We start from the raw sequence: 135777 nt of genomic DNA on the forward strand, positions 1-135777 counted from the left end.
TTGCAAGAATTGGTGCATCTATATGTACTACAAGTTGTTTATACCAAGTACATGAAGGAACTACAAATGTCACGCTTCAAACATAAAATAATGTTAATGCTTCATTAAACTACCTGACCATTTATTATTATCATTATAATTATTAAGTAATTGCATTCTTGTAAATGTTTTGTTCTGCAGCAGGGACGTCACACCAATAAGGTGCCTAGGAAACCAATACACGGGAACCTACTTTTGCAAGGAATCATGTAGTTGCATTCTAAATCATGATGTATTTTGTTTGAATCAATGTACTGAATATATAACTATTATTAGATCCTTTTTGCTTAAATTCATGATGACTATTTGTAGGATAGAATACAAACTCATGTTTATGTATGTACATACATCATTTACTGAGGTTAACCGTTCAGTCACCCCGGCCATCCACTTCGAATGTCATCAGCCGAAGCTAAATATTTATTTGTCCCGATCATCCATTCGGATGCCATTTTCCGAAGCTAATCAATCATTTATCCTGGTCATCCCTTCGGATGCCATTAGCCGAAGCTAATCATTTATTTGTCCCGGTCATCTATTCGGATGCCATTTGCCGAAGCTAATCAATCATTTTTCCTGGTCATCCCTTCGGATGCCATTAGCCGAAGCTAATCGTTCATTTGTCCCGGTCATCCATTCGGATGCCATTAGCCCAAGCTAATCAATCGTTTGTCCTGGTCATCCCTTTGGATGCCATTAGTTGAAGCTAATCATTTATTCATCTCGGTCATCCATTCGGATGCGAAGCTAATCAATTGTTTGTCCAGGTCATCCCTACAGATGCCATTAGCCGAAGCTAATCAATTGTTTGTCTCGGTCATCCCTTCGGATGCCATTAGCCAAAGCTAATCATTCATTTGTCAACATTTAAGCGTTTGGCAATCTGATATATGAATTAACACAATGCGGTAATATTCATGATAAAGCATTTCATTATTCAACATTATTAAAAAGGAAGGTGTAAGTCACCTACCTGCAAGAGAAGCTCTACTCGTGCTCCCCTGCTGTTGTTGTTGCATCACGCCTATGGTCCCTCCTGCAAATCACAGGTTTATCTAAAAAAATTTCCTTGCTCAAGGATATATTTTATAATAACCATATCAACAGCCAATAAGTCTTTCTTTCAGTCATTTTTTAATATTTTATGTTTTTTTTCTCATTATACCCATTTATATTGTCGTTCTTTGTCTAACCATAGTTATAATTCCTTTTTTTATATTTGAACTATTACTATTTAAATCCCGAATTGTTACTGTCCAACTGTTACTGTTTAGACATTGAACTTTTACTGTCTGACCTCTCCTTAGATTTTTAACTATATCTAGAGTTATAGAACTCCGTTTCAAGCATGATTAGTCTTGTTGGAAAGATAAGCCACGAGGATACAAGTTCTCTGAAGGAAGGAGAACCCAGTTCTGCCTCTAAGACAATCAAAATTGCTCATCAACAAACATTGGATTGTTTCTGTCCGACCTCTTCTTAGATTTTTAACTATATCTAGAGTTATAGAACTCCATTTCAAGCAAGATTAGTCTCGTTGGAAAGATAAGACACGAGGCTACAAGTTCTCTAAAGGAAAGAGAACCCAGTTCTGCCTTTAAGACAGTCAAAATTGCTCATCAAAAAACATTGGAGTGTTTCTATCCAACTGTTACTGTCTAGACATTGAACTGTTACTGTCCGACCTCTTATTAGATTTTTAACTATATCTAGAGTTAGAGAACTTCATTTCAAGCGAGATTAGTCTCGTTGGAAAGCTAAGACACGAGGCTACAAGTTATATGAAGGAAGAAGAACCAGTTCTGCCTCTAAGACAGTCAAAATTGCTCATCAACAAACATTGGACTGTTACTTTTTTCTCAATTCAAGTCTAAGAACCCAAATCTATAATTCAACATCCAAGCATCAATTCATAATCAACTTTGAAACGACTCGTGAGACCATGTTTAGAACACCTTACCTGGTAAGAATCAAGGTTTCGATCTTCAACTCTCTCCTTTTCTTTCTAATGACAGTCGCCCTCCCCTCTTCTCTTCTTGTTCAAATTTTCTTGTTAATCCGTTGCCCACAAGTGTTTATTCTACCTATAACCCTTAATCTTGGATGGGTTCTTGAAATTTTGGTTTTTCTCTCTTGATTTGCAAAAATGGATACAAAAACTCCCTCTTTTCTTTCCTTACGATTCCTGCAAATTTTTGATGAGAAGAGGGTATTTATGCTCTATAATTATTCTTATTTGCATCTAGGCTCTAATTTTTTTAAGTGTATTATTTTTGCCCCCCACAACTTTTTTTTTTCTTCTTATAATTAAGTTATACCTCTCGTTTCTTATAATTTCACCCCACAACTTTTAATTTAGTTTATTTTCTTTAATTTAATTCAGTCTTAATTTTTCCCGTGGTTTTCATTTCATGACCCATACCTTTCGAATCTAAGTAAGTTTGGGGAAGGTTTAGATGTGTTCTTATCCTTGTTTGGTCTCTTTAAAATCGGTTTTACCCTTCCCTCCCAGCTCCTTAAAACAGTCCAATTTGTTTCCCTAACTTTTATAAAACTACGTCGCTGCCGATTCAGAAATCGGCAACGACGGTGGAGTCATCAATTGTGTATATATATATATATATATATTGGGTGTTTACAAGTTGTGATGTTGGTTGTATTGTTGATAAAAACTAAATCCCTAGTGGTATGGGTGAAGTTATGGGGACTGGACAATTACATTGAGTGGCAGCATGTGCACATACTTTAGGTAGGTGCATCGCACCTTGTCTTTTCAATTTGTGTAAACTTATTGATAAATTTTAGAATTTATTGTTTTATTGCTTCTATAATATTGGAATGAATATGAGTACCTTGCGTGCTTTGATGTGTATTGACTAGTTATGATATAATTGAAATGGATATGAGTACCTTACGTACATTGACATGTATCAAACTTGTGATGATATTGACACGATCAAAGAGTTGATGTCTTATCCCAAGTGCAGGAGTGTTAAAGTAATAAATAACCCGGCAAGACCGGGATCGAACCACAGAGAGGTGAATTATATAAATTACAAATAATAAAATGATATTGATGTTGAAGAGAACTTTGAGATGTAATATTGATGTAAGGATTAAACAATGATAAAACAGATGTCAAGGTAAGGTGTAACACCATACTTACAAATATCATTAGGCATTTATGTTGCTAACTTATGTTAACAACAAATCAAATTCCTCGCATAACAACGATGTCGGCCGAAGACTATGAAGGATCAAGCATTTGATGTACCAAGTGTTATACAACACAAATCTAGATTAACCATTTAACAAGCAAGGTATTAAGAATTAGTAAGATAAAAAGATAAAACATGTTAATAACAATCTTTCTTGGATATAAACATTGAAGTCCATGTTGAGTTTATATTATACCTATTCTAACACCATTAGAGAAACCTTTTCACCTTGACATAATTAACTTAGCTAAACATAATGAAGAAGAAAAACATAAATAAACAATATAAGAACATAAACATGATATAAGTTAACTAAGTATAGGAAATGAAATGAAAAAGCATAAATAAGAGATTAATATAGCATGAAAGAAAACTTGAACATTACAAAGAGAGAAAGCAAGAAGATGATCTTGATCTGAAAACCAAGATGACTAAATACATGGCAAATGCCTCCTTTTATAGGCTAAAATTTAGAACTATTGAATGGTTGAAAAACTATTTAGTTGGTGGCCAACCATTGATTTGGTGGCTGGTTTTTGACATTGTTGGTTGCTAGTTATTGACATTGTTGGCTGGTTATTGATATTGTTGGCTGGCCAAAACGTCATTGCTAACATCAGAATTAGAGCCCTTTGTTCCATGAAAGCTGTGGGCAATTGTCTTAGCTTTCCAACAAAAAAAAACCAAAGCTCATTTGGACTTATAGAACTCAAGATATGAACTGAAAACCGAACAGTGTTTGAGCTGCAGGACAGATTCCAACTTCTCCGTTGTTGCTAAGATTTGAACTTGAAAATGGCAAAATTGAGTCTTAGACACCTCATGAAAGTTTTAGGTCTATGTCTTAGCTTTCCATCCATATAAAGCAGACCTAAATCCAAGGTCTACAACTCTAGTTATGATCCAATAACCGAATGGTGTTCCAGTTTGGAATTGAACCAACATTTCTTCTATTAGCCTAGTCCTCTTTTTGTCTCTTCACTTTCAATAGTTAATCACATCAATCAATACTTTGAATTGTGAGATATACCTGTATTAAAAACAAGCATTTACCATAAATTAAAGATATATTATATTATCAGGCTTGTTATTATAAAACATGTTTTAGTTAGGGAATTTAATGATACTTTAGTGCAATATGATGATATAAAGCCTTAATGAGAATGCACTTTCAAGTACTAATCAGATATTGTTGGAATGAATAAGAGTATCTCGCATGCAACGGTATACCTCCATTAGTTAGGATAATGTTTGAACGAATATGAGTAACTTGCATGCATTGTTATGTATCAAATTAATTATGTTATTATTAGGATGAATACAATTACCTTACATTGATAGGTATCAAATTAGCCATGATAACTTTGGAATAGACGTAATTATCTTACATACCTTAGTATGGATTGCGTATACACAATGACTTGGAGATTGGGGGAGAAATGATAGATAATTGGTCACCATAGTGTTGGTGGCTAAGGATACATTACAATGATACTTAGCATCGTGATGAGGGTGGCTAAGGGCATAAATTAATACTTGGCACTGTGATGAAGGTGACCAAGGCTATGTGAATTATGCTTAGTGGTCGTAGTGTCGATAATTAAGATTGTGTGCGAATGATACTTGGCAACTGTGGTTACAATGCATATGATGTTAATAAGAAAAATGAAAGGGGATCAGTACAAATAGAAGATTCTGATGACATTGATTAGCTATCCGGGTTTAGATAGCTAATGGTATCAATGAGGTTTCATTGGTACCGGCATTTTCAGATGACATTGATTAGCTATCCGGGTTTGGATAGCTAATGGTATCGATGAGGTTTCATTGGTGCCGACATTTGTTAAATTGATTAGTCGATCCCGAGCAATTGGGTGACTAATGATGTTAGTAAAGATTACTAACATCGACATGGTTACTCTTGGTTCAGTGAAAAAGATAAGTTGATTAACTATTCCGGGTCGAGAATAGTTAATTCGAGAATAGTTAATGATATCAATGGGTCACATTGGTATCGACAACTATTTCTGGTGTAATTAACTACTCCAGGTAAGGAGGCTAATGATGTCAAGGGTTCTTGACATTGGCAACTTTAATAGTAAACTAGATATGAATAAGATTTGATTAACTATTCCGGGGAATTAATAGACTAATGATACCAATCGGTTGTATTGATATCGACAAGTGATGTAATTGATTAGTCTAACCCAATATTGGGAGAATAATGATACCAATGAGATTTATTAGTGTCACCAATTACCTTCCAAAAATGGAAGGGAAAATATTAATTAGTTATTCCAAAAGAATGAGATAAGCTAATGATACCAAGAGAGGAATATCTTGGTATCAAGTGAGAATTGATTTATAAGGAGATGGTGTTCGAAAACCATAGAGTTGTGATAAGATTTCCAAGATGAAATTATTCTCGGCAAATAGGATAGGATATTAGATGGATATGGGTAATAGATGGAAAATTCATGTTGTAAAAGAGGTTTATGCCTAATTTTATGTATCAAAAGGAATTCTATGGAGATTATTACCTGTCATTGTCATTGTTTGTTACTACATTTTAATATTTATGTGTATATGTTAATTTCTATTTTCAGGTCCATCAGGGTCGCGTTAAGAGTGATATTGGTTTAGTTACCTTTTGCTTTTGACCATGTAAAATTATTTGTAAATTAAGAAACTTATCTTCTAAAACTTGAAATGTAATATTAATACGTAAATTTGAATGTATGACTTTAATCTAATGTTTGTAACTCTAAGTACCTATTTAACCATGCATGTTTATTTAACCATGCGTGTTTTCTTCCAAGAAAAGCCCAATAGCTATGTTTTGATATATTGAGCACAAAAAAAAGAGGATTTATTAATATTGTGATTAAGAAGTATGAAACAGATATATAAATTTAATAAGAGTTTGTTTATTTGAATAGATCAATAAGAAGTTAAATGATGAATGCCTTGCTTATGGATTTTGCAAATTGTTTTTCTATTTAAACGCTTTAATTACTAAGGACTAGTAAAAAGCTGGTTGGGGGGTGTGATTAGTACATAAAGTGCATTCTCATTAAGGTTTTATATCATCATATTGCACTTAAAGTATCATTAAATTCCCTAACTTAAGCATGTTTTATAATAACAAGTCTGATAATATAAGATAACTTTAATTTATGGTAAATGCTCATTTTATGCAGGCATATCTCACAATTCAAATGATTGATTGATGTGATTAACTATTATAAGTGAAAGGACAAAGAAAGGGCTACGTTTAGAGAAGAGATTTTGGTTTTTACTGGAACACTATTCAGTCATTGGGTCATAGTTGGAGCTGTAGACCTTGGATTTAGGTCTGGTTTATATTGATGGAAAGCTAAGACATAAGCCTAAAATATTCATGAGGCATTCAAAACTCAATTCTTCCTTTTTGGAGTCCAAATCTGTCCTGCAGCCTAGACATTGTTCGGTGTTTAGTCCATATCTTGGATTCTAGAAGTCTAAATGAGCTCATTCTTTATTTTTATGGAAAGCTGAGACAAATTCCTACAACTTTCATGAAGACCACTTTGCCAAATTCTGATCGTAGCAATGCCATTCTGTCCAGAAAACAAATCCATACCTAAACCATCAAGTCCACTAAGTCATTAGTTGGCCACTAATTCAATAGTTAATTACCAAATGAATAGTTCTTTTTAGCCTATAAAAAGAGGCATTTGTCATACATTTAGGCATCTTGGTTTTCAGATCAAGATCATTTTCTTGCTTTCTCTCTTTGTAATGTTAAAGTTTTCTTTCATGTTATATTAATCTCTTGTTTATGCTTTTTATTTCCTTTCCTATACTTAGTTAACTTATATCATAATCATGTTCTTATCTTGTTTATTTATATTTCTCTTCTTCATAATGTTTAGCTAAGTTTATTATGTTAAGGTGAAAAGGTTACACTAATGGTGTTAGAATAAGTATAATATAAACTCAACATGGACTTCAATGCTTATATTCAAGAAAGTTTGCTATTAACATGTCTTATCATTTTTATCTTTTCAATTCTTAATACCTTGCTTGTTAAATGGTTAATCTAGATTTGTGTTGTATAACACTTGGTACAATAAATGCTTGATCCTTCATAGTCTTCAGCCGACATCGTTGTTATGAGAGGAACTTGATTTGCTGTTAACATAATTTAGCATCATGAATACCTAACAATGTTTACAAGTATTTGTGTTACTTTAATAAGATAATTAATATGATCATGTTAATAATATATAATGAGCTATTAATGATAAATCATCCGATTGGAACCTCCTTTGTGTGAGGTTTCTAGTTGAGTAAATAAAAGAATTTATACTATACTTATTAGAAATACCATTAGTGAATCCTATAACCTTGACAATTGTTTTATCATTGTTTAATCCTTACATCAATATCACAACTCAAAGCTCTCTTCAACTCCTTTTCTATTAGTATTCTCTTCAAATCTGTTTCTTTATTTGTAGTTTATATAGTTAACCTCCTTGTGGATCGACCCTAGTCTTGCTGGGTTATTTATTACTTTGACACTCCTGCACTTAGGATAAGACATCAACTCCTTGATCGTGTCGTTTATAGTTGAAATCGAATCTTTCACTTGAATTACATTATATGATGTTATTGAATAAGATGTGTTGTGTTGATGATGATGAGGTTGGGTTGAGATCCAGGACGATTGGATTGGGATGTGAAATAAAATTAGAAGTGATATGATTTTGTCGAAAACTTGGGACCTCTTAGTATAGGGGAGACTCTGCTGAAATTTTGATAGAAATTTTGGTGAAACCTGTATATGTAAAAAAAAATTTACCTGAAAATTTCCAATGTATTGTGAAAAAAAGATGTAGGAAATCGGGGTTGTTACATTTTTGGTCCTTGCAATTTTTATTTTTTTGACATTCGATCCTAAAACTTTATCTTTCTCATGTTTCAATTCTTGAGTGTTGAGAGAGGAGATAAAAAAAAATTAGAAAGGGAGAGGAGAGAAAACGATTCGCCCAACCACAAAAGAAAAAAAACTAATATTAATGTCAATGTGTTTATCTTGAAGAAAGGGGTTTGATGAAGGTGGTTTAGGCTTTTAATAATGCTGGAAAAAATAGGTTGGGACTCATAAAGTTTGTTTTATTCAATTTGATTTTGTTTTGTATTTTGAGACTGATTTGAAAGTGTTTTTTAGTTGAAAAATGAGATAATTGAGGTTTTTATGATGTGTGTTTTTTAGACAAAAATATGTTGGAATTTGGATTTTAAGATCCAAATTACTCGGACCCTGATTTTTCAGTTACATAAGGTGGCCAAAATTTATTATAGTGAATGACACGTTCCCTGCCTAGCTGGAGGACATGTAGTCCATTCATTTTTATTTGATTTTTATTCTGGTAAGCAAAAACTTCCTAATTTTGGTGTGACCTATAATTGGCGAAGTAGATTTTTTTTTTAACTTTATTATTGGAAGATTAATGTCATCTACTATAATTTGGATGCTATGTGTTGCTACCCACACACACACACACACACACACACACCCACCCACCTAAAGTAAACATGAAAAGAAATGCTCGAGCCCAATTATGAAATACCAGAATGCCAAGCAAGTTTGATAGGCCAAAATAGCAATCCAAGGTTTAATTGACAAAAACTTTTAGTAAAAATATTTATTTTTGGTGTTTAAAGACTCAATTACATTTTAAAAAAAGGTTTAATTATTTAATTGAGAGTTTAATCGTAAGAGAAATCAACTTTGAAAGTCAATTTTGAAATAATTGATGTTAGGGACTCATTTGGAAGCTTGAAAAGTTTGATTTAGTCAAATCAGGAGCTTAATTGTATAAAAATCAAAGTCTGGTGAGCAAACAAGGGCTTAACTAAACTTTTTGTAAGGCAAGGATCAACTTGCAAAATGCGCGCGACTTCAAGGACTGAAATCAGTGAGGAATCAGGGGTTAAATCAAAAAAATTTAAGTTTAGTGGTCATTTAGGGGGTAATTGAATAAATCAAAAACCACGGACCAACTTATAAAAGACGCTTGAAATTAGGGGTAACAAATGAAGTTTAACAGGGATGCAATTATATGAAATTAGAAAGAAAGAGGGGGATTAAGGATAAAATTGAGCGAAATTGTAAGATTAAGAATTAAATTGAGCTTTGATAGATCCCAAATCAAAAGAAAAACCCTAATGTATAAGAATTAGTCAAAACGATGCTGTTCAAAGTACTATGTTTCTTCTTCTTTAGTTTTTGGTTGATTGAGGTGGCAATTTTAGACGACTGAATACGATGTTTCTGACCACTCTAAAGGCTGAAACCACCATCAGTTGATCAAGAAACACCTCCTTTACAACCGCATGTCTGCAATATCAAACGTTTACGTCCCATTTTCTCCATGGATCTCCACAACATCTTGTACCTACTCAACCAAAACTATAGTTTTAGACATTATGCTATTTGAGAGTACACTTTCAAACAATTGAATATAGAGCTATAGACCTCCAAATTAAGCAAAAGTGGGTCCGATCGAAAGGCATGCACCCCCTCTACCAAGTCCAGGTAGTCTCAAGCGACGTTGACATCGGAGATACTTTGACGAAGTCTAGAAAGTGGTCAACCAGTCAGCTTTGACAGGAACATTTAGTTGCAGAAAAGTGCCCAACTTTCTCATTGGTTTCCATTTAGAAACCTACATAAGGATCATATCAAGGGTTCAAAACCTTTCTCTTAGGATCCCCGGACATAAAATGCTCACCTTGGTCCCAAAGCACCCTACAAAACCACTTATACCCAAAACCAGCACCCTCTAGCAAAACCAGCTAGGTTTTAGCTATTTAAAACCCTAGACATCCCATCTAAAAGGCCTAAACCTGCCTATAAAAAAGGAGGTTGAAGAACACCGAAAAAGGAGAAAAAACAAAAAAAGAAAATGTTCTAGTCTGGCATGAATTGGTGCGCTCTAGGGTCCCGGTCGCGCTTCCCCAAGCCGCCGCCCCTTTGCAGTGGTGCTTGAACTATCGGGGAGCCTCTCATCTCTCTGCGATCCTCCTCGTGAGCTCCTTCAAAGCACTTATAGCAATTGCGTATGCATCGACTCACGGGTGTGATCATACCAGCATTAATGCACTGAATCCCATCAGAACTCCAAAGTTAAACATGGTTGGGCGAGAGTAGTACTAGGATGGGTTACCTCCTAAGAAGTCCTCGTGTTGCACCCCTCCTTTTTGCCTGTTTCCCATGCGGCTCCCCTCGCGACCTTCATCTGCCCCGCCCTTTTATATTTTTTTTCCTCCTGCCTCCCTTTCCTCTCACGCATGGTGTTCCCACCTGTCGAGAATAGAAGCATGAGGTTTCCCTCGAGAAGAGCAAGGGAAATCGGAGAAACTTGCAAAAACAAAGGCATTGAGGTGAGGTCTACAAGATCTAAAGATCCAGCGGTTGGAGTAGCGACTCCATGGTGACCCTAAGGAAAACAGACTCCGGAAGCTCCTGTAAAAATATGGGCACGATCCAGCGGTCGGATCATAGGTTAAGGCCCTTTTGAGCCGTTGCTCTGGTCTGGCACGAACTGGCCCGCTCTAGGGTCCCGGTCTCGCTTCCCAGGGTCGCCGCCCCTTTTTGGCAGTGCTTGCACCACCGGGGAGCCTCCCATCGCTCTCTGATCCTCCTCGCGGGCGCCTTTAAAGTGCTTATAACAATTGCGCATGCATGGACTCACGAGTGCGATCATACTAGCACTAATGCACCGGATCCCATCTGAACTCCAAAGTTAAATGTGGTTGGGCGAGAGTAGAACTAGGATGGGTGACCTCCTAGGAAATCCTCGTGTTGCACCCCTCCTTTTTGCCCATTTCCCATGCAGCTCCCTTTGCGACCTCCATCCGCCCAGCCCTTTTGTTTTTTTTTTCTCCTGCCTCCCTTTCCTCTCCCGCGCGACGTTCCCACCTGCCCAGAATAGCAGCACGAGGTTTCCCTCGAGAAGAGCAAGGGAAATCGCAAAAACCATAAAAACCAGGGCCGTAGGGCGAGGTTTGTAAGATCTAAAAATTCGGAGGTCGAATAGCAGGTTATGGCCCTTTTGAGCAGTTGCTCTGGTCTGGCATGAACCGGCCTACTTTGGGGTCCCAGTCATGCTTGAACCGCTGCGGAGCCTCCCATCGCTCTCCGATCCTCCTCGTGCCTTCGAAGCTCTTATAGCATTTGCGCGTGTATGGACTCGCGGGTGCGATCATACCAGCACTAATGCACCGAATCCCATCATAACTTCAAAGTTAAACATGGTTGGGTGGGAGTAGTACTAAGATGGGTTACCTCCCAGGAAGTCCTCGTGTTGCACCCCTCTTTGTCTGTTTCCCATGCTGCTCCCCTCGCGACCTCCATCTGCCTCGCCCTTGTTTGTTTTTTCTCCTGCCACCCTTTCCTCTCTCGCATGGCGTTCCCACCTGCCGAGAATAGCAGCACGAGGTTTCCCTCAAGAAGAGCAAGGGAAATCACAGAAAACTGTAAAAACTTGGGCCCCAGGGCAAGGTCTGCAAGATCTAAAGATCTTTCAGTTGAATCACAGGTTATGGCCCTTTTGAGCAGCTTCTCTGGTCTGGCGTGAGTCGGCCCGCTCCGAGGTCCCGGTCGTGCTTCCCTGAGCCGCTGCCCTTTTGCGACGGTGCTTGAACAGCCGGGGAGCCTCTCATTGCTCTTTGATTCTCCTCACGGGTGCTTTCGAAGCGCTTATAACAATTGCGCGTGCTTGGGCTCACTGGTGTGATCATACGAGCACTAATGCACCATATCCCATCAGAACTCTGAAGTTAAACGTGCTTGGGTGAGAGTAGTACTCGGGTGGGTGACCTCTTGGGAAATCCTCTTGTTGCACTCCTTTTTTTTGCCCGTTTCCCATGCGGCTCCCATTACGCACTCCATCCGCCCAGCCCTTTTTGTCTTTTTTTTTTCTCTTGTTTCCATTTCCTCTCTCGCACAGCATTCCTGTCTGCCGAGAGTAGCAGCACGAGGTTTTCCTCAAGAAAAGCAAGGGAAATCGCAGAAAACCACAAAAACTCATAGTTATTAAACCCGGCCCGGGGATTGACCCGGGTTTCATGGGTCAACCTAGGTCAACTTGTGTCAACCCGGAAAAATTTAAAAAAAATTAAAGTTTTAATATTTTATATGAAAAAATTAAGAAAAAATCCATGTAAATATAGGCTATACATATTGTAAATAATGAAGTTTAAAAGAATATTTTAAAAAAAAAATTATCCTACATTAAAAAGATATTATGTTGAGCTTTTAGTTAAAGTATTTAAACCAAAAAAGTTTCTTATCCCACATTGAAAAAACATAGTTTTTTTCTTATGAACATAGAGTATATATACTAATGGGTTTCAAATCCCACATTGAAAAAAATAACTTTTTTCTTGGAAACATAGAGTATATATACTAATGGATTTTAAATCCCACATTGAAAAAACATAGTTTTTTTCTTATGAACATAGAGTATATATACTAACGTGTTTCAAATCTCACATTGAAAGAAGATAACTTTTATCTTGGGAACATAGAGTATATATACTAATGGATTTTAAATCCCACATTGAAAAAACATAGTTTTTTTCTTATGAACATAGAGTATATATACTAACGTGTTTCAAATCTCACATTGAAAGAAGATAACTTTTATCTTGGGAACATAGAGTATATATACTAATGAATTTCCAATCTCACATTGAAAAAAGATAACTTTTTTCTTGGGAACATAGAGCATATATACTAATGGGTTTCAAATCCCACATTAAAAAGATATTATGTTATCCTTTTAAGTTGAAGTATTTAAACAAAAAAGTTTTTTATCCCACATTGAAAAAACATAATTTTTTTCTTGGAAACATAGAGTATATATACTAATGGGTTTCAAATCCCACATTTGAAAAAAAAAAAATCGGGTCTTGGCTGGGTCTCGCCCGGGTCACGGGTTGACCCGCCGGGTCGACCGGGTTTGACCGGTCTTTTGACAAACCCGGACCGATCCAGCCCCCGGGTTGGCCGACCCGCTGGCCGGTACGGGTTTAATAACTATGCAAAAACTAGGGCCCTGGGGTGAGGTCTGCAAGATCTAAATATCTGGCAATTAGATTAGCGATTCCATGGCTACTTTAAGGAAAACAGGCTCTGGAAGCTCCTGTAAAAATCTGGGCGCGATCTAACGATCAGATCACAGGTTATGGCCTTTTTGAGCCGCTGCTCTGGCTAAAGCAAAAGAAAACAGAAAACTATCAAACGAAAGTAAATAAAATCAGAAAATTATCAAGAAAACAAACCTTGGTCGCAAGTAAACATCCACCTACAGAAATAAGAACTTATCATAGAAGTGAGCAGTCAAGAGAGAGAAGCTCTCGGTTGTAGTCAAAGAGAAAACCGTTGTTATGCGCGACTCTTCCCCTCTCACTGTGCAACAATTTCTTCTCTTGCTCTTTGCACTCTTATAGTCTCTTCTTTGTATCTCTTTGTGTCATTTTACATGGCAAAATCAAAGAAAAAGTCCTCGGTTCTACGATTTGCCCAGCAAGACTATGGGTTTCGCACGTCACATCCCTCGTCTTCACAAGCACAACGTAAGTAGCCCTTGCTGATGTCGTTAATTTCAAACATGGGGCAAGGGTTTGAGTGAAGAATCGGAATAGGGGCATGCAGAGCACACCCCCTACTATTCTTCCATTGTCCTCTCCTGGCCCCTGTAGGCAACATGTGGAACCTTCTGTCTCCACAAGGCCTTGCCATGTTCACTTTGCTGAGGCTGACTCTCTTGGTTCTAACCTTGGGTCGAAGGGTGGAGTCACAGCTCCACCGCCACCTCTCGTGAAATGTAAAGCTTCCTCAGGAAGCCACAGACCTTCCTCCCCGGTCCACCCCACAGGTTCTATCCCTCTGTCCCCCTTATTAGTTCACTTTTATGATTATACTGCTTCGACATCTTGCCATTTACTGGGAACTGATTTGGGTGTGCACAAAGACCTATGGAGGTTCAGTTTAATTGGATACATTGCTGGTAAATTTCTAGGATACACATCCCTGTCAAAATCTATTAATAGCTCCTGGAAATGTAGCACCAAATTCTCCATGCATGATTCTGGATGGTTAATTTTCACATTTTCATCTTAAATGGACATGATTGAAGTGCTAAGTGGAGGCCCCTATTATGTTTTTGGCCAGCCATTGATACTAAAAATTATTCCTGAGTTTTTTTATTTTGAAACCTCTGAAATGGTTCGGATGCCAGTCTAGGTTAGGTTTCCTAATTTGCCTCTCCAGTGTTGGTCACCACTTTGTCTTTCTAAGCTTGCCAGTGTGCTTGGGAAGCCAGTTCATTCTGATACTCTAACAGCTTCCATGACCCGGCTCTCATATGCCAGAGTGCTAGTTGAGATCGATTTGCTAGCTGACTTGCCAACATCTATCAATCTCATCTTGCCTAATGGTGTGGCCCTGTCCTAGCAGGTACTATATGAATCATTATCGCGTTTTTGCAAGCAATGTAGGACCCTAGGACACATGATTTCTTCTTGCCCCAACAATTCTAACCATAAACATAAGAAGCATTCTCAGACAGTTCCTGCCCCCTCTGGATGTTCTAGCCCTTCAACTGAAACTGCAGCTGTTGAGAAGCAGTCTAACAGGGTAGAACCTCAAGGTGAGCCAGGGATTGATCCAATGTCTGCTGAGGTAGCAGTGGATGTGGTAGAGAAAGCAGTTGATTCTGGGCACAAGTGGGCCAAACTAGTTACATCAAAGTCCAGTCCTCCTGAACCTCTTCTTTCTGCTTCTCCTAAGATTGTGCAAGTCTCTGAAGGTCAAACTGCTGACACAGTTGAACCGCCTCTTCGAAGGCAATATTTAACAAGAAGTAGAGATGCTGCCTCATCCTCCTTTGGTCATCCAGGCAAGCCAGTTGGAATGGGTAGATGCCCTTCCAGGAGCTTCTCTATGGCTGATTCCAGAACTCAGGGCAATATAGTCTGTTCCTTGTGTTATGTTATGTTTGTTTGTTGCTCTTGTAGGCCTGTCTTCTTTTTCTATTGGGTAGCATTGCTTGTTGCCTTGCCTGTTTGTTTTGTCTTCTGCTACTTGGGTAGTAGTTGTTGGGTAGCCTCTTGCAGGTTTGTTCCCTTTGGTGCAGAGTTGTTGGTTCAGCCTCTGTCTGTGGCCTTATTTTTCATCCTTGTTGCTGCTTGGTGCTGTTTGTGGTTGCTCTAGTAGTAGCTGCTGGTTTCAGGCTTCTGTCTAGTCTCTATTGTTGTTTGTGGCTGCTCTGGTAGTAGCTGCTGGTTTGCCTTCTGCAGGCTTGTTTTTGCGTTGCTGGTATCAGCTTCTGCCTGATGCTGTTTGCTGTTGTTTGTGGGTGCTCTGGTAGTAGCTGCTGGTTTGCCCTTCTGCAGGCCTTTGTGTTTGGTCCCTGTTCCTTGCTGCTTCTAGTTCAGGTTCTACAGGTGTCCTGGTCCATGGGAGCATGTTCTCTGTTAAGCACGTTGTTGTTCTATTTTGGTTGTTTGCTTGTTCTAGGGAGTTTGTTCCCCTGAACAAGCCTATTTGTTCATGGTGGCTTTTCTGTTCAGCAAGCTAGCCTTACTTTTGGTTTGATCAAGGGAGTATGTTCCCGTTTTATGTCTATATATTTGTACTGCTGGTCTCCAGCTTGTTCTTTTTATCTATAAAATTCTTACATTTGATAAAAAAAAAAAAAGAACTTATCATAGAAAGAGAGAGACGTTATCCCCAAAGGAGTGTCTCCTCAAATCTGTTCTCCCACAACTGATCGAGCTCCTGTCTTCATGTCATCTGTAGATGACTTTTTGGTTCTTCCCTCCTCGGGCACAGCGGTTTCTGCTGATAAAGCCTTGGATCCAAACCATGGTTGTCCTTAGTTGCGCCTTCCGATTGAGTAGCAACGATGAGCACGCTACAAGCCCTAATCAGTGTTTTGGCTACAGTCTTCCCCGATCTACTGGATTCTAGCCGAGATCTGGTGCTCTGTACCCTATCAACGAATGATCTTGATGGAGGTTTGTTCTTTTGGTCCCTTTCATGGAACTGCTCTTTGCTTTCCCTGTTAGGGTCAATTGGCCTTTTGTCTGTCGGTACAGAACTCCTTGGTTGGGATTGGTGCCAGCCTTGTTTCAACTGAAGCTTTAAAGGTCTAAATAGCCCTCCGACAAAACATGAGATTTCCCTCTCATGATACCTAGTTAAATTGCCCTGTGCTTTTGTGTCTCCTGCAAGTATTGCTTGCTATGTTTTGTCTGTTGCTAGGGTTCTTCTCCTAGCTTTGCTTGAATTATCTCTACCCTTCCTGGAGGGTTTGTTGTGGTTTTGCTGCGCTTCCTAAAGCTTGCCTGCAGAGCCTAAGGAATATGCGGTCTGCTACTGCTATGCTCTTGTTCACCAGCTAGGTTTTGTGCTGTCTATTTGCGATAGTGCACCTTGATGTTGATGTTGTTCTTTTCCTGCGAGTGGTATTTTGGCACCTTTGTGCTGGTTTTATGCTGCTCTGGAGACTATGTGCGTCTTTTAGGCTTGAAGAAACTTGCTACTATTGGTTGGGCTCTAAGCTATGCGTGTTGCTGTTGGTTGTGCGTGTTGCTGAGTTGTGTTAGCTATGGCTTGTTTGCGCTGACTGTCTCTGTGTTGGGATGTCCTGGCTGGTACGCCTACCTTTCCTTGCTGCCTGAAGCATTTTTCTTCCTTTCTGGATGCTCTCCACGTTTAGGGTGTGCAGGCCATGTTTGGCTGCCTTGTCTGAATTGGCTGGTCCCATCTTCATGCAAGTTGCCGCAGGGGTATCTAGTTCTGGCCTTGTCATGGGCTGTCACTGCCATTGCTGCTCATTTTGCTTGCTTCCAATGCCTACTCTCTTGTTTGGGAGACATGTTGCTACTGAATTCCCTTCTGGGTTTAATTTTGTAACTTCTACTTTTCCTGGTTGCTTTGCTGGTATGTTGCTGGGTTTAAGGAGCTTCTCGTGCTCCCATTGATCTTTTTGGTTAGTTGTTCAATGCTATATGAAAGTTTTGTGTTGTTGACTGAGTCAATTGCCCCATTGGTTTGCTGGTGATTGCATTGTTAAATGTTGGGGTTTAATTAATGGTTTTTTGTCGCCTGCTTGCAATTTGTTGCTTGCTGGTTTTGATATCTTTGTTCAGGGAGCATATTCCCTTTTTGGTTGTATTTATTTGCTCAAGGGAGCTTGTTCCCTTTGGTACATGTCTGTATATTTGACTTGCTGGTTTCCAGCTTTGTTTCACTTTTGATCTATATAATTTCTTACATTTCATAAAAAAAAAAAAAGAACTTTCATAGAAACAAGACGTCAATTTATACTCTGAATATCTATCTTTTTTTATGTTGATTTGTTAATAGATCTGTTATATAACTAATCCTAATCATCAAACAACCACAATGTCCGCACTAGTAATTTAATTCAATGGCAGCCTTAAGAACTATATAAGTTGATTAATCTAGACAACATAATTGTTCGTAGTCCATGTTTGATTTGATCAATCGAATGTTCTCCCTAAGATTACTAATCTGGATCCGCCACAATTATTAATCTTAGTTGCTTCACAAGTTTATATACCACAACTCCAGTTTTGATAGCAAACTTAGCAATAAATTGTTCATAATAATAACTTAGAGTCCGCTCTAGTAATTAAAATAAACAATCATAGAAAATAAGCATAGGAGAACAAACATATTCATTCATCATATAAACTAAAAAGAAAAGGTAAACTAGGTCTCATAATTCTTGAAATCTGAAGCTTTATGTGTCCTTGCAACCAAGAAAGAGTTTAGTCTTGCATGTCTACTGAACAATTAATCAAAAAGAAGGAAGAAAACATGAATTCGGGTTTGTTAGAGGAAGGGGGTGTTTTTCTCTCTTCTACCTCTTTCCCTTCTCTCTTTCTTTTTATACTCTAGGAAACCCTAGTCTCTATTTTACAAAATAATCCTTTAAGTAGATAGTTTACATTTAAGTACTTTAATAATTATTTTTCTAAAAAAGGAGAAATAGCCTTGCATGAAATATTCAAGCTTTGACTTAGAGGAGCTAAATTGCTGAAATAATAACTTGGATGTCAGTTTGGATGCTTCGGAACGTAATTTGAACTCGTTTCTTCACAAAACCTGTTTGCTGGCAGAATTCATTTGTCATCTTAGAAAAATCATATCTCCCTCATATGATATCTTTTTTCGCTGAAATTTGGTATGTTGATAGTTCTTTGAGTCAGGAATCCAAAAAAATTAAGTTTGCATCAAATGGAATTTTGTAGCTCAAGATATTCAAGTCAGAATCGCTACAGGTCAACACTGGCAGATTGCGAGATTTGAATTTGAAGGATGCAATTTCCATGCTTTTCCTTATTTTATTTTCTTTCCTTAGATTTCCAGAAAGGTATGGATGTTAGCTTTTTAATGCCACTAAAATCACTTCATTTCGACCTCTAGAGCTCACGCTCTGCACAAAACATTGACTGAAGATCAAATCTGTCAATTACCTCCAATTTACTCCTTTTTGCATCTTTCATCCAAAAATGTTTTCAAAACATAAAATAAAGAATATCAAGGCATTTTATATATAAAACATACCCAAAACATTAGTTAAATATGGGTGAAACTATCGAATAATATAGTTGCATCAAATACCCCCACACTTAGCTCTTGCTCGTCCTCAAGAAAGAATAGATAAAACTAAATTGAAAATAATTATGACCAATCTCTTAATCTCCCATCAATGTCCAAGAATATATGTATTATAAACAAGAATACAATCAAGAAGGATAGAGAGTACAGATTTTCATGAATTCATTTACATGCAAACTTCAAAACTCAATTAATCATTGAGATTTAAATGAAATATATGTCATGCCAAAGTGATAGGTCCTCTCATTTATATACACTCCAATACTCATGTGTTTAGGGCTTTTGTATTTAAATCTCTCAAATTCAATCAATGAATATGTTCTACTATAAGCTTGCTCTTCAATCTCATCTCCATTACTAAAATATTACAAGCAATGTATGAATCAAAAGGTCTTACATTTTTTGTTGTAATTGGGCTAAGGTTAAGGTGAGGTAAAAGAAAGTAAAAGAAATGGTTAAAACCAAAAGAAGTAGAGCATTTCTAAAAAAACAAAAATCTTTCAAACAAGATATTCCATCAAGGCAAGCAAATTTTCAATCTTTAAGCACCAATACTTAACTTCTTTTGATTTGAAGCTCCATCAACATAAAATTTTAAGAACTATGAACACAATGGAACACTTTTCTTCTCTTCTCTTTTCTTTTCTTTTTTTTTCTTTCATCTTTGGCAACTTTACCCATCTTTTCATCAAGCATCACTTTTTTTTCTTTTCACATAATTTCCAACCATAACCCATGAGATATCAACAAGTATATGCTCTAATAATCCTTGGCCAGGGAAAAATAAAAACATATAAAAAGTTCAGGTTTACACATGGGTAAAGCAAAGAAAAGATAAACAAACTTAAAAGGTGCTCACTATGGATAATATGCTTTAGGTTGGCTTTTTAGCTCAAGTGGTTAAAATTCCTAATGCCTTTATCATCTTCATGTACATATGTAATGTGAATGTAATCTCAACAAGATATGAAGCAAGTTCTAGAGATACATATCATTGAAAGAATGCACAATCAAAGAACATAATGTTGAAGGCTCAAAAGCTTGCATTGGTATAATACTATAAAGTCAACATGACATATTTTCAAAGTCAATCCCTAAACCAATTAAACGTTAAAACTTGCATGCACACTCATTCATTCGATTTATATCTTCATCTATCTCAACTAATTTTCATACATAATACCCATATTCTCATAAACCAATGGGAGTTCAAAAGATAAAACTTAGACTTTTTTTTTTTGAAAAACAACAAAGAAAATCAAAATTCTCTCCATACCCCCACACTTTAAACACAACATTGTCCTCAATGTTGAAATAAAAGAAAAGGAATATAAGAGAATGACAAAAATAAAATAAAATGCGAAAAATAAAAGATAAGGGAAAAAGAAAGAAAATCTGATTTTTTTTTCTTTTTGTGTTGGGTTGCCTCCCAGTAAGCTTGTTTTATGTCATTGGCTCGACATGTGACATGGTCATTCTTCATAGATTGGTTTAGCTAATTCCACATAAGCGGTGAGTTCTGTCATCCAACCTTCATAGAAAGGTTTCAAGTGATGTCCATTGACCTTGAGCACTTTGTTTGTTTATAAACTTGTAATTTCAACTGCACCATAAGGAAAAACATTAGAAACAACAAAGGATCCAATCCAACAAGAGTGCAACTTTCTAGGAAAAAGTTTCAAACGCGAATGGTAAAGGACTTTGTCTCCAACATGAAACTCTTTTCTTGTAATCATTCGGTCATGAAGACTCTTGATCTTTTTTTGTAAATCCCTGCATTCTCGTAAGCATCATTTCGTATCTCTTCTAGCTTTTGCAATTGCAACTTCCTTGCAATCCCAGCAGCATCATAATACATGCTACATTGTTTAATGGCCCAAAAAGCTTTGTGTTCAAGCTCCACCGGTAGATGACATGCTTTTCCATAAATCATCCTATAAGGTGACATTCATATAGGTGATTTGTAAGCAGTCTGATAAGCCCAAAGTGCATCACCAAGTCGTAGACTCCAATTTCACCGGTTAGGTTGCACTGTCTTCTCCAAATAGACTTGATTTCTCGATTTGAAATTTCAGCTTGGCCATTCGTTTTAGGATGGTATGCTGTGGAAGTCCAATGATTCATATGGTATTTGCGGAGTAATGCTTCCATTGACGATTGCAAAAATGAGCGCCACAATCACTAATGATAGCTTTAGGGATTCCAAACCTGTCAAATATATGAATCTTGGCAAAATCTAAAACAACCTTAGCATCATTAGTTCGTGTGGCTTTCGCCTCAATCCATTTGGACATATAATCAACAGTAAGAAGGATATAAAGATTACCAAATGAAGAAGGAAATGGACTCATAAAATAAATACCCTAAACATAAAAAATTTCACGTACAAGAATATTCGTTAAAGGCATTTGATTCTTATGGGTGAAATTACCTGTTCTTTGGCATTTTTCACATGATTTGCAAAAGTAATATGCATCCTTAAAAATAGAAGGCCAATAAAGACCACTTTCAAGTACCTTGTGAGCCGTTCTTTTTGCTCCAAAATGCCCACCATAAGAATAAGAATGATAAAAAGTAAGAATGGAATGAAATTTATCTTATGGTACACATCTCCCAACTACTTGATCCACACAAAATTTCCACAGATAAGGAGTGTCCCAAAAATAATATTTAGCATCAGCTCGTAACTTATCTTTTTGGGATGTAGACAAACCTGAAGGGAATTCTTTGGTGACTAAATAGTTCACCAAATCAGCATACCATGGTCTTGTAGAGGAATGTAACACATACAATTGCTCATCGGGAAATGTCTCTCTTATTGTTTTGGTGTGTATATCCTCGGTCCTTAGTCGGCTCAAGTGATCAGTCATATGGTTTTCGAAACCTTTTTTGTCTTTGATCTCAAGATCAAATTCTTGTAAAAGCAAGATCCACCTAATCAATCTTGATTTGGACTCATTTTTCTTCAAAAGATACCTTAAAGTTGCATAGTCAGTAAAAACAATGACTTTTGTACCAAGTAGATATGACCTGAATTTTTCAAGAGCAAACACCACTGCAAAAAGTTCCTTTTCAGTTGTATGGTAATTGCAATGTGCTCCGTCCAACATGCGGGAAACATAGGCGATAACATGCAAATTCTTTCTAATTTGGTGGTTGGATGATAAGGGCAGATGTGACATGTCTTTTAAGCTCATCATAGGCATCTTTACATGCTTGATCAAACAGAAAATCCACTTCTTTGGCTAATAATTTGCACAAGGACGTTGTAATCTTCGAGAAATCTTTGATAAAGTGTCAATAGAAACCTGCATGCCCAAGAAAAAAACAAACTTTCCTCACGCATGAGGGCATGAGGGGTAAGGCAGTGATGAAATAACATCTATTTTAGCTTTATCAACTTCTAATCCACGCGAAGACACAATATGCCCAAGAACTATTCCTTGTTCTACCATAAAATAACACTTTTCATAGTTCAAGACAATGTTAGTTTCAATGCATCTTTTCAAGATCAAAGATAAATTTTCTAAACACTTATCAAAAGAATCACCATACACCGTGAAATCATCCATGAAAACCTCAATTATTCTTTCAACGTAGTCAGAAAAAATACTCATCATGCATCTTTAAAAAGTTCCAGGTGCATTACAGAGACCAAAGGGCATTCTCCTATATGCATATGTACCAAATGGACATGTAAATGTAGTCTTTTCTTGATCTTCAGGATTAATAACAATCTAAAAAGACTTACCTGCCAGGCGCTCAAGCATTTGGTCCATGAATGGTAATGGAAAATGATCTTTGCGTGTAGAAAGATTAAGCTTTCTATAATCAACACACATTCTCCATCCACTCGAGATGTGAGTAGGGATGAGTTCATCATTTTTGTTCTTTACCAACGTGATTCCAGTCTTTTTGGGAACCACATGGATTGGCACCACCCATCTACTGTTCGTGATGGGGTAAATGACTCCTACATCTAACAGTTTCAAAATTTCAGCTTTCACTACCTTCATCACAGGCGGGTTCAACCTTCTTTGCATTTCCCTTGTTGGTTTCACATTATCCTCTAATAGTATGTGATGCATACACATTGAGGGACTAATGCCCTTGATGTCGGCTAAAGTCCATCCAATGGCACAAGTTTTTCCTATTGAGCACTTGTTCAACCCTTTTGCTATGATAATAGGAAGTATATTGTTGTCTCTAATGAATACATACTTCAGATTATCAGGTAAAGGTTTCAACTCTAACTCGGGGGCCTGTAAAATAGATGGCAACAACTTTTTATGTGAAAGTACTAAATCAACAAAGACATTACCATGGAGGATGGTTTGCAAAGCCAATGTTGATTCTTGTATGTTTTAGGGGAACACATATGTGCCTCTCTATCTTAGTAAAATCATAGCTATAACTCAAAGTCATGCTTAATTCATCCTTACAATCAAAATAAAAAAACTTGCTACACACACTTATCAACTTGGTCATAACATGTGATAAAATAAACATTGCTATAAAGATATGTCATTGCATAATGAAAATTAAATTCAATTTTTTCATCTCCTACCTCCATAAACAAAGTATCCTTACCACAATAAATTTTTGTATTAGCAGTTTTCAAGAATGGTCTCCCAAACAATATAGGAGTGTTGTTTGATGAATCACAAGAATCACGTTCCATATCAAGATTATAAAAGTCATATGTAATAACCAAACTATCAATCTTAATTAGGACATCTTCTATCACACCTAGTGAGTAAACAAAACTACGATCCGCAAGTTGTATTACAATGCTAGTTTTAATCAAAGGCTCAAGACTAAGAGAATCATAAACATGTTTAGGCATAACACTAATGGATGAACATAAATCGTATAAGGCCCTTTTAAAACTAGCATTACCAATAACACATGGGATAGTAAACGCACCTGGGTCTTTTTGCTTTAAAGGTATATTCTTTTGAACAACAGCAGATACAACTTCACCCATACTTACCATTTCATGGCCTTTTAGCTTGTAGGCTCTCTTGGTAGTACACAACTCCTTCAAGAATTTGGCATACTTGGGAATTTGCTTGATAGCATCAATTAAAGGAATGTTGACTTTCACTTTCTTGAAAACCTCTAAAATATCTTTTTCTTTGTCCTTTTTCTTAGACCTGGAAGAAATCAAAGGAAAGGGTGGAATTGTTTTAAAACTAGAATTCAATGAGTTAGTACTTACCTTTGGAGTGTTGGTCATTTTTTCAATTTGTGGAGGAAGAGGATGTTTCTTATTTATACACAATTTGGTTTCTATCTCCCTTCTTCCTCTTTCTCAATTTTTTTCGACCTTTGCTCTTCAAGTTCTTTCCCACTTCACAGTGTGATCACACTAACATTCTCTTTTGGATTCAATGCTTGGGAGGGCAACTTTCCATTCATTTGTGCCTCTAATTTCCCTACACTTAAAGCAACTTGCCCCATTTGCTTCTCTAAGTTGTGAATGCTTGACCTTGTTTCCTGTTGAAAAGACATGACATTTTGTTGCAAGGTCATTTATGTTAGAAGCCAAGGTTTTCATCATCTCACGAAAATCATTATTGGATGACGACCCCATAACATTAGAGTTTGTGAATGGAGGGGGCTGTCTTGCTTGATAATTCTGTTGGGACTGAAATCTATGGGGATGGAACTTTCAGCTTTGACTGCCTTGTTGATGCGGGTTCCCATAACATAGGTTGGGATTATCTCTCCATCCGGGATTGTAAGTGTTGGAAAAGGGATCGTACTTACACTGGGGTTGTCCATTGAATGCTCTATCAACTGCATTAGCTTGTTCAATGTAATCTTCTTGCATTGTTGGGCACATATGTGAAGCATGTCCTTGTAACGAGCATATGCTACAAACTTTCACTTGTTGTACATTTCCACTAGCCAAAGAACGCACAAGAGAAGTAAGATCATTAACTTTATTCTCAAAGTTAGAAATACTTACCTCATTTACTCGTTTGCTTGGGAAATCTCCACGGGTGCCAAATTGTTTCGAGTTGGCTGCAATAGTTGAGATCAATTGGCATGCAGCCTTATCTACCAATGCCCCTCCACTTGCCGCATCAATGATACAGCGATCAATAGGCATCAATCCTTCATAGAAATATTGAATGAGCAGCTGATCGAGTATCTAATGATGATGGCATCGAGCACCAATACTCGGAGAGTGTGTCTCTCCATGAGATTGTTGAATCCCATATATTTCTTTCCTTATTTGGTAACTCGAGAGGCTGGGAAATACTTTTCAAGGAAAATCTTCTTCATACCATTCCAAGTTCCAATCGAACCTGGGAGAATAGAGAAAAGTCATGCCTTTGTTGCCCCTTTTAAAGAGAAAAGGAAAGCTTTCAACTTAACTTGTTCTTCGTCAACTTCGTTCGATTTCATGCCAACACAAATGATGTGGAACTCCTTGAGATGACTATGAGGATCTTCTCCGGAAAGTCCATTGAATATTGGCAGTAAATGTATAAAACCAGACTTGAGCTTGAGGTTGATATTATTTCAATGTTTATGCACAATGGTTGATTCTCCACGTTAGGAGCAGCGAGCTCCTTGAGTGTCTGTTGACGTGCAACAGCCATGGTGGTGAAGCGCGAGCTTCCTTTCATAACATGTGTAAAGTGTTTTCAATTTCGAGATCTACCTGCACTTGACTCTGATCAGTAGAACGGGTTACAGACATAAATCGTCAAAAAAACTCAAAAGAAACCAATCACACAAGAGATTGATAGTAGTGCAAATTGAATGAAAATCCTATGCTAGAAAACAAAAACTGCCCAAAAAACCCAATAAAACACGTGAATCCGCCATCGATAGGGTGGGGCTAGAGGCCAAAGGCCACTAGTCTTGTTCAGAATGTCGTTTCGCTTCAAGAAACGAAAGGTCGACACCTAATTCCACCAAGAATTTGGTTTTGAACAGTAACTGTACCGTACTGTAGAGTACCGCCGCAAGCAAAAAACTATTTTTTACAAGCAAAATAAATAACAATCAAAGCGAGTAAGAATCCGGTCGGGTCGCAGGTTGCGGCCCTTTCGAGCCTCCCATCGCTCCTCGCGGGCGCCTTCGAAGCGCTTATAGCAATTGCGCGTGCATGGACTAACGGGTGCGATCATACCAGCACTAATGCACCGGATCTCATCAGAACTCCGCAGTTAAACGTGCTTGGGCGAGAGTAGTACTAGGATGGGTGACTTCCTGGGAAGTCCTCGTGTGGCACCCCTCCTTTTGGCCAGCCTTCTTTTTCTCTCCCTCCTTTTTGCCTGCTTCTCCATCCGCCCAGCCTTCCCTCCCCCCCCCTCCCCGCCATCGATAGGGTGGGGCTAGAGGCCGAAGGCTACTAGTCTTGTTCAGAATGTCGTTTCGCTTCAAGAAACGAAAGGTCGACACCTAATTCCACCAAGAATTTGGTTTTGAACAGTAACTGTACCGTACTGTAGAGTACCGCCGCAAGCAAAAAACTATTTTTTACAAGCAAAATAAATAACAATCAAAGCGAGTAAGAATCCGGTCGGGTCGCAGGTTGCGGCCCTTTCGAGCCTCCCATCGCTCCTCGCGGGCGCCTTCGAAGCGCTTATAGCAATTGCGCGTGCATGGACTAACGGGTGCGATCATACCAGCACTAATGCACCGGATCCCATCAGAACTCCGCAGTTAAACGTGCTTGGGCGAGAGTAGTACTAGGATGGGTGACCTCCTGGGAAGTCCTCGTGTTGCACCCCTCCTTTTGGCCAGCCTTCTTTTTCTCTCCCTCCTTTTTGCCTGCTTCTCCATCCGCCCAGCCTTCCCTCCCCCCCCCTCCCCGCCATCGATAGGGTGGGGCTAGAGGCCGAAGGCTACTAGTCTTGTTCAGAATGTCGTTTCGCTTCAAGAAACGAAAGGTCGACACCTAATTCCACCAAGAATTTGGTTTTGAACAGTAACTGTACCGTACTGTAGAGTACCCGCCGCAAGCAAAAAACTATTTTTTACAAGCAAAATAAATAACAATCAAAGCGAGTAAGAATCCGGTCGGGTCGCAGGTTGCGGCCCTTTCGAGCCTCCCATCGCTCCTCGCGGGCGCCTTCGAAGCGCTTATAGCAATTGCGCGTGCATGGACTAACGGGTGCGATCATACCAGCACTAATGCACCGGATCCCATCAGAACTCCGCAGTTAAACGTGCTTGGGCGAGAGTAGTACTAGGATGGGTGACCTCCTGGGAAGTCCTCGTGTTGCACCCCTCCTTTTGGCCAGCCTTCTTTTTCTCTCCCTCCTTTTTGCCTGCTTCTCCATCCGCCCAGCCTTCCCTCCCCCCCCCTCCCCGCCATCGATAGGGTGGGGCTAGAGGCCGAAGGCTACTAGTCTTGTTCAGAATGTCGTTTCGCTTCAAGAAACGAAAGGTCGACACCTAATTCCACCAAGAATTTGGTTTTGAACAGTAACTGTACCGTACTGTAGAGTACCGCCGCAAGCAAAAAACTATTTTTTACAAGCAAAATAAATAACAATCAAAGCGAGTAAGAATCCGGTCGGGTCGCAGGTTGCGGCCCTTTCGAGCCTCCCATCGCTCCTCGCGGGCGCCTTCGAAGCGCTTATAGCAATTGCGCGTGCATGGACTAACGGGTGCGATCATACCAGCACTAATGCACCGGATCCCATCAGAACTCCGCAGTTAAACGTGCTTGGGCGAGAGTAGTACTAGGATGGGTGACCTCCTGGGAAGTCCTCGTGTTGCACCCCTCCTTTTGGCCAGCCTTCTTTTTCTCTCCCTCCTTTTTGCCTGCTTCTCCATCCGCCCAGCCTTCCCTCCCCCCCCCTCCCCGCCATCGATAGGGTGGGGCTAGAGGCCGAAGGCTACTAGTCTTGTTCAGAATGTCGTTTCGCTTCAAGAAACGAAAGGTCGACACCTAATTCCACCAAGAATTTGGTTTTGAACAGTAACTGTACCGTACTGTAGAGTACCGCCGCAAGCAAAAAACTATTTTTTACAAGCAAAATAAATAACAATCAAAGCGAGTAAGAATCCGGTCGGGTCGCAGGTTGCGGCCCTTTCGAGCCTCCCATCGCTCCTCGCGGGCGCCTTCGAAGCGCTTATAGCAATTGCGCGTGCATGGACTAACGGGTGCGATCATACCAGCACTAATGCACCGGATCCCATCAGAACTCCGCAGTTAAACGTGCTTGGGCGAGAGTAGTACTAGGATGGGTGACCTCCTGGGAAGTCCTCGTGTTGCACCCCTCCTTTTGGCCAGCCTTCTTTTTCTCTCCCTCCTTTTTGCCTGCTTCTCCATCCGCCCAGCCTTCCCTCCCCCCCCCTCCCCGCCATCGATAGGGTGGGGCTAGAGGCCGAAGGCTACTAGTCTTGTTCAGAATGTCGTTTCGCTTCAAGAAACGAAAGGTCGACACCTAATTCCACCAAGAATTTGGTTTTGAACAGTAACTGTACCGTACTGTAGAGTACCGCCGCAAGCAAAAAACTATTTTTTACAAGCAAAATAAATAACAATCAAAGCGAGTAAGAATCCGGTCGGGTCGCAGGTTGCGGCCCTTTCGAGCCTCCCATCGCTCCTCGCGGGCGCCTTCGAAGCGCTTATAGCAATTGCGCGTGCATGGACTAACGGGTGCGATCATACCAGCACTAATGCACCGGATCCCATCAGAACTCCGCAGTTAAACGTGCTTGGGCGAGAGTAGTACTAGGATGGGTGACCTCCTGGGAAGTCCTCGTGTTGCACCCCTCCTTTTGGCCAGCCTTCTTTTTCTCTCCCTCCTTTTTGCCTGCTTCTCCATCCGCCCAGCCTTCCCTCCCCCCCCCTCCCCGCCATCGATAGGGTGGGGCTAGAGGCCGAAGGCTACTAGTCTTGTTCAGAATGTCGTTTCGCTTCAAGAAACGAAAGGTCGACACCTAATTCCACCAAGAATTTGGTTTTGAACAGTAACTGTACCGTACTGTAGAGTACCGCCGCAAGCAAAAAACTATTTTTTACAAGCAAAATAAATAACAATCAAAGCGAGTAAGAATCCGGTCGGGTCGCAGGTTGCGGCCCTTTCGAGCCTCCCATCGCTCCTCGCGGGCGCCTTCGAAGCGCTTATAGCAATTGCGCGTGCATGGACTAACGGGTGCGATCATACCAGCACTAATGCACCGGATCCCATCAGAACTCCGCAGTTAAACGTGCTTGGGCGAGAGTAGTACTAGGATGGGTGACCTCCTGGGAAGTCCTCGTGTTGCACCCCTCCTTTTGGCCAGCCTTCTTTTTCTCTCCCTCCTTTTTGCCTGCTTCTCCATCCGCCCAGCCTTCCCTCCCCCCCCCTCCCCGCCATCGATAGGGTGGGGCTAGAGGCCGAAGGCTACTAGTCTTGTTCAGAATGTCGTTTCGCTTCAAGAAACGAAAGGTCGACACCTAATTCCACCAAGAATTTGGTTTTGAACAGTAACTGTACCGTACTGTAGAGTACCGCCGCAAGCAAAAAACTATTTTTTACAAGCAAAATAAATAACAATCAAAGCGAGTAAGAATCCGGTCGGGTCGCAGGTTGCGGCCCTTTCGAGCCTCCCATCGCTCCTCGCGGGCGCCTTCGAAGCGCTTATAGCAATTGCGCGTGCATGGACTAACGGGTGCGATCATACCAGCACTAATGCACCGGATCCCATCAGAACTCCGCAGTTAAACGTGCTTGGGCGAGAGTAGTACTAGGATGGGTGACCTCCTGGGAAGTCCTCGTGTTGCACCCCTCCTTTTGGCCAGCCTTCTTTTTCTCTCCCTCCTTTTTGCCTGCTTCTCCATCCGCCCAGCCTTCCCTCCCCCCCCCTCCCCGCCATCGATAGGGTGGGGCTAGAGGCCGAAGGCTACTAGTCTTGTTCAGAATGTCGTTTCGCTTCAAGAAACGAAAGGTCGACACCTAATTCCACCAAGAATTTGGTTTTGAACAGTAACTGTACCGTACTGTAGAGTACCGCCGCAAGCAAAAAACTATTTTTTACAAGCAAAATAAATAACAATCAAAGCGAGTAAGAATCCGGTCGGGTCGCAGGTTGCGGCCCTTTCGAGCCTCCCATCGCTCCTCGCGGGCGCCTTCGAAGCGCTTATAGCAATTGCGCGTGCATGGACTAACGGGTGCGATCATACCAGCACTAATGCACCGGATCCCATCAGAACTCCGCAGTTAAACGTGCTTGGGCGAGAGTAGTACTAGGATGGGTGACCTCCTGGGAAGTCCTCGTGTTGCACCCCTCCTTTTGGCCAGCCTTCTTTTTCTCTCCCTCCTTTTTGCCTGCTTCTCCATCCGCCCAGCCTTCCCTCCCCCCCCCTCCCCGCCATCGATAGGGTGGGGCTAGAGGCCGAAGGCTACTAGTCTTGTTCAGAATGTCGTTTCGCTTCAAGAAACGAAAGGTCGACACCTAATTCCACCAAGAATTTGGTTTTGAACAGTAACTGTACCGTACTGTAGAGTACCGCCGCAAGCAAAAAACTATTTTTTACAAGCAAAATAAATAACAATCAAAGCGAGTAAGAATCCGGTCGGGTCGCAGGTTGCGGCCCTTTCGAGCCTCCCATCGCTCCTCGCGGGCGCCTTCGAAGCGCTTATAGCAATTGCGCGTGCATGGACTAACGGGTGCGATCATACCAGCACTAATGCACCGGATCCCATCAGAACTCCGCAGTTAAACGTGCTTGGGCGAGAGTAGTACTAGGATGGGTGACCTCCTGGGAAGTCCTCGTGTTGCACCCCTCCTTTTGGCCAGCCTTCTTTTTCTCTCCCTCCTTTTTGCCTGCTTCTCCATCCGCCCAGCCTTCCCTCCCCCCCCCTCCCCGCCATCGATAGGGTGGGGCTAGAGGCCGAAGGCTACTAGTCTTGTTCAGAATGTCGTTTCGCTTCAAGAAACGAAAGGTCGACACCTAATTCCACCAAGAATTTGGTTTTGAACAGTAACTGTACCGTACTGTAGAGTACCGCCGCAAGCAAAAAACTATTTTTTACAAGCAAAATAAATAACAATCAAAGCGAGTAAGAATCCGGTCGGGTCGCAGGTTGCGGCCCTTTCGAGCCTCCCATCGCTCCTCGCGGGCGCCTTCGAAGCGCTTATAGCAATTGCGCGTGCATGGACTAACGGGTGCGATCATACCAGCACTAATGCACCGGATCCCATCAGAACTCCGCAGTTAAACGTGCTTGGGCGAGAGTAGTACTAGGATGGGTGACCTCCTGGGAAGTCCTCGTGTTGCACCCCTCCTTTTGGCCAGCCTTCTTTTTCTCTCCCTCCTTTTTGCCTGCTTCTCCATCCGCCCAGCCTTCCCTCCCCCCCCCTCCCCGCCATCGATAGGGTGGGGCTAGAGGCCGAAGGCTACTAGTCTTGTTCAGAATGTCGTTTCGCTTCAAGAAACGAAAGGTCGACACCTAATTCCACCAAGAATTTGGTTTTGAACAGTAACTGTACCGTACTGTAGAGTACCGCCGCAAGCAAAAAACTATTTTTTACAAGCAAAATAAATAACAATCAAAGCGAGTAAGAATCCGGTCGGGTCGCAGGTTGCGGCCCTTTCGAGCCTCCCATCGCTCCTCGCGGGCGCCTTCGAAGCGCTTATAGCAATTGCGCGTGCATGGACTAACGGGTGCGATCATACCAGCACTAATGCACCGGATCCCATCAGAACTCCGCAGTTAAACGTGCTTGGGCGAGAGTAGTACTAGGATGGGTGACCTCCTGGGAAGTCCTCGTGTTGCACCCCTCCTTTTGGCCAGCCTTCTTTTTCTCTCCCTCCTTTTTGCCTGCTTCTCCATCCGCCCAGCCTTCCCTCCCCCCCCCTCCCCGCCATCGATAGGGTGGGGCTAGAGGCCGAAGGCTACTAGTCTTGTTCAGAATGTCGTTTCGCTTCAAGAAACGAAAGGTCGACACCTAATTCCACCAAGAATTTGGTTTTGAACAGTAACTGTACCGTACTGTAGAGTACCGCCGCAAGCAAAAAACTATTTTTTACAAGCAAAATAAATAACAATCAAAGCGAGTAAGAATCCGGTCGGGTCGCAGGTTGCGGCCCTTTCGAGCCTCCCATCGCTCCTCGCGGGCGCCTTCGAAGCGCTTATAGCAATTGCGCGTGCATGGACTAACGGGTGCGATCATACCAGCACTAATGCACCGGATCCCATCAGAACTCCGCAGTTAAACGTGCTTGGGCGAGAGTAGTACTAGGATGGGTGACCTCCTGGGAAGTCCTCGTGTTGCACCCCTCCTTTTGGCCAGCCTTCTTTTTCTCTCCCTCCTTTTTGCCTGCTTCTCCATCCGCCCAGCCTTCCCTCCCCCCCCCTCCCCGCCATCGATAGGGTGGGGCTAGAGGCCGAAGGCTACTAGTCTTGTTCAGAATGTCGTTTCGCTTCAAGAAACGAAAGGTCGACACCTAATTCCACCAAGAATTTGGTTTTGAACAGTAACTGTACCGTACTGTAGAGTACCGCCGCAAGCAAAAAACTATTTTTTACAAGCAAAATAAATAACAATCAAAGCGAGTAAGAATCCGGTCGGGTCGCAGGTTGCGGCCCTTTCGAGCCTCCCATCGCTCCTCGCGGGCGCCTTCGAAGCGCTTATAGCAATTGCGCGTGCATGGACTAACGGGTGCGATCATACCAGCACTAATGCACCGGATCCCATCAGAACTCCGCAGTTAAACGTGCTTGGGCGAGAGTAGTACTAGGATGGGTGACCTCCTGGGAAGTCCTCGTGTTGCACCCCTCCTTTTGGCCAGCCTTCTTTTTCTCTCCCTCCTTTTTGCCTGCTTCTCCATCCGCCCAGCCTTCCCTCCCCCCCCCTCCCCGCCATCGATAGGGTGGGGCTAGAGGCCGAAGGCTACTAGTCTTGTTCAGAATGTCGTTTCGCTTCAAGAAACGAAAGGTCGACACCTAATTCCACCAAGAATTTGGTTTTGAACAGTAACTGTACCGTACTGTAGAGTACCGCCGCAAGCAAAAAACTATTTTTTACAAGCAAAATAAATAACAATCAAAGCGAGTAAGAATCCGGTCGGGTCGCAGGTTGCGGCCCTTTCGAGCCTCCCATCGCTCCTCGCGGGCGCCTTCGAAGCGCTTATAGCAATTGCGCGTGCATGGACTAACGGGTGCGATCATACCAGCACTAATGCACCGGATCCCATCAGAACTCCGCAGTTAAACGTGCTTGGGCGAGAGTAGTACTAGGATGGGTGACCTCCTGGGAAGTCCTCGTGTTGCACCCCTCCTTTTGGCCAGCCTTCTTTTTCTCTCCCTCCTTTTTGCCTGCTTCTCCATCCGCCCAGCCTTCCCTCCCCCCCCCTCCCCGCCATCGATAGGGTGGGGCTAGAGGCCGAAGGCTACTAGTCTTGTTCAGAATGTCGTTTCGCTTCAAGAAACGAAAGGTCGACACCTAATTCCACCAAGAATTTGGTTTTGAACAGTAACTGTACCGTACTGTAGAGTACCGCCGCAAGCAAAAAACTATTTTTTACAAGCAAAATAAATAACAATCAAAGCGAGTAAGAATCCGGTCGGGTCGCAGGTTGCGGCCCTTTCGAGCCTCCCATCGCTCCTCGCGGGCGCCTTCGAAGCGCTTATAGCAATTGCGCGTGCATGGACTAACGGGTGCGATCATACCAGCACTAATGCACCGGATCCCATCAGAACTCCGCAGTTAAACGTGCTTGGGCGAGAGTAGTACTAGGATGGGTGACCTCCTGGGAAGTCCTCGTGTTGCACCCCTCCTTTTGGCCAGCCTTCTTTTTCTCTCCCTCCTTTTTGCCTGCTTCTCCATCCGCCCAGCCTTCCCTCCCCCCCCCTCCCCGCCATCGATAGGGTGGGGCTAGAGGCCGAAGGCTACTAGTCTTGTTCAGAATGTCGTTTCGCTTCAAGAAACGAAAGGTCGACACCTAATTCCACCAAGAATTTGGTTTTGAACAGTAACTGTACCGTACTGTAGAGTACCGCCGCAAGCAAAAAACTATTTTTTACAAGCAAAATAAATAACAATCAAAGCGAGTAAGAATCCGGTCGGGTCGCAGGTTGCGGCCCTTTCGAGCCTCCCATCGCTCCTCGCGGGCGCCTTCGAAGCGCTTATAGCAATTGCGCGTGCATGGACTAACGGGTGCGATCATACCAGCACTAATGCACCGGATCCCATCAGAACTCCGCAGTTAAACGTGCTTGGGCGAGAGTAGTACTAGGATGGGTGACCTCCTGGGAAGTCCTCGTGTTGCACCCCTCCTTTTGGCCAGCCTTCTTTTTCTCTCCCTCCTTTTTGCCTGCTTCTCCATCCGCCCAGCCTTCCCTCCCCCCCCCTCCCCGCCATCGATAGGGTGGGGCTAGAGGCCGAAGGCTACTAGTCTTGTTCAGAATGTCGTTTCGCTTCAAGAAACGAAAGGTCGACACCTAATTCCACCAAGAATTTGGTTTTGAACAGTAACTGTACCGTACTGTAGAGTACCGCCGCAAGCAAAAAACTATTTTTTACAAGCAAAATAAATAACAATCAAAGCGAGTAAGAATCCGGTCGGGTCGCAGGTTGCGGCCCTTTCGAGCCTCCCATCGCTCCTCGCGGGCGCCTTCGAAGCGCTTATAGCAATTGCGCGTGCATGGACTAACGGGTGCGATCATACCAGCACTAATGCACCGGATCCCATCAGAACTCCGCAGTTAAACGTGCTTGGGCGAGAGTAGTACTAGGATGGGTGACCTCCTGGGAAGTCCTCGTGTTGCACCCCTCCTTTTGGCCAGCCTTCTTTTTCTCTCCCTCCTTTTTGCCTGCTTCTCCATCCGCCCAGCCTTCCCTCCCCCCCCCTCCCCGCCATCGATAGGGTGGGGCTAGAGGCCGAAGGCTACTAGTCTTGTTCAGAATGTCGTTTCGCTTCAAGAAACGAAAGGTCGACACCTAATTCCACCAAGAATTTGGTTTTGAACAGTAACTGTACCGTACTGTAGAGTACCGCCGCAAGCAAAAAACTATTTTTTACAAGCAAAATAAATAACAATCAAAGCGAGTAAGAATCCGGTCGGGTCGCAGGTTGCGGCCCTTTCGAGCCTCCCATCGCTCCTCGCGGGCGCCTTCGAAGCGCTTATAGCAATTGCGCGTGCATGGACTAACGGGTGCGATCATACCAGCACTAATGCACCGGATCCCATCAGAACTCCGCAGTTAAACGTGCTTGGGCGAGAGTAGTACTAGGATGGGTGACCTCCTGGGAAGTCCTCGTGTTGCACCCCTCCTTTTGGCCAGCCTTCTTTTTCTCTCCCTCCTTTTTGCCTGCTTCTCCATCCGCCCAGCCTTCCCTCCCCCCCCCTCCCCGCCATCGATAGGGTGGGGCTAGAGGCCGAAGGCTACTAGTCTTGTTCAGAATGTCGTTTCGCTTCAAGAAACGAAAGGTCGACACCTAATTCCACCAAGAATTTGGTTTTGAACAGTAACTGTACCGTACTGTAGAGTACCGCCGCAAGCAAAAAACTATTTTTTACAAGCAAAATAAATAACAATCAAAGCGAGTAAGAATCCGGTCGGGTCGCAGGTTGCGGCCCTTTCGAGCCTCCCATCGCTCCTCGCGGGCGCCTTCGAAGCGCTTATAGCAATTGCGCGTGCATGGACTAACGGGTGCGATCATACCAGCACTAATGCACCGGATCCCATCAGAACTCCGCAGTTAAACGTGCTTGGGCGAGAGTAGTACTAGGATGGGTGACCTCCTGGGAAGTCCTCGTGTTGCACCCCTCCTTTTGGCCAGCCTTCTTTTTCTCTCCCTCCTTTTTGCCTGCTTCTCCATCCGCCCAGCCTTCCCTCCCCCCCCCTCCCCGCCATCGATAGGGTGGGGCTAGAGGCCGAAGGCTACTAGTCTTGTTCAGAATGTCGTTTCGCTTCAAGAAACGAAAGGTCGACACCTAATTCCACCAAGAATTTGGTTTTGAACAGTAACTGTACCGTACTGTAGAGTACCGCCGCAAGCAAAAAACTATTTTTTACAAGCAAAATAAATAACAATCAAAGCGAGTAAGAATCCGGTCGGGTCGCAGGTTGCGGCCCTTTCGAGCCTCCCATCGCTCCTCGCGGGCGCCTTCGAAGCGCTTATAGCAATTGCGCGTGCATGGACTAACGGGTGCGATCATACCAGCACTAATGCACCGGATCCCATCAGAACTCCGCAGTTAAACGTGCTTGGGCGAGAGTAGTACTAGGATGGGTGACCTCCTGGGAAGTCCTCGTGTTGCACCCCTCCTTTTGGCCAGCCTTCTTTTTCTCTCCCTCCTTTTTGCCTGCTTCTCCATCCGCCCAGCCTTCCCTCCCCCCCCCTCCCCGCCATCGATAGGGTGGGGCTAGAGGCCGAAGGCTACTAGTCTTGTTCAGAATGTCGTTTCGCTTCAAGAAACGAAAGGTCGACACCTAATTCCACCAAGAATTTGGTTTTGAACAGTAACTGTACCGTACTGTAGAGTACCGCCGCAAGCAAAAAACTATTTTTTACAAGCAAAATAAATAACAATCAAAGCGAGTAAGAATCCGGTCGGGTCGCAGGTTGCGGCCCTTTCGAGCCTCCCATCGCTCCTCGCGGGCGCCTTCGAAGCGCTTATAGCAATTGCGCGTGCATGGACTAACGGGTGCGATCATACCAGCACTAATGCACCGGATCCCATCAGAACTCCGCAGTTAAACGTGCTTGGGCGAGAGTAGTACTAGGATGGGTGACCTCCTGGGAAGTCCTCGTGTTGCACCCCTCCTTTTGGCCAGCCTTCTTTTTCTCTCCCTCCTTTTTGCCTGCTTCTCCATCCGCCCAGCCTTCCCTCCCCCCCCCTCCCCGCCATCGATAGGGTGGGGCTAGAGGCCGAAGGCTACTAGTCTTGTTCAGAATGTCGTTTCGCTTCAAGAAACGAAAGGTCGACACCTAATTCCACCAAGAATTTGGTTTTGAACAGTAACTGTACCGTACTGTAGAGTACCGCCGCAAGCAAAAAACTATTTTTTACAAGCAAAATAAATAACAATCAAAGCGAGTAAGAATCCGGTCGGGTCGCAGGTTGCGGCCCTTTCGAGCCTCCCATCGCTCCTCGCGGGCGCCTTCGAAGCGCTTATAGCAATTGCGCGTGCATGGACTAACGGGTGCGATCATACCAGCACTAATGCACCGGATCCCATCAGAACTCCGCAGTTAAACGTGCTTGGGCGAGAGTAGTACTAGGATGGGTGACCTCCTGGGAAGTCCTCGTGTTGCACCCCTCCTTTTGGCCAGCCTTCTTTTTCTCTCCCTCCTTTTTGCCTGCTTCTCCATCCGCCCAGCCTTCCCTCCCCCCCCCTCCCCGCCATCGATAGGGTGGGGCTAGAGGCCGAAGGCTACTAGTCTTGTTCAGAATGTCGTTTCGCTTCAAGAAACGAAAGGTCGACACCTAATTCCACCAAGAATTTGGTTTTGAACAGTAACTGTACCGTACTGTAGAGTACCGCCGCAAGCAAAAAACTATTTTTTACAAGCAAAATAAATAACAATCAAAGCGAGTAAGAATCCGGTCGGGTCGCAGGTTGCGGCCCTTTCGAGCCTCCCATCGCTCCTCGCGGGCGCCTTCGAAGCGCTTATAGCAATTGCGCGTGCATGGACTAACGGGTGCGATCATACCAGCACTAATGCACCGGATCCCATCAGAACTCCGCAGTTAAACGTGCTTGGGCGAGAGTAGTACTAGGATGGGTGACCTCCTGGGAAGTCCTCGTGTTGCACCCCTCCTTTTGGCCAGCCTTCTTTTTCTCTCCCTCCTTTTTGCCTGCTTCTCCATCCGCCCAGCCTTCCCTCCCCCCCCCTCCCCGCCATCGATAGGGTGGGGCTAGAGGCCGAAGGCTACTAGTCTTGTTCAGAATGTCGTTTCGCTTCAAGAAACGAAAGGTCGACACCTAATTCCACCAAGAATTTGGTTTTGAACAGTAACTGTACCGTACTGTAGAGTACCGCCGCAAGCAAAAAACTATTTTTTACAAGCAAAATAAATAACAATCAAAGCGAGTAAGAATCCGGTCGGGTCGCAGGTTGCGGCCCTTTCGAGCCTCCCATCGCTCCTCGCGGGCGCCTTCGAAGCGCTTATAGCAATTGCGCGTGCATGGACTAACGGGTGCGATCATACCAGCACTAATGCACCGGATCCCATCAGAACTCCGCAGTTAAACGTGCTTGGGCGAGAGTAGTACTAGGATGGGTGACCTCCTGGGAAGTCCTCGTGTTGCACCCCTCCTTTTGGCCAGCCTTCTTTTTCTCTCCCTCCTTTTTGCCTGCTTCTCCATCCGCCCAGCCTTCCCTCCCCCCCCCTCCCCGCCATCGATAGGGTGGGGCTAGAGGCCGAAGGCTACTAGTCTTGTTCAGAATGTCGTTTCGCTTCAAGAAACGAAAGGTCGACACCTAATTCCACCAAGAATTTGGTTTTGAACAGTAACTGTACCGTACTGTAGAGTACCGCCGCAAGCAAAAAACTATTTTTTACAAGCAAAATAAATAACAATCAAAGCGAGTAAGAATCCGGTCGGGTCGCAGGTTGCGGCCCTTTCGAGCCTCCCATCGCTCCTCGCGGGCGCCTTCGAAGCGCTTATAGCAATTGCGCGTGCATGGACTAACGGGTGCGATCATACCAGCACTAATGCACCGGATCCCATCAGAACTCCGCAGTTAAACGTGCTTGGGCGAGAGTAGTACTAGGATGGGTGACCTCCTGGGAAGTCCTCGTGTTGCACCCCTCCTTTTGGCCAGCCTTCTTTTTCTCTCCCTCCTTTTTGCCTGCTTCTCCATCCGCCCAGCCTTCCCTCCCCCCCCCTCCCCGCCATCGATAGGGTGGGGCTAGAGGCCGAAGGCTACTAGTCTTGTTCAGAATGTCGTTTCGCTTCAAGAAACGAAAGGTCGACACCTAATTCCACCAAGAATTTGGTTTTGAACAGTAACTGTACCGTACTGTAGAGTACCGCCGCAAGCAAAAAACTATTTTTTACAAGCAAAATAAATAACAATCAAAGCGAGTAAGAATCCGGTCGGGTCGCAGGTTGCGGCCCTTTCGAGCCTCCCATCGCTCCTCGCGGGCGCCTTCGAAGCGCTTATAGCAATTGCGCGTGCATGGACTAACGGGTGCGATCATACCAGCACTAATGCACCGGATCCCATCAGAACTCCGCAGTTAAACGTGCTTGGGCGAGAGTAGTACTAGGATGGGTGACCTCCTGGGAAGTCCTCGTGTTGCACCCCTCCTTTTGGCCAGCCTTCTTTTTCTCTCCCTCCTTTTTGCCTGCTTCTCCATCCGCCCAGCCTTCCCTCCCCCCCCCTCCCCGCCATCGATAGGGTGGGGCTAGAGGCCGAAGGCTACTAGTCTTGTTCAGAATGTCGTTTCGCTTCAAGAAACGAAAGGTCGACACCTAATTCCACCAAGAATTTGGTTTTGAACAGTAACTGTACCGTACTGTAGAGTACCGCCGCAAGCAAAAAACTATTTTTTACAAGCAAAATAAATAACAATCAAAGCGAGTAAGAATCCGGTCGGGTCGCAGGTTGCGGCCCTTTCGAGCCTCCCATCGCTCCTCGCGGGCGCCTTCGAAGCGCTTATAGCAATTGCGCGTGCATGGACTAACGGGTGCGATCATACCAGCACTAATGCACCGGATCCCATCAGAACTCCGCAGTTAAACGTGCTTGGGCGAGAGTAGTACTAGGATGGGTGACCTCCTGGGAAGTCCTCGTGTTGCACCCCTCCTTTTGGCCAGCCTTCTTTTTCTCTCCCTCCTTTTTGCCTGCTTCTCCATCCGCCCAGCCTTCCCTCCCCCCCCCTCCCCGCCATCGATAGGGTGGGGCTAGAGGCCGAAGGCTACTAGTCTTGTTCAGAATGTCGTTTCGCTTCAAGAAACGAAAGGTCGACACCTAATTCCACCAAGAATTTGGTTTTGAACAGTAACTGTACCGTACTGTAGAGTACCGCCGCAAGCAAAAAACTATTTTTTACAAGCAAAATAAATAACAATCAAAGCGAGTAAGAATCCGGTCGGGTCGCAGGTTGCGGCCCTTTCGAGCCTCCCATCGCTCCTCGCGGGCGCCTTCGAAGCGCTTATAGCAATTGCGCGTGCATGGACTAACGGGTGCGATCATACCAGCACTAATGCACCGGATCCCATCAGAACTCCGCAGTTAAACGTGCTTGGGCGAGAGTAGTACTAGGATGGGTGACCTCCTGGGAAGTCCTCGTGTTGCACCCCTCCTTTTGGCCAGCCTTCTTTTTCTCTCCCTCCTTTTTGCCTGCTTCTCCATCCGCCCAGCCTTCCCTCCCCCCCCCTCCCCGCCATCGATAGGGTGGGGCTAGAGGCCGAAGGCTACTAGTCTTGTTCAGAATGTCGTTTCGCTTCAAGAAACGAAAGGTCGACACCTAATTCCACCAAGAATTTGGTTTTGAACAGTAACTGTACCGTACTGTAGAGTACCGCCGCAAGCAAAAAACTATTTTTTACAAGCAAAATAAATAACAATCAAAGCGAGTAAGAATCCGGTCGGGTCGCAGGTTGCGGCCCTTTCGAGCCTCCCATCGCTCCTCGCGGGCGCCTTCGAAGCGCTTATAGCAATTGCGCGTGCATGGACTAACGGGTGCGATCATACCAGCACTAATGCACCGGATCCCATCAGAACTCCGCAGTTAAACGTGCTTGGGCGAGAGTAGTACTAGGATGGGTGACCTCCTGGGAAGTCCTCGTGTTGCACCCCTCCTTTTGGCCAGCCTTCTTTTTCTCTCCCTCCTTTTTGCCTGCTTCTCCATCCGCCCAGCCTTCCCTCCCCCCCCCTCCCCGCCATCGATAGGGTGGGGCTAGAGGCCGAAGGCTACTAGTCTTGTTCAGAATGTCGTTTCGCTTCAAGAAACGAAAGGTCGACACCTAATTCCACCAAGAATTTGGTTTTGAACAGTAACTGTACCGTACTGTAGAGTACCGCCGCAAGCAAAAAACTATTTTTTACAAGCAAAATAAATAACAATCAAAGCGAGTAAGAATCCGGTCGGGTCGCAGGTTGCGGCCCTTTCGAGCCTCCCATCGCTCCTCGCGGGCGCCTTCGAAGCGCTTATAGCAATTGCGCGTGCATGGACTAACGGGTGCGATCATACCAGCACTAATGCACCGGATCCCATCAGAACTCCGCAGTTAAACGTGCTTGGGCGAGAGTAGTACTAGGATGGGTGACCTCCTGGGAAGTCCTCGTGTTGCACCCCTCCTTTTGGCCAGCCTTCTTTTTCTCTCCCTCCTTTTTGCCTGCTTCTCCATCCGCCCAGCCTTCCCTCCCCCCCCCTCCCCGCCATCGATAGGGTGGGGCTAGAGGCCGAAGGCTACTAGTCTTGTTCAGAATGTCGTTTCGCTTCAAGAAACGAAAGGTCGACACCTAATTCCACCAAGAATTTGGTTTTGAACAGTAACTGTACCGTACTGTAGAGTACCGCCGCAAGCAAAAAACTATTTTTTACAAGCAAAATAAATAACAATCAAAGCGAGTAAGAATCCGGTCGGGTCGCAGGTTGCGGCCCTTTCGAGCCTCCCATCGCTCCTCGCGGGCGCCTTCGAAGCGCTTATAGCAATTGCGCGTGCATGGACTAACGGGTGCGATCATACCAGCACTAATGCACCGGATCCCATCAGAACTCCGCAGTTAAACGTGCTTGGGCGAGAGTAGTACTAGGATGGGTGACCTCCTGGGAAGTCCTCGTGTTGCACCCCTCCTTTTGGCCAGCCTTCTTTTTCTCTCCCTCCTTTTTGCCTGCTTCTCCATCCGCCCAGCCTTCCCTCCCCCCCCCTCCCCGCCATCGATAGGGTGGGGCTAGAGGCCGAAGGCTACTAGTCTTGTTCAGAATGTCGTTTCGCTTCAAGAAACGAAAGGTCGACACCTAATTCCACCAAGAATTTGGTTTTGAACAGTAACTGTACCGTACTGTAGAGTACCGCCGCAAGCAAAAAACTATTTTTTACAAGCAAAATAAATAACAATCAAAGCGAGTAAGAATCCGGTCGGGTCGCAGGTTGCGGCCCTTTCGAGCCTCCCATCGCTCCTCGCGGGCGCCTTCGAAGCGCTTATAGCAATTGCGCGTGCATGGACTAACGGGTGCGATCATACCAGCACTAATGCACCGGATCCCATCAGAACTCCGCAGTTAAACGTGCTTGGGCGAGAGTAGTACTAGGATGGGTGACCTCCTGGGAAGTCCTCGTGTTGCACCCCTCCTTTTGGCCAGCCTTCTTTTTCTCTCCCTCCTTTTTGCCTGCTTCTCCATCCGCCCAGCCTTCCCTCCCCCCCCCTCCCCGCCATCGATAGGGTGGGGCTAGAGGCCGAAGGCTACTAGTCTTGTTCAGAATGTCGTTTCGCTTCAAGAAACGAAAGGTCGACACCTAATTCCACCAAGAATTTGGTTTTGAACAGTAACTGTACCGTACTGTAGAGTACCGCCGCAAGCAAAAAACTATTTTTTACAAGCAAAATAAATAACAATCAAAGCGAGTAAGAATCCGGTCGGGTCGCAGGTTGCGGCCCTTTCGAGCCTCCCATCGCTCCTCGCGGGCGCCTTCGAAGCGCTTATAGCAATTGCGCGTGCATGGACTAACGGGTGCGATCATACCAGCACTAATGCACCGGATCCCATCAGAACTCCGCAGTTAAACGTGCTTGGGCGAGAGTAGTACTAGGATGGGTGACCTCCTGGGAAGTCCTCGTGTTGCACCCCTCCTTTTGGCCAGCCTTCTTTTTCTCTCCCTCCTTTTTGCCTGCTTCTCCATCCGCCCAGCCTTCCCTCCCCCCCCCTCCCCGCCATCGATAGGGTGGGGCTAGAGGCCGAAGGCTACTAGTCTTGTTCAGAATGTCGTTTCGCTTCAAGAAACGAAAGGTCGACACCTAATTCCACCAAGAATTTGGTTTTGAACAGTAACTGTACCGTACTGTAGAGTACCGCCGCAAGCAAAAAACTATTTTTTACAAGCAAAATAAATAACAATCAAAGCGAGTAAGAATCCGGTCGGGTCGCAGGTTGCGGCCCTTTCGAGCCTCCCATCGCTCCTCGCGGGCGCCTTCGAAGCGCTTATAGCAATTGCGCGTGCATGGACTAACGGGTGCGATCATACCAGCACTAATGCACCGGATCCCATCAGAACTCCGCAGTTAAACGTGCTTGGGCGAGAGTAGTACTAGGATGGGTGACCTCCTGGGAAGTCCTCGTGTTGCACCCCTCCTTTTGGCCAGCCTTCTTTTTCTCTCCCTCCTTTTTGCCTGCTTCTCCATCCGCCCAGCCTTCCCTCCCCCCCCCTCCCCGCCATCGATAGGGTGGGGCTAGAGGCCGAAGGCTACTAGTCTTGTTCAGAATGTCGTTTCGCTTCAAGAAACGAAAGGTCGACACCTAATTCCACCAAGAATTTGGTTTTGAACAGTAACTGTACCGTACTGTAGAGTACCGCCGCAAGCAAAAAACTATTTTTTACAAGCAAAATAAATAACAATCAAAGCGAGTAAGAATCCGGTCGGGTCGCAGGTTGCGGCCCTTTCGAGCCTCCCATCGCTCCTCGCGGGCGCCTTCGAAGCGCTTATAGCAATTGCGCGTGCATGGACTAACGGGTGCGATCATACCAGCACTAATGCACCGGATCCCATCAGAACTCCGCAGTTAAACGTGCTTGGGCGAGAGTAGTACTAGGATGGGTGACCTCCTGGGAAGTCCTCGTGTTGCACCCCTCCTTTTGGCCAGCCTTCTTTTTCTCTCCCTCCTTTTTGCCTGCTTCTCCATCCGCCCAGCCTTCCCTCCCCCCCCCTCCCCGCCATCGATAGGGTGGGGCTAGAGGCCGAAGGCTACTAGTCTTGTTCAGAATGTCGTTTCGCTTCAAGAAACGAAAGGTCGACACCTAATTCCACCAAGAATTTGGTTTTGAACAGTAACTGTACCGTACTGTAGAGTACCGCCGCAAGCAAAAAACTATTTTTTACAAGCAAAATAAATAACAATCAAAGCGAGTAAGAATCCGGTCGGGTCGCAGGTTGCGGCCCTTTCGAGCCTCCCATCGCTCCTCGCGGGCGCCTTCGAAGCGCTTATAGCAATTGCGCGTGCATGGACTAACGGGTGCGATCATACCAGCACTAATGCACCGGATCCCATCAGAACTCCGCAGTTAAACGTGCTTGGGCGAGAGTAGTACTAGGATGGGTGACCTCCTGGGAAGTCCTCGTGTTGCACCCCTCCTTTTGGCCAGCCTTCTTTTTCTCTCCCTCCTTTTTGCCTGCTTCTCCATCCGCCCAGCCTTCCCTCCCCCCCCCTCCCCGCCATCGATAGGGTGGGGCTAGAGGCCGAAGGCTACTAGTCTTGTTCAGAATGTCGTTTCGCTTCAAGAAACGAAAGGTCGACACCTAATTCCACCAAGAATTTGGTTTTGAACAGTAACTGTACCGTACTGTAGAGTACCGCCGCAAGCAAAAAACTATTTTTTACAAGCAAAATAAATAACAATCAAAGCGAGTAAGAATCCGGTCGGGTCGCAGGTTGCGGCCCTTTCGAGCCTCCCATCGCTCCTCGCGGGCGCCTTCGAAGCGCTTATAGCAATTGCGCGTGCATGGACTAACGGGTGCGATCATACCAGCACTAATGCACCGGATCCCATCAGAACTCCGCAGTTAAACGTGCTTGGGCGAGAGTAGTACTAGGATGGGTGACCTCCTGGGAAGTCCTCGTGTTGCACCCCTCCTTTTGGCCAGCCTTCTTTTTCTCTCCCTCCTTTTTGCCTGCTTCTCCATCCGCCCAGCCTTCCCTCCCCCCCCCTCCCCGCCATCGATAGGGTGGGGCTAGAGGCCGAAGGCTACTAGTCTTGTTCAGAATGTCGTTTCGCTTCAAGAAACGAAAGGTCGACACCTAATTCCACCAAGAATTTGGTTTTGAACAGTAACTGTACCGTACTGTAGAGTACCGCCGCAAGCAAAAAACTATTTTTTACAAGCAAAATAAATAACAATCAAAGCGAGTAAGAATCCGGTCGGGTCGCAGGTTGCGGCCCTTTCGAGCCTCCCATCGCTCCTCGCGGGCGCCTTCGAAGCGCTTATAGCAATTGCGCGTGCATGGACTAACGGGTGCGATCATACCAGCACTAATGCACCGGATCCCATCAGAACTCCGCAGTTAAACGTGCTTGGGCGAGAGTAGTACTAGGATGGGTGACCTCCTGGGAAGTCCTCGTGTTGCACCCCTCCTTTTGGCCAGCCTTCTTTTTCTCTCCCTCCTTTTTGCCTGCTTCTCCATCCGCCCAGCCTTCCCTCCCCCCCCCTCCCCGCCATCGATAGGGTGGGGCTAGAGGCCGAAGGCTACTAGTCTTGTTCAGAATGTCGTTTCGCTTCAAGAAACGAAAGGTCGACACCTAATTCCACCAAGAATTTGGTTTTGAACAGTAACTGTACCGTACTGTAGAGTACCGCCGCAAGCAAAAAACTATTTTTTACAAGCAAAATAAATAACAATCAAAGCGAGTAAGAATCCGGTCGGGTCGCAGGTTGCGGCCCTTTCGAGCCTCCCATCGCTCCTCGCGGGCGCCTTCGAAGCGCTTATAGCAATTGCGCGTGCATGGACTAACGGGTGCGATCATACCAGCACTAATGCACCGGATCCCATCAGAACTCCGCAGTTAAACGTGCTTGGGCGAGAGTAGTACTAGGATGGGTGACCTCCTGGGAAGTCCTCGTGTTGCACCCCTCCTTTTGGCCAGCCTTCTTTTTCTCTCCCTCCTTTTTGCCTGCTTCTCCATCCGCCCAGCCTTCCCTCCCCCCCCCTCCCCGCCATCGATAGGGTGGGGCTAGAGGCCGAAGGCTACTAGTCTTGTTCAGAATGTCGTTTCGCTTCAAGAAACGAAAGGTCGACACCTAATTCCACCAAGAATTTGGTTTTGAACAGTAACTGTACCGTACTGTAGAGTACCGCCGCAAGCAAAAAACTATTTTTTACAAGCAAAATAAATAACAATCAAAGCGAGTAAGAATCCGGTCGGGTCGCAGGTTGCGGCCCTTTCGAGCCTCCCATCGCTCCTCGCGGGCGCCTTCGAAGCGCTTATAGCAATTGCGCGTGCATGGACTAACGGGTGCGATCATACCAGCACTAATGCACCGGATCCCATCAGAACTCCGCAGTTAAACGTGCTTGGGCGAGAGTAGTACTAGGATGGGTGACCTCCTGGGAAGTCCTCGTGTTGCACCCCTCCTTTTGGCCAGCCTTCTTTTTCTCTCCCTCCTTTTTGCCTGCTTCTCCATCCGCCCAGCCTTCCCTCCCCCCCCCTCCCCGCCATCGATAGGGTGGGGCTAGAGGCCGAAGGCTACTAGTCTTGTTCAGAATGTCGTTTCGCTTCAAGAAACGAAAGGTCGACACCTAATTCCACCAAGAATTTGGTTTTGAACAGTAACTGTACCGTACTGTAGAGTACCGCCGCAAGCAAAAAACTATTTTTTACAAGCAAAATAAATAACAATCAAAGCGAGTAAGAATCCGGTCGGGTCGCAGGTTGCGGCCCTTTCGAGCCTCCCATCGCTCCTCGCGGGCGCCTTCGAAGCGCTTATAGCAATTGCGCGTGCATGGACTAACGGGTGCGATCATACCAGCACTAATGCACCGGATCCCATCAGAACTCCGCAGTTAAACGTGCTTGGGCGAGAGTAGTACTAGGATGGGTGACCTCCTGGGAAGTCCTCGTGTTGCACCCCTCCTTTTGGCCAGCCTTCTTTTTCTCTCCCTCCTTTTTGCCTGCTTCTCCATCCGCCCAGCCTTCCCTCCCCCCCCCTCCCCGCCATCGATAGGGTGGGGCTAGAGGCCGAAGGCTACTAGTCTTGTTCAGAATGTCGTTTCGCTTCAAGAAACGAAAGGTCGACACCTAATTCCACCAAGAATTTGGTTTTGAACAGTAACTGTACCGTACTGTAGAGTACCGCCGCAAGCAAAAAACTATTTTTTACAAGCAAAATAAATAACAATCAAAGCGAGTAAGAATCCGGTCGGGTCGCAGGTTGCGGCCCTTTCGAGCCTCCCATCGCTCCTCGCGGGCGCCTTCGAAGCGCTTATAGCAATTGCGCGTGCATGGACTAACGGGTGCGATCATACCAGCACTAATGCACCGGATCCCATCAGAACTCCGCAGTTAAACGTGCTTGGGCGAGAGTAGTACTAGGATGGGTGACCTCCTGGGAAGTCCTCGTGTTGCACCCCTCCTTTTGGCCAGCCTTCTTTTTCTCTCCCTCCTTTTTGCCTGCTTCTCCATCCGCCCAGCCTTCCCTCCCCCCCCCTCCCCGCCATCGATAGGGTGGGGCTAGAGGCCGAAGGCTACTAGTCTTGTTCAGAATGTCGTTTCGCTTCAAGAAACGAAAGGTCGACACCTAATTCCACCAAGAATTTGGTTTTGAACAGTAACTGTACCGTACTGTAGAGTACCGCCGCAAGCAAAAAACTATTTTTTACAAGCAAAATAAATAACAATCAAAGCGAGTAAGAATCCGGTCGGGTCGCAGGTTGCGGCCCTTTCGAGCCTCCCATCGCTCCTCGCGGGCGCCTTCGAAGCGCTTATAGCAATTGCGCGTGCATGGACTAACGGGTGCGATCATACCAGCACTAATGCACCGGATCCCATCAGAACTCCGCAGTTAAACGTGCTTGGGCGAGAGTAGTACTAGGATGGGTGACCTCCTGGGAAGTCCTCGTGTTGCACCCCTCCTTTTGGCCAGCCTTCTTTTTCTCTCCCTCCTTTTTGCCTGCTTCTCCATCCGCCCAGCCTTCCCTCCCCCCCCCTCCCCGCCATCGATAGGGTGGGGCTAGAGGCCGAAGGCTACTAGTCTTGTTCAGAATGTCGTTTCGCTTCAAGAAACGAAAGGTCGACACCTAATTCCACCAAGAATTTGGTTTTGAACAGTAACTGTACCGTACTGTAGAGTACCGCCGCAAGCAAAAAACTATTTTTTACAAGCAAAATAAATAACAATCAAAGCGAGTAAGAATCCGGTCGGGTCGCAGGTTGCGGCCCTTTCGAGCCTCCCATCGCTCCTCGCGGGCGCCTTCGAAGCGCTTATAGCAATTGCGCGTGCATGGACTAACGGGTGCGATCATACCAGCACTAATGCACCGGATCCCATCAGAACTCCGCAGTTAAACGTGCTTGGGCGAGAGTAGTACTAGGATGGGTGACCTCCTGGGAAGTCCTCGTGTTGCACCCCTCCTTTTGGCCAGCCTTCTTTTTCTCTCCCTCCTTTTTGCCTGCTTCTCCATCCGCCCAGCCTTCCCTCCCCCCCCCTCCCCGCCATCGATAGGGTGGGGCTAGAGGCCGAAGGCTACTAGTCTTGTTCAGAATGTCGTTTCGCTTCAAGAAACGAAAGGTCGACACCTAATTCCACCAAGAATTTGGTTTTGAACAGTAACTGTACCGTACTGTAGAGTACCGCCGCAAGCAAAAAACTATTTTTTACAAGCAAAATAAATAACAATCAAAGCGAGTAAGAATCCGGTCGGGTCGCAGGTTGCGGCCCTTTCGAGCCTCCCATCGCTCCTCGCGGGCGCCTTCGAAGCGCTTATAGCAATTGCGCGTGCATGGACTAACGGGTGCGATCATACCAGCACTAATGCACCGGATCCCATCAGAACTCCGCAGTTAAACGTGCTTGGGCGAGAGTAGTACTAGGATGGGTGACCTCCTGGGAAGTCCTCGTGTTGCACCCCTCCTTTTGGCCAGCCTTCTTTTTCTCTCCCTCCTTTTTGCCTGCTTCTCCATCCGCCCAGCCTTCCCTCCCCCCCCCTCCCCGCCATCGATAGGGTGGGGCTAGAGGCCGAAGGCTACTAGTCTTGTTCAGAATGTCGTTTCGCTTCAAGAAACGAAAGGTCGACACCTAATTCCACCAAGAATTTGGTTTTGAACAGTAACTGTACCGTACTGTAGAGTACCGCCGCAAGCAAAAAACTATTTTTTACAAGCAAAATAAATAACAATCAAAGCGAGTAAGAATCCGGTCGGGTCGCAGGTTGCGGCCCTTTCGAGCCTCCCATCGCTCCTCGCGGGCGCCTTCGAAGCGCTTATAGCAATTGCGCGTGCATGGACTAACGGGTGCGATCATACCAGCACTAATGCACCGGATCCCATCAGAACTCCGCAGTTAAACGTGCTTGGGCGAGAGTAGTACTAGGATGGGTGACCTCCTGGGAAGTCCTCGTGTTGCACCCCTCCTTTTGGCCAGCCTTCTTTTTCTCTCCCTCCTTTTTGCCTGCTTCTCCATCCGCCCAGCCTTCCCTCCCCCCCCCTCCCCGCCATCGATAGGGTGGGGCTAGAGGCCGAAGGCTACTAGTCTTGTTCAGAATGTCGTTTCGCTTCAAGAAACGAAAGGTCGACACCTAATTCCACCAAGAATTTGGTTTTGAACAGTAACTGTACCGTACTGTAGAGTACCGCCGCAAGCAAAAAACTATTTTTTACAAGCAAAATAAATAACAATCAAAGCGAGTAAGAATCCGGTCGGGTCGCAGGTTGCGGCCCTTTCGAGCCTCCCATCGCTCCTCGCGGGCGCCTTCGAAGCGCTTATAGCAATTGCGCGTGCATGGACTAACGGGTGCGATCATACCAGCACTAATGCACCGGATCCCATCAGAACTCCGCAGTTAAACGTGCTTGGGCGAGAGTAGTACTAGGATGGGTGACCTCCTGGGAAGTCCTCGTGTTGCACCCCTCCTTTTGGCCAGCCTTCTTTTTCTCTCCCTCCTTTTTGCCTGCTTCTCCATCCGCCCAGCCTTCCCTCCCCCCCCCTCCCCGCCATCGATAGGGTGGGGCTAGAGGCCGAAGGCTACTAGTCTTGTTCAGAATGTCGTTTCGCTTCAAGAAACGAAAGGTCGACACCTAATTCCACCAAGAATTTGGTTTTGAACAGTAACTGTACCGTACTGTAGAGTACCGCCGCAAGCAAAAAACTATTTTTTACAAGCAAAATAAATAACAATCAAAGCGAGTAAGAATCCGGTCGGGTCGCAGGTTGCGGCCCTTTCGAGCCTCCCATCGCTCCTCGCGGGCGCCTTCGAAGCGCTTATAGCAATTGCGCGTGCATGGACTAACGGGTGCGATCATACCAGCACTAATGCACCGGATCCCATCAGAACTCCGCAGTTAAACGTGCTTGGGCGAGAGTAGTACTAGGATGGGTGACCTCCTGGGAAGTCCTCGTGTTGCACCCCTCCTTTTGGCCAGCCTTCTTTTTCTCTCCCTCCTTTTTGCCTGCTTCTCCATCCGCCCAGCCTTCCCTCCCCCCCCCTCCCCGCCATCGATAGGGTGGGGCTAGAGGCCGAAGGCTACTAGTCTTGTTCAGAATGTCGTTTCGCTTCAAGAAACGAAAGGTCGACACCTAATTCCACCAAGAATTTGGTTTTGAACAGTAACTGTACCGTACTGTAGAGTACCGCCGCAAGCAAAAAACTATTTTTTACAAGCAAAATAAATAACAATCAAAGCGAGTAAGAATCCGGTCGGGTCGCAGGTTGCGGCCCTTTCGAGCCTCCCATCGCTCCTCGCGGGCGCCTTCGAAGCGCTTATAGCAATTGCGCGTGCATGGACTAACGGGTGCGATCATACCAGCACTAATGCACCGGATCCCATCAGAACTCCGCAGTTAAACGTGCTTGGGCGAGAGTAGTACTAGGATGGGTGACCTCCTGGGAAGTCCTCGTGTTGCACCCCTCCTTTTGGCCAGCCTTCTTTTTCTCTCCCTCCTTTTTGCCTGCTTCTCCATCCGCCCAGCCTTCCCTCCCCCCCCCTCCCCGCCATCGATAGGGTGGGGCTAGAGGCCGAAGGCTACTAGTCTTGTTCAGAATGTCGTTTCGCTTCAAGAAACGAAAGGTCGACACCTAATTCCACCAAGAATTTGGTTTTGAACAGTAACTGTACCGTACTGTAGAGTACCGCCGCAAGCAAAAAACTATTTTTTACAAGCAAAATAAATAACAATCAAAGCGAGTAAGAATCCGGTCGGGTCGCAGGTTGCGGCCCTTTCGAGCCTCCCATCGCTCCTCGCGGGCGCCTTCGAAGCGCTTATAGCAATTGCGCGTGCATGGACTAACGGGTGCGATCATACCAGCACTAATGCACCGGATCCCATCAGAACTCCGCAGTTAAACGTGCTTGGGCGAGAGTAGTACTAGGATGGGTGACCTCCTGGGAAGTCCTCGTGTTGCACCCCTCCTTTTGGCCAGCCTTCTTTTTCTCTCCCTCCTTTTTGCCTGCTTCTCCATCCGCCCAGCCTTCCCTCCCCCCCCCTCCCCGCCATCGATAGGGTGGGGCTAGAGGCCGAAGGCTACTAGTCTTGTTCAGAATGTCGTTTCGCTTCAAGAAACGAAAGGTCGACACCTAATTCCACCAAGAATTTGGTTTTGAACAGTAACTGTACCGTACTGTAGAGTACCGCCGCAAGCAAAAAACTATTTTTTACAAGCAAAATAAATAACAATCAAAGCGAGTAAGAATCCGGTCGGGTCGCAGGTTGCGGCCCTTTCGAGCCTCCCATCGCTCCTCGCGGGCGCCTTCGAAGCGCTTATAGCAATTGCGCGTGCATGGACTAACGGGTGCGATCATACCAGCACTAATGCACCGGATCCCATCAGAACTCCGCAGTTAAACGTGCTTGGGCGAGAGTAGTACTAGGATGGGTGACCTCCTGGGAAGTCCTCGTGTTGCACCCCTCCTTTTGGCCAGCCTTCTTTTTCTCTCCCTCCTTTTTGCCTGCTTCTCCATCCGCCCAGCCTTCCCTCCCCCCCCCTCCCCGCCATCGATAGGGTGGGGCTAGAGGCCGAAGGCTACTAGTCTTGTTCAGAATGTCGTTTCGCTTCAAGAAACGAAAGGTCGACACCTAATTCCACCAAGAATTTGGTTTTGAACAGTAACTGTACCGTACTGTAGAGTACCGCCGCAAGCAAAAAACTATTTTTTACAAGCAAAATAAATAACAATCAAAGCGAGTAAGAATCCGGTCGGGTCGCAGGTTGCGGCCCTTTCGAGCCTCCCATCGCTCCTCGCGGGCGCCTTCGAAGCGCTTATAGCAATTGCGCGTGCATGGACTAACGGGTGCGATCATACCAGCACTAATGCACCGGATCCCATCAGAACTCCGCAGTTAAACGTGCTTGGGCGAGAGTAGTACTAGGATGGGTGACCTCCTGGGAAGTCCTCGTGTTGCACCCCTCCTTTTGGCCAGCCTTCTTTTTCTCTCCCTCCTTTTTGCCTGCTTCTCCATCCGCCCAGCCTTCCCTCCCCCCCCCTCCCCGCCATCGATAGGGTGGGGCTAGAGGCCGAAGGCTACTAGTCTTGTTCAGAATGTCGTTTCGCTTCAAGAAACGAAAGGTCGACACCTAATTCCACCAAGAATTTGGTTTTGAACAGTAACTGTACCGTACTGTAGAGTACCGCCGCAAGCAAAAAACTATTTTTTACAAGCAAAATAAATAACAATCAAAGCGAGTAAGAATCCGGTCGGGTCGCAGGTTGCGGCCCTTTCGAGCCTCCCATCGCTCCTCGCGGGCGCCTTCGAAGCGCTTATAGCAATTGCGCGTGCATGGACTAACGGGTGCGATCATACCAGCACTAATGCACCGGATCCCATCAGAACTCCGCAGTTAAACGTGCTTGGGCGAGAGTAGTACTAGGATGGGTGACCTCCTGGGAAGTCCTCGTGTTGCACCCCTCCTTTTGGCCAGCCTTCTTTTTCTCTCCCTCCTTTTTGCCTGCTTCTCCATCCGCCCAGCCTTCCCTCCCCCCCCCTCCCCGCCATCGATAGGGTGGGGCTAGAGGCCGAAGGCTACTAGTCTTGTTCAGAATGTCGTTTCGCTTCAAGAAACGAAAGGTCGACACCTAATTCCACCAAGAATTTGGTTTTGAACAGTAACTGTACCGTACTGTAGAGTACCGCCGCAAGCAAAAAACTATTTTTTACAAGCAAAATAAATAACAATCAAAGCGAGTAAGAATCCGGTCGGGTCGCAGGTTGCGGCCCTTTCGAGCCTCCCATCGCTCCTCGCGGGCGCCTTCGAAGCGCTTATAGCAATTGCGCGTGCATGGACTAACGGGTGCGATCATACCAGCACTAATGCACCGGATCCCATCATAACTCCGCAGTTAAACGTGCTTGGGCGAGAGTAGTACGAGGATGGGTGACCTCCTGGGAAGTCCTCGTGTTGCACCCCTCCTTTTGGCCAGCCTTCTTTTTCTCTCCCTCCTTTTTGCCTGCTTCTCCATCCGCCCAGGCCTTCCCTCCCCCCCCCTCCCCGCCATCGATAGGGTGGGGCTAGAGGCCGAAGGCTACTAGTCTTGTTCAGAATGTCGTTTCGCTTCAAGAAACGAAAGGTCGACACCTAATTCCACCAAGAATTAGGTTTTGAACAGTAACTGTACCGTACTGTAGAGTACCGCCGCAAGCAAAAAACTATTTTTTACAAGCAAAATAAATAACAATCAAAGCGAGTAAGAATCCGGATCGGGTCGCAGGTTGCGGCCCTTTCGAGCCTCCCATCGCTCCTCGCTGGCGCCTTCGAAGCGCTTATAGGCAATTGCGCGTGCATGGACTAACGGGTGCGATCATACCAGCACTAATGCACCGGATCCCATCAGAACTCCGCAGGTAAACGTGCTTGGGCGAGAGTAGTACTAGGATGGGTGACCTCCTGGGAAGTCCTCGTGTTGCACCCCTTCCTTTTGGCCAGCCTTCTTTTTCTCTCCCTCCTTTTTGCCTGCTTCTCCATCCGCCCAGCCTTCCCTCCCGCCCCCTCCCCGCCATCGATAGGGTGGGGCTAGAGGCCGAAGGCTACTAGTCTTGTTCAGAATGTCGTTTCGCTTCAAGAAACGAAAGGTCGACACCTAATTCCACCAAGAATTTGGTTTTGAACAGTAACTGTACCGTACTGTAGAGTACCGCCGCAAGCAAAAAACTATTTTTTACAAGCAAAATAAATAACAATCAAAGCGAGTAAGAATCCGTTCGGGTCGCAGGTTGCGGCCCTTTCGAGCCTCCCATCGCTCCTCGCGGGCGCCTTCGAAGCGCTTATAGCAATTGCGCGTGCATGGACTAACGGGTGCGATCATACAAGCACTAATGCACCGGATCCCATCATAACTCCGCAGTTAAACGTGCTTGGGCGAGAGTAGTACGAGGATGGGTGACCTCCTGGGAAGTCCTCGTGTTGCACCCCTCCTTTTGGCCAGCCTTCTTTTTCTCTCCCTCCTTTTTGCCTGCTTCTCCATCCGCCCAGTCTTCCCTCCCCCCCCCCTCCCCGCCATCGATAGGGTGGGGCTAGAGGCCGAAGGCTACTAGTCTTGTTCAGAATGTCGTTTCGCTTCAAGAAACGAAAGGTCGACACCTAATTCCACCAAGAATTAGGTTTTGAACAGTAACTGTACCGTACTGTAGAGTACCGCCGCAAGCAAAAAACTATTTTTTACAAGCAAAATAAATAACAATCAAAGCGAGTAAGAATCCGATCGGGTCGCAGGTTGCGGCCCTTTCGAGCCTCCCATCGCTCCTCGCTGGCGCCTTCGAAGAGCTTATAGGAATTGCGCGTGCATGGACTAACGGGTGCGATCATACCAGCACTAAAGCACCGGATCCCATCAGAACTCCGCAGGTAAACGTGCTTGGGCGAGAGTAGTACGAGGATGGGTGACCTCCTGGGAAGTTCTCGTGTTGCACCCCTCCTTTTGGCCAGCCTTCCTTTTCTCTCCCTCCTTTTTGCCTGCTTCTCCATCCGCCCAGCCTTCCCTCCCCCCCCTCCCCGCCATCGATAGGGTGGGGCTAGAGGCCGAAGGCTACTAGTCTTGTTCAAAATGTCGTTTCGCTTCAAGAAACGAAAGGTCGACACCCAATTCCACCAAGAATTTGGTTTTGAACAGTAACTGTACCGTACTGTAGAGTACCGCCGCAAGCAAAAAACTATTTTTTACAAGCAAAATAAATAACAATCAAAGCGAGTAAGAATCCGATCGGGTCGCAGGTTGCGGCCCTTTCGAGCCTCCCATCGCTCCTCGCGGGCGCCTTCGAAGCGCTTATAGCAATTGCGCGTGCATGGACTAACGGGTGCGATCATACCAGCACTAATGCACCGGATCCCATCAGAACTCCGCAGTTAAACGTGCTTGGGCGAGAGTAGTACTATGATGGGTGACCTCCTGGGAAGTCCTCGTGTTGCACCCCTCCTTTTGGCCAGCCTTCTTTTTCTCTCCCTCCTTTTTGCCTGCTTCTCCATCCGCCCAGCCTTCCCTCCCGCCCCCTCCCCGCCATCGATAGGGAGGGGCTAGAGGCCGAAGGCTACTAGTCTTGTTCAGAATGTCGTTTCGCTTCAAGAAACGAAAGGTCGACACCTAATTCCACCAAGAATTTGGTTTTGAACAGTAACTGTACCGTACTGTAGAGTACCGCCGCATGCAAAAAACTATTTTTTACAAGCAAAATAAATAACAATCAAAGCGAGTAAGAATCCGATCGGGTCGCAGGTTGCGGCCCTTTCGAGCCTCCCATCGCTCCTCGCGGGCGCCTTCGAAGCGCTTATAGCAATTGCGCGTGCATGGACTAACGGGTGCGATCATACAAGCACTAATGCACCGGATCCCATCAGAACTCCGCAGTTAAACGTGCTTGGGCGAGAGTAGTACGAGGATGGGTGACCTCCTGGGAAGTCCTCGTGTTGCACCCCTCCTTTTGGCCAGCCTTCTTTTTCTCTCCCTCCTTTTTGCCTGCTTCTCCATCCGCCCAGTCTTCCCTCCCCCCCCCTCCCCGCCATCGATAGGGTGGGGCTAGAGGCCGAAGGCCACTAGTCTTGTTCAGAATGTCGTTTCGCTTCAAGAAACGAAAGGTCGACACCTAATTCCACCAAGAATTTGGTTTTGAACAGTAACTGTACCGTACCGCCGCAAGCAAAAAACTATTTTTTACAAGCAAAATAAATAACAATCAAAGCGAGTAAGAATCCGGTCGGGTCGCAGGTTGCGGCCCTTTCGAGCCTCCCATCGCTCCTCGCGGGCGCCTTCGAAGCACTTATAGCAATTGTGCGTGCATGGTCTAACGGGTGCGATCATACCAGCACTAATGCACCGGATCCCATCAGAACTCCGCAGCTAAACGTGCTTGGGCGAGAGTAGTACTAGGATGGGTGACCTCCTGGGAAGTCCTCGTGTTGCACCCCTCCTTTTGGCCAGCCTTGTTTTTCTCTCCCTCCTTTTTGCCTGCTTCTCCATCCGCCCAGCCTTCCCTCCCCCCCTCCCCGCCATCGATAGGGTGGGGCTAGAGGCCGAAGGCTACTAGTCTTGTTAAGAATGTCGTTTCGCTTCAAGAAACGAAAGGTCGACACCTAATTCCACCAAGAATTTGGTTTTGAACAGTAACTGTACCGTACTGTAGAGTACCGCCGCAAGCAAAAAACTATTTTTTACAAGCAAAATAAATAACAATCAAAGCGAGTAAGAATCCGGTCGGGTCGCAGGTTGCGGCCCTTTCGAGCCTCCCATCGCTCCTCGCGGGCGCCTTCGAAGCGCTTATAGCAATTGCGCGTGCATGGACTAACGGGTGCGATCATACCAGCACTAATGCACCGGATCCCATCAGAACTCCGCAGCTAAACGTGCTTGGGCGAGAGTAGTACTAGGATGGGTGACCTCCTGGGAAGTCCTCGTGTTGCACCCCTCCTTTTGGCCAGCCTTCTTTTTCTCTCCCTCCTTTTTGCCTGCTTCTCCATCCGCCCAGCCTTCCCTCCCCCCCCTCCCCGCCATCGATAGGGTGGGGCTAGAGGCCGAAGGCTACTAGTCTTGTTCAGAATGTCGTTTCGCTTCAAGAAACGAAAGGTCGACACCTAATTCCACCAAGAATTTGGTTTTGAACAGTAACTGTACCGTACTGTAGAGTACCGCCGCAAGCAAAAAACTATTTTTTACAAGCAAAATAAATAACAATCAAAGCGAGTAAGAATCCGGTCGGGTCGCAGGTTGCGGCCCTTTCGAGCCTCCCATCGCTCCTCGCGGGCGCCTTCGAAGCGCTTATAGCAATTGCGCGTGTATGGACTAACGGGTGCGATCATACCAGCACTAATGCACCGGATCCCATCAGAACTCCGTAGTTAAACGTGCTTTGGCGAGAGTAGTACTAGGAATGGGTGACCTCCTGGGAAGTCCTCGTGTTGCACCCCTCCTTTTGGCCAGCCTTCTTTTTCTCTCCCTCCTTTTTGCCTGCTTCTCCATCCGCCCAGCCTTCCCTCCCCCCCCTCCCCGCCATCGATAGGGTGGGGCTAGAGGCCGAAGGCTACTAGTCTTGTTCAGAATGTCGTTTCGCTTCAAGAAACGAAAGGTCGACACCTAATTCCACCAAGAATTTGGTTTTGAACAGTAACTGTACGGTACTGTAGAGTACCGCCGCAAGCAAAAAACTATTTTTTACAAGCAAAATAAATAACAATCAAAGCGAGTAAGAATCCGGTCGGGTCGCAGGTTGCGGCCCTTTCGAGCCTCCCATCGCTCCTCGCGGGCGCCTTCGAAGCGCTTATAGCAATTGCGCGTGCATGGACCAACGGGTGCGATCATACCAGCACTAATGCACCGGATCCCATTAGAACTCCGGAGTTAAACGTGCTTGGGCGAGAGTAGTACGAGGATGGGTGACCTCCTGGGAAGTCCTCGTGTTGCACCCTTCCTTTTGGCCAGCCTTCTTTTTCTCTCCCTCCTTTTTGCCTGCTTCTCCATCCGCCCAGCCTTCCCTCCCTCCCCCCCTCCCCGCCATCGATAGGGTGGGGCTAGATGCCGAAGGCTACTAGTCTTGTTCAGAATGTCGTTGCTCTTCAAGAAACGAAAGGTCGACACCTAATTCCACCAAGAATTTGGTTTTGAACAGTAACTGTACCGTACCGCCGCAAGCAAAAAACTATTTTTTACAAGCAAAATAAATAACAATCAAAGCGACTAAGAATCCGGTCGGGTCGCAGGTTGCGGCCCTTTCGAGCCACACATCGCTCCTCGCGGGCGCCTTCGCAGCGCTTATAGCAATTGCGCGTGCATGGACTAACGGGTGCAATCATACCAGCACTAATGCACCGGATCCCATCAGAACTCCGCAGGTAAACGTGCTTGGGCGAGAGTAGTACTAGGATGGGTGACCCCCTGGGAAGTCCTTGTGTTGCACCCCTCCTTTTGGCCAGCCTTCTTTTTCTCTCCCTCCTTTTTGCCTGCTTCTCCATCCGCCCAGCCTTCCCTCCCCCCCCTCCCCGCCATCGATAGGGTGGGGCTAGATGCCGAAGGCTACTAGTCTTGTTCAGAATGTCGTTTCGCTTCAAGAAACGAAAGGTCGACACCTAATTCCACCAAGAATTTGGTTTTGAACAGTAACTGTACCGTACTGTAGAGTACCGCCGCAAGCAAAAAACTATTTTTTACAAGCAAAATAAATAACAATCAAAGCGAGTAAGAATCCGGTCGGGTCGCAGGTTGCGGCCCTTTCGAGCCACACATCGCTCCTCGCGGGCCCCTTCGCAGCGCTTATAGCAATTGCGCGTGCATGGAATAACGGGTGCGATCATACCAGCACTAATGCACCGGATCCCATCAGAACTCCGCAGTTAAACGTGCTTGGGCGAGAGTACTCTGAGGATGGGTGACCTTCTGGGACGTCCTCGTGCTGCACCCTTCCTTTTGGCCAGCCTTCTTTCTCTCCCTCCTTTTTGCTGCTTCTCCATCCGCCCAGCCTTCCCTCCCCCCCCTCGCCGCCATCGATAGGGTGGGGCTAGAGGCCGAAGGCGACTTGTCTTGTTCAGAATGTCGTTTCGCTTCAAGAAACGAAAGGTCGACACCTAATTCCACCAAGAATTTGGTTTTGAACAGTAACTGTAACGTACCGCCGCAAGCAAAAAACTATTTTTTACAAGCAAAATAAATAACAATCAAAGCGAATAAGAATCCGGTCGGGTCGCAGGTTGCGGCCCTTTCGAGCCACACATCGCTCCTCGAGGGCTCCTTCGCAGCGCTTATAGCAATTGCGCGTGCATGGACTAACGGGTGCGATCATACCAGCACTAATGCACCGGATCCCATCAGAACTCCGCAGTTAAAGGTGCTTGGGCGAGAGTAGTAAGAAGATGGGTGACCTCCTGGGAAGTCCTCGTGTTGCACCCCTCCTTTAGGCCAGCCTTCTTTTTCTCTCCCTCCTTTTTGCCTGCTTCTCCATCCGCCCAGCCTTCCCTCCCCCGCCCTCCCCGCCATCGATAGGGTGGGGCTAGAGGCCGAAGACGACTAGTCTTGTTCAGAATGTCGTTTCGCTTGAAGAAACGAAAGGTCGACACCTAATTCCACCAAGAATTTGGTTTTGAACAGTAACTGTACCGTACCGCCGCAAGCAAAAAACTATTTTTTACAAGCAAAATAAATAACAATCAAAGCGAATAATAATCCGGTCGGATCGCAAGTTGCGGCCCTTTCGAGCCTCCCATCGCTCCTAGCGGGCACCTTCGAAGCGCTTATAGCAATTGCGCGTGCATGGACTAACGGGTGCGATCATACCAGCACTAATGCACCGGATCCCATCAGAACTCCGCAGTTAAAGGTGCTTGGGCGAGAGTAGTAAGAAGATGGGTGACCTCCTGGGAAGTCCTCGTGTTGCACCCCTCCTTTAGGCCAGCCTTCTTTTTCTCTCCCTCCTTTTTGCCTGCTTCTCCATCCGCCCAGCCTTCCCTCCCCCGTCCTCCCCTCCATCGATAGGGTGGGGCTAGAGGCCGAAGACGACTAGTCTTGTTCAGAATGTCGTTTCGCTTGAAGAAACGAAAGGTCGACACCTAATTCCACCAAGAATTTGGTTTTGAACAGTAACTGTACCGTACCGCCGCAAGCAAAAAACTATTTTTTACAAGCAAAATAAATAACAATCAAAGCGAATAAGAATCCGGTTGGATCGCAGGTTGCGGCCCTTTCGAGCCTCCCATCGCTCCTAGCGGGCACCTTCGAAGCGCTTATAGCAATTGCGCGTGCATGGACTAACAGGTGCGATCATACCAGCACTAATGCACCGGATCCCATCAGAACTCCGCAGTTAAAGGTGCTTGGGCGAGAGTAGTAAGAAGATGGGTGACCTCCTGGGAAGTCCTCGTGTTGCACCCCTCCTTTAGGCCAGCCATCTTTTTCTCTCCCTCCTTTTTGCCTGCTTCTCCATCCGCCCAGCCTTCCCTCCCCCGCCCTCCCCGCCATCGATAGGGTGGGGCTAGAGGCCGAAGGCGACTAGTCTTGTTCAGAATGTCGTTTCGCTTGAAGAAACGAAAGGTCGACACCTAATTCCACCAAGAATTTGGTTTTGAACAGTAACTGTACCGTACCGCCGCAAGCAAAAAACTATTTTTTACAAGCAAAATAAATAACAATCAAAGCGAATAAGAATCCGGTCGGATCGCAGGTTGCGGCCCTTTCGAGCCTCCCATCGCTCCTAGCGGGCACCTTCGAAGCGCTTATAGCAATTGCGCGTGCATGGACTAACAGGTGCGATCATACCAGCACTAATGCACCGGATCCCATCAGAACTCCGTAGTTAAACGTGCTTTGGCGAGAGTAGTACTAGGATGGGTGACCTCCTGGGAAGTCCTCGTGTTGCACCCCTTCTTTTGGCCAGCCTTCTTTTTCTCTCCCTCCTTTTTGCCTGCTTCTCCATCCGCCCAGCCTTCCCTCCCCCCCTCCCCGCCATCGATAGGGTGGGGCTAGAGGCCGAAGGCTACTAGTCTTGTTCAAAATGTCGTTTCGCTTCAAGAAACGAAAGGTCGACACCTAATTCCACCAAGAATTTGGTTTTGAACAGTAACTGTACCGTACCGCCGCAAGCAAAAAACTATTTTTTACAAGCAAAATAAATAACAATCAAAGCGAATAAGATTCCGGTCGGATCGCAGGTTGCGGCCCTTTCGAGCCTCCCATCTCTCCTCGCGGGCACCTTCGAAGCGCTTATAGCAATTGCGCGTACATGGACTAATGGGTGCGATCATACCAGCACTAATGCACTGGATCCCATCAGAACTCCGTAGTTAAACGTGCTTGGGCGAGAGTAGTAAGAAGATGGGTGACCTCCTGGGAAGTCCTCGTGTTGCACCCCTTCTTTTGGCCAGCCTTCTTTTTCTCTCCCTCCTTTTTGCCTGCTTCTCCATCCGCCCAGCCTTCCCTCCCCCCCCCCTCCCCGCCATCGATAGGGTGGGGCTAGAGGCCGCAGGCTACTAGTCTTGTTCAAAATGTCGTTTCGCTTCAAGAAACGAAAGGTCGACACCTAATTCCACCAAGAATTTGGTTTTGAACAGTAACTGTACCGTACTGTAGAGTACCGCCGCAAGCAAAAACTATTTTTTACAAGCAAAATAAATAACAATCAAAGCGAATAAGAATCCGGTCGGATCGCAGGTTGCGGCCCTTTCGAGCCTCCCATCTCTCCTCGCGGGCACCTTCGAAGCGCTTATAGCAATTGCGCGTACATGGACTAAGGGGTGCGATTATACCAGCACTAATGCACTGGATCCCATCAGAACTCCGCAGTTAAACGTGCTTGGGCGAGAGTAGTAAGAAGATGGGTGACCTCCTGGGAAGTCCTCGTGTTGCACCCCTCCTTTTGGCCAGCCTTCTTTTTCTCTCCCTCCTTTTTGCCTGCTTCTCCATCCGCCCACCCTTTCCTCCCCCCCTTCCCGCCATCGATAGGGTGGGGCTCGAGGCCGAAGGCTACTAGTCTTGTTCAGAATGTCGTTTCGCTTCAAGAAACAAAAGGTCGACACCTAATTCCACCAAGAATTTGGTTTTGAACAGTAACTGTACCGTACTGTAGAGTACCGCCGCAAGCAAAAAACTATTTTTTACAAGCAAAATAAATAACAATCAAAGCGAATAAGAATCCGGTCGGATCGCAGGTTGCGGCCCTTTCGAGCCTCCCATCTCTCCTCGCGGGCACCTTCGAAGCGCTTATAGCAATTGCGCGTACATGGACTAAGGGGTGCGATTATACCAGCACTAATGCACTGGATCCCATCAGAACTCCGCAGTTAAACGTGCTTGGGCGAGAGTAGTAAGAAGATGGGTGACCTCCTGGGAAGTCCTCGTGTTGCACCCCTCCTTTTGGCCAGCCTTCTTTTTCTCTCCCTCCTTTTTGCCTGCTTCTCCATCCGCCCAACCTTTCCTCCCCCCCTTCCCGCCATCGATAGGGTGGGGCTCGAGGCCGAAGGCTACTAGTCTTGTTCAGAATGTCGTTTCGCTTCAAGAAACGAAAGGTCGACACCTAATTCCACCAAGAATTTGGTTTTGAACAGTAACTGTACCGTACTGTAGAGTACCGCCGCAAGCAAAAAACTATTTTTTACAAGCAAAAAAAATAACAATCAAAGCGAATAAGAATCCGGTCGGATCGCAGGTTGCGGCCCTTTCGAGCCTCCCATCTCTCCTCGCGGGCACCTTCGAAGCGCTTATAGCAATTGCGCGTACATGGACTAGGGGGTGCGATTATACCAGCACTAATGCACTGGATCCCATCAGAACTCCGTAGTTAAACGTGCTTGGGCGAGAGTAGTAAGAAGATGGGTGACCTCCTGGGAAGTCCTCGTGTTGCACCCCTCCTTTTGGCCAGCCTTCTTTTTCTCTCCCTTCTTTTTGCCTGCTTCTCCATCCGCCCAGCCTTTCCTCCCCCCTCCCCGCCATCGATAGGGTGGGGCTCGAGGCCGAAGGCTACTAGTCTTGTTCAGAATGTCGTTTCGCTCCAAGAAACGAAAGGTCGACACCTAATTCCACCAAGAATTTGGTTTTGAACAGTAACTGTACCGTACTGTAGAGTACCGCCGCAAGCAAAAAACTATTTTTTACAAGCAAAATAAATAACAATCAAAGCGAGTAAGAATCCGGTCGGGTCGCAGGTTGCGGCCCTTTCGAGCCTCCCATCGCTCCTCGCGGGCGCCTTCGAAGCGCTTATAGCAATTGCGCGTGCATGGACCAACGGGTGCGATCATACCAGCACTAATGCACCGGATCCCATCAGAACTCCGCAGTTAAACGTGCTTGGGCGAGAGTAGTACTAGGATGGGTGACCTCCTGGGAAGTCCTCGTGTTGCACCCCTCCTTTTTGCCCGCTTCTCCATCCGGCCAGCCCCTTTGCCTTTCTTTCTTCTTTTTCTCTCCCCCCGCTACCGCTACCGCTACCCTAGAGGCCGAAGGCTACTAGTCTTGTTCAGAATGTCGTTTCGCTTCAAGAAACGAAAGGTCGGCACCTAATTCCACCAAGAATTTGGTTTTGAACAGTAACTGTACCAGAGCACCGTCGCAAGCAAAAATCTATTTTTTCTTAAACAAAATAAATAACTCTTTCAACAATTTCCAGGAGGACACACACATTGAAACCATCAATTTCAACACATAATCTTTCAATAAATTCCAGCAAAACACACACATGAATGCTGGCCAACCCTATAGTTAAGGCCAGCCCTCTACCATAATTTGTTATTTCCATTTTATTAATTTTTCTTTGTTAGATGTTCTAGGAATTTGGCCTCATTTCGTTTCTGTTTCCTTATCCTCTTAGTTAATTCCAGTTTCCTTCACAACTAGTTTTGGGTCTTAAGGAGAAGAGGAAGGGAGTTTCATGACCCATACCTTTCGAATCTAACTAAGTTTGAGGAAGGTTTGACAATATTCTTTCTCTTCTCCTGTTGGTTCTCCTCCTTTTTTCCTCTCACGTTTTCTAGCCCCCTTTTCCTTTCCCTCTAGGCAGCTGTCCAATCTTCTCTCAAGGTTTCATCTCTCCCTCACACGTTCACAAGGCGCTCTCTACTGGTTTGGTTTAGGTTTCTGTTGGGAAAGAGGAAGGGAAGAGCGACATGCAGCTGCTGGAGACAACTTTGGGAAGAGGAAGGGTCATCCTCTCTCTCCTCCTTGTATTTATACTCCCCATTAAATGAGGTTGGTTGTTTGGGGTTGGTTTAGATGTGTTCTTATCCTTGTTTTGGTCTATCCAAAACTGGTTTTACCCCTCCCTCCCAGCTCCTTAAGTTAATTAATTTTTTCTTTTAAAACAAAAACTGCGTCGCTGCCGCTGCAGAAACCGGCAGCGAAAACTACGTCGCTGCCGATCAAGAAATCAGCATTGAAAACTGCGTTGCTGCCGATCAAGAAATCGGCAGCGAAAACTGAGTCATCAATTCTATATATATATATTTGCCACATTGCATTGAAAACCAGGTATTCTAAATACGAGGTTTGTATTTTTACAACATAAAAATACAAACAAAAAAACCCACAAAATAAATGCACGAGAAAACCAGCGATCTTACTCTTTTTTTAAGGGGCTGGGTTCAGCTCGGCCCATGTGGCTGGGCTGAACCCAGCATGCCTAGTCGGGTCAATGGCCCAAATCAATGACCTGGTTGGGCACAAAGGCATGCGTGAGTTTCCTCACGCATGCCTTGGCGGGTTACTATTCAAGTGAATTAAATTTCACTTGAACAGTAACAATGCTACTAAGAATGCATAAAGAGCTGGGAAGAACATACCTGGAGGCGGAAACGAAGAAGTTGCAGCGACGTTGAAGGCGTGATGGCTGATTTGTCCGTGTTCGTTTGTTTCAGCCCTTTTCCTTATGTTCTGTGTTTGCGCCTGTCTCTTGTTTTTTTTTCCGCGTCTTCGTCCCTCTCTCTCTCTACTGGTTCTAGCTTCGGTTTTCTCTAACATGAAAGTTGTAGAACTACAACTTTCATGAAAGATCCAAAGTGTGATAAATTCGTTTTGAAGAGCATAATTGGGTCGCAACCTAGTTGGTCAAAAGGATTTCCTAAACTGACAATGTCGAGCATCCAAAATCTTACTGAGGGTCTGACCTAAGGATAGTGAACACCAAAATTATGACGAAAGCAGAGTCTTTAATGCAAAACTCGGGTCAGAATCCTTCTCGCGACAGAATTCTCTACTTTCTCATTAGATATTCACATGGAAATATCTTGAGCTTCTGATATCGAAATCAGGAGATTCAAAAACATAAATTCATCTACGTGTACATGTCTACAACTTTCATAAAGGGTTCAAAGTGAGATAAATTCATTTTGAAGAACAGAATCTAACCGCAACCTGGTTGGTCAAAAGGATTTCTTGATCTGATTCAGGAAACTGACAATGTCGAACATCCCATTCTGACTGAGAGTCTGCCATAAGAATAGTGAACCCTAGAACCCAATAAAGGTGCATGTCAATTCTTCACGTCATGAGTGACAAAATATAGCTGGAATGGTCAGATATTGTACGAAATCAAATCAAAATCAGAGCTTAAGTTTGAACACAAAAAATTACGACATCAGCATAATCAGTTTTTTTTAGTGCAAATTCTGAGGGATTTATCCAACCTTAAAGACCAGATAAAGCATGATCAAATTTAACATTATGAAGACTCCTAATTAGTCTAAGAAACCTGACGATTTTGGCAGCAAAGGGGGTGGATAAAGAGGGTAGAAAACAGCTCATACAGGGTTCAAAAAACACTTCTTTATTCTCTGCTTTTATCAATCTTCCAGCAAACATGAGCTAAACTTCTGCACTCGGTTCAAAAGGGTACACACCATCTTCAGCACTTGTGGCTCAAAAATGAGTAACAACAATTGTGATGAATGGTTGTATGAGTATTATGAAGGATCTATTGTTGTATTGTATTGAATATTAACTGTCATGAATGGTTGGATGAGTAATACGAAGGGTGTACTATTGTGATACTGAATGCTAAATTGTTATGGAATGTTTGTTTGTGTATTATAAAGGATCTATTATTGTGTTTACTGAATGTTAAACTATTATGGAACGTCTGTACGAGCATCACGAAGGGTCTGCTATTATGTTGCAGTGAATATCAAGTTGTTATGAATCGTTTGAATGTGCAACTCAAGGGATATTACCATGTTATAGTGATTTTATAAACCACCTCTAGAATGTTTGATGGGTTGATGATTAGCTTCGGCTAATAGCATCCGAAGGGATGACCGGGACAATTGATTGATTAACTTCGGCTAATGGCATCCGAAGGGATGATGGGGACAAATCATTGATTAACTTTGACTAATGACATCTAAATGGATGACCGGGACAAATAATTGATTAGCTTTGGCTAATGGCATCCGAATGGATCGGATGTCGAGGTCAAATGAATGATTAGTTTTGGCTAATGACATCTGAATGGATGACCAGGATAAATCATTGATTAGCTTTGGCTAATGGCATCTAAAGGGATGACCGGGACAAATGATTGACTAATGGCATTCGAATGGATAACCGGGATAAACCATTGATTAGCTTCAGCTAATAGCATCCGAATTGATGACCGGGACAAATGAATGATTAGCTTCGGCTAATGGCATCCGAATGGATTACCAGGATAAATCATTGATTAGCTTTGTTTAATGGCATCTGAATGGATGACCGGAAAAAAATGATTGATTAACTTCGACAAATGGCATCTGAATGGATTGGATGCCTAGAACAAATGAATGATTAGCTTCGGCTAATGGCATCCAAATGAATGACCAGGATAAATCATTTATTAGCTTCAGCTAATGGCATTCGAATGGATGACCGGGGCAAATAAACGACTAGCTACGGCAAATAGCATCCTAAGTGGATGACCAGGATGAACAAATGATTGGTTAGGACTAATGGCATCCAAAGTGGATGTCCAGGATGAATAAATGATTAGCTTCGGCTAATGGCATCCGAATGGATAACTGGGATAAATCATTGATTAGCTTCGGCTAACGGCATCCAAAGGGATGACCAGGACAAATCATTTATTAGCTTCGGCTAATGGCATCCGAATGGATGACTGGGACAAATAAACGACTAGCTACGGCAAATAGCATCCTAAGTGGATGACCGGGATGAACAAATGATTAGCTAATGGCATCTAAAGTCGATGTCCGGGATGAATAAATGATTAGCTTCGACTATTGGCACCCTAAGTGGATGACCAGGATGAGCTAATGACACCCTAAATTATCTTGTGCTGTAACAAGGACATCATACCAACATGGTTGCGTAGGAAAATCCATTTCGCAGCTCACATTTTGAAAAGAACTATATATTCGCATGTTATGGGTGATATGAGTTCTATATGAACGGACGTGTTAATCACTCAATTAGTCGTTCGACCCTTTTTGTAGAGACTAGTAACAAAAAATTGAAATGGAACATAAATGTGAATGTGCGAACAAGGTGATATGATGTGTATGAATATACATATAAGGTATTCGTTTTATAAGGATGTCATGTTGTGAAATTACATGAGATCGGGATAACGAAAGTACTAATTGTGTAACTTGTTGTTTGACACTCTTGTATGAACTCGTGATGTTAGCAAGACTAGAATAGGAATGTGAATTTGTGAGTATGTCAATATGATGTAATGTAAACCTATGAGAATGAAAAAATAATAATATGAGCACGTGTATTGAGAATCCATTTTATGGGAACATTGATTGACATTATCCTACGTGGATTGTGACTTGTTAATGAATGAAATGCAATTATAAATCTGTAAAATGATATGGTGAAAAACATTTAAAACCGAACCCAATAAAAAAAGAATTCCATCGATTTTGGCCTTGAAAAAGTTGGGTCGTTACATTTGGTATTAGAGCACCTGTTTAGGATCCTCATGATCAAAGAGAATAAAGTTGTGATCTATTCCAGGATGGTGAACACTCGACAAGGGACACGAACCGAGCCACCCTCTACAGAAAGGACGAGTAGAGACCAAAATGCCCAAGATTTGCTAGACAAAGATCCCTTGTATGATACGATTTCTTTTGCCCCAATAAGATCATCTAAACCCTTGCGGGAAAGAATCACGAAAGTAGGTGAAGACTGAATACTTAATTTAATGGAGGAAATACCCATAGCATAGATGGGGCAGCAAGGAAGTGCGAAGGCACACCCATCTACCGTACCAACGAGGGTTCCCTTGCCTTATGTAAACCTAGGACACTTAGTCTAGATAGTTAAAACAATGATGGAAGGCATGATTAGTTGAGTAAGGACAAGGCTAGATAGACAACTTTACAACAACAAAAAAAATTGGCATGTTCCGAATACCGAAGGTTTCGTAGTTAGTATTGATGCCTCGAAGAAAGGACTTAGGTGTGATTGATGTAAATAGGGGAGTGATCGCTTATGTTTTAAGACATTTAAAGACTCAAGTAGAAAATTACTCGATACACGACCTGGAGTCGATTACTATGGTATTTGCTCGGCGAATCTGAAGGCACTATCAATACAAGTTCATTTAATTTCGATGATGAAATTTATATTAGGAGGGGAGAATGTAAACACCCAAAAAAATAGAGAAGTAAAGTCGGAACAACTCCACCATCGCTACCGAATTCTGAATCGGCAACGATAAAGTTTTTGGCTGCCGATTTCTAAATCGACATCGGCTAAGTTTTTTGCTGTCGATTTTTGAATCGGCAGCGACAGTCATTGACTGCCGATTTCTGTATCGGCAGCGACGCAGTTTTCGCTGCCGATTTCTGAATCGGCAGCAACTGAGTCTTATTAAAAGTTTAGGAAACAAACCATATTGTCTTAAGGAGCTAAAAGGGAGGGGTAAAACCAGTTTTGGATAGACCAAAACAGGGACAAGAACACCTCTAAGCCAACCCCAAACACCCCACCTCAGTTTTTGTGAAGTATAAATGCAAAGAGAGAGAAAGAAGGTGACCCTTCCTTTTCCCAAAGTCTACCTGCAGCAGTTGCATGTTCAGCTGCATGTCTCTCTTTTCCTCCTTCCCAACAAAAATTCAAACCAAAACCAGCAAAGAATACCTCTTGAACATGTGAGAGAGTTGAGATCGTGAATGAAGATTAAGCAAGTGCTTAAGGGGAAGGAAAGGGGGTTGGAACGAGTGGGAAGAAACTGACATAAAAAAAAAGAACCAAGAGAGGAAGAAGAAGGGAAAAAACGGGAGAAAGAGGGAGGGGAAATACTACCAAACTATCCAGACCTACTTAGAGTTGACAGGTATGGGTCATGTAGTCTCCTTTTGCCCCCTTATTCTTCAAACCCAGAACTGAAAATGATGAAGGCTCCCTAACAAAAATTGACCTAAACCCCTTAGGCTAATTGTAAAGGAAACTGAAAACAACTAAAAGGACAAGCAACAAGGACAAAATGAGACCAATTTTAAGAGCATCTAACTAGGGATAATGAATAAAATGGAAAGAATAAAACTTGGTAGAGGGCCAGCCACAGTAATGGGACTGGCCGAAATGCATTGTGTAAGAAGATGCATGTGTGTGTTCATGTTAAAATCATGTGACTTGGCTGGGATTTGATGACAGATGTGTGCTGGAATTGAAAATGCATGTGTTCATGTTAAAATCATGAAACTTACAGGGATTTGATGATATATATTATGCTGGAATTGAGAGTGCATGTATGTGTTCATGTTAAAACCATGTAACTCTGCTGGGATTTGATGATATACTATGTGCTGGCATTGAGAATGCATGTGTGTGTTCATGTTAAAACCATGTAACCCTGTTGGGATTTTATGATATATTATATGTAGGAATTGAAAATGCATGTGTATTCTGCAGCGAATTTCAAATTCGCTACCGAAATTGAGTTGGTTGCAGCGAATTAACATTCGCTGCTGAATTGTGTGTCCTGCAGCGAAGATGGGATTCGCTGCCGAAGTTGTATTGTCTGTGGCGAATTTGTAATTCGCTGTCGAAATTGAGTTGGCTGCAGCGAATTAACATTCGCTGCCGAATTGTGTGTCCTGCAACGAAGTTGAGATTCGTTGTTGAAATTGTATTGTCTGTGTAATTCGCTGCCAAAATTAAGTTGTTTGCAGCAAATTAACATTCGCTGCTGAATGGTGTCCCGCAACGAAGTTGGGATTCACTGCCGAAGTTGTATTGTATTTTTTCTAATTCACCTGGTGTAATGAATCCTCTATTGATTACTTAAATATATTTACATAGTTCATATATAAACCTAATATCTACTCATTTGTTACCCTTGATTAGGATAACACGTAGCAGATCAAAACATAACTCTCTATATAAGATAACTTAATGATCTCAAATCTAAGGATCACTTATACAACCGTCATGTGAGCCTTTTCATATACACATGTGAACTCACCATATGAAATTCTTATGTGAGTCAATTCAATGTATAATTGTGTATGTCATCCAACAAACACATATATTTTAATTCTAGGTATCCCCCGTACCTCAACTTATGAGAACAATTGCTTCTTTTCATATAAAAAAAACCATAATATATATTAGCCTCAACAACTCTAATTAATGTTTAGTTCTAATACAGCATTGACCATGAATATTTAAAAATAATGTTTTGATCTAATAGAAATCTCATAATTATAACAACTTCATAATTTCCTTTGCAAAACATTCTTGTTTCAAGAACTTTATTTTTACTTTAGATTCATTAATTAAACATATGATGAATATTAAAAATAAATAAACCTTTATTAATAAATTAAATATATTTACATGAACAAAATCAATGTAATGTGTAACAAACTGATTGACTGACTAAAGACATGTACACAAATAAACCTCCCATTATTCTGATCTCTCCTAACAGGTCACCTTGGAACTTACAGACCAAGCTCTAAAGAAATGAACACCACAAACACAGGATCAGATAACAGACAAGCGCCCTCTTTAAGGAAAGAACAAGACATCAACATAAATTAACAAAACAACTCTTTCTGTATTGCAAGCTTAACGCGTGTGATAATCCTAAGAAAACTTTTTATATCGTGTTATTTATGAAACCACGAATTCCATAGTGATCATAGAACTTCCTTTCATAATTTTCTATAAATGACTGAAAGCATAGAATCTAATAATTGTCACATGAACATCATCCAACGAAGTTCCACATTGTTTTCAAGTCATAGATTGTATGGTTGATTGACAAGACCCACCTCCAAAAACAGCAAACATGTCTCACGTACAATCAACTCCATCTGGGAAATGTAGCATTTAAGTTACCAAGGTATTCTAAATTCCTCACAAATACATTACTTGATGTGCATAAAGTTGAAGCTTGTAATAAAGGAAAAAGAAAAGGACTCAGTGACAGCCTCATTGACCTTTTTGAACCCGTCTGACCAGCTTCACATTTTAACCACACACTAGCTTGTCAATTCCTCTACCATAATTGACAACAGTCTTTTGTGATATGTGTTTCAGAATTAACAAAATGATCTCACTAACATCTTCTAACCTTTGCGTTGTATGATAGACTAAATTGTTCTGAAAACCATCAAAGTTTATTGTTTTGGTTGGTAACCAAATGAGTGTAGAAACCAGTTATCCTCTGATTGAATACTTTTAGTACAGAAAGTAAAAATTGAGTTTAGCTGAAAAGATCGCAAACTATCCCAGAAAAAATTACCAATAAAACAGAAAGCGGATTCTAACAAATCAAGAAGAACACTGGTTGCTTCTAAGTTACACTGACGCAAGAGAAGCCCATGCATGTTACGTTTAAGGGCTAGTTTAACATCATCCAAACAAGTTTAGAAAGCAGCATTGACATGGGCATACATCAACACGGAACGAAGGCCTCCATTTTGATATAACCAAATATTTTTAAGATGATTAAAAAAGCACTCATAGTTTCATACTTGACAACGATGCAGACAACAAGTCCCCGGTTTTTTTCTTTGAATTATGTGCCTGCAGGAACCAAATATTCCAGTCAGATTGCGTTAAACCCAATTAAAGCACTCTCAATTCTCATCCCGCTCAACACCCTCAATTTGTCTTAACAACGTAATGCCAGCTTAATGTACAAAAAATGAGCCCAATAAGCTCAAGCAAAGATACAACCTGGATAAAGAATCTTTATTTTAGCACTAGCACTAGACTCTTCAATTTCTAATTAATACCTTGATCAAATTTATATACTAAGTAAGCATTAACTCGCCACGTCAAACCCAAACTAAACTTGTAATTCTTTAACTGCAAAAACTTCTTTTTTCAGCAATTTTCAGTATTACATCCATTGGAATTTTAAATTCCAATTTCAAAAAGATAAATCGAATTGAATTAAACGCTTCATTATTCATTCACGAAATCATAGGAGAAATTAAACATTTCCAGAATGAAGAAGAAAAAATCAATTCAACAGCTGAAAGGGGGGGGGGGGGGGAATACTCACTAGAGAAACAATAAAAGCTAGTATTAGAGGCCGGGAGAGGTGCAGCAGAGTGTACCCTGAGAGAGCGCTCGGAAATTCCTGGATGTGGTACTTAAGCATGATGTCATCCTCGACGCCGCCACCGCGCTGTGTAGTGGCAGCAGCGACTGAACGCATCCCAACTCACATGGTGCCCTACGGACACACAAAATCAATGAGTTAATAAATTTAAAACACACCCTATATATACATACATAAAGTGATAGATATATACGTGTATCCGTAAGAGTGAGTTAACCTGGAAAAGGAGAATCGAGAGGAGGTTGGTGGTTTGGATGGGAGAAGGAAGTGAGAAGCGGTGGCAGATCTGGTGGGGGTGGAGGGAGATTTAGGAGCCTTAGATGATCTGATGGATGATTTGATGGACGATAGAGATGATTTGGAGATAAATTTCCTGCAAGATGAAGAGGAGGAGGCCATTGAATTAATGGAATGAAAATGAAAGTAAGCCTGCCTTTTGAGGGTTTACTTAGGGTTTATGAGAGAAACGGCCAAATACAAGACCAGAACTGGAGAAGGATTGCTTGGGTAAGGCCGGGCTGGACGAGGCTTGGCTTTGCTTTGCTTGGGTTAGTTGAGGTTGCATCCAATATTAATTAATTATGAAATACACATTCCCATGTTTTTCATTCAAGACCTAAAAATAAAAATATTTTTGGTAACTGAAAATTATTGCAGTTTACAGTTTTACTTTCCAGCTAATTACATACCGGGATAGATAAAAGGGAATGTTCTCTTCTTGATTTTGAATTTTGGAATCAACTTTAAAACGAATTTAATTAGAATGAATGCATTTGAGAATTCTCCTTAAAAAAATAGATTTAATCTCAATTAATATATAAATTTATATATTTATATATTTATAAGGTCTTAGATATTTATTATCTAATTATTATTTATTATTTAATAAAAAATAATATATATATATATACACACACAAACACTTTTCAATAAAATCTGAATAAATTTAATAATATTTATACCTTACTCGTTTTACTCATTATTTATATACTAAAATAACTATATTAAAAATACTTTAAATGAGATAATATACATATAATAATTTTGGATTGGATTAAATTACCTATCCTACTCTCCTGGATCTTTCATACAAAAACATAACCACATACAGATTTAGTGACTGATGAAATAACAACATTCATACACTTACACTATGTATTGTATTTGATTGTCAAGAACAAATATTAAAAACATAACAATAAATATAGCATCAACAAATATTAATTTCTTTAGCAAATGCATCATAACCTTTTGCATCAAGAAATCATTTAAGAAATTGATCTTGTCTTGAATTCCACCAATTCAAATTGTACTTGATTTACAGATTGAAAGTATGGACACCTCATGGTGCTAAGCCACTGGACATACATAATTGTATTGTGTGTGTGTGTTTGCGTGTATTAGCTAGTGGATTGACTAAGATGGGACTCAAACCTATAATCACCCTTTACAAGCACCGAGAGCATGGTATGATATATTAAAATCTTTTCTTATTGATAATGGTTTTAATATTGGCAAAATTAATACCATTTTTTTCACAAACAAAACAGGTAAGATATCTTGCTTGTAAAAATCTATGTTGATGATATTATATTCGATGGTACTAAATGCATGCAAGAAAACTCTTTGTAAGGAATTTACAAAATGCATGCAAGAAAAATTCAGAATGAGCATGATAGAAAAATTGAACTTCTTTCTTGAATTGCAAATCAGCAAACAAGAGATGTCATCTTCATCAACCAAAACATGTACATCATGAATTTACTAAAGAGATTTGGGATGGTACATGTCAAAGAAGCCGACATGCCTATATGAACATCAACTAAGTTTAATATGGATGAAAATGTTAAGAATGTAGACATCATCAAATATTGAGGTATGATTGGCTCACTTTTGTATGTAGCTGCAAGTAGACCTGATATTATGTTTTGTATTTGTTTATGTGCACGTTTTCAAGCATGTCCTAACGAATCTCGTATAACTATTAATAAACATATTTTTAGATATTTGCATGGTATAATTAACTTAGGGTTATGGTATTCAAAATGAAGCGAGTTGAGTTTGATTAGCTATTCGAATGCTAATTTTGCTGAGTGTAAGGTTAATAGAAAAACTACTAGTGGAACATGTTATTTTCTAGGATCATCACTAGTATCTTGGTCAAGTAAGAAACAAAACTCGGTAGCTCTATCAACAACTAAAGCAGAATATATAGAAGTTGGTAGTTGTTGTGCACAAAATTTACGGATGAAACAAACCTTAAAAAACTTTGGACTTAATTTTGATTATATACCTATTAAATGTGATAACACTAGTGCACTAAGTCTGTTTAAGAATCCTATAGAACACTCATGTACAAAACATATTGAAGTGAGACATCACTTCCTAAGAGATCACATGATGAATGGTGATATTGTTCTTGAGTTTGTAAACACAAAACATCAACTAGCAGATATTTTTATAAAGCCTTTAGGTAAGGATCACTTTTGCGAAATAAAAAGGAATTTAAGCTTTATTCAAGCTAATGACATTTGAGGTTTTATCTTTACGTGTATATTTTTTTTTAGAAGAATTGCATGTTAGTAGTGATAATGAGTTTGCTGATATGTTTGAGACACCACCTTCAACTTCCTCCTCTAAAGATGTTGGTACTAGTTCATAGAGATCTAGGATGAAAGATCGCATAACAGACGGATGTGAGCTATCTTCGAAACTCTCAAGTGCATATCATAACTAATCAAGAGCATATGGCCAACAACTTATAAGATATAAAAACCATAATGGTAAATCTACTTTCTCGATATCCACCACCCTAAAAGATTGTACCAAAAGCATTTTCCCATTTTCATGATTTTATCTTTTCATGTTTTTGTATTTTCTTTCCATAATTACAATGTATATTACATTTTGAACACTATGGCATGTTTTTATATTCAATTTCCCTATGTTTTTATGCTTTCCTATTACTTTTAGTTGATGACAAAGAAGAAAGATTTAGAGAAAAAAGAGAATAGATATAAAACAATTCATATTGGTTATATCAATTAGGGGGAGAAACAAACACACACACACACACATATAGATTCTTGATAATTGTTAAAGTCTCCAAGAGGAACTATATTGCAAAATATAAAGGGATATTTTTTTATATCTATACTTATCAATTAATTGTCATCATAAAAAAATAGAAGATTGTTGACCTTTAGGTCACATATTAATATTTATATATTTTGATGATAACAATTAAATAAATATAAACAAATAATATGCTTGGTTAAGAATAAGTTTAAACAGGTTTTATATGAATATGACATTAACAAGCATGAAAAATTAAATGAAGAAATCAATCAACAAATCCAAGACACAAAACAAGTGAAGACTTAGTTATTAAGGATTCATTTTAGTGTAAATTATATAAATCTTTATACCTTTATAACACAAATTAAAATGAATTCACACACTTCACATTGCATGCATTATAGGATTGAAATGGCATTAAGTCAGCTCAAGATTCACTAGGTTTAAATTTGTCAAATTTAAATTTTAAAGTTGAACCGGTCAACCGCTTGGCTATATCAAGTGAACCGATCGACCACTTGTTCATCCGGGATGAACACCTAGAAATCTGCAGGAACCGGTCGACCGATTGACTTGACCAATCTGAATCAGTCGACCGTTTCATCTATCAAATGAACATTAAAAGCTATAAAACAACTAGATTATGCTAATATATATATATATATATATATATATATATATATATATATATATGTCTAATTGCAAAATTAAATATAGAATTTTAATAAATATTCTGTTATAATTTATAATTTAATTTTAAAAGAATTAAAATTTAGAATAAGCAAATGAGGGTTTGATTTTTTTATCGAGGATGCAATTCAATAATGTATAGAAGAATTAAGGGCAATAATTAATATTTGTTTTGAATATGAAACAAATCACATAATATTTAGTCAATCCTTCTTGATTTTAAACTTAATCAAAATTTGAATTTAAAGAAAAGGATAGAATGTTTAAGACTTTGAATTCCATATCATTTAGGATTACTGTATTATATAAACAGATCCTACTGCACTATTAAAGAGGGGGGAATAAAAAAATCAGAAATCTCTTGACTGAGCGGAGTTCCTCCAAGTTAAATAAATGTACAGGGCTAATTAATTTTCTGATTCTGGGACACAAAACCGATCCAGTTCCTCCCCACAACCCTTCCTTTCCGATTGCCATACACATCATCACAAATACAAACACCACGCCAGCATCCTCATCCTCTTCACTTCCAGCCATCGCGATTTCCATAGCCACCATTTTCTCCATTTTTTCAGCCCGAAATCAGCCCCAAAACACCAGCTCTACTCCTCACAGCAGCTCCAATCGTGGTCAACGCTCATTCTCTCAGCAACGATAGGGCTTTCTCCACCAATACAGCAACCGTGACCATTAGTCCAGCCGCCCTCATTCAGGGAAAGCGAATTAATTAAAGACCACGACTGCATTATAGATTACCATCCAGAAAAAGCGAATGTAGACGCGGATGCTCTTAGCCGTAAAGACAAGACAATTGTGGGTGGACCATCAACTTGGGATAAGAAAACTATTATTGAGCTAAAGAGATTGAGGGCAATATTAAATTTTAGTCCGTAAGGATCCTTAATGGCTCAAGTAAGGGTGAAGTTAGGATATCGAGAGCAAATATTAGAGGTACAACAATTTGATGATGAAGTGTTAAAAGTGAGAATCAAACTGGAATATAAGGGTGAAACTCTTTTCCAAATGGGAGATAATGGAATAGTGATGTTTGGACGACACATGTTTGTACCTGACAACAAAGACCTTAAACTGAAGTTACTTCGAGAGGCCCACGAGTCTAAGTTCACTGTACATCCATGTAGTACTAAGATGTATCAAGATTTGAAATAGTACTATTGGTGGCCAAATATGAGAAAAGAAGTGACTGACTACGTGACAACATGTGGTATTTGCCAACAAGTAAAAGTAGAGTATCGAAAGCAGGCAGGATTGTTGCAACCATTATCAATCCCTAAGTGGAAGTGGGAGATGATTACAATGGACTTTGTGTCGGGTCTACCTAGAAGGAAGAAGGAAATTATGCAATTTGGGTTATTGTGGATCGACTAACTAAGTCTGCTCTTTTCATACTAGTAAAAATGACGGATCCAGTTGACAAGTTGGCTAAGATTTATGTGAATGAAGTTGTGAGGCTTCATGGAGTCCCAGTATCAATTGTTTCAGACAGAGACCCAAGGTTTACTTCACATCTCTGGCTAAGCATATAATGTGCCTTGGGAACACAATTGAATCTCAGCACTGCCTTCCATCCACAGACTGATGACCAATCTGAGAGAGTTATTTAGATCCTAGACGATTTACTAAGGGCATATGCTTTGGAATTTAATGGAAACTGGGAGGAGCACCTGTCGTTAGTAGAATTCACATACAACAACAGTTATCAGACAATAATTGGAATGACCCCATTTGAAGCTCTTTATGGCAGGAAGTGTAGGACACCCTTATGTTGGGAAGAAGTTGGGGACAAAAAGTTGTATGGAGCAGAATTAGTACAGATCACTACTGAAAAAGTGAGGATCATTAAGGATCGAATGAAGGTGGCTTAGGATAGATAGAAGAAGTATGCTAATATTTGAAGAAGATCCCTTGAATTTTGTTTTGGAGATAGAGTATTTTTGAAGATAGCTTCATGGAAACACATGTTGAGATTCGACATGAAGGGGAAGTTAGCTTCAAGGTTCATTGGACCATTTAAAATCTTGAAACATATCGGACCCGTAGCATATGAAATAAACTTGCCCTCACAATTGGTCAAGGTTCATAATGTATTCCATGTTTCTTTGCTGCGAAAAGCTAATGTAAACCCTTCGAGAGTGCTACCTCAAGTGCCAGTGGAGGTGAAAGAAGACTTAACACTTGAGGTAAAACTGATAAAGATACTCGATTGGGGCGAGAAGGAACTTCATAATCAGAAAATCCCTATTGTTAGAGTCTTATGGCGAAGCTCACAAATCGAAGAAGAAACATGGGAAAGAGAATCAGAAATGAGGCGAAACTTTCCCAACTTGTTTATAGACTCAGGTACATCACTCAAATTTCGAGGATAAAACTTCTTATAGGGAGGGGAGAATGTAAACCCCGGTTGAAAATTAGGCAGAAAAGCAATCTAAGTGCTTATAGAATAGATTTATCAGAAGTACCAAATAAGCATTGGAACAAACCAAGTACAAAAAAATAATAAATAAATAAATATAAAAAAGTGAATAAAATATTACTGGGAGTGAGTTACCTGGAAATAAAATTATCAATATGTAACTAACTGAAATTCAAATTCGCCCGGGTAAAAAGTTTATATAGACAAATACCAGGATCCCGGAATTTTATCGCGAGAACAAGAAATTTACCAGGAATTTTATCGCGAGAACAAGAAATTTACTATTTGGGATATAGAGGAAATTTGGTAAAAAGTTAATACATAAATATAAGTGGGCATGTGTGTGTGCTCGGGCAAGAAAAAAAAAGAGAAAAAGAAAGAAGGGAAACTACCATGTGAGATAGATAAATGGTAAAGGAAACATAAAATCTTAAGAGGAGATCTTGAGGGAACATTAACCAAGCTTAGTGAGTGTTAATTGGAAGGAAGAAAAATCTAGTGAAGGTGAATTAAAAAAGGAGAAGGGAAGTACAACCAAGATTAAAGAAGAAAAGGAGTTGGAAGCTTGAATTGGGTAGTGTTTAGAGTTTAATTACTTGCTTGGTAAGGCATTCTAAAGACTTTTGATATGATTTTAATGGCTTATAGTCTTTAATTGATTGAATTTTTTAAATTTGAAAAGTTAGGGTTGTTGAATGCATTTGGGGGAAATACAAATTTACTGTAAATTGTCATGGGGAATAATGTGAATTGTAGAGTAAAGTGATTAAATTATTGTAGTTAAAGTAAATTTTTTTTGATAATTAAATAGAGCTAGTGGTCGACCAATGATTAGAGTTTTTCAATCTTGTTTTATGCTACTCTGTTAATGCTATATATATATATATATATATATATATATATATATATATATATATATATATATATATATATATATATATATATATATATATATATATATTGTGTATTGTATGAGGTGTTGAATATTGATGAGTTGATTGAGTAAATTGATAGTAGTCAATAACTTTGGATGTCCTAAATACAACCGAAACTCTGCTGAAATTTTGGTAAAATTCTTTACAAAAAAAAATTACCCTCAAATTAAGAGCATATGTTGGGATCTTTTAGCGTTGATCCAATCATACAACCGGGTCCGTTATAGTACATGATCTCCCCCTTGCCTGTTTGATACTTCGGGCATTGATATCTTTGCCTGACGGGACACTGAATCATCTCGAAGTCTCATTGACTCGTCTCTTTCAGAGTATACTGATGTTGCAGGTACATGAGAGGAGGTGTCTGCCAAGGGATCCCAGTCTGGATCACTTTCATAATGAAGGCTCTAATCACTTCCTCGAATTGGGGATGGATCAATCCTGACTCCTTGCCTTGTTCTAACCATCCTGAAACACGTTTCAAAACCATATCAATATTCCTAAAATAGAAACCTAAGCTTTGATACCAAAATGTAACATCCCCATATCCGGGAAAAAACAACAATCTCATGTTCATTGATGAACAAAGTAATTTAATTTTATATATATGTACATGGTGTTCATATTAAAATTTACCAAAATTTTCACTAAAAGTTCAGCAGAGTCTCCCCTATATCGGGAGGTCCCAAATTATCGATATACAACCTGTTTACACTTCTAATATATCGCATCTCCTAACTCAATTCAACCCAATCATCCTGGGTCTCAATCCCGCAAAACATCATTATTCATATGAACCACAATATTTATGATATACATTGAACAACAATCATCATTATGGATGGATAAAAGATATAAACATGCATACATGGAACATGATTATATGAACTACAACATTAAATTCATCTAATCAAGTTTAAACACTAATTATACAATATAAGTTATACAAATGTTTCCATGTTTACAAAATGTAAGGTCATCCTCCCTAGACTACATAACAAAAGGTGAATAAAAGCTAAAATCTACTCCTGCCTCTCATGCGATGGACCTGAAACAAAATACATATTATTGAAACATGAACATCGCAATAAGTACAGTAATACCAATATCCAATAATTTGAAAAGGTATATATGTACTCTTGTTTTGTTCATTTCTCCCTTTCTGTTTCCATTAGAACTCCTTTTCATTCATCTAGTAAAAACTATTTCCTCTCTCATTAACAACTTCTATTCAAGATTCCATTAAAATCAACTGCAACTATTTCACCCAACGTATTATTAATATCGTTTTCATCGGTATCATCATCATCCCATTGGCATCAATGTTTAGAGATCCCTTACCCGGGACCCTGACATACACCAAATGTATGCTAGTAAAAATCATGGTGATCCCTTTATCCGGGATCCTGACATACGCTAAATGTATGCTAGTAAAAATCATGGTGATCTCCTTACCGGGATCCTGACATACGCTAAATGTATGCTAGTAAAAATCACCGTGATCCCCTTACCGGGATCCTGACATACACTAAATGTATGCTAGTAAAAATCACAGTGATCCCCTTACCCGGGATCCTAACATAGACTAAATGTATGCTAGTCAAATCACGTCTTACACTTCTCATATTTTCTTTATCAGTGGTACTCCCATCACTTGGCGAATTCACACCAACTTCCATCCTTTCACATAACATCCATCGTTTACAAGTTCACATCTCACATTATTAACATATTAAATTCTCAAATTTAACTAGAAAGCTTGGGTGAGGATCACCTACTTGCAGTAGATGCTCTACTCGTGCTCCCCTACTGCTACTGCTGCACCACACTGGTGGTCCCTCCTGCAATCACAGGCTTATCTCATAAATTTTCCTCATTCAATGATACATTTTATATTAACCATATCAACAGTCGTTAGGTCCTTTCTTTCAATCATTCCTTTCTTTCAACAATCCAGCAGCGAAAGCTGGTTCGCTACAGGCTGCACAATTCGGTAGTGAATGCAACTTCACTGTAGCCAACACACTTTCGACAGCGAATGCTAATTCACTGCAGATAACTCAATTCCGGCAGTGAATCACAATTTCGCTATAAGACAACAACTTCGGCAATGAATCATAAACTCGATATAGAACACACAATTCGGCAACGAATGCTAATTTTTTGTAAACAACTCAATTTCGGCAGTGAATTACAAATTTGCTGCAGAATACACACCTTCGGCAGCGAATGCTGATTCACTACAGACAACTTTGTTTTTGCAATGGATCACAATTTCGCTGCAGATAATATAACTTTGGCAGCGAATCACAAATTTGCTGCAGAGCACATACATTCGGCAAAGAGCGCTAATTCGATGCAGACAACTCAATTTTGACAGCGAATCACAAATTCGCTGCAGAACACACAATTTGGCAGCGAATGCTAATTAGCTGCAAACAACTCAATTTTGGCAGCGAATTACAAATTTGCTATAGAATAAACACTTTTAGAAGCGAATCACAAATTCTCTGTAGACAATACAACTTCAGCAGCGAATCACAAATTCATTGCAGACAATACAACTTCGGTAGTGAATCTCAAATTCGCTGTAGAGCACACAATTCGGTAACGAATGCTAATTTGCTACAAAAAACTCAATTTCCACAACGAATTACAAATTCGCTGCAGATAATAGAACTTCGGCAGCAAATCACAAATTCGTTGCAGAACACACAATTTGGTAGCGAATGCTAATTCGCTGCACACAACTCATTTTTGGCAGTGAATTACAAATTTGCTGCAGACAATACAACTTCGACCGTGAATCCCAAATTCGCTGCAGAACACACAATTCGACAGCGAATGCTAATTCGCTGCAAATAACTCAATTTCGGCAGTGAATTACAAATTCGCTACAGACAATACAACTTCAATAGTGAATCCCAAATTCACTACAGAACACACAACTCGGCAACAAATGCTAATTCGCTGCAAACAACTCAATTTCAGCAGCGAATTACAAATTCGCTGCAGTCAATACTACTTCGGCAGCGAATCACAGATTCACTGCAGACACGCAAATTGACATCAGGTTCCAGCAAAGTCACATGGTTTTAGCATGAACACACACACATACATGCAATAATCAATCCCAGCACATAATCTATCACAAACGTCTAGCAGAATACTCACATACAATAATCAATTCCAGCATATAATCTTTCATCAAATTCCAGCGGAACACACACATGGCAATCATCAATTCCAGCACATAATCTTTCATCATATCCCAGCAGACACACACACATGCATTTTGGCCAACCCTATAGCTAAGGCCGGCCCTTTACCATGTTTTGCTCTTTCTATTTTATTCATTTTTCTTTGTTAGATGTTATGGAAGTTGACCTTATTCCGTCTATGTTTCCTTGTCCTCTTAGTTGGTTTCAGTTTTCTTTACAGCTAGCTTAGGGGTCTTAGGTCAATTTTCTTAGGGACTCCTTCATCATTTTCGGTTATGGGTCTCAAGAACAAAGGAGAGGAGACTACAGACCCATACCTTTCAAATCTAAGTTTATCTGGGCAGTTTGGTAGCATTCCTTATCTCCTTCTCCCGGTTCTCCTTCTTTCTCTCTGAGTTCTCTTTCTTCTGTCAGTTTCTTCCCACCCATTCCAGCCCTTTTTCCCTTCCCTAAACAATTGTTCAACCTTCACTCAAGATCTCAACTCTCTCTTTCTCTCACACGTTTCAAAGAGGTACTCTTTGCTGGTTTTGGTTCAAGTTTTTGTTGGGAAGAAGGAAGAGAAGAGAAGCATACAGCTAGACATGCAGCTGCTACTGGTAGACTTTGGGAAGAGAAAGGGTCACCTTCTCTCTCTCCTTACATTTATACTTCACATTAAATGAGGTGGGGTGTTTGGGGTTGGTTTATATGTGTTCTTGACCCTGTTTTGGTCTGCCTAAAACCGGTTTTACCCCTCCCTTCTAGCTCTTTAAGACAACCTGATTGTTTCCTAAACTTTTAATTAGACTGAGTCGCTGCCGATTCAGAAGTCGACAGCGAAAACTGTGTAGTTGCCGATATAGAAATCGGTAGCGAAAACTATGTTGCCGCTGATTCAAAAATCGGCCATAAAAACTGTGTCGCTGATTAGTACTTAAAAGTGCATTTTTATCAAGATTTTATATCATCATTTTTGCACTTGAAGTATCAAGAAATCATTAACTAGAGCATGTTTTATAATAACAAGTCTGATAATATAAGATACCTTTAATTTATGGTAAATGTTCATTTTAAATGCAGGCCTATCACATAATCAAAGGATTGATTGATGAGTTTAACTACTAAAATTGAGAAGACAAAGAGAGGGCTAAACTTATAAAAGAGATGCTAGTTCACTCCAAACTGGAACATCATTTGGTTATTGGATCATAACTGGAGTTGTAGAACTTGGATTTAAGTCTGGTTTATATGTATGGAAAGCTAAGACATAGGCCTAAAACTTTCATGAAGAGTCCAAGATTTAAAAATGCCATTTTCGAGTTCAAATGGTAGCAACAACGGAGAAGTCGGAATCTATCCTGCAGCCCAGACACTGTTCAATGTTAAGCCCATATCTCGAGTTTTAGAAGTCCAAATGCACTGATTTGTGTTTTGTTGGAAAGCTGAGACAATTTCCCAGAACTTTCATGTAGACTATTTTTCAAATTCTGATGTTAGCAATGATGTTTTGTTCAGACAATAAGATAAGGATTGTCACCAAGTCAAGATTTGGCCACCCACTCAACAATTAGTCATCAAATCAATAGTTCCGAATTTTGGCCTATAAAAGGAGGCATTTACCATGCATTTAGGCATCTTGGTTTTCATATCAAGATCATGTTCTTGCTCTCTTTCTTTATATTTTTATAATGCTTAAGTTTTACTTTCATTAATCTCTTGTTTATGCCTTTCATTTCCTTTATTATACTTATATAATCATGTTCTCCTCTTGTTTATTTATGTTTCTCTTCTTCATTATGTTTAGCTAAGTTTATCATGTTAAGGTGAAGATGTTACACTAATGGTGTAAGAATAGGTATAATATAAACTCAACATGGACTTTAATGTTTGATACTAACATGTTTTGTATTTGTTATCTTATTCACTCTTAATACTTTGCTTGATAAATGGTTAATCTAGATTTATGTTTATAACCCTTGGTATAACAAATACTTGGCACTTTCATAGCCCAACTGTATGGTATAACCAACACCTGTGCTATGAAAGGAACTTGATTTGTTGTTAACATAAATTAACATCATGAATACATGACAACATTTACAAGTATTAGCATTATTGGAATAAGATAACTAATGTAATCATGTTAATAATTTATAATCCAATTGGAACCTCCTTTGTGTGTGGTTTCCAGTTGAGTAATAAAAAGAGTTTATACTATACTTGTTTGAAATACCATTAGTGGATCCTCTAACCTTGACAATTATTTTATCCTTGTTTAATCCTTATATTAATATCACATCTCAAAGCTTTCTTCAACTCCTTTTCTGTTATTATCTATTTCTTTATTTGTAGTTTATACAATTAACCTCCTTGTGGTTCGACCCCAGTCTTGCCGGGTTATTTATTACTTCGACACTCCTACACTTGGGAGAAGACATCAACTCTTTGGTCATGTCAGTCGATGCCGATTCAAAAATCAGCAGCAAAACTGAGTTGGAAACTAGCAACGATAGAAATCGGCAGCGATAGAAATCGACGGGTTGTTTGGACTTTCATTTTTTTTTTTATGTTTATAGGGACATTTTGCCTCTACTAGTGCCAAACATTGGCCATTGATTGGACCCAGAAGGATCCCAACTATTGGCTCAAAGTAGCTATTAGGGGCTATCAGATTTGTTGAATGAAAAGGGCTAGTCGAGTTGGCCACTTTGGACCGGTGCCACAGCTCCTATGGTGTCAATCAGCCAGAATGGATCACACTAGCATGTAGTCAGGTGTAAGGTGATCATTTTCATGTAAGTTTTGTCCAATTTGGTAGAGAGGTGAAGCATAAAATGCCTTAGGAAAGAGGTCACTTGAGCAGCCTCTCTAGAGAAGAAGATGAACAGTTAACCCTAAAACAACATCATTTTGGTTAAATTTCATTTTAGTCATTCAATTTATGATTTCTCTCAATTACACCCATGATTGGCTTCAAACTTTCAATTTTTTTTCATTTTTCCCTGGACGAACTTCAATTTCAGCCCCAGATTTCAACGTGTTTTTCATATTTGTCCTTGGTTTTGGATATCTTTAATTTAGACGTTAATTGATCATTAAACTTTCAAATTTCTTTAATTTCATCCCTGATTTCAACCGATTGGGTCCCTAGAGTTCGATGCCTTTTGCAAAATGGTCCCTGGCTATGAATTTCTTCAATTTAGCCCTTAATTGACCCTAAAACTTTTATTTTCTTGCGATTTTACCCCTGATTTCAATCAATTAACTTGGTAAAATTAAATTTGTTCTTCTAAAATTTCAATCTTCTCAATTGAGCCCAAATTAGGCTCCCAAACATAATTTTTCACCAATTAAGCCCCTAATAAAATTAATTTGACCCATTTAAAATATAATTACGTCCTTGCACCTAATTAAATCTTTCAATTGGACCCAAATTAATTCTTAAACATAATTAAACTTTAAATTGGCCCATGATTAAATCAAATTGGCCTATTAAAAATCCAATTATATCCTTCGGCTTAATTTTTATACAGATTCAACCAATAATGATTTAATTTGACCTTGAATCTACATTGTCTCTTTAGATTTTGGTAAAACGGGGTACAATTATGCTTCTGGTTCCATCTAAAATTGTAGGTTGATTTTTTCTACATGTGAAATCCTCCTAGCTTGCTTTTGCCAAAATATTAGCCCTCTTGCTATCATTATTTTATTTTTTGATTTTTATTTTGAAAGAAAAAAAAATGAATTTGGGGAATAACCCAAAAATGGATTATGACAATATGGATGCTATCACATTGAAAGTACCTCCTTTTCAAGGTAAAAACAATCTTGAGGCGTATTTGGAGTGGAAGAAAAAGGTGGATGAAATTTTTTATTGTCATAGCTATTCAGAGGCGAGGAAGGTGATATTGGTAGTCATTGAATTTACAAATTACACATTGATTTGGTGGGATCAAAATGTGATTGGTAAGGGGAGGAATGGAGAAAGGCCAACATAATCGTGAGAGGAGATGAAAGTGTTGATAAGGAGGCGATTTGTGCCTAACCATTATTATAAGGATTTGTATATGAAATTACAAAGTCAATCATGATCAAATCGATAAAATAAATCTTACAGTTCTAAACATTAAACCATATTCATCATATAAACTGAAAAGAAAAGGTAAAATGAATCTCACAGTTCATGAAATCCGAAGGTTTTCGTGTCCTTGCTACCAAAAAAAAGAGTTTAGCCTTGCATGTTTCTTGAACAACTAATCAAAAGGAGGAATGCATGATTTCGGGTTTCTTTGAGGAAGGGGGCATTTTTCTCTTCTTGGCTGGCTGACCTCCCTTCTCTTTCTCATTCTTTTTATATCCTAGGAAACCCTAGTCTCTATTTTACAAAATAGTCCTCCCTTAAGTAGACAGTTTACATTTAAATACATCAATAAATATTTTCCTAAAAAAGAGAAATAACCTTGCATGAAATCTTCAATTTTTGACTTAGAGGAGCTAAATTGCTGAAATAAAAACTTGGATGTCGGTTTAGATGCTTCGAAACATAATTTGGACTCGTTTCTTCACGAAACCTGTTTGCTGGCATAATTCAGCTGTCATCTTTGAAAACTCATATCTCCCTCATATGATATCATTGTTGGCTGATATTTTGAGTGTTGATAGATAGTTTAGTTAGGAATCCCAAGAAATTAAGTTTGCATCAAATGGACTTCTGTAGCTCAAGATATTCAAGTTGGAATGGATGAAGGTCAACATTGGCAGATTGCTAGATTTGACTTTGAAGGCTGCTATTTCCATGCTCTTCCTTATTTTATTTTCTTTCCTTAGATTTCAAGAAAGGTATGGATGTTAGCTTTTTAATGCCATTGGAATCACTTCATTTCGACTTCTAGAGCTCACGCTCTGCACAAAACATCAACTGAAGGTCAAATCTGCCAATTACCTCCAATTTACTTCTTTTTGCATCTTTCATCCAAAAGTGCCTTCAAAACATAAAATAAAGAATATCAATGTATTTTATATATGAAACACAGGCAAAACACTAGTTAAATGTGGGTGAAACTATCGAATAATATGGTTGCATCAAATACCCCCACACTTAGCTCTTGCTCGTCCTCGAGAAAGGATAGGTAAAATCAAATTGAAATTAAATTAAATCAAATCACTATGACTAATCTCCTAATCTCCCATCAATATCCAAGAATATATGTATTATAAATAAGAATACAATCAAGAAGGATAAAGAGTATAAATTTTCATGAATTTATTTACATGCAAATTTCAAAACTCAATTCATCGTTAGGATTTAAATGAAATCTATGCCATGCCAAAGTGATAGGTCCTCTCATTGATAACACTCCAACACTCATGTGTTTAGGGCTTATGTATTTAAATCTCTCAAATTCAATTAATGAATATGTTCTACCATAAGCTTGCTCTTCAATCTCATCTCCATTACTAAAATATTACAAGAAATGCATGAATCAAAAGGTCTTATGTTTTTTGTTGTAATGGGGCTAAGGTTAAGGTGAGATAAAAGAAAGTACAAGAAAACATTAAAACCAAAGGAAGTAGAGCATTCTGAAAAAAATTAATCTTTCAAACAAGATATTTCATCAAAGCACACAAATTTTCCATCTTTAAGCACCAATACTTAACTTCTTTTGATTTCAATCTCCATCAACATAAAGTTTAAGAACTTCACACAATGGAATACTTCTCTTTTCTTTTATTTTCTTTTATTTTTTTTATTTTTTTTCTTCTTTGGCAACTTTGCCCGTTTTTTCTTTCTTCATCAAGCATCACTTTTTCTTTGTTTTCACATAGGCCCCGTTTGTTTGCTGGAAAGTAGTTTCCTTTTGGAAAGTGAATTCCGGAAAAGTATTTTCCGATGTTTGGTAGTGTAATGGAAAATAAGTTGCAAAACACTTTCCAGTGTTTGGTTATGTCATGGAAAATGAGCTGGAAAATAACTTATTAATGTTTTATTTTTCTCAAGTTTATTAAAATAACGAAGAACAAATTTTACAAATTAAAAAGTTGAATGAGAATGAAATTGAAAAAAAATATAATTTCATAAATTATCTCAAATAAAATAAATAATAATAAAAATAATAGAGATCAAATCTAAACAATTAAAAAAAATGAAAGATGAAGAAATTAAAATAATAATAATTAACATTTCATAAATTATTTCAAATAAAATAAGTAACAATCAAAAGAATGAGGATCAAATTTGATAGACAAAAAATTTTAATAAAAAAATAATAAGGAAAAAGCAAATAGAAATTATAAAAATAAGGACCAAAGTTAATATAAAAATTAAATTTTAAGAAATGAAATTGAAAAATAAATATTCAAAACAAATTATATATAGCAATCAAAAGCTTGAGGATCAAATTTGATATAATCAGCAAATAATGACATTTCTAAATTTTTCACAACTTCCGGAAAGTGTTTTCCGCCCAAATTTTTCAGGAAAACACTTTCATGAAAACCAAGCCAAATTGTTATTTGACTGGAAAGTGTTTTTCGTTGACCAACTTTTCTAATGGCAAACAAACACAGGAATGTTTGAAAAGTGCTTTTCCGGAAACCACTTTTCAGAAAACAAACACAGCCAAAAGGGAAAACACTTTCCTGGAAACCAAACCAAATTTTCCGTTGACTGGAAAGTGTTTCCGTTGACCGGAAAGTGTTTCCGTTGACCAACTTTCCTAATGGCAAACAAACACAGGAAAGTTTGGAAAATGGTTTCCCGAAAACTACTTTTTGGGAAACAAACATGACCATAATTTCCAACCATAATCCCATAAGGTATCAACAAGTACATGCTCTACTAATCCTTGGCCAGGAGAAAAGGAAAACATATAAAAAGTTAAGGTTTATATATTGGTAAAGTAAAGAAAAGATAAACAAACTCAAAACGGGCTCACTAAGGATAATATGCTTTAGGTTGGCTTTTTGGCTCAAGTGGTTAAAATTTCTAATGCCTTTAGCTTGCATTGGTATATAACACTATAAAGTCAACATGACATATTCTCAAAGTAAATCCCTAAACCAATTAAACCTTAAAACTTGCATACAGACTCCTTCATTCTATTTATATCTTCATCTATCTCAATTAATTCTCATATATAATACTCACATTCTCATAAACCAATAGGAGTTCAAAGATCAAACATAGAAATTTGTTTTTTTTTATGGAACAACAAAGAAAACCAAAATAAGAAAACCAACATTCTCCTAATACCCCCACACTTAAAACACAACATTGTCCTTAATGTTGAAATAAAAGAAAAGGAATATAGGAGAATGACAAAAATAAAGTAAAATGCAAAAAATAAAAGATAAGGGAAAAAGAAAGCAAATCTGATTTTTTCTTTCTTTTTTATGTTGGGTCGCCTCCCAGTAAGTACTTTTATTTTATGTCATTGGCTTGATATGTTGCATGCTTATTTTTTATAGATTGGTTCAGCTAACTCTACAGAAGCGGTGAGTTCTGCCGTTCAACCTTCATAAGAAGGTTTCAAGCAATGCCCATTGACCTTGAGCACTTTGCTTGTTTCTAAACTTGTAATTTCAACTGCACTATAAGGAAAAACATTAGAAACAACAAAGGGTCCAATCCATTAAGAGCCCAACTTTCCAGGAAAACGTTTCAAATACGAATGATAAAGAAGGACTTTGTCTCCAACATGAAACTCTTTTCTCGTAATCATTCGGTCATGAAGACTCTTTGTCTTTTCTTTGTAAATCCTTGCATTCTCTTAAGCATCATTTTGTATCTCTTCTAACGTGATTCTAGTCTTTTTAGGCACCAAAAGGATAGGTGCCACCCATTTACTATCTATGATAGGGCAAATGACTACTACATTATGGGGGATAGTTTGCAAAGCTTGCAAAGCCAATGCTGATTCATGCACGTTTTGGGGAACACATATATGCCTCTTCATCTCTTCTATCTTGGTAAAATCATAGCCATAGCTCAAAGCTACGCTTAATCCATCCTCACTATCAAAATCACAAACTTGCTACACACACTTATCAACTTGGTCATAACATGTGATAGAATAAACATTGCTATAAGGATATGCCATTGCATCATGAAAATTAAATTCAATTTTTTCATCTCCTACCTCTATAGATAAAGTATCCTTACCACAATCAATTTTTGTATTAGTAGTTTTCAAGAATGGTCTCCCAAACAATATAGGAGTGTTGTTTGATGAATCACAATAATCATGTTCCATATCAAGAATATAAAAGTTGCATGGATGACCAAACTATCAATTTTGACTTTGACATCTTCCATCACACCAAGTGGGTAAACAAAACTACGATTCGCAAGTTGTATTACAATGATAGTTTTATTCAAAGGCTCCAGACTAAGAGAATCATAAACATGTTTAGGCATAACACTAATGGATGCACCTAAATCGTATAAGGCCCTTTTAAAACTAGCATTACCAAAAACACATGGGATAGTAAACGCACCCATACTTACCATTTCATGACCTTTCAGTTTGAAAGCTCTCTTGGTAGTACACAACTCCTTCAAGAATTTGGCATACTTGGAAATTTGCTTGATAGCATCAAGCAAAGGAATGTTGAGTTCTACTTTTTTGAAAACCTTTAAAATATCTTTTTCTTTGTCCTCTTTCTTTCACCTAGAAGAACTCACAAGAAAAGGGTGGAATTGTTTTAAAACTGGAATTCATTGAGTGAGGAGTTACCTTTGGAGTGTTGGTCATTGTTTCAGTTTGGAAAGGAGGAGGATGTTTCTTCTTTGTACTCAATTCGGTTTCTATCTCTTCTTCTTCCTCCATCTCAATTTGTTTTGACCTTTGCTCTTCAAGTTCTTTCCCATTTCGCAGCATGATCACACTAACATTCTCTTTTGGATTCAATGCTTGGGAGGGCAATTTTCCATTTATTTGTGCTTCCAATTTCCCTACACTTGAAGCTACTTGCCTCGTTTGCTTCTCCAAGTTGTGAATACTTGACCTTGTTTCCTGTTGAAAAGACATAAATTTTGTTGCAAGGTCACAGTGTTAGAAGCCAATTTTTTCATCATCTCACGAAGATCATCACTGGATGACGACCTCATAACATTGGAGTTTGTGAATGGAGGGGGCTGTCTCCCTTGATAATTTTGCTGGGGCTGAAATCCATGTGGATGGAACTATCGACCTTGATTGCCTTGTTGAGGCGGGTTCCCATAATATAAGTTTGGATGATCTCTCCATCCGGGATTGTGCGTGTTGGAATGGGATCATATTTATATTGGGGTTGTCCGTTGAATCCTCCATCAACTACATGAACCCGTTCAATGTAATCTTCCTGCATTGTTGGGCACATATCCGAGGTATGTCCTTGTAAGGAACATATGCTACAAACTTTCACCTGCTATACATTTCCACAAGCCAAATAACGCATAAGAGAAGTAAGATTATTAACTTTATTTTCAAGGTTAGAAATACTTACCTCATTTACTTGTTTGTTTGAGAAGTCTCCATGGGTGCCAAACTGTTTCGAGTTGGCTGCCATGTTTGAGATCAATTGGTGTGCAGTCTCGGGTGTCTTATCTACCAATGACCCTCCACTTGCAACATCAATGATACTACGATCAGTAGGCATCAATCCTTCATAGAAATATTGAATGAGCAGCTGATCGGGTATTTGATGATGAGGGCATTGAATGCATAATTGCTCAAATCTTTCCCAATATTCAGAGAGTGTCTCTCTATGAGATTGCTGAATCCCATATATTTTTTTTCCTTATGTTGGCAACTCGAGATGCTGGGAAATATTTTTCAAGGAAGATCTTTTTCATGCCATTCCACGTTCCAATGGAACCTGAGAGAATAGAGAAAAGCCATGCCTTTGCTGCCCCTTTTAAAGAGAGAGGGAAAGCTTTCAACTTAACCTGTTCTTCGTCAACTCCATTCGGTTTCATGCCAACGCAAACCATATGGAACTCCTTGAGATGAGTATAAGGATCTTCTCCTGCAAGACCATTGAATGTTGGTAGCAAATGTATAAAACCATATTTGAGCTCGAAGTTGACATTATTATCGATGTTTATGCACAATGCTTGATTTTCCACGTTAGGAGCAGCAAGCTCCTCGAGTGTTTGTTGTCGTGCAACAACCATGGTGTTGACGCGAGCTTCCTTCATAACCTGCGTAAAGTGTTTTCTATTTCGAGATCCACCTGCACTTGACTCTGGTTAGTAGAACGAGTTACATGCATAAATCATTAAGAAAACTCAAAAGAAACCAACCACACAAGAGGTCGAAAACAATGCAAATTGTACGAAAAATCCTACGCTAGAAAACTAAACTACCTAAAAACCCTAGAAAACAACGGAATTTGGCCTCGATAGGGTGGGGCTAGTGGTTTACCAGTAGTCATGTTCAGAACATCATTTACAAAAGGCCGATACCTAATTCCATCAAAAATCTATTTTGAACAGTACTGCTGCCGTAAATGAACAGAACCGCTGCAAGCAAAAATTTTGTTTCTTTTTTTTTTCCAGAAAAATAAATAACAATCACAACAAATAAAAATAAAAGCACAAGAATCAACTAAAATTACTTCACGACAATGGCGCCAAAATTTGTTGCGATGTCGTGGTCGCACAAATTAATCACCCTAGCTTAAAACACAACACACAAGATAGTATAGAGTAAGAAGTCGATCCCACGAGGAAGGTTCAAGTCAGATTTTTATGCTAGATGATATGTAATTTTTGGGGGTTTGGACGTTATCTAGGCTAAAGCAAAAAAAAAAAAAAACAGAAAACTATCAAGCGAAATTAAATACAATCAGAAAATTATCAAGAGAACAAACCTTGGTCACAAGTAAACGTCCACCTACAGAAATCAGAAATGATCATGGAAACGAAACATCAATTTACATTCTGAATATTTATCTCTTCTTAATATTGGTTAGATAAAGGATCCGCCATATAACTAACCCTAACCATCAAACAACCACAGTGTCCGCACTAGTAATTTAATCCACTGGTAGCTTTAAGAACTAGATAAGTTAATTAATTAAGAAAACATAATTGTTCGCAGTCTATGTTTGATTTGATTGAATGTTCTATCTAAGATTAATAATGTAGATCCGCCACAATTATTAAACTCAGTTGCTTCACAAGTTCATATACTACAACTCCAGTTTTGATATCAAACTTAGCAATAGATTATCTACAATAATAACTTAGAGTCCGCTCTAGTATTTAAAATAAACAATTATAGGAAAAATAAGCATAGAAGTACAAACATATTCATCATATAAACTAAAAAGAAAAGGTAAAATAAATCTCACAGTTCATGAAATCTGAAGGTTTGTGTGTCTTTGCAACCAAGAAAAAGAGTTTAGCCTTGCATGTTTATTGAACAACTAATCAAAAAGAAGGAGGAATGCATGATTTCAGGTTTCTTAAAGGAAGGGGGTGTTTTTCTATTCTTGGCAGGCTGCCCTCCCTTCTCTTCCTCATTCTTTTTATATCCTAGGAAACCCTAGTCTCTATTTTACAAAATAGTCCTCCCTTAAGTAGACAGTTTACATTTAAATACTTCAATAACTATCTTCCTAAATAAGAGAAATAGCCTTGCATGAAATCTTCAAGCTTTGACTTAGAGGAGCTAAATTGCTGAAATAAAAACTTGGATGTCGGTTTAGATGCTTCGGAACATAATTTGGACTCGTTTCTTCACGAAACCTGTTTGCTGGCATAATTCAGTTGTCATCTTTGAAAAATCATATCTCCCTCATATGACATCATTGTTGGCTGAAATTTGGAGCGCTGATAGATAGTTTAGTCAGGAATCCCATGCAATTGAGTTTGCATGAAATAAACCTTTGTAGCTCTAGATATTCAAGTCGGAATGGATAAAGGTCAACATTGGCAGATTGCAAAATTTGACTTTGCAGGCTACGATTTCCATGATCTTCCTTATTTTATTTTCTTGCCTTCGATGTTCAAAAAGGTATGGATGTTAGCTTTTTAATGCTACTGGAATCACTTCATTTCAACCTCTAGAGCTCACGCTCTACACAAAACATCGACTGAAGGTCAAATCTGTCAATTACCTCCAATTTACTTCTTTTTGCATCTTTCATCCAAAAGTGTCTTCAAAACATAAAACAAAGGATATCAAGGCATTTTATATATTAAACATAGGCAAAAAACAAGTTAAATGTGGGTGAAACTATCAAATAATATTGTTGCACAAGCTGAATATAGAGATTGCGAATGTGGTGGAATTACAACATTACATGGAATTAGAGGATATGGTCCATATAGCGATGAAGGTGGAGGGGCAAATAAAGAGAAGGGGCAAAACACATTTTTAGACCAATTTAGCTTCATTTTCATCAGCATAGAGGTTGAATCAGAAGAGAAAGGGGTTGCCCGACTAAAACCTTTTGTCCTTACTAATGTCGAACCACCTAAAGCTAAGGTTGAAACCTCTACGAGTTTCAAAGGTAAATTTGACTCTCAACCAAAATGTACTCGAGATGTTAAATGTTTCAGGTGTAACATCCTCATATCCGGGATTAAGCAACAATCTCATGTCAATTGTTACACAGTGTAATTAAATTTATATAGATATATATATGTGCAAGGTGTTCATATTAAAATTTTACCGAAATTTTCACTAAAATTTCGGCAAAGTCTCCCTTATATCAGGAGGTCCCAAGTTATTGACATTTAATCTGTTTACACTTCTAATATTTCATATCTCATAACCCAATCACGATACAATCGTCCTGGGTCTCAATCCCACAAATATCATCGTCATCACAACCATAATCTTTAAACATACATTGAACAACAAATATCATTATAGAGGAATAAATGAGTTAAACATGTATACATGGACACAATCTTATGAAATTCAGAGTTAAGATTATTTATTCAAGTTGAAACATTAATTATACAAATTCAGTTATATAAAAGTTGTAATATTACAAAATACAAGGGTATACTCCCTAGAATCTAGAATTACAAAAGGTGAACCTAAGCTAGGATCTACTCATGTTGTGCATACGATAGTTTTGAAACAAAATATATATTATTGAAACATGAATATCACAATAAATATAACAACACAAATATCCAACAATGTAAAAAAGCAAACATGCATTCATATTTTATTTACTTCTCCCTTCTGGTTTTCATTGGAAACTCTTTCTCATTCAACTACTAAAAATTGTTTCATATTCCATTATCAACCTCCATTAAAGATTTCATAAGATCAACCATGATTATTTCTGCTTAACACATTACCGACACCAATTTTACTGGTATCATCATCACCCCATAAGAGTCGATGCAATGTGATCCCCTTATCCGAGATCTTAACATACACTAAATGTATGCTAGTTAAAACATGATGATTCCATTACCCGGGATCCTACCATACACTAAATATATGCTAGTCCAAACATGCGATCCCCTTACCCGGGATCCTAACATACACTAAGTGTATGCTAGTCCATGTTCCATATCACACTTCTCATATTTCCGTTGTCAGTGATAATTTCTTCACTTGGAAATTCACACAACAACCTTTCACCTCGAATACATATATATTCAAAATACTATCCAAATATTGACATCATTACACAAACTTTTCTCCTTTCACATAATATCCAACATTTGGTAATTCACATTTCACATCAATAACATATTAAATCATGGAATTTAACTAGAAAGTATAGGTGCGGATCACCTACCTACAATAGAAGCTCTACTCGTGCTCCCATGTTGCTGCTGCTGCACCACTCCGGTGGTCCCTCCTGCAATCACAAGCTTATCTCGTAAATTTTCTTCTTTCAAGGATACATTTTATAATAACCATATCAAAAACCAATAGGTCTTTCTTTCAATCATTTCTTTCTTTATATTTTACATTTTTCTCATGACACCCATTAATGTTGTCATTCTTTATCCAACCATAGTTATCATTCCTTTCTTTATATTTGAACCGTTACTGTTTAAATCTTGAACTGTTATTGTCCAACTGTTACTGTCTAGACCTTGGATTGTTACTGTCCAACCGTTACTGTCTTGACATTGAACTGTTACTGTCTTGAACCATTACTATCTAAACATTGAATTGTTATTGCCTTGAACCGTTACTATCTAGACATTGAACTGTTACTATTTGCAGAGGTCGCATTTCAACCTCCTCTCATATTTTTAACTCTATCTGGAGTTCTAGGACTCCGTTTCAAGCAAGGTTGGTCACGTTGGAAAACTAAGACATGGGGATATAAGTCCTCTGAAGGAAGGAGAACTCAGTTTTGCCTCTAAGACAGTCAAAATTGCTCATCAACAAATTAGACTTATTGCCCTATAGGGTCTGTCATGACCCAATCTCGGTTGATAATCCATAACTAGAGTTCTACAGCTCCAAATTAAGCAAAACCAATTTTACCATCCAAAACTACAATTTCTATGAAGGAACCTGGTCCTAATTCCCTAATCCTTTTATCCGAAATCTTACCGAAAGTCAGGAGACGAGTCTGTCCAGATGCGTCACCCCCTTCCCTTCACACATAACTTTCACAAACTACATTTTCTAGGTAAATTATCATGGTTTCGCGTCCCTAATCGTATATCACACATGAATTAACTTAATTTTAACAACAAATACTTTTTTGTTTTTTCTGAATTCAAGTTTAAGAACCCTAATCTATAATTCAACATCAAGGCATCAATTCATTATCGAATTTGAAATGAATTATAAGATCATGTTTAGAACACCTTACCCGGTAAAAATTAAGGTTTTGATCTTCAACCAATTGAAGATTTCAACTCCCTCCTTTCTTTTCTAATGACAACCGACCCTCTTTCTTCTCTTCTTGTTCAATTTTCTTGTTAATTCCTTGCCCACAAGTGTTTATTCCATCTATAAACCCTTAATCTTGGATGGGTTCTTGAAATTTTGGTGTTTCTCTCTTGATTTTGCAAGAATGGATACAAAAACTCCCTCTTTTCTTTCCTTTTGGTTGTTGTAGAGTTTTGGTGAGGAGGGGAGTATTTATACTCTATAATTTTTTTTATTTATACTTAGGCCCTATTTTCTTTAAGTGTATTATTTTTACCACCATATTTTTTTCTTCTTAAAATCAAGGTGTATTCTTTTCATTTCTTATAACTCCACCCTAGAAGTTTATTTTGTTCAATTAAATCCAACCCTCAACATTAACATGTTAATTTATAATATCTTGAATTATTTCGCCCGGAATTTTATATCCAAAAATTTCTGAATTCCTGTTTTTATTTAACCCTATGCATGAATTTCTTCACTTTTATTTCACATGTAGTTAGTTTGCAATTTAAGCAACCTTTATTTTTTTCCCGGGGTTTACATTCTCCCCTCCTAATAGAAATTTCATCCTCGAAATTCAAGTTACGTACCTATGTCGGAGAATAAATGTGGGAACTTTTGCTTCATCTCGGATTCTCTTTCCCATATTTCTTCTTCTATTCGAGAGCTTCTCCACAATACTCTCACAAGGGGAACTCTCTTATTCCTCAACACCTTCTTATCTCAATCCAAGATCTTGACGGGCTTAGCTTCCATGGTTAGATCCCCTTTAATCTTCATAGGAACGTGTGGCAATACTCGTGAGGGGTCTATCTTGGCCTTTCGAAGCAATGACACATGGAACACATTGTGAATCTTATCCAAATATGTAGACAACTCTAACTGATAGGCAACTGGACCGATTCTTTCCTTAATCTCAAAGGGGCCAATATATCTCGGAGCTAATTTCCCTTTTACTCCAAATTGAATGATGCCTTTCCAAGGCGCCACCTTCAAAAATACCTTATCCCCCATTTGAAATTCCAAAGGCCTTCTTCAATTATCTGCGTAACTTTTCTATCCTGGACTTCCTTTGATGCGAACCTCGTGATCACGTGGTCACGCAACCCACACGCAAAGACACCAATTCCCGGAAAGCCAAGTAAATCAGGTTTGATAGCAGTGTGACACAAAGATAACTTGTACCTAGGCACCAGCACTATTGGAAACGGAGACCCCCACCCAACGAATATTGATTCGCGAACGAGAAGTATAAGGATGACGCCACGAAGACAGTTGTTCTTCGATAAGTCATTTTTCAGTTCTTTAGAGAACCATGGAAGGGAGATTATCTCACCAACACACACAAACAAAGTGCGACAAACAAGAAGTTTTATTAATCTGAATTGTCTCACCTTACATGTCTGGTTATGCCCATATTTATAGTGACTACAAACTAAAATAAACCCTAATGGAACCCTTATGTGGACTTATATGATGCCCACTTACAATTAAACCCAAATAATATAAATAAACCCTAAACTAAGAAGAAAATAATAATAATAACAATAATAAATCTGAATTTAATATCCTAAACATAATAGGATCAGATTTGTTGCCCTTTAGAAGTCCCATATAAGTTAGGAGAACCAAATTTGAAGGTCAAATTAATTCTGAAATCATCTTTCCTTTTTTGTAGCTATGATGAATAAGGAATCCTTGTAAGAAAAGGATTCTGAAACATTTATGAATCCTTGCCACATTTGGAAATTATGTTGCAGCCCATTAAAGAACTTTGTAGAATTAGGAGATTCCCAAAATAAGCTGCCACATCCTTTTTAGGAAAAGAATCCTAGCCAAATAGGAAGTCCACAAGTCAAAAGGAAGTAAATAACAAAATTCGTACAGCCTCTGTTGACCCATGTTTCGATGCCTTTCCGAATTTCAATTGATCTGAAATTTTAACCCAAGGTAGAAAAACATGTCAGGAGATTCCATGTAAAATTTCAGCCTAATCCAACGGTCAGATTGAGAATTATGATTGTTGCCGTAAAACTAGATAGTTGCACATTTTACGTCAAAATCCGAATTTGACCTTTTCTGGATCTATCATTCCCTCTCTTTTCAAGATGATTCATCCTCGAATCACCAACAAGTTGGATGGACAATTCCTTAGCCTCTTTTTGAAGCCTTTGGATTTTTTTTCTTGCCAACAATCGTCGCCAACAACTTTGGATGAAAGTAGCAGCCGTTCTATTTCGTATATCATCATTGCAGCGTATTTTCTCCTCTTTTTCTGAAGCTTGCTGGGCATTGACTGTTGCAGTTAACACATCAAGTTCTTGCTTCATCTCCCCTATAATACGGGATAGACTCTTGGATTCTTTTTTTAGAACACTAATATCTTTATTTCTCTCCATTTGATACCACCTCTCCTTTTGAATCCTCCTTTTCTTTTGCCATAACACATCATTAGAATACATGAAATCCCTTTGGTTTCTAGGCTGCCAAAAACCTCCCCGATGGCCTATGGTCTCATCCTTAAAGCCACCATCACCATTATCATCAACGTCCTCCTCAAAATCCGCATAATCAGCCCTCCTTGGCCTTTCGGCCCCACTGCCATTGTTTGACTTGGGTTTAGCCCCAACCTTTCTCACGTCTTGGGTACAAGTTCTAGCCACGTTACCATGTTTTCCCACCTTCTCAAGTCTGTCACCCATGTTCCCCATCACGAAATTCATTCTTTCCATCATCTTCGTCATGGCTTGCATTTGGAAATTAAGTTCTACATCGGGAGGGGGTGCTGTGTTGTTTTGATCTGACATGATAGTACCTGCAAGAATTGGTTAGTTGTAAAGAAAATCCTCACATCGCTCGTGTTTCGCTCAAACACTCTTAATATCCTCACACGCTCACACCTCTCGTCTCACCTTCTTGCGGTTCTTGCGCAACTGAAACCAACACCAAATAAAACCAACTTGGCAGCGCAATCCATATATATATATATATATATATATATATATATGACTCAAGAAGCAATAAAAACCAGAAAACAAACAAAACGAAACTGCGCGAGTCTATCCGAAATATGAACAAAACTAAAGACTCGAATAAAAACAAAAACAAAAGTATGCAAAATGATGAAAAAAAACCTAAATATGTTGGATATGATGAAAATAAACTGCAAGAAATGAAAACAACAAAAAGAAAGTGAATTTCAAAAGTTGACGCAAAACAAACTCGTTTAGCACGAGTTAAGTCCGAATCTGGAACCTAAAGTAAATGATGTCCAATTGAGTTAAAATTTCAGATATAGTGCGATATCAACCCAAATAGACAGAATATAAATTGTGATCAATTTACGATAAGCTTTGATATACTGACGCAAAAACGTTATGAATCAGACCTCATTAGACCTGAATTTTAAACCCAAAGCAAACAATATCCAATTGACCCTAAAATCAATATGTACTGCGATTAGGACCCCAGTAATCAGAGTATCAAATTTGAGCTAATTCCGAGTTGATTTGGTCCCATTTTCTCTTGTTTAGTTTTCTGCGGTAGAATCCAATAAACGTCTTTTTGAACGATTTTTTTTTGCCTTTCTCTTTTCTCTCTTTTTTTTTTTGTTTTTTATGCTACTGATATATTTTGAACAATAACATAATGAAATAAATAATTTTTTTTTATTTTTTTTATATGCTGCAAAATCAAGGAGATGAAAAAAATTGGACACTAAGGAATTTTTGCGGAAACAACAAGAAACGAAAATTTCAGAAGGATATAACCTGGTTAATGGAGCCAAGCTCTGATACCAAATGATGCAAACCTCATGATCACGTGGTCACGCAACCCACACGCAAAGACACCAATTCCTGGAAAGCCAAGTAAATCAGGTTTGATAGCAGTGTGACACAAAGATAACTTGTACCTAGGCACCAACACTATTGGAAACGAAGACCCCCACCCAACGAATATTGATTCGCGAACGAGAAGTATAAGGATGACGCCACAAAGACAGTTGTTCTTCGATAAGTCATTTTTCAGTTCATTAGAGAACCATCGAAGGGAGATTATCTCACCAACACACACACACAAAGTGCGGCAAACAAGATGTTTTATTAATCTGAATTCTCTAACTTACATGTCTGGTTATGCCTTTATTTATATAACTCAAGACTTAAATAAACCCTAATGGACCCCCCTTAGGTGGACTTATATTAAGCCCACTTACAATTGACCCAAATAAGTAATAATAACCCAAAGGCTAAGAAGAAAATAATAAAAATAATAAAAATCCGAAAATTACCATCCTAAATATGCTAGAATCAGATTTTTCACCATTAAGAAGTTCCAAATAGACTAGGACATCTGATCTGAAGGTAGAATTTATTCTAAAGTCTTCTTTCCTTTTTGTAGCTAGGATGAATAAGGAATCCTTGTAAGAAAAAGATTCTGAACATTTATGAATCCCATTAAAGAGTAAACATGGAAACTATGTTGCAGCCCATTAAAGATCTTTGGAGAATTAAGAGATTCCCAAAATAAGCTGCCACATCCTTTTAGGAAAAGAATCCTAGCCAAATAGGAAATCCACAAGTCAAAAGGAAGTAAATAACAAAATTCATTGACTTAAAAGGCTGTACAAGTTATCTTTGTGTTACACTCCTATCAAACCTGATTTACTTGGCTTTCCGGGAATTGATGTTTTTGCGTGTGGGTTGCGTGACCATGTGATCACGAGGTTCACATCATCCTTCATCCTCTTTCTGATCACCCTTACCTTGTCAGTTGTCAGTTGCACCATTTCAAGTCCTAAAAGCTTCCTTTCTACTACTTCATCCCAATAAATTGGGGTACGACATTTCCTCCCATACTTTATATGGAGCCATACCAACAATAGCTTGATGGCTATTATTATAAGTAAACTCCACCAATGGCAAGAGATCCTCCCAGTTCCCTCCAAACTCCAGCATTTAGGACCTCAGGAGATCCTCAAGAGTTTGAATGGTCATTTCAGATTGACCATCCGTCTGAGGATGAAATGTTGTGCTTAGACTCAACTTTCCCCAATGCTCGTTGTAAGCTAGGCCATAACCTCGATGTGAACCTTAGATCCCGATCTGATATAATCGACACTGGCACTCCATGAAGTCTGATTACTTCATTTACATATAATTTTGCTAGCTTATCCACTAAATCAGTCATTTTCATAGGCAAAAACAAAACAGATTTTGTCAGTCGATCCACAACCACGCATATGACATCATTCCCCTTATTTCCCCTAGGTAATCCCTTCATAAAATCCATAGAAATATCCTCCCATTTCCATTCTAGAATCGACAATAACGGTAATTCCCCTGCAAGTCTCTAGTGTTCTATCTTTACTTGCTGACAGATCCCACAGTTCAACACAAATTCAGCTATTTCCCTCTTCATATTTAGCCACCAATAGTATTCCTTTAAATCATTATACATCTTTGTACTTCCAGGATGAGTAGCAAATCAGGATTCATGAGCTTCTCTCAATACTTCATCTTTCAAAGTCTTATCATCATGCAAATAAATTCGCCTACCCACAACTATTAGCCCATCAGATAACATTTGAAATGTTGTCTCTACACCTTGGTTTACCCTCTCCTTGATCTCCTTTACTTTCCCATCCACCTCTTGAGCCACCAAGACCTTGTCTCGAAGCACAAATCGGATCTTTAATTGAGCTAACAGTGATCCCTTGGGCCCTACACTTAGCTGCAAGCCCATCTTCTTCAATTCCACAATACTTTCATGTTCCTTAATCTCCATATCATTCTTTATTATTTTTCCTTTCCTACTCAAGGCATCAACTACTACATTAGCCTTACCAAGATGGTAGTCAATCACACAATCGTAATCTTTTATTAACTCTACCCATCTCCTCTGTCGCATGTTCAGCTCCTTTTGTGACATCAAATATTTCAAACTCTTATGGTCCGTAAAGATTTGAACATATGATCCATACAAATAATGTTGCCATACTCTTAGGGCAAACACCACCGCTGCAAGTTCTAGATCATGAACTTGGTAATTCACCTCATGCGACTTTAGTTGTCTTGATGCATAAACGATCACACACCCGTGTTGCATCAACACACAGCCCAGATCCCTTTTTGAGACATCATTATATACCACAAACCCTTCTGTCATGGATGGAAGGGCCAGTACAGGAGCAGAAGTAAGCCTCTCCTTCAGTTCTCGAAAACTCACTTCACACTTTTCCGACCAAACAAACCTAACTTCCTTGTAGGTCAACTTAATTAAAGGTGAGGTTATGGTGGAGAACTCCTCAATAAACCTCTTATAATACCCAGCAAGACCCAAGAAACTCTGGATTTCTGTCACGTTGGTAGGCCTCTCCCATTTCAACACGGCCTTAACCTTTCTTGGATCCACAAATATTCCTCATGCGGATATTACATGGCCCAAAATACTACTTCTTTGAGCTAGAACTCACACTTATCCAGCTTTGCATATAATTGGTTCTCCCTTAAGATCTGTAGCATAACCCTTAGATGTTGTTCAAGCTCTCAACAAGAGTTTGAATACACTAAGATATCGTCAATAAATACCACCACATATTGGTCCAGGTAAGGCCGAAACACCCAATTCATCAAGTCCATAAATACAGCTGGATCATTGGTTAACCCAAAAGGCATCACCAGAAACTCATAATGCCCATAACGGGTTCTGAAAGCAGTCTTCTGTATGTCTTGCTCCTTGATTCTCAACTAGTGGTACCTAGACCTCAAATCTATCTTAGAGAACACCCTAGCACCCTTTAACTGATCAAACAAATCATCTATTCATGAAAGTGAATATTTGTTCTTCACCATCACTTTATTCAATTGACGATAATCGATGCACAAATGAAGCGTTCCATCCTTTTTCTTTACAAACAATATTGGAGCTCCCAGGATGAGTTACTAGGCCGGATGAAGCCTTTATCTAACAATTCCTGAAGTTGGAACTTCAGTTTAGCCAATTCCATAGGTTTCATCCTATAAGGAGACTGAGCTATAGGAGAAATTCCTGGAATAGTTTCTATAGAAACTTCAATTTCTCTAACCGGAGGTAATCCAGGCAACTCTTCTGGGAATACATTGAAACTCCCTCACAACAGGAATACTAGCCAAATCTATGCTACCCTTTTCCAGCTCTCTTACATGGGCTAACCAAGTAGAACAACCAAGACTGAGATTACACAACTTGGAATTACTTTTCTTTCCCCTTTAAACACTACTCTTTTATCACTTATTCCTTGGATTGTCACCGTTTTGGTGAAACAATCCACTTGTTCCTTATGTTTACTTAGCCAATCCATGCCCAAAATCATATAACTCTAACGGCATAAGATCTGCCCTCAATTCTAACCCTTCAATATATAGTTTTACCCCTCTATAAATATCATCAATATGTATATTCTCTCCTAGAGGTGTACTAACTGTCACTCCTACACCCAACTTGCTAGATAACACATGCAAGTTATTCACAATTCTATAAGCTACAAAGGAATGGCTAGCTCCAGGATCAATTAAAACATAAACTTGCATTGTATTTAATTGTAAAGTACCTGCCACCACATCAGGTACAACTCTTACATCCTCGTGGGTCATGTGATATACTCGGCCCTGAGTCATCCCCTCCTGAACTCTAGGCCTCCTCTGAGTAGCACTCATCCCTAACTGGGGAGGACTGATAGGACGATCGACTGTAACTGATTGGTGCTGGCTCTGAACCTCAGTCCTCTGACCATGGGCTCCCTCGGTAATTCTACAGGGATAATCCTTCTTCCTGTGACTCGTGTCCCCACAATAGTAACAACCTCTGCCTATATCGGGCACTCTCTCTATCGATGCCCCTTTCCTCTACAGATATAACATCTCACCAGCATCGCGGCGCAATCTCCAGGGTGTCGCTGCTCACACCTCTGACAGAATGGATACACTGGTCCCTTCTGCTCTATAGACCCTCCAACAGTCGTGACTCCTTGTCTAGCATGTCCTCCCCAGGATCCTTTTCCACCAACCTATCTAGATCCTCCTGAGCTATCTCTGGGGTGAAACTCCCACTTCTTCTCTGGAACTGTCTTGATGACTGCCCACTCTTCCCTTTCTTTGGGAGAGGAGGTCTCCTAGTCAAAAACCCAAAATCGCTCATCTTAGCTCCAGTTGCCTGACTCTGCTCGACCACTAGCTTCGGAGCATCCATTATTACCCTCTCCATACCCTGAGCAACCCGTACCAATCCCCGAACAAATAAAAACTGCATGGCTATCAATATCTCCTCATCTCTTGCCTCAATCCATCACGGAACCTCTCCACCCTATGGCGCTCTGTGGGAAGGTAAGTAGAGGCAAAAGCTGCTAAGTCTTGGAATCTCCTCTCATACTCCATAACTGTTAAATCTCCCTGCCTCAAATCCAAAAACTCTTGTTCTTTCTCCTTACTATGCTCCCAATAATAGTACCTCTCCTCAAACTCTTCACGAAAGTCCTTCCATCTCAATACCTCCCCCGATCTCCTCTCTTTGATGGTCTCCCACCAAGAGTGGGCACTTTCAATCAATAACTGAGTCACGCAATCCACCTGTAGCTCCTCTAGTACCTGCATCTGATTTATAGCTCTTTCCACTTTCCTCAGCCAATACCCAGCAACCTCAGCATCCTTTTCGCCACGATTAGTCATACAACTCATCTCTCTCATACCCTTCACCCATTGCACTATGGTGACTACTTCCCCCAATCTAGGAGCTATATTGAAGGCTTCCGCTACCATTCCTGCTACCACAGCTCTCACTATATGATCCATAAAAGCAGGATCTGAAAATGGGTTTGATGCAACTGTCGGTGCCACTGGTGGGGGTATATTATCTCCCCCCTATCTGTCTGATACCTCGTGCATTGATACCTCTACCTAACGGGACACCGAATTATCTTGAAATCTCACTAACTCGCCCCTTTCAGAGTATACTGATGTTGCAGGTACATTAGAGGAGGTGTCTACTAAGGGATCCCAGTCTGAATCACTTTTATAATAAAGACTCTGATCACTTCCCCGAATTGGGGATGGATTAGTTCTGGCTCTTTGCCTTGTTCTCACCATCCTGAAACACATTTCAAAACCATATAATTATTCTTGTCCCTGGAATAACAACCTTAGCTCTGATACCAAAATGTAACATCCCCATATCCGGGAATAAACAACAATCTCATGTCAACTATTACACAGAGTAATTAATTAATTATATATGTGTGTGTGTGTGTGCGCATGCAAGGTGTTCATATTAAATTTTTACCGAAATTTTCACTAACATTTCGGCAGAGTCTCCCCTATATCGGGAGGTCCCAAATTATCGACATTTAATCTGTTTACACTTCTAATATTTCATATCTCATAACTCAATCACGATCTAATCGTCTTGGGTCTCAATCCCACAAACATCATCGTCATCACAACCATAATATTTAAACATATATTGAACAACAAATATCATTATAGAGGAATAAATGAGATAAACATGTATACATGGACACAATCTTATGAAATTCAGAGTTAAGATTATCTATTCAAGTTGAAACATTAATTATACAAATTCAGTTATATAAAAGTTCCTAAGCTAGGATCTACTCTTGTTGTGCATACGATGGTTCTGAAACAAAATACATATTATTGAAACATGAATATCATAATAAATATAACAACACAAATATCCAACAATGTAAAAAGGCAAACATGCATTCATTATTTATTCACTTCTGCCTTCTGGTTTTCATTGGAAACTCTTTCTCATTCAACTACTAAAAATCATTTCCTCTTCCATTATCAACCTCCATTCAAGATTTCATAAGATCAACCATGATTATTTCCACTTAACACATTACCGACACCAATTTCACTAGTATCATCATCACCCCGTAAGAGTCGATGCAAGGTGATCCCCTTACCCGGGATCCTAACATACACTAAATGTATGCTAGCCCAAACATGTGATCCCCTTACCCGGGATCCTAACATACACTAAATTTATGCTAGTCCACGCCCCATATCACACTTCTCATATTTTTGTTGTCAGCGATAATTTCATCACTTGGCAATTCACACAACAATTACTATCTTGACATTGAACTGTTACTGTCTCGAACCATTACTGTCTAGACATTGAACTGAACCGTTACTGTCTAGACATTGAACTGTTACTGTCTTGAACCGTTACTGTCTAGACATTGAACCGTTACTGTCTTGAACTATTATTGTCTTGAACTGTTATTATCTAGACATTGAACTGCTACTCTTTGTAGAGGTCGCATTTCGACCTCCTCTCATATTTTTAACTCTATCTAAAGTTCTAGGACATCGTTTCAAGCGAGGTTGGTCGGGTTGGAAAGCTAAGAAAAGGGGCTACAAGTCCTCTGAATGAAGGAGAATCTAGTTTTGCCCCTAAGATAGTCAAAATTGCTCATCAACAAATCAGACTTACTGCCCTATAGGGTCTGTCATGACCCAGTCTCGGTTGATTATCCATAATTGGAGTTTTACAGCTCCAAGTTGAGCAAGACAAATTTCCTTAGTTAGATAACCTCCAAAACTATAATTTCTATGAGGAACCTGGTCCTAATTCCCTCATACTTCTATTCGAAATCTTACCGAAAGTTAGGAGACGAGTTTGTCCAGATTCGTCACCCCCTTCCCTTCACACACAACTTTCACAAACTATATTTTTTTTTTCGAAATCAAGTCTAAGAACCCTAATCTATAATTCAACATCAAGACATCAATTCATTATCGAATTTGAAATGAATTATAAGATCATGTTTAGAACACCTTACGGGGTAAGAATTAAGGTTTTGATCTTCAACCAGTTGAAGATTTTCAACTCCCTCCTTTCTTTTCTAATGACAACGAACCCTCCTTCTTCTCTTCTTGTTTAATTTTCTTGTTAATCCCTTACCCACAAGTGTTTATTCCATCTATAAACCCTTAATCTTGGATGGGTTCTTGAGATTTTGGTGTTTCTCTCTTGATTTTGCAAGAATGGATACAAAAACTCCCTTTTCTTTCATTTTGGTTACTGCAGAGTTTTGGTGAGGAGGGAAGTATTTATACTCTATAATTTCTCTTATTTGTCCTTAGGCCCCATTTCCTTTAAGTGTATTATTTTTACCCCCATATTTTTTTCTTCTTAAAATCAAGGTGTATTCTTTTCATTTCTTATAACTCCACCCTAAAAGTTTATTTTGTTCAATTAAATCCAACCCTCAACATTACCCAGTTATTTATAATGTCTCGAATTATTTCGCCCGGAATTTTATATCCAAAAATTTCTGAATTCTTGTTTTTATTTAACCCTATGCATAAATTTCTTCACTTTTATTTCCCATGTAGTTAGTTTGCAATTTAAGCAACCTTTATTTTTTTCCTGGGGTTACATTAGGTGTCAGGGGCTTGGACATTATGCTATAGAGTGTCCAAATAAGAGGATAATGGTGATGAAAGACAATGGTGATGTGGAATTCAAGAGTACCAAATTAGATTGTGAAGACATGCCACCATTGAAGGATTGTATTCAAAATGAATTGGTATTATCTGTTGAGGAATCCTTGGTTATAAGGTGCACACTTCATGTTCAGGTCAAGGAAGATGATAGTGATCATCAAAGGGAAAACGTCTTTCATATGTGATGTTATGTACAAAATAAGGTGTATAGTTTGATTATTAACCGTGGAAGTTATACTAATATGGCTACTAGCTAGCACTACCCTTGTTAGTAAACTTAATTTGTATATTGTTAAGCATATTAGACCATATAGATTGCAATGGTTGAATAATATTGGGAAGTATGTGGATGAAGTTCTATGTGATGTGGTACCGATACAAGCGAGTCACATCTTATTGGGGAGGCCATGGTAGTATGATAGGAAGACAAGTCATGATGGGGTTAAAAATATGTATACTATTGTAAAAGATGGTAAAATTATCACTCATGTACCTCTTACACCCAAATAGGTGTATGATGATCAAATAAAGCTAAAATGTGAGCATAAGGCTATGTGAGAGAAAATCAAGGTGAGGAACAAGGAGAGAGAAGACTAACAAGTTTGGCCAGAACCCAAAATACTATTCCAACCTATCCAGTCACCCATCCAAACACAAACAAACATTTGGCCAACATTCCAAACAAACCAGACCATTTGCGCACTACCCAAAAACACCCAAATTTGGCTGAAAGTGGAGGTAAGATAAGAGGAGAGAATAAAGTCAGGAAGTGTGATGAGAATTGTGTGGAAAACTAAAGAAACAACCCAATTTGTATGTTAGAGAGAGGGTGAGGTCAGATCTGCATTTTTCACTAACAAGCCAATAATTTTACTTGTATACAAAGAGGTCTGCTTTAATACTAATGATCTTGATCATGTTGTGCTTGTGTGTTGCTATTTCCTAGTGTTACTATTTCTTTGTTGTAGGAGTTTGAAGATGTGATTCCTAAAGATATCCCTAGTGGATTACCACCTTTAAGGAAAATAAAACATCAGATTGATCTTATACGCGGGGCTGCAATTCCTAATCAACCAGCTTATAAAAGCAATCTCGAAAAGACAAATGAGCTTCAAAGGAAAATTAATGAGCTGATGGAGAAGGGGTAGATTCATTAGAGTATGAGCCCAAGCGTTGTGCTAGTGTTACTTGTGCCTAAGAATGATGGAACATGAAGGATGTGTATTGATTACCGAGCTATCAACAATATAACGGTGAAGTGTAGACATCACATTCCTAGGCTTGATGACATGCTAGATGAGTTATATTAATCATGTATTTTCTCTAAAATTGATCTGAAAAGTGGGTACCATCAGATTAGGATGAAAAAAGTGATGAGTGGAAAGCTGCATTTAAGACTAAGTATGATTTGTATAAATAGTTAGTCATTTTATTTGGACTTACAAATGCACTTAGTACATTTATGTGTTTAATGAATCACATATTGCATGCGTTTATAGGTAAGTTTGTGGTTGTGTCTTTTGATGACATTCTAATTTATAGTAAGAACTTAAATTAGCATCTTAATCATTTGCGTAATGTACTTAGTATGTTGTGTAGTGAGAAATTGTATGTTAATCTTAAGAAGTGTACTTTTTAAATGGAGAAAATTGTGTTTCTTGGTTATGTTGTTACTGCACAGGGTATCGAGAAGGATGAGGAGAAGGTTAAAGCCATCCGGGATTGGGCTACACCAAAATTGGTAAGTGAGGTAAGGAGTTTTCATGGGTTAATTAGTTTTTATAGGCGTTTTGTGTAAGATTTCAGTATATTAGCTGCACCCTTTAATGAAGTTTTTAAAAAGTTAGCCAGGTTTAAATGGGGGGAGGAATAGGTTAAATTCATTAAGGCTTTTCGTTACATAATCAAGTATAAAAAAGGAAAAGAGAACATATTGGTTGATGCTCTTTCACGCATGCATGTTCTTCTAAACACTATGAATGCTAGATTGCTGGGCTTTGAATATGTGAAGGCCTTGTACGCTGATGATTCTGACTTTCCTAAAATATATAATGCATGTGGACATTTAGCTTTTGGTAAGTTTTATTTGATGGATGGTTAGTTGTTTAAAGAGAATTATCATTTTGTTATCTTATCTTGAATTTGGAATATAAGATGCATACAATATTTTTTAAAAAATATAGATAGACCTTGTGTTTATATAAAAAGGTTAGTGTATGTGGAGTCATTTTCCTAGTGCTATATGTAGATGACATATTATTGATAGAAAATAACACATCCTTGATCTAATCAGTAAAAATCTGGTTGTTTAAGAATTTTTTTATGAATAATATAAGAGAAGCAATCTATATATTGGAATAAAAATCTATAGAGATAGATCTAGAAGGTTGCTTAAGTTCTCTTAATTCACACATAATAGACAAGATGCTAAAATGGTCTAGCATGGAAGAATCCAAGAGAGGACACTAACCTATTTTACATGGAATACAACTCTCCAAGGATATGTTCCCTAGAACATAAATTGAACTATATGTAGTTCTTAGCATTATTGATCCCGTAAAAACTCTAAGGATAAAATTATTTTTAAATAAAATTATAAAGTGATTATAATTACGAGGATTTCTATTAATTTAAAGCATTATTCCTAAATGTCATTTATATTTATGGAAAGACTCACATAATAGTTGTATAATTATGAGAATTTCTATTACATCAAACATAATTTAATTGAGCATACATTTCATGCTTAAATGTTTAAATCGAAATATTTTTGATAAATGGATAATAATTATATTGAAAAACTACTCACTAAAAGATTAAGTCAAACTATATATGATTTTTATAATATTTAAAGGATCATGACACAGTTCTAGACGCAACACTTGAACATGAAATATTAATTAATTTATTTGTTGAATTGATAATAAATTAATTTGCTTAATTTATTTAATCATATTTTAATTAAAATTATTATTTATATTTGAGCAATCTTAATTTCCCATCACCTCTTCCCTTTCTTATATATGGGTCACACATATTAATAATCATTGATAAGAAATTAAACTACAAGATTTGATTGTAAATAAGTTCTAAAAATTGAGTATAATATAATTCATATAAGGATTATAATTATGGATCTAAAAAATTTAGGTAAGAATTTGATTGTATAAATTTCTAAAAAAATAATATATATGATAGTTTTTTTTTTAGTGATAAATGTAATAGGAGAAAACTAACTCTAGCTCAAAGTTGTTTGGATCTCTAATAAACAACAAAATATCCCTCCCTCTCCTCTTCTCTTCAAGGTTAAAATTAACCTTAAATCTTCACCATTAAAGGTAAAAACTTTAAGGTTCCGTTGGGAACGCGGTGCAAACTGCGTTCCATGAAATTTTGAAAAAAAAGTTTGGTTTAAATTTAATTTTTTAATGTTTGTAGATCATTTTGATGTGCTGATGTTAAAAATAATATTTTTAAAATAAAAAATAATATTTTAATAAATTTCTAAACAAAAAACACTTTGAAAAATAACTATTATTACACTCTTAAACACACACTGAGTGCTATCAAAACAGTGATATGAGTCTTAAATGGTATGGGTTGATGTCAAGAAACAGATATTCAAAAAAAAAAAAAAATCAAATCCATTAAACCCATATAATTAAAATAGTAGGGTCAGGCATTGATTCAGTTAGAAAATTGTTAAAAAAAAAAAAAAGCATGTAGACATTGAGTTTTAACCTTCTACTTAGAAAATTAAGAATGCAACCATTTTATCATTTTTTATTGTATGCATCAAGCAAAATATATTTATATATAAACATGACAATACAATTAACTTTATGATTAACCAATGATTTTAAATCAATAATTTAACGAGCTCGTAGCTTGTTCTGTTCAGTATTAATAACTTTAATTTTGACCCCTCACAAATTTATCTCTTGACTTTTCACCCTACAAATTATTAACTCTTGTAAAATTTAGATTAAGTTAACCTGATAGAAAGTTTGAGATAATGATTAATGATGGGAATTTGTCTATATTTCCTAAAGTAAATCATAAAAGAAGAGACCTAATTATTAATACTATATGGGGTTTTCCATCCTAAATTAATTGGTTTAAAATCCATATTAATTATGTAAGGGATTAATGCTTCCAAATTAGCTTACATCTTTCGACTAGTGAGAAGTCGTGGCGGAGAAAGATGCAAGATGAATAAATATAATACGAAGAGGAGCAAGCAAGAAAATTTGGGATGCCAACCCCACCAACGCAGCCCAAACATTGGCCATTCTTGTGATGGGTGGTCCCATGATCGGTGGCCTATCCCCATCCATAAGACAAAAAAAATTGTCAAGATACCATGATCGGTTTGAAGCAAAACTTTTTTCCTGGAAAATTCTATGAGTTGCTTAATGCATCCCACCTCTCTAATTAATAAATAAGATGTTTGCGGTAATATTATTTTTAAAGTTTTTTTTTATTATTTAAAAATATATTTAATATTAGAATATCAAAATAATCTAAAAATATTAAAAACAAAACTAAAATTTTAAAAAATCCAAATTCAAATACATTCTCAAGCAACCGAGGAACACAGCCTCCTAATGAGACCCACCCCTAACCATTTATATATCTCCCCTGACAGCATGGGTTATAAATCATATCATAACAATTACTAATTCAAAATCCTGACACTTAAGGTTCCAACACAATCCTCATTTTTCCAGGAACTGGAAATTCCTGTACCTGACTTCTGACCATTTCTTCAGCTACCTCCCCAGGGAACTCCCTAAGCTTGTTCACATGATTTGTTTGGCACTTTTAGTCTCAATAACTTTGGCATTTACAGTAAATGAAAGGGAGTCATGTGGCCCTGTTCTATAGTTGCTGATTTTCACTTTTACTATACATAAATGTTATTCATGGTTTTGTTGTGTTCAGGTTGTAGAGGATGAGAAATTTGTTGGGTTGATTGCCATTAATATGCAATAAATGGACGACACTGTCCATTGACAAATGCAATAGCTGGAGTTGGAGCTGCACCAACCATGTGCAACCATCCAAAATGTCAAAGTTTGCAGTCACCATTGTTGAAGAAGAGTTGGAGTTGCACCATTCTTGCCTATAAATAGGCACCGAGAGAGAGCAGCAAAGTGAGTGAGAGAGAGTGCAGAATGTGAGAGACCAAGAAAGAAAGAGGGTTTGCCAAGGGCAGCAGCCCTACTGCCTTGTGCAGCAGTGTGTGTGAGAGCAATGGGAGTTCAGTAGAGTGTATGTGATCCTTCTCCTCCATGTATATGTGTTGTAACCTCTTCTCTATCTATCTCTAATAATATGAAACTCTCCTATGGATGTAGGCGGTTGTCTAACCATATTAAATATTGTATTTCAGTGTGCCAAGCCTTAAATGGGCAATTATCAGTACATCACTGACAGGAATTCTCAACAATTGGTATTAGAGCATATGGTTAGTGGTGTTTGATTTTTGCCCAAAAATGAAAGTTATCAAAATTATGTTTTGACCATACCACTATGAAGAGGAGGAAGAGACGATCACACCAGTGAAAACAACATCAAAATCGGACATCATAAATGGCCGTCACGCGCCGGCAAGGCGTTTGCCCACGCGCGCAGATGGGCCCCACTCGTGCCACGCGTCTTCTTCGCCGGATGGGCTGACCCGACCCACGTGACTGACCCGGATAATGATGACGTCAGCATGACGTAATTGTGACGTCATCATGCATAGTTGGCATGCCATGTCAGCGACTAGTAAGCTGACACGTCAGCAAAGTGGGACCCACCTGCCACGCCATCAGTCGCGAGTTGAGAGGAGCCGAGCCGCGAGCTGAAGTATAGGATCCAGTGTAGCTTATCCTACGTGCAACCGGATCTGAGATTGAATCTGGTCCGCTCATCAGGCCAGAATTGTTTTAATCAAATCTTAGCCGTCTGAAATGCGATTTGGATGATTTCAGACTTGTTTCCAACTAATTTGATCATTCCAGATGCAATGGTATGGTCTGATCATTGAGATTGAGACCGAAAAATGGTGGTGGTGAATTATTAAAAAGAGATTGCCTGATTAGGAGGCATCTGAAGGTCATTATGGTGGTCAATGGAGATGAAGAAGAAGAAATCGCACATGTTTGCCCAATTACATGTGCTGAATTGCTAAGTGGAGAAATGTTAATTGCCTTGAAGGAGGGAAAAATTGGGATACTCTGGACACCCAGTCATGTGGACAATTAGAGGTGTAGAGTGAAAATTGACGAAGACCAATGTTGACGAATCTAAGAACTAGTAGTCTCGCCAGATGTTGAGAAATCAGGTATAAAACCAGGATATTCCAGATCACTTGTAAAAGGAAAGCCACAACAAAAGCTAGCAAATGGTTGTATATACGGAAAGACAGTACGATGGATAGATATGGATTAAGAAGTTTTGTCTAGGAGATGGGGTTTTAAGCGGGACCGACGTGACCACTCCAATCTTTTCTGGGAACTTGCTTAGTGGAAGGATTATCCATACGATACTATTTTTGTATATATAGCAGTTTGTAATGAAACGATTGAAGACTAGCAAGATGACGACACAAAGGAACAGTTGGGTTCCGTATGTTCAAGGATCTAGTGGAGTGGTGATTTCTAAAAAAAAGTTAGATTCGGTGACTGTGATTTCTCGAGGGGAGAATTAATGAAGACCCTGATAATGGAAGAGAAATATAGCAAGGAGATAAATATTGGCACCCTATTTTGACTTGGACAAGTGTTGTGATAGGATGAGCTGCTATCAAACATAAGCAAGGAATATGGAGAAATCTGGAGAACAGAAATTGCATGAGGGCACACAGAGATTGTGCAGGAGTACTCGTAGGATCCAATAAGGTACTGTAATGAGACAACAGGTGCAAGGAGAAGAAGAGTTCCCAGATGAAGCTCAGAGCAGAGACTGTTAGAGGTTGTACAACAGGAAGTCTCTTGTGCTCTTGATGAAGACAACAGGCGAAGACCTTTCCAATGCATGCAAGGATGGAAAGAGAGTTGTTGTAGAAACACCTAATTGAAGGGGTGAAAACGCCTATGATAAAAGGCAACCGCCTATGTTGAAATGCGAAGACACCAAAAGCAGTTGATGTAGGTGGAGCTGTCAAGCAGAAAGGCACAAAAGCTCCAAACATAGAAATCGAGATGGAGGATTGCGAGGAGTGTACCACAACTCTCTCTTTCTATGTGATCAGTGGCAGTAATCTCTCCCAAGTCCACATGTGGTAGAGAATTTTGAAGCATCTCAACTAAAGGAGGATGCGACCGCCTATGAAAGGCGAAAACACCTTAGAGAGAAGGTGTGAGGGCCATGATACGAGCCCAGTTCAGAATGCCTCAGAGCCAATGTGATGGCTGGATATGAGTGGACAGATGCATGTGTATAGCCAATGAAGTGGTTATGATGAGTATGAAGACAAATGCCGATTGACTTTGATGGATATTGCCCCCATGCTAAAGATCAATGAGCTAGAAGACATTTGCCATGGACAATAAGTGGGTGACTTGTGGAGCATTAAGACGCGATTGCTAGGAATTAGCAGAGGGCATACGCAGGTTCCGAGAACAAGTTGACTCTTGTCAAGGTGGTGAGCTCGGTGATGGCATTGTAATACTCAGAGTATGAAGACAGATATAGATCAACCTTTAATGGGTTGTCCCCATGGTTAAAGGTGGAGAGCTACTTGGACTCTTGAGACTAAGAGCGAGAGACTAACGAAGAAGTAAGGTGTGGTTCCTATGGTGGAACAGAGGGCAGACGCAACTTCTAGATGAGTAAATTCTTGGAAGAATGGTGAGCTCGTAATCACATTGAAATACTCAATGACTGTCGCACTTGGGAAAGGAAATTTCCGTTTGAGGGGGTGTTGTAAGCCTTGCTGTAAGGCTTGAAAAATCATTCCGGATCGAGCATGGTTGATACGCTCGAAGGGGAATGTTGTGTCCCAGAGACAAGCATTAACACTCTTCAGATGTGATTTGGGAGACCATCTGGTTGAAGTGATCCTTTGGTGTGAGCAAGGGTGTGCTTTGATGACTCTGGTGATTGAAATGTGTGGCAAGTACCTGTAAACTTGGCCGAAGACGCTCTCGGAATGGTAAGCTTGGAAGAGTTGTAAGATGCAAGCTTGTGCTGAAGAAGCAAGAAGACAGTTGCCCCACATGAATGGCACAAGAGGGTGATTGTTGGGTTAGTTGCCATTAATGTGCAATAAATGGACGGCACTGTCCATTGACAAATGCAGCAGCTGGAGTTGGAGCTGCACCAACCATGTGCAACCATCCAAAATGTCAAAGTTTGCAACCACCATTGTTGAAGAAGAGCTGGAGTTGGTGGCACCATTCTTGCCTATAAATAGGCACCGAGAGAGAGCAGCAAAGTGAGTGAGAGAGAGTGCAGAATGTGAGAGACCAAAAGAGAAAGAGGGGCTGCCAAGGACAGCAGCCCTGCTGCCTTGTGCAGTAGTGTGTGTGAGATCAATGGGAGTTGAGTTGAGTAGATGTGATCCTCCTTCTCCATGTATATGTGTTGTAACCTCTTCTTTATCTATCTCTAATAATATAAAACTCTCCCGTGGATGTAGGTGATTTGCCGAACCACGTTAAATATTGTATCTCAGTGTGCTAAGCCTCAAATGAACAATTATCAGTACATCACGGATAGGAATTCTCAACAAAATTTGCATCAATGGAGAGCTCTAACGGAAATGTATTTCAACTAATTGTGAAACAAGGAAAGCCAACTCTTGTTCCTCCAGTTGAGGAAACAGATTAGGGTCTCTACTTTCTCTCCAACCTTGACCAAAATATTGCGGTGATTGTACGTACAATCTACTGCTTCAAGTCATATTAGAAAGGAAACGGAAATGCTGGAGAATTGATAAAGAATGCCTTGAAAAAGGTTCTTGTTCATTACTATCCTCTTGCCGGGCGGCTAACAATAAGCTCGGAGGGAAAGCTTATTGTAAATTGCACGGGAGAAGGTGCTGTTTTTGTTGAGGTTGAAGCATACTGTGCAATGGAAGAGATCGGTGACATAACAAAGCCTGATCCAAAGACTCTTGGGAAGCTGGTTTATGTCATTCCTGATGCAAAGAACATACTGGATATGCCTCCTTTGGTGGCTCAGGTTTTATAACCTCTCCAAATTATGCTTTTTAAGTTTGTTCTTTTTTTCCTACCATTGTCTGTCAATTTGGGACTAATATCTTTAGATTAAAATCGTACATTCGGACATGTATCTAGATATTCTTAGGTGTTTGTCGTAAATGTCCGAGTGTCATTCATCATCCTGAATGATTAAATAGCACAATGATCATTTCCCAGCAATTATTTTAAATTCGGAGACTTAAACTTCAATCTCCAAGGTGTTAATTAACTCCACTTTCCAGGTCACCACCTTCAAATGTGGAGGATTTGTACTTGGATTGTGCATGAATCATTGTATGTTTGATGGCATTGGTGCTATGGAATTTGTGAACTCATGGAGTGAAACAGCCAGAGGCTTGCCACTCTGTGTCCCTCCATTTATAGACAGAAGCATACTTAAAGCCCGTAACCCACCAAAGATTGAGTACCTCCACCAAGAATTCGCTGAGATAGAAGACAAGTCTAGCACAATTGACCTCTACAAAGATGAAACGATCTACAGCTCTTTCTATTTCGATTCTGATATGCTTGAAAATATCAAAATGAAAGCCATGGAAGATGGGGTACTTGAGAAGTGCACTACTTTTGAAGGGCTCTCAGCTTTTGTGTGGAGAGCTCGAACAAAGGCACTCAGAATACAGCCTGATCAACAAACAAAGCTCCTATTTGCTGTTGATGGACGGCCTAAATATAACCCCCCACTACCAAAAGGGTACTTTGGGAATGGAATTGTGTTGACCAATTCTTTTTGCCATGCAGGGGAACTCCTAGACAAGCCACTATCGCATGCAGTGGGGCTAGTTAAAGAGGCAATTAAAATGGTGACAGACAGTTACATGAGATCTGCTATGGATTATTTTGAAGTAACAAGAGCAAGGCCTTCTTTGGCTTCAACTCTCTTGATTACTACTTGGTCTAGGCTATCTTTTTACACTACAGATTTTGGATGGGGAGAGCCAGTACTATCAGGGCCAGTGGCATTACCAGAGAAGGAAGTCATCCTGTTCCTATCTCATGGCAAAGAAAGAAAAAGCATAAACGAGCTTCTGGGTTCGCCAGCTTCAGCCATGAAGATCTTCCAAGAACTGATGCAGATTTAGAGATCAAATTTATCGGTATGTTTTATTTTTTATTTTTTATTTTTCACCATGGTGGCTTTATTGTGTTTATCCTCCACTATTGTTTAATGGGCTGAATTGATTGATGCTTCCTAAAACAGTCCTTGTTAGAATTAGAGGTGAATTTATGTTCTTGAACCTAAAGTTTACCTCATTTGTCAGGTCATGTCTATTGGAACTTGTATTGGCAACATTTTTAGGTGTATCTATTGTAGTTTATATTAAGATTTAATGAAAAATTCCACACAATTTGGTTAGTGTTACTGTGAGTGAGACATTCACATGTGAAAGAGAAGTAGATTGTACAATCATGATATGCGCAATTCTGCTTACGGTCCTCTGAGATAAAATGTCATGACTAACATTACCTTTTCTGGCAGTTATTGCTGATGGTTTTGGATTTGTGATCCAGACGGAGGAACTTGGTCACTCTGTGTTATTGGACATGTCAAAAAGGAAGGGATCTCACCAAAAAAATCAATAAGTTACTAGCAAGGGGGTATTTGTGTTGGGTCTGAGATTCATAGAAGAAATAAAAATAATAAATTTAAAATAATATTTGAGAATTTTTGGAATCTCGTTCTAAAGTTGTTTAAAGATTTATTATCTGAATATCTAATCTTTTTCGACTTTAAATAATTCTTTAAAGGATAGGCTGTCGTAAATCACAAGTTGTTCAATTATCTAGCCTTCAACAATAATCTACACGAATCGCCAGTGAGAAATTTTTTAAAACTCTACTTAGAAAAGAGAGATTACTATGTCTAAACATAACTTTATATTTATAGGGAATCCTAAAAACCCTATAAATGATAAAATATATTATTCCCCTTAAATAATATCTATATATTATTTAAGGATAATTTTAGAAATTTAATCAATCAAGTCCCTACTTGATTATTATAGAACTAGAATTATAATCCCTAAATTAAATACATTCTAGTATTTAATTTTTAAAATTATTTCCAATCAAATTACACTTGATTAATTATCCCAATTTAATTTCTGACTAATGATTCTTACTATGTGTGACCCATTAAGTTTCTAATATATTAGCCCAAATATAAATTATAATTCTAAATCAATAGAATTAAATAAATCAAACAATTTAATTTATTATCAATTCAATAATTAATTAATTTATATTTGAAGATCATGTGCACCGTCTAGCGACGTGTCATGATCCCCCAAACATTAGAAAAATCATAAGTGGTTTAACTTTAACCTTTCAGTGACAGGTTTATTAGTGTAATTATTATATAATCATCAATAATGTTCTGATTTAAATATTTTAGCATAGAGTGTGTCTGTCATGTCAAATCATATTTGTTCGCAACATTAGAGTTATTGATCATTTGAATAAAATTTAAAACTCTTTTTAAATCTCATTCCAACTTGCATAAAGATTTAACAATTAATATTATTTAAGAACATGTAGAACATTTTTTCTAATTTATATAGGGTGATGAATCCTCTCTTGATCACTCAAAAACATTTATATAGTTTATTTTATATTTAATATCTGCCCATTTGTTACATTTGCCAAGATAATGTGTAGCAAGATCAAAACATAACACTCTCTATATAAGATAACTTAGTTATTTTAAATTTAAGAATCATTTACACAACCGTCATGTGAGTCTTTTTATAGACATGTGTAATATCTTCATATGAATTCTCATGCGGGTCAGTTCAGTACATATGTCTTATGAAAAATACCTACATATTAGTCCTAGGTATCCCTTATACCCCGGCTTATAAAAACAATTGTTTTCTTTCATAAAATTCTCATGCGGGTCAGTTCAGTGTATATGTCTTATGATAAATACCTACATATTAGTCCTAGGTATCCCTTATACCCCGGTTTATAAGAACAACTGTTTTCTTTCATAAAAGAAAGAACATAATATATGTCAGTCTAAACGACTCTAATAAATATCAGATATTTAAAAGAGTATCGACCCGGAATATTTTAGGAACAATGTTTTTATGCAACAAGAATCTCATAATTATAACAACTTTATAATTTCATTTGCAAAGCTTTTTATTCGCAAGTGCTCTTTATATACATCAGATATTTTTTTTTGCAGCAGAAGTTTAATCTAAAAGAAAAGGGAAAGAGGTAGGAAATTTCAGCCACACACCTGGAACATTGAACTTTAAATTCACAAATTATTCAAACATATTAGCATAAGCTGCAAGAAACCAACACAATTAAAAAAATACTGCTAATAATTTAGCTCCCAAGATTCTGTGTAGCCTGCAGAATACAAAAAGGTGAGAAAACCTCGATGGGCTTGGGAGAGTAGGATGACAATGAAATTGCATATGCTTTAAAGGCAGGAATAATGAAGGAATCTAAGGTTTGAAGGGAAAATTTAGGCTTTAGACAATATAAGAGAGCCATATAGTCAATAATTTTAAGGCTTTCAATTTCCACATAAGCCAGCATCTGTCTTTGATGGTCTAAAATTCAGTGCATTAAGGCTGTAGATGCAGATATTTTGTTGTTTGACTTTTATTGCGATCTCTTTTGTTGAAGATTTGTATCCAGGAACATTGCATGCTTTAGATGAACTCCACATTAAGCTTGCTTCACAGGAGGAGTCAATGGCTGCTTGTGCACATGCAATTCCATCAACAGAAGGAATTTCTAGCTTGTACATTCCGTGCCTATTTGTGGTTCTGTTCACTGAGAATGATATCTGCTCTCTGGTTTTGGGCCAGCTTGCTTCGAACTTGCAGTCCATTCTAACTTCAGCTCCTGGATAAACATTAGTATTTATCAAGAAAATCAGAGACAATGTTAGCATCTTAACATAGAAAGCTTTCTTGCAATTTCTAAAGAATTTTGAAACTAAACCTGGTAAGAAGTAGCTGTGTCTGGAGAAACTGTTGTTGGAGCAGATATCACAATAAACAATACCCATTACAGTGATATGGGCACTAATCTTTTTAGGTGGTTCAGCCTTTGAAGACAATGAGTTGATAAACAAGGATGAGAGAAAGAATATAATCAGTTGATTCATGGCTGCAAATGTTGGGAGACCAGAGAAAATAACAGTTTTACAAAAGCTTCTCTACGTATAAAAACTTTGTGTAATTAGATTTTGGTGAATGGCATTGAGAGCATTATCATATAATTGAAGATGAATTTTGTATTGTGGATAATGAGCAGCAGTAGGGAGTTGGTGGAGATCCGACTGTAAAACTTGATAGTTGAGGAGATTTATCTTTTTTACTAGAAACAAAGGCATGTGAACTTCATTTGGCACATATGGAGTTAGATGCCTAGGAGAGAGAAGAGAAAAGAGACTCTTATGGGGCAGGGTAGCTTCTTTTTGAAAGACATGTGGGGCTTGAGTTGAAGGTCTCTTTTTTCGTGTTAGCTCAGATGCAGAAGGTCTAGCTATTTATAGGCTGACTGAACATTAGAGCTCACTGATCATACAAGAAAAAGGATTAAAAAAAAACAGAAAGTGGAGGTTAGATCATTGTTCCTTGTGATTACTATTTGATTTAGGGATATATATATATATAATGTAGTTAATTTTTTATTTATTTGAATCCATTCTTTAAAAATGACGTTTCATTTTCTGAAGTTTATATATTGTAAAATATATGAGTATATTTCAAAAATCCAACTAGCCTAGAAATAAGGCTCTTAAATTAGACAATTAGTTAATCAATTGGTCATAACAATTTTCTTCATTCTTTCTAATCAAGATATTTGATAACTTATACTTAGTCCTTGGTTGGCCAAAGCAGCTCATGGTTGGTACCCGTAAAAAATATTCTTTGATGGAAGTATAGACTCTCTGATACTTAAATAAATATCTTTTAGAGAGAGAAAATACAAGAATATTCTATAGAGAGATGCTCTGAAAATATAAATGCAGTAGAGAATTGCAGATTGTGAACCTTTGTTATGAAGCTCTCATAGTGTATTTATAGTATATATATCTTGTTCTTTTGTAAAAAAAAAAAGGGTCTGCAGTGTAATTACTTTGATAGTATTTAATGAGGGATAAATATTTCTTACCTGATGGAAATATAGTGGGTCCTTGAAGGACTATTATACACCTAAAAAGGTATAGGAAGGTTAGAGTTTAAAACGTCAAGTGTAGCTAAACCTATAGAAACTGAGTTCTTCCATGAGGTTAGACCCAATGGAGATTGGTCGTTCCCCTAGATATGCCAAGGAAGGATGATCATTATCTTGAACTTGACTAAGTGCAAAGTTCAAGCGTCTTTGGTCTATCATGTGTGCTAGACCCACATCACCTTGGGCTTGACGCACTGTCAAGTTCAAGCGCCTTAGGTCTGCTATGTGTGCCAGACCTACACCACCTTGCCAAACCCAAGACACATGGACTTGACAGTCAGCCAAGTTCAAGGCGCTTGAATTTGGTAGTGCGCCAAGTTCAAAGTAGAGTGAGTCTGACACACATGTCAGACCCAAGACGCTTGAACTTGGCTGACTGCCAAATCCATATGCCTTAGGTGTGGCATGCGTGTCAGATTCATGTTTTCTTGGACTTGACTGACTATTAAATTCAAATGTCTTGGGTCTAACATGTGTATCAGACCCATGTGTTTTAAAGATCCAAACAAAAACTAAATAAAAAATTTAATAAAATTAACTCATCACAAGTTGAATATTCCCTTAATTTAGCATTTTTTTTTTTTTTGCCAACTTGAGTTTGGTTCTACTACGTCATTGCCCAATTGCAAATGTAGATAAATGTTTTGTGTGGAAAGTGGAGAGGAATTTTGGGCTTTTGATAGAGCGGGGAGTGAAGTGAGAGGTTGATGAAGAAATTGGTCCAAAATCAATTTTTGCTTTGGTTTTTAGAATTGCAGAAAGAGAAGTTGCTTTAGTTCTTTAAATTGTAGAAAGAAAAGAGGAGAAACTAAAACCCAAACAACGTCAACAATTAAACCCCACTCTTTAAAAAAATATATATTTTGACCTGATTTTTAAAAAAAATATCTAAGGGAAATTCCAGTAATTAAAACAATAAAAAAACCCAAATTAGAGAATCCTAGCTAGATCACAAACTAAAATCACACAAAATCATACCCAAAACACTTCAAAGACACAAAATTGAGGAGGAAAAAATTTGAAAGTATGAGACTAGACAAATCATTTCTGAATCAACAATGCACATAGCAAGAAGAGAGAAATTAATTAAAAAGATTTGATTTTAATGTTGATTTGATTATCGACAAGAGAGAGAATATTGTATGGAAGTGTCACAATTCTTTCATAAATTACATAAGAATAATCTAGTTATTTTATTCCATTTAAGAATTTTGATTGACCAATGATATAAAATGTAATTTATGAAAGAATAAAAATAAAGTGAAAAATAAGTAAATTATAAAAGTTTTTTTTATTTATCCCTTTGATTTAAAACCCTCTCTTGGATGATTTTTTTTTACTTAAAAAAAAACTATTTGAATTAATATATAAATAAAGTATTTGTGATTTTCAACATATGAATGTTAGTTGTGTATAGTAAATACAGAATGGATAAAACTATGACCTATGGATAAAGAATTTTCATTCTCTTCATTTGAGCTTTAAATGGCAAGCATAAGATTTCAATAGTGTTATAATCAATGAAGAGCGTTTCAACCTAACTAGAAGAAGACTACGTGATTTAGTTGCATTGAGAATCGGTCGAAACTCAAGTGCATAGTGAAGAAAATATAGATTTAATTATAAATAACTTATCTTCACATATTGATGATGTTGCATTCCTTCTTCCTTCCAATAGCTAAATTATGAGGGAGAGGTATGGAATCCCATATGGGAATTGGTCCCTTAAATATGGTCGCAAAAGAGACATGGCATGGGGTTGCTAGGCACCCGTGTTCAGTCACGAACAAATTTTACTGCCAAGATGATGCAGCTGTCCTTTTGTCATTTCAGAACTTGTAAAAAAAGTAAATAACATGATTGAAATAGTACCGTACTCTTAACCTTTGTGGATTTTCTGTTATTACAATAATTTTTTACTATTGTTACAAAAAGATAAATTGTAATGTTTACTCTTAAAATTCTCTATTATTATTATTATTATTATTATTATTATTGATGTATGTAATAACCCAATCTTGACCCCCTCTAAAGCAAAAAAAAAAAAAAAATCTTGTCCAAATAAGAAACAAAAATTGCAAAAGAAAAATAAATTTTTAAAAAATCACACTTTTACTCTGTTTTGACAAGTTTCCTAATTTTCATTTTTATTTCAAAGGTTTTAATTTTGAAGGTTTTTATATTTGCATATTTTTGTTTTTGGGCAAGAGAGGGAAAAAAATGTAATTAGAGGAAAAATTAAAAGAGATAATGAGAAAAAAGAAGCAATTAGCCAAAAACAAAAACAAATTATAAATGCAAACACCGAATTGAAAGAGGCAAGGAGTGACAGGCTATGAAAATATGTAATTAGAGATAAAATTAAAAGAAATTCAGAGAAAAGATGTAATTGGCTAATAAAATAATAAAAATAAAAATACAATGACCGAACTGAAAAAAGGAGGAAAACTTGGAGGACCAACTTAAAAAATAGAAACTCCACCCTTTAAGCAAAATATGTTTTGCTAAAAAAAGCACGCACCACAACGAAGATATTTTGGTCTGTGCATGCACCTTTTTCTTCCTTTTTCCAGCAACATCACCCATCATCGCCTCTAACTGATTGTATTTTATTATCATGTCTATACTCCCTAACACACCTAAAAGACACCCACTCCCTTCCCTGACATCCCCACAGTCTTACTATCGCCAATCCTCATATCGAAAGGAGACCTGAAACCTCCATAAAATGAGGCTAAAGTAGCCATCGTTTAAGGTAAAGAGTCAGGAATAGTATACCATCTTGCATGTAATAAGTATTAACACTAGTATTTTTAGTTGAATATTAATTGATACAAAAGTCAGAAATATTATAAGCAAACCATCAATAACATAGCATAACAAAATTCTTAACAATTTAAAATAAAATCAGTTATGCAATATACTTTAGGTATAATGTTTTAAGGGTGATAATATATTTTTCCGTAATATATAATTTTTGTTGACTGGTTATAATTTTTTATTGACCATAATATTAGATAGCAGCTAATTTTCATTAAACTAGACTTTTCCATATCAAAAAAACAACATGATGGAAAATATCTATTATTTTCCTCTATTTTTCGAAGGTCATCACAACAACAATTAGCAACAATTACTTCCACCAATATATTTTTGCACTGTAAATTTACTAGACTTATCTCTATTTCTCTACTGATCTCCAACAAAACTTCACCCCAATATATATATATATATATATATATATATAAGGGATTTTGAAAATTCTTCCCAGATCTATTGTACTAGAAGAAGAAGAGTCTTCTGAGAATCTGAAACTTGTAGAGTGTCGATGGAAAGATAATTTGACTTTGTCATCTGTGTACTGGGTAATGTTTTTAATTTGGACATTGGGTTGAGGTGGTTTGGGTAATTCTGGTGGTGCTGCACATTCGAGAATCCAATCTTCTGGAAGGGATATATCTTTCCATTGGATTGCTTTTGGGACAATAGTGTTTGAGCGGGATAAATCTGTTTATAGAAGGAGTGTTTCTCCTTTTTGAGATTGGAATTTGTGTTTGCTGGTAAAGGCTGAGAACATGACTTTGTAGTGAATTTTGAATATGAGAGCAATAGAGATTGATCCTTCTAGCATGTCATAATTATGGGTCTTTATTTGTAGTTGCATACTTTGCAAAATATTCTTGTCTTTAAGGGATATGGTTATATTTGGATAACAGTCAAATGATACTAGGCCACTGCAAATGCTAGACTCAATAGAACTTAAAAGTGAGTCTTGGAAGTTTTGGAATCTAGCATCTCGGAGGACAGTTAGAATGGAGGTGTTTAAACCTTCTTTTGTATCATAACAGGTTTGAATTAGGAAATCCCAGATGATTTCCTGAAAGTATTAACACAAATATCTTCCAAAAAATATTTGATTAAAATTACGCTAATTTTTTCAGAAGATTTCAAACTTAACACTATTGCCTTATTTGACACAGGTGCAGATTTAAACTGCATCAAAGAAGGCGTAGTTCCAAAATGATTTTTACAAAATACTTCTGAAAAACTCTTTACTGCTAATAATTCAAAATTGCATATTGCAGGCAAAACTCAAGCCTCTGTTTTCAACAAAGGCATTTCTCTTAAAACATTCTTTGTCGTCACAAAACATATTAATCATACCATCATCTTTGGCACTCCATTCATATCGACATAACAGTACAATAGATCTGGGAAGAATTTCTAAAATCCCTTCTATTATCAATATCCCTTATCACGCAAACCCTCATAGAAATCTACATCTGAAATCCCTTCTACTAGTTTTCAAAATGCAGAATATACTACAAATATACCAAAACCTGTTTATACAGACCTTGAGCAACCATCTCCTCCAACTTCACCAACCTTTTCAGCTGTTACCGAAAACATCCAAAACGAGCTGAATGTTTTGACTTCAGAAAAGCATTTTGTCATAAACAAAACTTTTTTCAAAAGAGATTTTTATGGTGATCATAATTTTAAAAAATGATCTTGGTTTTTTCAACACTTCCTCCAACAGAGAAATGATATCCAAAAACAATTTTATGCTTACATTGAGACCCATAAGGTACAAATTTTATTCTTTGATTGGTTTGAATTTCATTATGCACCAGCACAACATATTACATATCTATTTGCATCCATTAAACATGCATGTCCAATTACAACCCATTTCAAAACTCCTACCTGGAACCTCACAGTGGACCTACAGTTGAGTCTGACCATCCACCTTTACACAACATACAACTTACTCATAAAGACCAAACAGTTGATGCAGCTCTATACAAATTACCCGTAGAAGATACCCTCACAAATACCAAACATATCATCCAACAAAACAATTTCACAAATACTAACCTCAATACCATAGGTAAACAGCTTACCAGATTGGAAAAACAAATACAAAAGAACCCATCCCACTTCATGACTGATAAAAACCCCATTGACCTTAAGCTAAAAAACCCAGTATTCAAACCATACCAAGTTACTAAAACAAGCCAAACACAAATTCAAGAAAATCAAACAGATTTTCTTAGAGCCATTAAAACACACTTACAAAACCTTGACCAAACAACATTGACTGTCCTAGATACACCTCAGCAATCCAACCCTTCATCTTCTACAAATCAGGTTAATACTCTTCAAAATAACCCCATATCAAACTCCGATACAGATACTTTTCAAGAACAACCTCTCAAACTAAACAGACTTACCTGGCAAGCTCCCAAAACAACCATTGCTCCAGATATTTCCATATCTATTGAACCGACTGTCATTAGCCAACATAAATATAATGCATCTTCCCTCTATGAATGGAACATAGATGGAATGTCTGAATACAATATCTTAAACACTCTCTAACAAATGACCATGACAACTAATGCCTACAAAACCCAAACAGGTACCTCAGATAAAGCCATTGCTGAACTCCTTATTGCAGGTTTCTCTGGCCAGCTTAAAGGATGGTAGGATTACCACCTCGCTGAAACAAATCACTTACATATTCTAAACTCTATACAAACTTATGAAAACCAAACACCTATCCTTGACCCTTCAGGAAACACCATCCAAGATGTTGTGTCCACCCTCATCCTTACAATCTCCTTACATTTTGTCGGAGATCCTTCCCCATCTGAAGGACAAAAATGTTGAACTTCTCTCCAACCTTCGGTGCAAAAAGCTTAGTGACTTTCAGTGGTACAAAAATACCTTTCTTACTCGTGTTATGCTTCGAGAAGATTCAAACCAGCCTTTTTGGAAAGAAAATTTTCTTGCAGGCTTACCGATTCTCTTAGGAGAAAAAGTCCGAAATAAAATCAAAGATACCTTTACAACCAAAATCATACCATATGACCAACTTACATACGGTGAACTTGTGAGCTTCACCCAAAAAGAAGGCCTTAAGATCTGCTCATCTAAAGTGGGAAATGAAACATATCAGGCAAGAACTTGGTAGTTTCTGTCACCAGTTTGACCTTTCCACCAAAAAACCCTCCTGCAGTGGAACCTGTTCAAAACCCAAAAACTATTCAAGCCAAAAACCTCCTTATAAACGATCAGCCCATAAATACCGACAACAGTTTTACTCCAAACCAGAACAACCTTACTACAAAAAGCCCTACAACAAATTTACCAAACCCAATAGGCCTTTCCAGTCAAAACCCAAACCAAAATTTGACCTAAAAAACATTACCTGTTACAAATGTAACCAGAAAGGACATACATCCCGTTTCTGCAAAGTCAATACCAAACTACATGAACTCCAAATAAATGAAGAAACCATCAACCAAATACAAAATATTTACATTGAAGCCACAGACACTGACCCCTTTCTTTCAGACACTTTTGAAGAAGAATTTCAAATTGATGAAATAGCAACTACCAATGCTACTTCAGATGCCTCTACAAACTCCAAACAAATTAACGTCTTAACCCAAGACCAAGAATTCATTCTTGAGGCTATCAAAAGACTTGATGATCCTCAACTTCAAAAAACATATTTGGATAAACTGTTGAAAGATTTCAACCAACCAGAGCACCCTCCATCTAACCCTCCAAACCGTTTTATATTACCTTCTACCAGCATTAATACTTATGTCCTTACAAAGATCCTTAACAAAAAGAAATCCAAAACCACAGTCATAATTTCAGAATTACACTATGAGATTAAAACCTTCAAAACCGAGTTACAAACCTTAAAACAAGCTCAATAGAAAGACTCTGCCGTGTTACAACATCTTCTGTCCAAAATTGAAAGTCAGTCTAACACTAAGTCTGAATCAGAAGATCAAACCATTGAATCCCATGCATTACCTCATGCACTTACCAATATTGAGCATATTCCAGATGATTTACTGAATGTATTAACACAAATAACTTCCAAAAAATATTTGATTAGAATTACGCTAAATTTTTCAGAAGATTTCAAACTTGACACTATTATCTTATTTGACACAGGTGCATATTTAAATTGCATCAAAGAAGGCGTAGTTCCAAAACGATTTTTACAAAATACTTCTGAAAAACTCTCTGCTGCTAACAATTCAAAATTGCATATTGCAGGCAAAACCCAAGCCTCTGTTTTCAACAAAGGCATTTCTCTTAAAACATTCTTTGTCGTCACAAAAGATATTAATCATATCATCATCCTTGGCACTCAATTCATCGACATGATCACTCCATATCAAGTACATCATGATTGTATTACCTCCAAAATTAATAGCATCAAACTTGTTTTTCCATTCTTAGAAAAATCTAAGACTAGAAATTTGAATTTGATTAAAGCATGCTCCATACATACCTATCATATCAATGCACTGATTCATGGAAAACAATTCCATCTACATGATTTACAAAACCATCCTTTTGTCGTATTAACAAGCAATTACAAAACTCTGATTTACAAAAGAAAATCATTGATTTACAAAATAAGATTGAACAACAGATCTGTTTAGACTTACCTAACGCTTTCTGTAAAAGAAAACAACACATCGTTGATCTTCCATATGAAGGTACATTTTCAGAAAAACTTATACCTACAAAAGCAAGACCTATACAAATAAATACTGATTTAGAACAGCATTGCAGACTTGAAATCCGCGATCTCGAGTTTAAAGGTCTTATCCAAAAGTCTCGATCACCCTGGTCGTGTTCAGCCTTTTATGTAAATAAAAACTCTGAAATTGAAAGAGGCACACCTAGACATGTGATCAATTACAAACCTTTAAATTCTGCTTTAAAAATGGATCAGATATCCAATCCCCAACAAAAAAGATTTGTTGCAAAAATTGCATTCTGCATTCATATTTTCTAAATTTGATATGAAATCTGGATTTTGTCAAATCCAGATTGATCCCAAAGATAGATACAAAACTGCTTTTACAGTTCTCTTTGGCCAATACGAATGGAATGTCATGCCCTTTGGCTTAAAGAATGCACCATCTGAATTTTTGCCCGATGGCAAGCTATTTTAAGCATTTTTTATTTCGATATTGTCTACATTAAAGGAGATTCAAATTCCATCCCTGATTTCCTAACCCGAGAATTCCTTCAAAACAGGTCCTGATACCTCCTAAAGCAAAATCCAAAGACAAAGGGAAAGCCCCCCAAACCCAGCCTACAAAACCAGAGAGCCCCAAGCCTTTTGCAAAACTCATGTCTTGAGCCATCTTAGTTGCTAAACCTATCAAATCCTGGTATGAGGCAGTTATTGAAGAAGAAGAAACTACAAAACCACCACAGGTACAAACAGACGCAGTTTAACATTGGGTTGACACTATATCCAAATCACCAGAATTACTTCTGGCATTACAAAAAGTGTCCCAACATGCCTCCTGTGACTCCGTATCTCAAACAAGTAGTATTTCCAAATCCGTTTCAAAATCCCAAGGAGGCATTTCTGCTTCAAAACCCCTCCTTTCTTTACAACAAACCAGTTTTCCAAAAACCAAATCCAAATATATTTTCAGAACTAATTTCCAAAATATTTTAACTATGGAAGAAGGATTTTATCATGAAAACCCTTCCATTGCTGATTCAAAAAATTTCCCTATTGGTACTACAAACCCTGGAATTTAGCCAAACCACAATCCTACTATGCTGCCATCCTTGAGATTACCAACTCTGTCAAGTTCAAACACTTCAAACTACATTTCGATCACACTAAACCGGTATATTCTACATGCATCATTCACAAAGTTATCCATCCTAAAGATTGGGGACAACCCTTACATCAACCTCTCTCCTTCCCCATACACTTCCGTACAAACCCCAGGACTTCAATACTTCCTATACATATTGGGATTACCAACAGGCATGGTTCAATGCCTTCCTCTTACAAAATCAAAACCATAGCCATTCTTGGCTTTTCTACTTCCATAGTGTCATGAATACTACAAACCTCCTCCTCTGATTCCTCCAATGGTGGGACTACTTTGGTTGTCATGTTGACTACCTCAAAGAACATCCTCTGGTTGAAAATGGTTACCTCCATTTCAAAAATAATTTTCAACCAACTCCTTCTTAAAGGAAGTTTCCTTCCCTTCTCATTTTCTGTACAAATTTTTTTGTTCCATGGGTATGTTCATGGTTCTATGATTATAATCTCCAAAACGAACATTTAGTACTTGTTCGCAAATTCAAAATCAAATGGTGGGATTCCTTTGCAGCCGAATCCAAAAGTTCCAAATTAGCTCTTACGAAATGGTTACAAAAACATCAAACAGCTCCTATTATTGATCATCATCCTCAATCAAAATTTCTAGCCCGGAAGGCTTAAATGGTAGCTCTCCTTGCCTCTACTAGAACTAAGGAAGAATACCTCCAAATAGTACAAGACATTATACAAAGCCAAGACCCGAAAACAGTCTCGTCCCAATCCAGCTCATCTGACTCGACATCTCCTGCCATTTCCCTTGGAGACGATAATGAAGATGAATGCTTTGGCATTCTACCACCTATCAAGAGACATTAAAAAAAAAGAGTATTTCAGGCTTTTAAGGCTTATCCGTTTCGAGCCCATATCTTTTCGACTCAACTGTTTTGAGTCCCTTTGTTTCATGCCCATTTTGTTTCAAGCCTTTTTTCTACAAAAAATTACCTGATGCTACAAACAGATAAATCAAGTGTCGGTGGCAAGAAGACAACAACGAAAATCCCACAAAAAACATAGGCAATTTCTATTTTGTCGTCACCCAATCATGACAGGCAATACCACATGGGTTCTGGAGGAATCTCCAGGCTTTCCAAAAAGCAATACCATATGGGTTCTGAAGGAATCTCCAGGCTTTTCAAAAGATGTTTTTGGCCTCTTCCGTGTCAACTCGTCTATAAAAGGGGACTCCTAAATCCTTAGAGGGCAGACTATCATTTTTTTCCTCAGAAGATTTTACTCTGTAACCCATATCCATTCTCCTCTGTAACCAATATCTCCTGTATTGATTTACATTACAAATTTAAGTAAGATTCTATTTTCATTATTTACATTCTTGCTATATTTTATATTTCTGTACATTTAAGTATGCTTTGTGTTTGATCAAGGATCCTGACATTGTTGGTCTTGCCTTGTTCATTCGCATCAGAAATATGTTTATATTTGCTTGTATTTATTTCTTTGTTCTTTTCACAAAATCAGTATATCAGTTGGAAACCTGTGACCCGATCTAAAAGATCATTCTCAGGTATAACAACGCCACGTGCTGTTATGTTACTATTTTAATCCTTCATCTTACACTGGTATGAAGGAGACTATTAAGGAAAGATAATGCAGAAGGATTATCTTTCCCTAATAGTGTTTACTGATATATATATATATATATATATATATATATATATATATATATTCTCATTCTTTGGTATCAGAGCCTACTGGGATCTGGGTGGGAATTGTGTTTTTAGATTACAGAACCCAAGACTGAATGGTGTAAGTCCCGTTTAAGTGATTAGGGCATTAAATCCATATAACTTGCAACCTGTTTTCTATTTTATCTTTTCAAATTATGGATTCAGTTTTCTATAGATCTACTTCTATTTCGGCTTCTTCTACATCTGACACCTCTAAGAATAAGAGGATTGTACAAACTGAAGAAATAACCATTGAGGATTTTACAAAAACTATTGATGACTGGAAAATTCCAAAGATTTCTCAAACACAGATTTACCAAAAATCCAAACATGACATTTTTAAAACAGATTTTACAATTAAAACTGAAGAATGAGATATTCAGCTTACAACACCTTTTGAGACTATCCAACTTCTCTCCCAAAAATCCCTACAAAAACACTTAGCTAGAAACTACAAATACATTCATATTGGCCTAGTTCAAGTCGGTATAAAACCATTTACAAAAGAAGGTCTAAACACATCCATTCTAGTTGTCCTCCGAGATGCTAGATTCCATAACTTCCAAGACTCACTTCTAAGTTCCATTAAGTCTAGCCTTTGCAGCGATCCAGTATCTTTTGACTGCTATCCAAACCTTACTATATCCCTTAAAGACAAAAACATCTTACAAAGCATGTTATTACAAATCAAGACCCATAATTACCATATGCTTGAAGGATCCATCACCGTTGCTCTTATATTCAAAATCCACTACAAAGCCATGTTCTCAGCTTTTGCCACTAAACATAAATACCAATCCCAAAAAGGAGAAACACTCCTTCTCCAAACAGATCTATCCCGATCAAACACAGTTGTTCGAAAAGCTATCCAATGGAAAGATATAACCCTTCCAGATGACTGGATCCTTGAAGGAGCAACCCCACCAGATATACCACAACCACCACAACCAAATGTCCAAATCAAGGATATAACCCAATACACAGATGGTAAAGTCAAATTGTCTTTCCATCGTAATTCTACAAGTTCTAGATTCTCTGAAGAATCCTCCTCTTCCAGCATAATAGATCTTGGAAGAGTTTTCAAAATACCTTTTGTCATTAACATCCCATACCACACAAATCCTCCTAGACATTCTACATCAGATATTCCTTCTACAAGTTTCCAACAAACAGATTACACTATAAATATACCAAAACCAGTGTATACCAACCTTGACCAATAATCGCCTCCAACATCTCCAACCTTTTATGCAGTAACTAAAAACATCCAAAACGAGCTGAATGTTTTGACTTCAGAAAAACATTTTGTTCTTGACAAAACTCTTTTCAAAAAGGATTTTTATGCTGCCTATAATTCTACAAAATGAATTTGGTTTTTCCAACACTTTCTCTAACAGAGAAGTGAGATACAAAAACAATTTTATAATTTTATTGAGTTACATAAAGTACAAATTGTATTCTTTGATTGGTTCGAATTATATTATACATCTGAACATCACATTACATATCTTTTTGCATCCATCAAGCATGCATGCCCGGTCACATCAAGATCCAAAATCCCTATATGGAACCTCACTAGTGGACCAACAGTTGAGTCTGAACATCCACCCTTGAGAAATATCCAAATAACCCACAACCACCAGACTGTAGATACAGCCCCCTACAAATTACCCAGTGATGACACCCTTTCCAATACCAAACACATCATTAACCAAAACAACTTTACAAACACCAACCTCAATACCTTAGAAAAACAGCTTACCCGACTAGAAAAACAAATACAAAGAACCACTACCAATTCAGTTGACATTAAAACCTCAACCTACCTAAAATTAAAAAACCCCGTCTTCAAACCTTACCAAATTAAAAAAACAAGCTAAACACAAATCCAAGAAAACCAAACAGATTTTCTTAGAGCTATCAAAACACACTTACAACACCTTGACAGTTCATCTTTAACTGTCCTAGACACACCACAAACAACCAACCCTTCTACATCCACAAATCAAGTCAATACCCTACAAAATAGCCCTAGGGAGTCTT

At 40.5% G+C, this 135777-nt stretch overlaps 3 protein-coding genes, 78 non-coding genes and 2 pseudogenes across 83 annotated transcripts; 80 read left to right on the forward strand and 3 right to left on the reverse strand.

The window, feature by feature from the left end:
* The first annotated feature begins 10380 nt into the window (after window positions 1–10380).
* On the forward strand, window positions 10381–10499 carry LOC112324863 (5S ribosomal RNA). The gene has a single exon (XR_002979601.1). It is a non-coding gene; the product is annotated as a 5S ribosomal RNA (ribosomal RNA).
* A 500-nt stretch (window positions 10500–10999) lies between these two features.
* Window positions 11000–11118, forward strand: LOC112324872 (5S ribosomal RNA). The gene has a single exon (XR_002978871.1). It is a non-coding gene; the product is annotated as a 5S ribosomal RNA (ribosomal RNA).
* Window positions 11119–11501: 383 nt separating this feature from the next.
* Window positions 11502–11620, forward strand: LOC112324878 (5S ribosomal RNA; annotated as a pseudogene).
* A 415-nt stretch (window positions 11621–12035) lies between these two features.
* On the forward strand, window positions 12036–12154 carry LOC112324869 (5S ribosomal RNA). The gene has a single exon (XR_002978868.2). It is a non-coding gene; the product is annotated as a 5S ribosomal RNA (ribosomal RNA).
* A 13948-nt stretch (window positions 12155–26102) lies between these two features.
* Window positions 26103–26221, forward strand: LOC112325637 (5S ribosomal RNA). Its single transcript, XR_002979598.1, has one exon. It is a non-coding gene; the product is annotated as a 5S ribosomal RNA (ribosomal RNA).
* Window positions 26222–26601: 380 nt separating this feature from the next.
* Window positions 26602–26720, forward strand: LOC112324839 (5S ribosomal RNA). The gene has a single exon (XR_002978838.1). It is a non-coding gene; the product is annotated as a 5S ribosomal RNA (ribosomal RNA).
* A 381-nt stretch (window positions 26721–27101) lies between these two features.
* On the forward strand, window positions 27102–27220 carry LOC112324838 (5S ribosomal RNA). The gene has a single exon (XR_002978837.1). It is a non-coding gene; the product is annotated as a 5S ribosomal RNA (ribosomal RNA).
* Window positions 27221–27600: 380 nt separating this feature from the next.
* LOC112324860 (5S ribosomal RNA) lies at window positions 27601–27719 on the forward strand. Its single transcript, XR_002978859.2, has one exon. It is a non-coding gene; the product is annotated as a 5S ribosomal RNA (ribosomal RNA).
* Window positions 27720–28099: 380 nt separating this feature from the next.
* On the forward strand, window positions 28100–28218 carry LOC112324845 (5S ribosomal RNA). The gene has a single exon (XR_002978844.2). It is a non-coding gene; the product is annotated as a 5S ribosomal RNA (ribosomal RNA).
* A 380-nt stretch (window positions 28219–28598) lies between these two features.
* Window positions 28599–28717, forward strand: LOC112324851 (5S ribosomal RNA). Its single transcript, XR_002978850.2, has one exon. It is a non-coding gene; the product is annotated as a 5S ribosomal RNA (ribosomal RNA).
* Window positions 28718–29097: 380 nt separating this feature from the next.
* Window positions 29098–29216, forward strand: LOC112324854 (5S ribosomal RNA). The gene has a single exon (XR_002978853.2). It is a non-coding gene; the product is annotated as a 5S ribosomal RNA (ribosomal RNA).
* Window positions 29217–29596: 380 nt separating this feature from the next.
* Window positions 29597–29715, forward strand: LOC112324848 (5S ribosomal RNA). Its single transcript, XR_002978847.2, has one exon. It is a non-coding gene; the product is annotated as a 5S ribosomal RNA (ribosomal RNA).
* A 380-nt stretch (window positions 29716–30095) lies between these two features.
* On the forward strand, window positions 30096–30214 carry LOC112324852 (5S ribosomal RNA). The gene has a single exon (XR_002978851.2). It is a non-coding gene; the product is annotated as a 5S ribosomal RNA (ribosomal RNA).
* Window positions 30215–30594: 380 nt separating this feature from the next.
* Window positions 30595–30713, forward strand: LOC112324856 (5S ribosomal RNA). The gene has a single exon (XR_002978855.2). It is a non-coding gene; the product is annotated as a 5S ribosomal RNA (ribosomal RNA).
* Window positions 30714–31093: 380 nt separating this feature from the next.
* LOC112324855 (5S ribosomal RNA) lies at window positions 31094–31212 on the forward strand. Its single transcript, XR_002978854.2, has one exon. It is a non-coding gene; the product is annotated as a 5S ribosomal RNA (ribosomal RNA).
* Window positions 31213–31592: 380 nt separating this feature from the next.
* On the forward strand, window positions 31593–31711 carry LOC112324857 (5S ribosomal RNA). Its single transcript, XR_002978856.2, has one exon. It is a non-coding gene; the product is annotated as a 5S ribosomal RNA (ribosomal RNA).
* Window positions 31712–32091: 380 nt separating this feature from the next.
* LOC112324837 (5S ribosomal RNA) lies at window positions 32092–32210 on the forward strand. Its single transcript, XR_002978836.1, has one exon. It is a non-coding gene; the product is annotated as a 5S ribosomal RNA (ribosomal RNA).
* A 380-nt stretch (window positions 32211–32590) lies between these two features.
* LOC127904564 (5S ribosomal RNA) lies at window positions 32591–32709 on the forward strand. The gene has a single exon (XR_008057864.1). It is a non-coding gene; the product is annotated as a 5S ribosomal RNA (ribosomal RNA).
* A 380-nt stretch (window positions 32710–33089) lies between these two features.
* On the forward strand, window positions 33090–33208 carry LOC127904565 (5S ribosomal RNA). The gene has a single exon (XR_008057865.1). It is a non-coding gene; the product is annotated as a 5S ribosomal RNA (ribosomal RNA).
* A 380-nt stretch (window positions 33209–33588) lies between these two features.
* On the forward strand, window positions 33589–33707 carry LOC127904566 (5S ribosomal RNA). The gene has a single exon (XR_008057866.1). It is a non-coding gene; the product is annotated as a 5S ribosomal RNA (ribosomal RNA).
* Window positions 33708–34087: 380 nt separating this feature from the next.
* Window positions 34088–34206, forward strand: LOC127904568 (5S ribosomal RNA). The gene has a single exon (XR_008057868.1). It is a non-coding gene; the product is annotated as a 5S ribosomal RNA (ribosomal RNA).
* A 380-nt stretch (window positions 34207–34586) lies between these two features.
* On the forward strand, window positions 34587–34705 carry LOC127904569 (5S ribosomal RNA). The gene has a single exon (XR_008057869.1). It is a non-coding gene; the product is annotated as a 5S ribosomal RNA (ribosomal RNA).
* A 380-nt stretch (window positions 34706–35085) lies between these two features.
* On the forward strand, window positions 35086–35204 carry LOC127904571 (5S ribosomal RNA). Its single transcript, XR_008057870.1, has one exon. It is a non-coding gene; the product is annotated as a 5S ribosomal RNA (ribosomal RNA).
* Window positions 35205–35584: 380 nt separating this feature from the next.
* LOC127904572 (5S ribosomal RNA) lies at window positions 35585–35703 on the forward strand. Its single transcript, XR_008057871.1, has one exon. It is a non-coding gene; the product is annotated as a 5S ribosomal RNA (ribosomal RNA).
* Window positions 35704–36083: 380 nt separating this feature from the next.
* Window positions 36084–36202, forward strand: LOC127904573 (5S ribosomal RNA). The gene has a single exon (XR_008057872.1). It is a non-coding gene; the product is annotated as a 5S ribosomal RNA (ribosomal RNA).
* Window positions 36203–36582: 380 nt separating this feature from the next.
* Window positions 36583–36701, forward strand: LOC127904574 (5S ribosomal RNA). The gene has a single exon (XR_008057873.1). It is a non-coding gene; the product is annotated as a 5S ribosomal RNA (ribosomal RNA).
* A 380-nt stretch (window positions 36702–37081) lies between these two features.
* On the forward strand, window positions 37082–37200 carry LOC127904575 (5S ribosomal RNA). The gene has a single exon (XR_008057875.1). It is a non-coding gene; the product is annotated as a 5S ribosomal RNA (ribosomal RNA).
* Window positions 37201–37580: 380 nt separating this feature from the next.
* On the forward strand, window positions 37581–37699 carry LOC127904576 (5S ribosomal RNA). Its single transcript, XR_008057876.1, has one exon. It is a non-coding gene; the product is annotated as a 5S ribosomal RNA (ribosomal RNA).
* A 380-nt stretch (window positions 37700–38079) lies between these two features.
* Window positions 38080–38198, forward strand: LOC127904577 (5S ribosomal RNA). The gene has a single exon (XR_008057877.1). It is a non-coding gene; the product is annotated as a 5S ribosomal RNA (ribosomal RNA).
* Window positions 38199–38578: 380 nt separating this feature from the next.
* Window positions 38579–38697, forward strand: LOC127904578 (5S ribosomal RNA). The gene has a single exon (XR_008057878.1). It is a non-coding gene; the product is annotated as a 5S ribosomal RNA (ribosomal RNA).
* A 380-nt stretch (window positions 38698–39077) lies between these two features.
* Window positions 39078–39196, forward strand: LOC127904580 (5S ribosomal RNA). The gene has a single exon (XR_008057880.1). It is a non-coding gene; the product is annotated as a 5S ribosomal RNA (ribosomal RNA).
* A 380-nt stretch (window positions 39197–39576) lies between these two features.
* LOC127904581 (5S ribosomal RNA) lies at window positions 39577–39695 on the forward strand. The gene has a single exon (XR_008057881.1). It is a non-coding gene; the product is annotated as a 5S ribosomal RNA (ribosomal RNA).
* Window positions 39696–40075: 380 nt separating this feature from the next.
* Window positions 40076–40194, forward strand: LOC127904582 (5S ribosomal RNA). Its single transcript, XR_008057882.1, has one exon. It is a non-coding gene; the product is annotated as a 5S ribosomal RNA (ribosomal RNA).
* Window positions 40195–40574: 380 nt separating this feature from the next.
* Window positions 40575–40693, forward strand: LOC127904583 (5S ribosomal RNA). The gene has a single exon (XR_008057883.1). It is a non-coding gene; the product is annotated as a 5S ribosomal RNA (ribosomal RNA).
* Window positions 40694–41073: 380 nt separating this feature from the next.
* On the forward strand, window positions 41074–41192 carry LOC127904584 (5S ribosomal RNA). The gene has a single exon (XR_008057884.1). It is a non-coding gene; the product is annotated as a 5S ribosomal RNA (ribosomal RNA).
* Window positions 41193–41572: 380 nt separating this feature from the next.
* LOC127904585 (5S ribosomal RNA) lies at window positions 41573–41691 on the forward strand. The gene has a single exon (XR_008057885.1). It is a non-coding gene; the product is annotated as a 5S ribosomal RNA (ribosomal RNA).
* Window positions 41692–42071: 380 nt separating this feature from the next.
* LOC127904586 (5S ribosomal RNA) lies at window positions 42072–42190 on the forward strand. The gene has a single exon (XR_008057886.1). It is a non-coding gene; the product is annotated as a 5S ribosomal RNA (ribosomal RNA).
* A 380-nt stretch (window positions 42191–42570) lies between these two features.
* LOC127904587 (5S ribosomal RNA) lies at window positions 42571–42689 on the forward strand. Its single transcript, XR_008057887.1, has one exon. It is a non-coding gene; the product is annotated as a 5S ribosomal RNA (ribosomal RNA).
* Window positions 42690–43069: 380 nt separating this feature from the next.
* LOC127904588 (5S ribosomal RNA) lies at window positions 43070–43188 on the forward strand. The gene has a single exon (XR_008057888.1). It is a non-coding gene; the product is annotated as a 5S ribosomal RNA (ribosomal RNA).
* Window positions 43189–43568: 380 nt separating this feature from the next.
* Window positions 43569–43687, forward strand: LOC127904589 (5S ribosomal RNA). The gene has a single exon (XR_008057889.1). It is a non-coding gene; the product is annotated as a 5S ribosomal RNA (ribosomal RNA).
* A 380-nt stretch (window positions 43688–44067) lies between these two features.
* LOC127904591 (5S ribosomal RNA) lies at window positions 44068–44186 on the forward strand. The gene has a single exon (XR_008057891.1). It is a non-coding gene; the product is annotated as a 5S ribosomal RNA (ribosomal RNA).
* Window positions 44187–44566: 380 nt separating this feature from the next.
* LOC127904592 (5S ribosomal RNA) lies at window positions 44567–44685 on the forward strand. The gene has a single exon (XR_008057892.1). It is a non-coding gene; the product is annotated as a 5S ribosomal RNA (ribosomal RNA).
* Window positions 44686–45065: 380 nt separating this feature from the next.
* LOC127904593 (5S ribosomal RNA) lies at window positions 45066–45184 on the forward strand. The gene has a single exon (XR_008057893.1). It is a non-coding gene; the product is annotated as a 5S ribosomal RNA (ribosomal RNA).
* Window positions 45185–45564: 380 nt separating this feature from the next.
* On the forward strand, window positions 45565–45683 carry LOC127904594 (5S ribosomal RNA). The gene has a single exon (XR_008057894.1). It is a non-coding gene; the product is annotated as a 5S ribosomal RNA (ribosomal RNA).
* A 380-nt stretch (window positions 45684–46063) lies between these two features.
* On the forward strand, window positions 46064–46182 carry LOC127904595 (5S ribosomal RNA). The gene has a single exon (XR_008057895.1). It is a non-coding gene; the product is annotated as a 5S ribosomal RNA (ribosomal RNA).
* A 380-nt stretch (window positions 46183–46562) lies between these two features.
* On the forward strand, window positions 46563–46681 carry LOC127904596 (5S ribosomal RNA). Its single transcript, XR_008057896.1, has one exon. It is a non-coding gene; the product is annotated as a 5S ribosomal RNA (ribosomal RNA).
* Window positions 46682–47061: 380 nt separating this feature from the next.
* On the forward strand, window positions 47062–47180 carry LOC127904597 (5S ribosomal RNA). The gene has a single exon (XR_008057897.1). It is a non-coding gene; the product is annotated as a 5S ribosomal RNA (ribosomal RNA).
* A 380-nt stretch (window positions 47181–47560) lies between these two features.
* On the forward strand, window positions 47561–47679 carry LOC127904598 (5S ribosomal RNA). Its single transcript, XR_008057898.1, has one exon. It is a non-coding gene; the product is annotated as a 5S ribosomal RNA (ribosomal RNA).
* A 380-nt stretch (window positions 47680–48059) lies between these two features.
* On the forward strand, window positions 48060–48178 carry LOC127904599 (5S ribosomal RNA). The gene has a single exon (XR_008057899.1). It is a non-coding gene; the product is annotated as a 5S ribosomal RNA (ribosomal RNA).
* Window positions 48179–48558: 380 nt separating this feature from the next.
* LOC127904600 (5S ribosomal RNA) lies at window positions 48559–48677 on the forward strand. Its single transcript, XR_008057900.1, has one exon. It is a non-coding gene; the product is annotated as a 5S ribosomal RNA (ribosomal RNA).
* Window positions 48678–49057: 380 nt separating this feature from the next.
* Window positions 49058–49176, forward strand: LOC127904602 (5S ribosomal RNA). Its single transcript, XR_008057902.1, has one exon. It is a non-coding gene; the product is annotated as a 5S ribosomal RNA (ribosomal RNA).
* Window positions 49177–49556: 380 nt separating this feature from the next.
* On the forward strand, window positions 49557–49675 carry LOC127904603 (5S ribosomal RNA). Its single transcript, XR_008057903.1, has one exon. It is a non-coding gene; the product is annotated as a 5S ribosomal RNA (ribosomal RNA).
* Window positions 49676–50055: 380 nt separating this feature from the next.
* On the forward strand, window positions 50056–50174 carry LOC127904604 (5S ribosomal RNA). Its single transcript, XR_008057904.1, has one exon. It is a non-coding gene; the product is annotated as a 5S ribosomal RNA (ribosomal RNA).
* Window positions 50175–50554: 380 nt separating this feature from the next.
* On the forward strand, window positions 50555–50673 carry LOC127904605 (5S ribosomal RNA). Its single transcript, XR_008057905.1, has one exon. It is a non-coding gene; the product is annotated as a 5S ribosomal RNA (ribosomal RNA).
* Window positions 50674–51053: 380 nt separating this feature from the next.
* LOC127904606 (5S ribosomal RNA) lies at window positions 51054–51172 on the forward strand. The gene has a single exon (XR_008057906.1). It is a non-coding gene; the product is annotated as a 5S ribosomal RNA (ribosomal RNA).
* Window positions 51173–51552: 380 nt separating this feature from the next.
* Window positions 51553–51671, forward strand: LOC127904607 (5S ribosomal RNA). Its single transcript, XR_008057907.1, has one exon. It is a non-coding gene; the product is annotated as a 5S ribosomal RNA (ribosomal RNA).
* Window positions 51672–52051: 380 nt separating this feature from the next.
* LOC127904608 (5S ribosomal RNA) lies at window positions 52052–52170 on the forward strand. The gene has a single exon (XR_008057908.1). It is a non-coding gene; the product is annotated as a 5S ribosomal RNA (ribosomal RNA).
* Window positions 52171–52550: 380 nt separating this feature from the next.
* LOC127904609 (5S ribosomal RNA) lies at window positions 52551–52669 on the forward strand. The gene has a single exon (XR_008057909.1). It is a non-coding gene; the product is annotated as a 5S ribosomal RNA (ribosomal RNA).
* A 380-nt stretch (window positions 52670–53049) lies between these two features.
* On the forward strand, window positions 53050–53168 carry LOC127904624 (5S ribosomal RNA). The gene has a single exon (XR_008057924.1). It is a non-coding gene; the product is annotated as a 5S ribosomal RNA (ribosomal RNA).
* Window positions 53169–53551: 383 nt separating this feature from the next.
* Window positions 53552–53670, forward strand: LOC127904615 (5S ribosomal RNA). The gene has a single exon (XR_008057915.1). It is a non-coding gene; the product is annotated as a 5S ribosomal RNA (ribosomal RNA).
* A 381-nt stretch (window positions 53671–54051) lies between these two features.
* Window positions 54052–54170, forward strand: LOC127904633 (5S ribosomal RNA). Its single transcript, XR_008057933.1, has one exon. It is a non-coding gene; the product is annotated as a 5S ribosomal RNA (ribosomal RNA).
* A 381-nt stretch (window positions 54171–54551) lies between these two features.
* On the forward strand, window positions 54552–54670 carry LOC127904616 (5S ribosomal RNA). The gene has a single exon (XR_008057916.1). It is a non-coding gene; the product is annotated as a 5S ribosomal RNA (ribosomal RNA).
* A 379-nt stretch (window positions 54671–55049) lies between these two features.
* On the forward strand, window positions 55050–55168 carry LOC127904611 (5S ribosomal RNA). The gene has a single exon (XR_008057911.1). It is a non-coding gene; the product is annotated as a 5S ribosomal RNA (ribosomal RNA).
* A 380-nt stretch (window positions 55169–55548) lies between these two features.
* On the forward strand, window positions 55549–55667 carry LOC127904621 (5S ribosomal RNA). The gene has a single exon (XR_008057921.1). It is a non-coding gene; the product is annotated as a 5S ribosomal RNA (ribosomal RNA).
* A 370-nt stretch (window positions 55668–56037) lies between these two features.
* LOC127904613 (5S ribosomal RNA) lies at window positions 56038–56156 on the forward strand. Its single transcript, XR_008057913.1, has one exon. It is a non-coding gene; the product is annotated as a 5S ribosomal RNA (ribosomal RNA).
* A 378-nt stretch (window positions 56157–56534) lies between these two features.
* On the forward strand, window positions 56535–56653 carry LOC127904614 (5S ribosomal RNA). The gene has a single exon (XR_008057914.1). It is a non-coding gene; the product is annotated as a 5S ribosomal RNA (ribosomal RNA).
* Window positions 56654–57032: 379 nt separating this feature from the next.
* LOC112324840 (5S ribosomal RNA) lies at window positions 57033–57152 on the forward strand. Its single transcript, XR_002978839.2, has one exon. It is a non-coding gene; the product is annotated as a 5S ribosomal RNA (ribosomal RNA).
* Window positions 57153–57531: 379 nt separating this feature from the next.
* LOC127904618 (5S ribosomal RNA) lies at window positions 57532–57650 on the forward strand. Its single transcript, XR_008057918.1, has one exon. It is a non-coding gene; the product is annotated as a 5S ribosomal RNA (ribosomal RNA).
* Window positions 57651–58022: 372 nt separating this feature from the next.
* On the forward strand, window positions 58023–58141 carry LOC127904617 (5S ribosomal RNA). Its single transcript, XR_008057917.1, has one exon. It is a non-coding gene; the product is annotated as a 5S ribosomal RNA (ribosomal RNA).
* A 379-nt stretch (window positions 58142–58520) lies between these two features.
* LOC127904635 (5S ribosomal RNA) lies at window positions 58521–58639 on the forward strand. The gene has a single exon (XR_008057935.1). It is a non-coding gene; the product is annotated as a 5S ribosomal RNA (ribosomal RNA).
* Window positions 58640–59005: 366 nt separating this feature from the next.
* LOC127904622 (5S ribosomal RNA) lies at window positions 59006–59124 on the forward strand. Its single transcript, XR_008057922.1, has one exon. It is a non-coding gene; the product is annotated as a 5S ribosomal RNA (ribosomal RNA).
* A 370-nt stretch (window positions 59125–59494) lies between these two features.
* Window positions 59495–59613, forward strand: LOC127904623 (5S ribosomal RNA). The gene has a single exon (XR_008057923.1). It is a non-coding gene; the product is annotated as a 5S ribosomal RNA (ribosomal RNA).
* A 370-nt stretch (window positions 59614–59983) lies between these two features.
* On the forward strand, window positions 59984–60102 carry LOC127904626 (5S ribosomal RNA). Its single transcript, XR_008057926.1, has one exon. It is a non-coding gene; the product is annotated as a 5S ribosomal RNA (ribosomal RNA).
* A 370-nt stretch (window positions 60103–60472) lies between these two features.
* Window positions 60473–60591, forward strand: LOC127904619 (5S ribosomal RNA). The gene has a single exon (XR_008057919.1). It is a non-coding gene; the product is annotated as a 5S ribosomal RNA (ribosomal RNA).
* A 368-nt stretch (window positions 60592–60959) lies between these two features.
* LOC127904625 (5S ribosomal RNA) lies at window positions 60960–61078 on the forward strand. Its single transcript, XR_008057925.1, has one exon. It is a non-coding gene; the product is annotated as a 5S ribosomal RNA (ribosomal RNA).
* A 380-nt stretch (window positions 61079–61458) lies between these two features.
* Window positions 61459–61577, forward strand: LOC127904628 (5S ribosomal RNA). Its single transcript, XR_008057928.1, has one exon. It is a non-coding gene; the product is annotated as a 5S ribosomal RNA (ribosomal RNA).
* A 378-nt stretch (window positions 61578–61955) lies between these two features.
* LOC127904630 (5S ribosomal RNA) lies at window positions 61956–62074 on the forward strand. The gene has a single exon (XR_008057930.1). It is a non-coding gene; the product is annotated as a 5S ribosomal RNA (ribosomal RNA).
* Window positions 62075–62452: 378 nt separating this feature from the next.
* LOC127904631 (5S ribosomal RNA) lies at window positions 62453–62571 on the forward strand. The gene has a single exon (XR_008057931.1). It is a non-coding gene; the product is annotated as a 5S ribosomal RNA (ribosomal RNA).
* Window positions 62572–62948: 377 nt separating this feature from the next.
* On the forward strand, window positions 62949–63067 carry LOC127904610 (5S ribosomal RNA). Its single transcript, XR_008057910.1, has one exon. It is a non-coding gene; the product is annotated as a 5S ribosomal RNA (ribosomal RNA).
* Window positions 63068–71316: 8249 nt separating this feature from the next.
* On the reverse strand, window positions 71317–72796 carry LOC18107238 (protein NONRESPONDING TO OXYLIPINS 2, mitochondrial). 3 transcript variants are annotated; one of them, XM_024588659.2, is made up of 3 exons: window positions 72435–72796; window positions 72237–72355; window positions 71317–71697 (listed from the first exon to the last, which is right to left on the reverse strand). In XM_024588659.2, exons 1-3 carry the CDS (start codon window positions 72638–72640, stop codon window positions 71690–71692), a joined length of 333 nt encoding a protein of 110 aa, XP_024444427.1. In that variant the 5' UTR covers window positions 72641–72796; the 3' UTR covers window positions 71317–71689. The 3 variants fall into 3 exon arrangements, with proteins under 3 accessions (XP_024444427.1, XP_006373235.1, XP_006373236.1); XM_006373173.3 differs by having other exon boundaries at window positions 72459–72789; XM_006373174.3 differs by lacking the exon at window positions 71317–71697 and having other exon boundaries at window positions 72182–72355; window positions 72459–72790.
* Window positions 72797–105733: 32937 nt separating this feature from the next.
* Window positions 105734–106234, reverse strand: LOC127904531 (uncharacterized). Its single transcript, XM_052448711.1, has one exon. It carries the CDS (start codon window positions 106232–106234, stop codon window positions 105734–105736), a length of 501 nt encoding a protein of 166 aa, XP_052304671.1.
* An 11454-nt stretch (window positions 106235–117688) lies between these two features.
* LOC18107239 (omega-hydroxypalmitate O-feruloyl transferase-like) lies at window positions 117689–119290 on the forward strand (annotated as a pseudogene).
* Window positions 119291–121390: 2100 nt separating this feature from the next.
* LOC18107240 (major pollen allergen Ole e 1) lies at window positions 121391–122599 on the reverse strand. The gene is made up of 2 exons (XM_006373176.3): window positions 122131–122599; window positions 121391–122031 (listed from the first exon to the last, which is right to left on the reverse strand). Exons 1-2 carry the CDS (start codon window positions 122294–122296, stop codon window positions 121697–121699), a joined length of 501 nt encoding a protein of 166 aa, XP_006373238.1. The 5' UTR covers window positions 122297–122599; the 3' UTR covers window positions 121391–121696.
* Between the last annotated feature and the right edge of the window lie 13178 nt (window positions 122600–135777).

This window comes from Populus trichocarpa, chromosome 17 (genome assembly GCF_000002775.5).
Source record: "Populus trichocarpa isolate Nisqually-1 chromosome 17, P.trichocarpa_v4.1, whole genome shotgun sequence".
In the NCBI taxonomy this organism is placed as follows: Eukaryota; Viridiplantae; Streptophyta; class Magnoliopsida; order Malpighiales; family Salicaceae; genus Populus; species Populus trichocarpa.

Bases quoted from the DNA above. Each gene is read 5' to 3' on its own strand.
- LOC18107238 (XM_024588659.2), bottom strand. From the start codon at position 72,640: ATGGCCTCCTCCTCTTCATCTTGCAGGAAATTTATCTCCAAATCATCT. The intron at 72,356-72,434 runs GTATATATCTAT...GTGTGTCCGTAG, and splicing joins ACTCACTCTTACGGATACAC to GGCACCATGTGAGTTGGGAT.
- LOC127904531 (XM_052448711.1), bottom strand. From the start codon at position 106,234: ATGGTAGCGGAAGCCTTCAATATAGCTCCTAGATTGGGGGAAGTAGTC.
- LOC18107240 (XM_006373176.3), bottom strand. From the start codon at position 122,296: ATGAATCAACTGATTATATTCTTTCTCTCATCCTTGTTTATCAACTCA. The intron at 122,032-122,130 runs GTTTAGTTTCAA...ATGTTTATCCAG, and splicing joins ACACAGCTACTTCTTACCAG to GAGCTGAAGTTAGAATGGAC.